Source organism: Lissotriton helveticus, chromosome 11, assembly GCF_964261635.1.
Source record: "Lissotriton helveticus chromosome 11, aLisHel1.1, whole genome shotgun sequence".
NCBI classification, from domain to species: Eukaryota; Metazoa; Chordata; class Amphibia; order Caudata; family Salamandridae; genus Lissotriton; species Lissotriton helveticus.
In genome coordinates, this window is record NC_136072.1 from 722197994 (window position 1) to 722342172 (window position 144179).

Consider the following 144179-nt stretch of genomic DNA (forward strand, 5'->3'; position numbering starts at 1 on the left):
GGACAATATCAGTTGGGATGAGAACATGCTTTTAATTACATTGGATGTTGTGAATCTATATACTTGTATAGCCCATGAAACTGGCCTAATGACAATCAAGTGGTTTTTAGATAAGAAGCCAGAAAAATACAGGTTACACAACAATATGTTACTCAATATGATACGTTTTTCTCTGTATCACAATATCTTCCTTTTTTCCAACCAATTATACAAGCAAACCAGGGGTACATCAATGGGCTCGTGCTTCTCCCCCAGCTATGCGAACTTGTTCGTTGGCTGGTGGGAGAAGCACATAGCATGGGCAGAGACCAATGAAGTATGGACAGATAACATTCTAATGTGGACCAGATACATAGACGATCTGTTTATCATTTCGCGTGGGGATCGCACCTCGGCTGAGGAGTATGTGTCCAGGCTGAATGATAACAACATGAACCTTAGATTTACTAGCACCATTAGTGCTACTAACATCTGCTATTTGGCTTTGGAGGTCTATATAAAAAACAACACACTCCAAACCAGACTCTATCGAAAACCAACATCTGGGAATGCAATTTTGCATGCAGCGAGTCATCACCCAAGGAGTCTGATTAAAAATGTCCCATATGGCGAATTGTTACGCCTAAAAAGAAATTGTTCAGTGGAAACCGAATTCCAACAAGCTAAGCAAGATGCTAATGACAGGTTCCTGAACAGGGGATATTCTAAAAACACATTACGACAGGCTTCTGAAAAAGCATCTGAGGTCAACAGAAGGGATCTCCTGGTACCCAAAAAGGTGCCTATAATGGAGGAGGAGGTGAGAATGATCACCAAATTCAACACTAAATCAGGCGATCTGGTCCACTCATTCAAAAAGAATTGGCATATTTTGACCACTGACAGTGTCTTGAAGAAACATCTATCAAAACAGCCTTTAATAACATATCGACGCTGCCAATCACTCTCTGACCATCTGGTGAATAGCCATTTCTCTCCAGAACCACAGCCCACCAATCGATCAAACCTAAAGGGTTTTTTCCCCTGTTTGCGCTGCAAAGCTTGCAAAGGGAGCAAAAAAACTTTAGAATATCCTGGTAGAACAGATGAGGAGAGACCCAACAGGAAAATCAACAAACTGTTAAATTGCAATTCAGAATACACCGTTTACTGTCTGGTGTGCCCGTGCAAGAAACGGTATATAGGCAGCACCATCAACCCCACTAAGCTTAGGATATTAGAACATATGCGAGCAATCGTTAATAAAGACAAAACCTATCCGGTTGCTCGACACTTTGCCCAATTTCACCAAAGCAATAGAGATCAACTAAGCTTTTATTGTATCGATCAGGTGAATCGTTCTGAATGGGGGGGAGACAGAGAAAAGGCACTCAGAATTTTGGAGTCAAGATACATCATTGACTTAAAAACAATGACACCATGGGGCCTGAATAACGATGAAGAATTGTGGGTTCATCTGTAAACATAAACATGGGACCATGTATATAATGTTACACCTACTCCTGAACTACCTCGATATGACTTGAATAACCCCTTGCAGCTTAAATCAGGTCTCTCATCCGACATCACTGTAAATAAATGTTTCTAACACAATACTTTAGCCCATACAGGGCGACACAAACAAAAAACAAAAAAGAAAGTGGAATATAATCATTAATATTTAATATAACAAAGACGTAGAGGGGGATATACCCAGATAGGACTTAGAAAAGTAGAATCATTTATGAATCTATTAGGACCTAATGTCTTTGTATTATATTCCTTTGAAAGTATTGTAACGAGAAAAATATTGTGCACTCAAAGATTGAATGGTTTGTTGTCTGTAATGTTTTTAATTGAGCACTATGCACTTTAATTTAGGACGCCACTACCTAAGCTGTAATCTGTAAATAGATGAGAACTATACACTACAAGATGGCCGCCACGTTGACACAATGGTACATCGTCGATGTCAATGATTGTAGTTTCGGTCTTTTGGCTTTAAAATGGCGTCATTATACAAACACAAACTGACACTGACGAAGCTGGATTAGCGAAACGCGTCTGTCAGGGGTGAAGGGGGGTTTGCATTAAGGAATTTCCGTAACGGATTCCAGTGTGCTTGCCATTTCTTCAACTGGATAGTTGGATGTGTTGCAGTATTCGAGCGCCTCACCAGCGCTGGCTTAAAAGCACCCGGGAGTTGGAGGAGCGACGGCGGTGAACAGGACCGGTGTTTCAAATCAATATGCCCGTTAGCCCCGAGGCACCAATGTGAGCAGTGACGATCCTAGAGTTACGAATATCGCACTCGGAGAGGAATATTTTCACGGAAGGGAGCAAAGATCTCAGCGTTGTTGGGAAGCGGGCGCGAAGAAGACGTCGGCGGACGGCAACTGAACGCCTGCACCGAGCGCGGTGAGTGAACGGCTTCTTTCTATCAAGCTTGATACTCCTATGCTCAGCCTTTGTCCCGAAGGAACCACAATCATAGTGCAAACCACTAAACTGAGTGAGAAATCACCGCCCCGTTTTATAATATCACATATGAGTGCACATTGAAGCAAACAATGATGTCGGATACTGAGGATCTAATGGAAGATAGACAGTCTGCAACAAATATGATGTTTAGGTCGGCTACAGAACGACCATCGAAAGCAGACACCAATGCGACTATACCACAGCATGTGACAATTTGGAAAACACTTTTCCTAAAATTAGAGAAACTATCAGAGAGAGAAGTTCGAAAATGGTGGGAAGCCACCTCTCTGGAACGTTACATAGAATGTAATAGGGTACCCAGAGGACTTCGAATTTTTACAGTCCCCTCTTATGAAAATCCGGACCCTGACCTATTAAAGGACTGGGCAGAGTATACTGCCGAATCTTCTAAAGGAATGGTACGCATGCTAATTAAATACGCATGGAGTGATCACGACAAATGCAAAAAAGAGATCACAATTGTGGAAGATCTAATCTCAAAAGAAAAAGACTTGAAAAACATTGAAGATCTGAGAAACACAATGAATAAAAGAATTAAGGAATATGAAGTGGGGATTCGAAAACGTAAACAAACCAAATTCCAAAGAGACGAGCAAGATTATCTATCGGGCAGAATATTGACTTTCGCTCGGAAGTTTGATGCTACCAGAAAACGACTCGCACAAGGTGCAAAAACGACAAATAATACGGACACAGAAGAATCGGAAGTGTCTGAAGGTGAACAAAATGGGGCTTCTGGAACAAAAGAAAATAGAAGTACAACACCTTTTTTGGACGAGTTCCAAGTAATAAAGGAAACACGTCAGAGGCCACAACAGAGAAGTCATCCTCCCCAACAACTAAATAAAAAAAGGAGGACAAGGAGGGGCAAAAGGGGCAAGAGGAGATATGCAATCGATTGCCTCACCGAGAGTAACCCAGAGCACCTCAACTCGCAACAAAAAGAAAAAACAGTAACAACTGAAGAAAATAATGTTATCAATCTGTCAAAAAGAGAACTGACAGTGGATGAACTAAAGGTCCTCAGAAAAGGTTTAAGTTTTTGCTCTGCAAGCAAATTCAATCTGGTGGATACAAGAATTGATCTGTTTCAATACATCAGAAAGCTAAAATTCAAAAAAATCTTTCTCCTTCATCCACAGAAAAAAATGGAAAAATCAAATATGGATAATGGAGTAGAAGAAGCTTCAGAAGAAAATCCTGAGTCTCCAGCAAATCTCTTATTGACTCCAACTCAAGAGATTGTACAATGTGGATTAAACATCATACAAGACAGTGATGTATCGATATCACAAACACGAGACCCAAGCAATGTGAAGAAGAAATCAAAAAAACTGCCCATTGCACCCTATGATGCAATAGATGTTTTCAACGAAGCAATACTTGCAGACTTGGAAAAAATATCAAGAGACAAAATGGACTTGAAATCATCAAATATCACGAGGAAAGAGTGGCAAGCAATAAGATCCTTGAAAGAAGACAAAACCATTGAGATAAAACCCTCGGATAAGGGCCGAAATATTGTGATTCTTAATAAAGAACATTACGAACAAGAAGCACATAGACAACTGAAAGATAAAGAGTGCTACATCATCATACAAAGAACTGAGTATGCAAAAAGTATCACCGACTTCCATAGAATGTTAATTAATTGGCAGAAGGAAGGCATGCTTAATGATGAGGAGTTCGCATTTCTACATATTGAATCACCTATCCTGCCCACTTTTTACCACCTCCCCAAGATACATAAACACGCCAAAAGACCACCAGGGCGCCCAATTGTATCTTCAATTGGAAGTCTCTTGGAGAATACATCTCGTTTCATAGACTCATATCTTGCTCCTATTGTAAAGGACTTACCATCATGCGTAAGAGATACACAAGACTTTCTCCGTATCATGGACAATATCAGTTGGGATGAGAACATGCTTTTAATTACATTGGATGTTGTGAATCTATATACTTGTATAGCCCATGAAACTGGCCTAATGACAATCAAGTGGTTTTTAGATAAGAAGCCAGAAAAATACAGGTTACACAACAATATGTTACTCAATATGATACGTTTTTCTCTGTATCACAATATCTTCCTTTTTTCCAACCAATTATACAAGCAAACCAGGGGTACATCAATGGGCTCGTGCTTCTCCCCCAGCTATGCGAACTTGTTCATTGGCTGGTGGGAGAAGCACATAGCATGGGCAGAGACCAATGAAGTATGGACAGATAACATTCTAATGTGGACCAGATACATAGACGATCTGTTTATCATTTCGCGTGGGGATCGCACCTCGGCTGAGGAGTATGTGTCCAGGCTGAATGATAACAACATGAACCTTAGGTTTACTAGCACCATTAGTGCTACTAACATCTGCTATTTGGATTTGGAGGTCTATATAAAAAACAACACACTCCAAACCAGACTCTATCGAAAACCAACAGCTGGGAATGCAATTTTGCATGCAGCGAGTCATCACCCAAGGAGTCTGATTAAAAATGTCCCATATGGCGAATTGTTACGCCTAAAAAGAAATTGTTCAGTGGAAACCGAATTCCAACAAGCTAAGCAAGATGCTAATGACAGGTTCCTGAACAGGGGATATTCTAAAAACACATTACGACAGGCTTCTGAAAAAGCATCTTAGGTCAACAGGAGGGATCTCCTGGTATCCAAAAAGGTGCCTAAAATGGAGGAGGAGGTGAGAATGATCACCAAATTCAACACTAAATCAGGCGATCTGGTCCACTCATTCAAAAAGAATTGGCATATTTTGACCACTGACAGTGTCTTGAAGAAACATCTATCAAAACAGCCTTTCATAACATATCGGCGCTGCCAATCACTCTCTGACCATCTGGTGAATAGCCATTTCTCTCCAGAACCACAGCCCACCAATCGATCAAACCTAAAGGGTTTTTTCCCCTGTTTGCGCTGCAAAGCTTGCAAAGGGAGCAAAACAACTTTAGAATATCCTGGTAGAACAGATGAGGAGAGACCCAACAGGAAAATCAACAAACTGTTAAATTGCAATTCAGAATACACCGTTTACTGTCTGGTGTGCCCGTGCAAGAAACGGTATATAGGCAGCACCATCAACCCCACTAAGCTTAGGATATTAGAACATATGCGAGCAATCGTTAATAAAGACAAAACCTATCCGGTTGCTTGACACTTTGCCCAATTTCACCAAAGCAATAGAGATCAACTAAGCTTTTACTGTATCGATCAGGTGAATCGTTCTGAACGGGGGGGAGAGAGAGAAAAGGCACTCAGAATTTTGGAGTCAAGATACATCATTGACTTAAAAACAAGACACCATGGGGCCTGAATAACGATGAAGAATTGTGGGTTCATCTGTAAACATAAACATGGGGCCATGTATATAATGTTACACCTACTCCTGAACTACCTCGATATGACTTGAATAACCCCTTACAGCTTAAATCAGGTCTCTCATCCGACATCACTGTAAATAAATGTTTCTAACACAATACTTTAGCCCATACAGGGCGACACAAACAAAAAACAAAAAAGAAAGTGGAATATAATCATTAATATTTCATATAACAAAGACGTAGAGGGGGATATACCCCGATAGGACTTAGAAAAGTAGAATCATTTATGAATCTATTAGGACCTAATGTCTTTGTATTATATTCCTTTGAAAGTATTGTAACGAGAAAAATATTGTGCACTCAAAGATTGAATGGTTTGTTGTCTGTAATGTTTTTAATTGAGCACTATGCACTTTAATTTAGGACGCCACTACCTAAGCTGTAATCTGTAAATAGATGAGAACTATACACTACAAGATGGCGCCACGTTGACACAATGGTACATCGTCGATGTCAATGATTGTAGTTTCGGTCTTTTGGCTTTAAAATGGCGTCATTTTACAAACACAAACTGACACTGACGAAGCTGGATTAGCGAAACGCATCTGTCAGGGGTGAAGGGGGGTTTGCATTAAAGAATTTCCATAACGGATTCCAGTGTGCTTGCCATTTCTTCAACTGGATAGTTGGATGTGTTGCAATATATATATATATATATATATATATATATATATATACCTTCTCGAGTTCATGTTTTCACAGCGTGCAGCCAAATCGTCGGGGTGCCGAAAATGCCTGCGCCCGTGTGTGTAAACACTGCACAACTTCCAACCAAAGTCCACAACAGGAAGGCAAAATTCACGACGGCGGCATTTAACAAGGCTTTTGCCGAGGGTGTACCACCCAGTGGTGCAGGAGTGGGGATAGCCTGTGAGGTATTAGATAGGCGGATTACGGAAGCTCTAGACTGTACGGCAGGGTGTACCACAGGGATCCAGCCTTAGTCCCACCCTTTTCAATCTGTATGTGGCACCTGCTGCAGACATCGCTGACAGGTTTGGGGTAGAAGTGGTGTCATACGCAGATGACACGCAACTGATTGTGACCTTGACACAACCAGAAGAGTTATGTGCCACCAATTTCAACGCGTGTATGCAGGAACTTGCAGCTTGGATGGCCGATAACTGCCTTAAGTTAAATGGGAACAAAACGGAGGTGCTGATTGTGGGTGTGGACTTCGGCATGGAGGCCCACCGCACTGGGTGAGCTGCCCACTCCCAGTAACTCAGTGAAAAACCTAGGGATCTGGCTGGATAACAAACTCTCAATTGAGAACCAGACCAAACAAGTGGCAGGCACTTGTTTTGGGATACTGAGGGTCCTTAGGAAAACCCTGGATGTTCTGCCACAACAGGCTAGACAGACCTTGATCCATGCCCTAGTTACATCCAGACTAGATTATGGAAATGTTTTGTATTTAGGAGCCAATGCTAAATGCATACAGAGGCTGCAACGCATCCAAAATGCGGCAGCCCGCTTAATTCTGATGCTCCCTAGGAGGGCGTCAGCTAAGAAAGCACTTAAAACTCTGCATTGGCTGCCTGTCAAAGAACGTGTGGTCTTTAAAGCACTCTGTATAGGCCAAAGGATCCTTCAGAAGAAGGGCCCCACGTACTTGCATAATCTACTGGACCCCTAGGGGCCCCCTAGGGGCGCCGCTCGTTGGAGGTGTTGTGGACTTGGTGTTATCGCCCTCGCTACAGGAGTAGCTTGCCAGCCTTCCTGCAGTCACTGAAACCCGTGTGGGAGAACAGTCCATCCCCGTGGCGGCAGAGGAGGTGAGAGGCGCGGCCCCCGGGACTGCGAGGACCAGCATTCACCATCATCAGCTGGCTCCTCTTCCCGCCCGAGCCGTGCCCCCTCCCAGTGCCACGCCTCCCGCTGATCTGTTCTTTACCTCTCGCGGCCCCCGCTTCGCGGGCGCCGCTCATTAGAGGTGTTGTGGACTTGGTGTTATCGCCCTAGCTACAGGAGTAGCTTGCCAGCCTTCCTGCAGTCACTGAAACCCGTGTGGGAGAACAGTCCATCCCCGTGGCCACAGAGGAGGTGAGAGGCGCGGCCCCCGGGACTGCGAGGACCAGCATTCACCATCATCAGCTGGCTCCTCTTCCCGCCCGAGCCGCGCCCCCTCCCAGTGCCACGCCTCCCGCTGATCTGTTCTTTACCTCTCGTGGCCCCGGCTTTGCGGGCGCCGCTCGTTAGAGGTGTTGTGGACTTGGTGTTATCGCCCTCGCTACAGGAGTAGCTTGCCAGCCTTCCTGCAGTCACTGAAACCCGTGTGGGAGAACAGTCCATCCCCGTGGCCGCAGAGGAGGTGAGAGGCGCGCCCCCCGGGACTGCGAGGACCAGCATTCACCATCATCAGCTGGCTCCTCTTCCCGCTCGAGCCGCGCCCCCTCCCAGTGCCACGCCTCCCGCTGATCTGTTCTTTACCTCTCGCGGCCCCCGCTTCGCGGGCGCCGCTCGTTAGAGGTGTTGTGGACTTGGTGTTATCGCCCTCGCTACAGGAGTAGCTTGCCAGCCTTCCTGCAGTCACTGAAACCCGTGTGGGAGAACAGTCCATCCCCGTGGCCGCAGAGGAGGTGAGAGGCGCGGCCCCCGGGACTGCGAGGACCAGCATTCACCATCATCAGCTGGCTCCTCTTCCCGCCCGAGCCGCGCCCCCTCCCAGTGCCACGCCTCCCGCTGATCTGTTCTTTACCTCTCGCGGCCCCCGCTTCGCGGGCGCCGCTCGTTAGAGGTGTTGTGGACTTGGTGTTATCGCCCTCGCTACAGGAGTAGCTTGCCAGCCTTCCTGCAGTCACTGAAACCCGTGTGGGAGAACAGTCCATCCCCGTGGCCGCAGAGGAGGTGAGAGGCGCGGTCCCCGGGACTGCGAGGACCAGCATTCACCATCATCAGCTGGCTCCTCTTCCCGCCCAAGCCGCGCCCCCTCCCAGTGCCACGCCTCCCGCTGATCTGTTCTTTACCTCTCGCGGCCCCCGCTTCGTGGGCGCCGCTCGTTAGAGGTGTTGTGGACTTGGTGTTATCGCCCTCGCTACAGGAGTAGCTTGCCAGCCTTCCTGCAGTCACTGAAACCCGTGTGGGAGAACAGTCCATCCCCGTGGCCGCAGAGGAGGTGAGAGGCGCGGCCCCCGGGACTGCGAGGACCAGCATTCACCATCATCAGCTGGCTCCTCTTCCCGCCCGAGCCGCGCCCCCTCCCAGTGCCACGCCTCCCGCTGATCTGTTCTTTACCTCTCGCGGCCCCCGCTTCGCGGGCGCCGCTCGTTAGAGGTGTTGTGGACTTGGTGTTATCGCCCTCGCTACTGGAGTAGCTTGCCAGCCTTCCTGCAGTCACTGAAACCCGTGTGGGAGAACAGTCCATCCCCGTGGCCGCAGAGGAGGTGAGAGGCGCGGCCCCCGGGACTGCGAGGACCAGCATTCACCATCATCAGCTGGCTCCTCTTCCCGCCCGAGCCGCGCCCCCTCCCAGTGCCACGCCTCTACTCTTTTTCTGTGTACTTAAACAGTGCTGACAACGCGCATCGCGGGACACACACGCGGGTCGCAGCCCGGGGCTAAGACCGGGCAAAGAGCCGGCCGTTTGAGGCCGTTCGAGGACCGGAGAGACTGGACTGGGCCACTCCCTTTGTAAATATTTTTTATATTCTTATAAATATGATTTTTAAGTGCTGTTACCATCTGCGCTTTTCTTCCTTTACAATTCTATCATGGTAGTTACTAGAGGAAAGAAGACAGTGGCTCCAGGGAGTGTAGGAAAACTGTTAGGTCCCATGGACGACTTCATTACTAAAGCGAACTCGTTTATCGATCAAAGCATTTCCCTAATGGAGAAAAAGGTCTCACTAGATTTAGATTTTGCTAAAAGATCTTCCCTGGGAAATCTCGCAGAAGCCAGAACACCTGCCCGGAGTAGCAACAAAGAAAGGCCAAGGTTAGCTGGTGAGGGAAGACGTAGTTTACCTAACAACGTTGACCTGTCTGTATCTGAGCTCGCAGATTCACCCCTAAGCTCAGATATAGAAAAAAACACCCTGAGTTACCCCCTCAATCCCCTACACAAACGTCAACCTTGGAGAGAATTCAAGCTAGGGGAAGGAGGGAAGGTGCAATAAGTAAAAGAAAGATTACCCAAACAAACTCTAACAGAACTACAACGGAACCCCTCCCTAGCTCTCCACACACTCCACTTCCAAGATTAGACCAACGTGCCGTCACTGCATTAATACATCAGGACGACCAGGAAGGCGCCACCCCCATAATATTAGATTCACCAATTCTAGTATCTACTGACAAGGGTCCGACAGATTGTGATAATGCAATCATTCTAAATAAAATTGCCGAACTCCTTAAACAATTCCTACAACCAGTAGAACAAAAACTAGCAAAACTAGAGAGTCAGATTTCAAAGCTCATTACTTTCTCACAACATAATCAGAGGCCTGCTACACAGAAAAAAGGGGGAACCAATTCCGCTCAGTTTCCCCCCCCGGAACCCCTTGGGTGCCACCACAAAACCTGCTATTCCTCAAACGAATACACTACAGACTGCAATGTCCATAGCGCCGACTCCCATTCCAACATCCTCAGTAATGTCCACCTCGAGCACACCAAACCCAACCATCAACGCGGCAACTACATCGAAACAGGGTAATACTGCACCATTAATAACAACCCTGTCGCAGCCAGCGGCAAGAAATAATGCAGCTCCCAAAACTCCGGCACACAATCCCCTTCCTCAACCAACTAAAAGGAATGTACTAAGAGGTCCTGGAGAGGTTAGAGCCCCTTTAGAGTTACCACCTGAGGCTGCACCGTATGTAGCGGTCATGACTGGTGTACCTGAGTTAGCTCCCAACAATGCGGAACCTCCCTGGTCATTAAAAAATAAGGTACAATATTGGCTACAGACAAACCGTCCCATGCCACCAAATTGGCACGGAAGGATTTCCTCATTGCGCAGGACCCCATGGGTGGGAAAAGGCAGGAAACTGCTTCCAGGGGACTGCATTGTTATTACCTTCGAAGATTCCTGGGTAGCTGATTATATTAGCTCCTGGGATCAATCTAACGTAAACGGAGGTATCAGAATTAAACCGCTGTCTTTTTTCTACCCTATAACTCAACCCAACAATAATAATTTTTTCGAGGATCCTGTCTTTCCTTGGGTTGAACCACCCCCCGTCAGGTTACATTCTACGACAACAAACAATACGGAGCCCCCCGCTTCTGTGAGTACGAGAATCCTTGGCATATAGTAAAACCACGCCACCAGGGAGGGAATTGGGAGGAATGGGGACACCAACAGCAGAGGATGGTCCACAGAGAACCGCCCAGATGGGACCCCTGGCACAACATCCCACTAACAAACAGATTTAGCGCTCTAGAAATGGTTGATTGACCATCAAGGGATATGGAGCATATTAATCCCAACCTACCACACTCCCCTCCCCTAACCGAAAACACGGCGCAGGCCTCAGTAACAGTAATTACAAAAACTGACGTATTAATTATACCCTTTCTTTTCTGGAATGTGGCGGGTCTACGTCCAAAGATTGAGGACGCTTTGGCCCTGAATTTCTTAGAACAAGGGGAAATAATTTGCCTCCAAGAGACTTGGTCCACAACAGAGCTCCATCTTTCGGGTTATAAAACCTATTCCTCTCCAGCTATTCGCAGCATAATAGGTAGGCCCAAAGGAGGGCTAATAATATATATAGCTAACACACTTTCCCTCTTAAAAGTGTCCAATATACTCACTGATCCCAACTGCCAGATTTTATCCCTCTCTCTTGTAAACAAAGATATTATCCTCCTAGTTAACATGTATAATAATCTAGACGAGAATGATTTTCTGATTCGTGTCAGAAACATACAGGAGAGACTAAGAAGTCTCTATCAGTGGAAGGACCACCCCGGAATGATCCACCTCCTATGGGGAGGCGATTTCAACCTTCACCCATGCTCTATGGCAAACTCCCAATGTTGTGGGTTTGTGGATGAACATGAGGCTCCGTTAGCCCATTTCGTCCACAGTAAATTGGGAAATGCAATGAATAATATACTCTCCGACTTTGATCTAGTAATCGCCAACTGCCAAAATTCGAAAAAAAACCTTTTCCATCCGACCTATGTGGGCAGAGGCCATCAAACGACAGTCGATTATATCCTTTTCTCTCCAGGACTGCGTTCGATGGCCAAAGCTTACCACGTTTTGGCTAACCCACTAAGTGATCACTCCGCATTAAAAATGGACCTTCATATTACCGAATCCAAATCCAAGGCCACCGAAATAGCCAACACTCTCACTCAAAACAGGTTAGAACTAGCAAAAAACAACGGCTTTTCTATAAAATGGGAAAAGGTTAATCCCAATGAACTTACAAAAAAGTTAGTGGACCGGGCATATCCAAACATAATTAAATGCTTGGACCCCGCGGCAAACCATGCAGAGGTTCTAAACAATTTTACAGAAATTTTAGAAATAACTAAGGGATTGCTTACGGCAAAAACAACAACTAAATACCCCAGTAAGAAAGGGTGGTTTAACCATAATTGCACTAGAGCCCTATCTGATTTAAAATCTGCTCTCCACAACAAACCAAGAGATGCGGGTCTTATTCAACTCCTCAGACGAAAATACACACAAGAACGCAAGCGAAGAGCTCAACAACTGAAAGAGAAGCTCTGGGAAGATCTAAACAAGAGCACTCACTCGAAAAATAGTCAGGCCTTTTGGCGAACGGTCAGATCCCCCTACCTTACAGATAACAATTCCCCTAGGATAGAGGTGGCCATAGATGAGGATACCTGGGTAGCCCACTTCGCAAATATTTTTAAAGATCACGCGTGCGCAGATGGGCCAACGAACACTCACATCAAGGTACAATATCCAATTCCATTGTCCTTTGATATCCCTGACATATTAGTGGCCTTAGAAAAAAGTAAGACTGGAAAAGCTCCCGGCCCTGACGGCGTCCCAGTAGACCTTTTTAAATTTAACCAAGATCTATGGGCGCCCATTCTTACAAGAGTGTGTATAGCTGCAGCTAGCGAGGGCGTACTAGACTCTTGGACCAGGTCAATTATGGTCCCCATTTTTAAGAAAGGGGACCGCCAGGATGTTAAATGTTATCGCCCCATTTCACTCCTGGACTCTCTCGGTAAAGTGGTGGGGAGGGTCATCCTGGAGAGACTTCAGCAGTGGGGCGAGGAAAGAGGCATCATTTCGGACTTGCAGTTCGGGTTCCGAGAAGGATTTGGGACGGTAGAGCAGGCCCTTAACCTCAGCTTGATAATGGGCAAATACATGCAGGCAAAGAAGAGTACGGTGTACATGGTCTATGTGGACCTGTCCGCCGCATTCGACTGCGTCTCGCACTCAAAACTATGGACAGTCCTAAGACAAATGGACGTGGACCCCTCCTTACTAGATTTTCTGAGAGAGCTCTATTCGGGTGCCTCGGCGAGAGTTCGCTTTGGAAGGAACGGCGAGCTGACGGCGTCGTTTGGAGTGGAGCGGGGAGTTAGGCAGGGCTGTGTCCTGGCCCCCTTCCTCTTCTCACTCTATACCAATGGTTTGGAGGGGGATATGTTGAGGGGGGCCCAGGACCTGTAAAACAGCGCCTGATCCCAGCTCTGCTCTATGCGGATGACGCCGTCATCCTGGCGCGAACTCCGCGTGAACTCCAGAGCTCACTGAATAGATACACTACTTTCATGAGTAGTTTGGATCTAAAGGTGATTGTAAAAAAAACGTTTGTCATGATCACAGGGGGCGTGAAGAAGGGTACAAAAAAGATGTATCTTGACAATCAAAAACTCGAGACTACCACACAGTACCCATATCTCGGGATCATGATAGATGACAGGCTGACATGGAAACCAGCAGTGGAGACGCGATGTCACCTGTTTAAAAGATCGATAGCGGCTTTACAGATTTTCTCGCAGAAGCTAGAGTTGTTGAAAATCTATAATGCCAAGTGTCAGGCCATCGCTCTTTACGGAGCAGGAGTATGGGGTCATACAGACGTTAGAGCCCTTCAGGTAATTGAAAACACATTTATAAGGTTTCTCCTAGCTACACCAAAAGGGACATCAACCTACGCCTCCCATATGGAACTGGGAATCCCCTACCTTGAGGACCTTCTCAAAATCCAGCCATTAATGTTGTGGAGGCGCATTTGGTCATCAGACACAAACGCGCTAACACAGTCAATTGTGGCTGATACAATGTCACTTGACTACTCCTCAAGGCTGAAGTGGCTTCGTTATATCAGAAACTTTTTTACAGACCTCGGCCTTGAGAACTATTACCTGCAACCTGAGTCGATAGTCGGCTTGTCAAAGAAGGGCCTGAAGCAAGTAGCTCTTCATCACCTAGAAACAGTGAGACTGACATCAGAGGCTATAAAACCATCAGTTATTCACGCGAACCTGGTCCAGACAACATATGGCATTCAATCGTATTTAACCCTGCAGATCAAAACATACGAGAGAATGCAGATGACCAGGCTCAGACTGGATACTTTTTTCAGATTGGTTGTTTTTCCAACGAATAAAGGATGGGAACCAAGTTTGCCTCCATGTCCCTGTGATGGGAAGTCCATACAATCCAACATACATGTGATCATGTTCTGTAAATTTTACCACCCTCACAGAAAATGTTGGCTTCTCCCCATATTTAGGCGGTGGGGACTCAGACAGTGTCGACCAGCATTCTACCGACTGCAATTGTTAGAGACTGAAGACATGTGTTATGCAGCTCTAAATTTTTTAAAATGCATCATGAATCACAGAAAAAATCTTTAAAACATTCTTTCTGCAAAAATAACTACATTGAAACGTATTATTATTTCAATATGCCTGCTTATATTCATTGCAGACTGTCTTTTGTACGATTTTTTTTTTTTAATTACTGTATAACCTGCACTTTTTTATCAACTGTATTCTTGACTGTTTCTTTTATGGTTTTCCTTGTGATAAACCGAATAAAGAGTTATTATTATTATACTGGACCCCTACCATCCTACTAGATCTTTGAGATCAAGTGGAACCGGGCTAGTCCAGGTACCAAGATTCCACAGAGCTAGAATGGGAGGGCTATCTTTCAGAGTATTGACCTCTACCCACTGGAACAGACTACCTCAGTGGCTCTGACTTGAACCATCGGAAGCGGTTTTCTGCAAAAAGTTAAAACCTTTCCTGTTTCCAAGAGACTAATGAAGGTAGTTTGGCTTTTCCAGCACTCTTGCGTCTAGACCGGTCAGTCAGCAATACTCAGCGCGGGGACACACTAGCTAGTGTAACCAGGCGCTTTACAAACTATATAAATAAATAAATAAATTTAACCTAAAGCCACCAGTTGGATGAAAGAAATTGTTCTCTGCACAGAAGATCAATCAACAACCTTGATTATAATGACATAATGTCACTCGCTACATGTCTGACTTACAAAAGTGTATGAACTGTGCAAAGTATAGAAAGTTCAATGTGCTGAATATATGTGGATGTATTTTACAACTAAAATTCAAGTTAAAACATGTGTACATAGGCATAATTCCTTTGCAGCTATTATTTAAACATTGTACTAGAAGGTAGGTGCTATGCTAGAAGTACATATGTTGTAAGTTGGTTAACTACAAACATGTATAGAAATCTTCACTGGAATTATGTCCACTCTGTGTTTTAGTGTATAACCGAATAATGTACTTTGTATCCAACTGTCTGAGTTTAACCTCTCAATTTCCACCTCTCCTCGAGCTGGGAATCATATCAATCAGAAAATATTTCAGGTTATCTAAACTGTTGTTATGACTTTCCCTGAAATGGCGAGCTATAGGGTATGTTGCATCAGAATTGGTGATTGCCTTCATGTGTTGCAATATTCTCTTGTGGGCCTGCAACTTGATGCTGTCCACGTATTGCAACCCACAAGAGCATTCCAACACAGATATCACGAACTCAGTGCGGCGTGTCAGAAATTTGTCGATTTTAATGTCCTCAGTTTGAAATGGGACAGTATAATTCATTTTGTTGACCCCATATTGGCACGCTCTGCAGTTATTACATTTGTAAAATCACTGCGTTTGGTTAGCCAATTGCCACTAGAGATGATTTCCTAAAAGTAATGTTAGGGTATCTGCGAGATCTTTGCCTATTATGGGGTCATTGCATACTGTCATCCAACCTTTATTGATGATTTTACCAAAGCTTTGTGTTGCTTGTTATATGTTAATATTAATCTTGTCTCCTGCTTCTGTGTATTGGTAGAGTCGACTGCTTCCAGCGTGATTCTAGATGTTAATATTTGTCGGTCCTGATTATTAGCTTTTCTGATGGCGATGTCTATAGTTTTTTCACTGTACCCTCTGGCTATAAAGCATTGTTTACTCTGTTCTTGGGCATATTTCAGGTCTAAATCTATGCTACATCTTCTTCTGATTGTCAACATCTCTCCGTATGGTATGCAGTGGATGAGATGTCGAGGATGATGGCTGGTAGTGTGTAATACATTATTACCTGCGGTGTCCTTACGGTGTAGACTAACATCTAGGATATTAACTGAATGTTGAATGATTGTGGCTGTAAAACATAAGTTTGAATTGTTGATATTAATCAATCTTATAAACTCATATGCCACTGTTTCTGTCCCCCGCCACCTAATAAATAAGTCAAGCATATACCTGAGCCAGGCAACCACATGATTTTGCATTATCTCGCTGTGATTTCTTTTTAGTATCATTTCCTCCCACCAACCCATGTGGAGGTAAGAGTAGCTGGGATAAAAACATGTCCCCATAGCTACTCCTCTGGTTTTTTGGTATACTTGATTTTCAAAGAGCAAATAGTTGTTTTCCAGACAGAAACTTATCATGTTAATCAACATTTGGTTATGTTGAAATAAATTCAAAGGTCTTTTGCCCAAGTAGTATTCAATTGCTTTTATGCATTGCAATCTATGTGATGGACACTAGTATACAGTGAAGTCACATCTAAAGATATGGGCTGATAGTCCGGACACCACTTGTATTTGGACAACTGTTTCAGGAAATTTCCTGTGTCGCGTATATATGAGGGCAACGCGCGTCAAATTCCTGCAAGAAGAAGTCTATGTATTTTGAGGTATTTTCCAACAGACTTCCTTGTGCTGATATTGTTGGTCTGCCAAGAGGTTTGGTCAAGTGTTTATGTATTTTAGGAATTACATATATATTCAGCATGGTGGGATGGTTGTTTAAAAAAAAACTTAAGTTCATTCATGCTGAGCAATCCTGTACTGCGCAATGCCATTAGCATGGAATACAATTCCTTCCACGATGTTTTAACTGCTTGCATGTTGCTCTTTTTATAGCAGTTTGTGTTGTTCAGTTGGTCTGTTGCCTCTTTCATGTATTCTGATCTTGCCCATAACACTATATTTCCTCCCTTGTCTGAATTACGGACAATCACTTGGTCATTCAGTTGTAATTTTCTCATTAATTTGATGTATGTATCATGTCGATGATCACATTTTTTTAATTCCTCTGGCAGCTCGATGATGTAATTGTTTTATGTCAGTGGTGATCAATTTGTTAAATACATCAATTCCATCTCTCTATATATAGATAATATATGCACACACACACACACACATATATATATATTTACATATATGTATATATATTTATTTTTATTATATTTGATTAAAATGTCAATTAACACAGTTTTATGATTATGTTAATATTAATTGGTGAATTTTTTGGGTTGTATACATTTCTTAAAATATTAAATTAACTTTACTTTTATTACTTTAATGTTGATAAATTGCTTATTTCCTTTATATATGTATACATATATAGGTATAGATGATTAATGCTATGTCATTTACATTTTATTATGTTTACATATAATATTTTTAAAATATTACTGTACACCTTATATTTGTTAAAACATTGACATTTTCATGTTGTTTTGGATGATACTCCCTTCCATGATATTGTAACAAACATTTCTGTAATTCCATTTATAAGTATAAAAAAAAACATGTTTATGCAAAAAATATTTTGGGCATTATATTTATCTTCCTCTATAGTTTTTTAACACAATATTGTGTCTTGGAGCCCTAAAGGTAGAGGGTGAAAAGTACAGGGTAAATGATGAAAACACATGGGTAAGGGTACATGGTTAGGAGTACAGGTGTTAGGTTACATCATTTAGAAAACTTGGTTACGGGTACTGGTTTAAGAGAATTGGAGAATGGGTACAGGGTTAGGGCAAAGAGTGGAGAGTTAAGGGTATGGGGTTTAAGGTATAGGTATTTGATTTCAAATTGGATGATGTGCAGCCTCTGGACAGGCCCTGCACTCAATCCTTCCATGGGCTTGCACCTCCACCGGGTAGCTATCCTCCTCCGCGCACGGCATGGATGTTGGCCTCAGGGTTCGGCCTCTGTCCAGACCATGCACCCAAATTCACTAGGGTGGCCAACCCCCTTCAGCCACGTGCAATAGGGTGTTGGCCTCAGGGCCTGGTCAGAGGCAAGGTCATGTGCCCAACCAACCTGAGTACAGCTAACTCCCAGCCTTCGAGTGTGAGCACCAAGGGGTTGGTGTAGGCCTTGGTAATCATCAAGGTCAGTAGATGTGTAGGTAAAACTTGTAAATCTATACTTCCCAATTGGTGATTACCTTGACGTTATGTTGCTAGTGGATATTGTGGATCCTATATATGTGCAGAACAATATTACTGTCCTCAATATTGTGATATACAAACATTCCAGAAGGGTCTGCTCGTGCCAAACTCTTAGTTTAACCACTGAGGGCCCAATTCTGATGCGGGTTTGAAAGCTTCCCGACCGAATCCGTTTGGAAATGGTTTCCGACCCACTCGAACCGGGAGAGTCCGACCGACAGAGTACGATGCATCCGGATGCTTCCCGATATGACTTGGTTGGACTCCCATTGACTTCAATGGGAGCATATGTTCCTAACCGCATCATAATTGGGCATTCGGTCGGGAAGACAAGTCTCTGATCCGATTTGGAAGGAGCAAATGCCATTAGGAGACCTTCCTAACCACAACAGAATCAGACCCTAGGTGGGAATGCTTTCCTAACCGCATTAGAATCAGGCCCTGAATGTGCAATGTTAGTTTTATATAAACCTATAATGTGTGGATGTTCTGAAAATCTATGTGCATGCAACCCTCCCAAAGCTAAGTTCCATTGATACCCCTCCTCAAATACTCCAGCTGAATGCTTGATCTCAGGATATGTTTGTTGATATAGAGATGACATAAGGCAAACATTAACAATGCAAAATGTAGACCAATCTCATATACACAAAGGAAAACTTATTAACAAGGAGCTACAAAGTATACGCGGAAAATCAGTACATGAAACTCACAGGCCCGGCATTCTTGTAGTCTGCTCGACAGCAAGTCTGTCTGACACCACTAGAAAACGTTGTTGAAGGTCCTTGGAACCTAGTCCTCTTGAAAGTTACAATGTGTCCAGGAGTTCTGTGTGGATACCAGACATTGTAGCTGTTTGATATGCGAATAGCTTGCTTGGTGTACACTTTCATCATCTGACTACATTTTCTTCCTTATTGCCTAACAACAGTGTACCTCAAGCAGAAATCCTCCTACTCCGCCAGATCACGATTTTCGCATTCGCTGCTATGTGCATTAAATACGGGTACATCTCATCAGCCTGTCCCTGCCCCATTTGGATACATCACTGGGTGTGTAATGGCGCAATGCATTGGTTGCTTTTGCTGCAGACATTTATGTATTAGAGCACTCTGACATGTTTTTCGTTTCCACAGTATTTGGTCGGGTAATTGAAAAATCAATCATTTTATTTCTTTGAACTGAAAAGAATTCTGTTTGTCAAACATCAGATGTTGGTATTTCTTGTAACGAATAAGCTATGGCTTTTCATAATACACTTTGCTTTTCCAACCAGCCTATTTTTCTCCACGAGACTTTATCTGAGCCTTCCTACATTGGAGAGCCACCCTGTTCTTCACAGGCTTGCTGCTTCGCTTTTACTAGTGAAGAATACAATATGAGTCACTCTCCCTGCTTTACTGTTACAAATCAATACTTAATGTTGTGCATCCGAAATAATTAAAGGCAATTCCAAGACACTGTACAATTTGAATGCACACTCATAACTAATGTTGTCCCAATTAATCCTTCCCCCATAGGTATTGATATTTGGGTACTGGTAACTTTGCATTTGGGGCTGAGAGGTAGATTTGGCAGAGGGTGCCTTGCCAGTGATGAATTAGCAGGGTAGAATATACTTCGTGGTCTGATTTCTCCGGTTTTATTCATTTTACCACATTGTTTCACTGAATATGTCAACTGTTGTTAGTAGATGAAATCTGAGGTTAAAGAACCACAGATCTGCAGCCTTCCAGCAAATACCATCGTTCTGATGGAGCCTGTAACTATTTTCACTGACCCCTTCGGAATTAAAAGGGACCTCGTCATGTGACCCAAAGCAGTGTATCAGCAAAATGCAACAAGCATTGGTAATACATTGGTTTCTCCTATGCGATGAATAATGAGTTGTTATCAATCACCGTAGGGACGAAGGGGCAGAAGAAAGGAGCTCCCTGACAAGTATCACAGGCGTGGAGAGGATGTGGCGCCATGGTCAGAGCTGCATTATCGAGGGCTGAGGATCCCAGTTCGAGTCTCAGGGGGCAACAACCTGTGTTTCGGGGCAAATGACTTAATCTCTCCATTAGATAAATCGTGCAATACAAATCTGCTGCAAGACGAAAAAGCAGAAAGAGGAAAAACTTTATGAAAACATTGTTCACCCAAAGTGGATGTTAACAGTATTTCAGCTATGGGAAACTGATAAGAAAAACAGACGAGGAACAAGCATGGGTAAATGCAGGAAAATAGGCTACAGGCAATAGAAATGGAGGAAAGGTAAATGGCCAGCACATGAACCAATGAAAAGCCAGGAAGGAGAGGGGTGGAATGTGAGCCCCTTTTAAGTTTATATTAAAAACATTAGATTTCACAGGTACAGCACAAGAGCTGTGCAGGTGAAAACTAAAAATGGCTCATCCATAACCAGGGATAGCCGGCTCACAAGTAATGAAACATTATTTTGTTTTTCCAGCGTGTGCTCTATCAGCACAAGGTTGGTGTTTAACTGAATACTTCAAATAAACTAAAGGGTTCTTCTGAATTGTACCGCATTAGATATATATGTGTCTGGCTGTGCACAGTCAGTGGCCAAAGATGATAATGGCTAGCACCGGAACAACAAATGGTCTGAGGGACCATCCAGAGACAACGCAAATATTTCCTAAATGCTTGCTTGCCTCATTTCTCAGATATGTGTGGAAGGCTTGCTCTGAGGGGATATTTGTTGGCATGAACACAGTAAAGAAAGTTAGGTGTAATTCAGTTTCATGTAAACTAAGTCAGGGTTCTCCAAAGTCGGTCCTGAAGGGCAGGATCTATGCCAGATTGTTAAGATAACTACATTTATCTAAATGGGGATGTACTAAAATCTGACATTGATCCAGCTCTCAAGGACCAACTTTGGAGAGCCCTGAACTAAGTGGAATTTACTAACAAATGACTGAGATTTACCAAAGGAGAACCTATACAGGGAAAGTGTACCAAAAGCAGGTTTAACAATTTCAATCATATTTTTGAGAACCTATTTTAACCTGCACATTCAAACAAATCTTCACAAGTCTATGGAGAAACATGCAACAGGGTCTTTCATTGTGGTCTTGGTAAACATGAATGTTGCAAGTTTATAAAGTAGAATAAGGATGATGCTTTCCTTGAACAAAGTTGTCTATAGATTTTGCATCTCTGCTGTGAAATGAGTGTTAATGTCTTTCCCCAAGAAGACCTCCATGTGGGCATGAAGCGAGTTAAAAAATTGAAAATGTTCCAACACATTGAAGGTGTTCACATACCTGCCGACGGATAATTCAAGATTTTAAAAAGGATTGGGTGGCTTCCATCTTTCTCTTTTCTGATGAGCCCTTTATTGATCTTTTCTCTCTCCAGTGAGCTGAGAATGCTGGCTCAGGCCAAGCGGGGTACCGGAGCTGCAGATAAAGATGGAGAGAGCTTTCAGTTATGCAAGAGTTGAGGAATCATTCCAGGCAGAGGTGTTAAGCAGCCAAATGTGGTTGCTTGTATGTAGGATCAGTGCAGGCATTTAGCCAGTCAGCAGGGAAGACATACATTTTCTAGGTTCTCTAGAAGTAAATGTTTCTGCTTGGTGATGCCAAATACCATTTCCATAAAATCAACTTTTAATGGAATGTGCAATTTATTTCTTACAGAAGTCGCAGGCATATTTAGTCACAAATCATACATTTCACCCACACACCACTGGAGGCACCAACAGACTTAACAGCTTTAGAAGTATCAGCAGCAATCTCTAAATACTGTGCTTGTCACAGTTACCAAGTCACTTCAGGACTTTCAGACACTGGAGACATTCCTCGGAGGCAAGCCTGCCAGGGCAGCAGGCAAGAACGAGTCCTTGATCCAGAGAAGCTGGATTAGCTCACTCTTTCAAACAGAATTCAGCCCAGCAAGGCCTAGGAGAATGGGCTTCTGTTTTCAGGAACCAGGGAAAGTATTGGCTCCAAACCTCCTACATAGTTCAGTGGTGCCTCTTCAATGCACTGCAGAAATAAATACTGGGTTTTTGTTGGTGTACTCTCTAAGAATATTTTTCATCAACAACAAGATGTGTTTCAACAAACCTCTTCCTGCCTTGTTTCCGCCATTCACGATATGACAGATTCACATTTGGGCTATAAACCCTCCGCTCCTTTGATTTTACAAGTACTTCTCAGAAATCTGATGAAGTGACTCAAAGCAAAGGGGGACATGTTGGACATGAATCCAACAGGATTGGTCTTTAAGGGCCCCCACTTATTAAATGAGTAAGAAGCGTACTTTCTGATCGATGTCCCAAGGTCTGATGTACTCTGGTTTTTCCATTAAGGCTCATCAGCCCATCTTAAATTCAATTAATCCCTTTCAAAATAAGGGTCACACAACCTCTGACAGATGATTTTGCATTCATAGAGGGGTGGTTGGAAAACTTCTTATATATACACGACTGGCAAAGATAATATAACAACAACAAAAATGATAAATGAGTTCGTATTCAGAAACATAGCAGTGACCTCCCAAGAAGTTATAAATGTAGGGCCTCATTTAGCGGTTGGATGGAGAGAGCCTATATGGCCTGGTAAAAATAACGCCAGCATGTTATCATCCAATGCTGGGGTCATTGTCTTTGATTACAGCTCACCAAGGAGAAGGTGAGCATAGGACCATCTGACTGGGGCTATTGCACTACCTTGAAATTAACTGACTAATTGTGGTAAATTGGCAGAAGGTGTTGGCACTTTTTGCCAAAGTATAAGTGAAGATCTTAGTAATTTATTTAAAAGTGGACACTTTAGATACACCGCTCTCTAGGCACATCATGCAGCTTTGGGGATAGGAGAAGCCCACTCCTTTGATGTAACAATGCATCTGGAGAGAAATGCTACTTGCAGAGTGCACTTTATATAAACTCAACGTTCAACTTCAGCCCACACCATTGGGTCTTGCCTGAGATAGGTCTCACTCTTGTGTTTATAATATCCTCTCTTGTTTCCATATTAACTTGCTCCCTATTGCTCATTGTCTCTTGTGCTCTTTTTCTTTCACACAAATATGCACATACACTCTGTCATGTCTCTCTCTCTCTCTACCATCATACCTTCAGTACGCCTTGTTTAATTTTCCTCATGTTCTTTTCACCTTTTTCTGTCCTGTACTATCTCTTTCCCTGTCTCATTTTCTGTACAGTTTTTTAATTCCTTGTTGTATTTCTAATTTTCCTTCATTCTCTAGTTTACTGCCACTTATTTGTTATTGGTCTATCATTATCTCTATCTCTCATTGGGTGGCATTAGTAAAGTAACACAGAAAGGAAATCCTATTTCAGGGAGTGACTACTCTACTTTGGGGTCGGTCATAGTACTAATTAGGATCTCCTATCATGCTTTCATACCAGTTTCCTTGCCAACATCCGTTCACTTACTCTCATGTTGCTGAATCTTACTTGTCAGCCTTAGGGGCACATTAGGAAAGTCCGCCTGCCATCCCAACGCAAAAAGGGACAGCCCGCCATAAGTGGCGGGCACATCCAGCATTCCTGTCATTGTGGCAAACGGTGCAGTCAGCACCGCCCGCCACAATGCCAGGAAGGCATGCTGTGCACTTCAATGCACAACATGGCAGGCACCGTGCGGTGCCTGCCTAGGTACCCCCCAGCTATGGAACTGCTGGGGGGTACCATAGGTACCCCCCTGTGCACCCCCACACTCCAGAATCCCTGGGGACCCGCTACGGGCCCCCAATGTTAAAAACTGCCTGCCTTTCCGTGGCGGCGTTGCCGCAACGGAAAGGCACATCTCCGCCCTCATAGTAATATGGATGGCGGTGTCTACCAGACACCGGCACCATATAAACTGCTTTTCCACCTGGTAGGTAATTGGTGCTTCGCCTACCGGCGGGAAACCGGGTCCCCCCGCCATGGTAATGTGGCAGGGGGAAATTAGAGGCGGCTGGTGGTTTTTGGCGGGTAGGTCGCCACCACCATAGGGGCGGTGGCGATCCGCCCATTATCATAATGGGCCCCTTAGTGTACTGCACTACTTTATCACAATTATTGGAAATTGACATTCTAAGGATTCTTTCTCATGGCTTTGCAGAGCGCGTTAGAAACCCCCTCAGAAAAGTGGACATTGTGTAACACATAGAGAAGTGTACAAAAGACCATGTGTACTGTTTATACCTATAAACTGAACAATGAGGTCATATGGAGCAATTTTGTGTGACTTGACAAGGCATAGTATAGCATGGTACGATATTGCATATTGTGTTACGTACAACTATGTGCACGTAAAACTCTTTTCTCATACCTCTCCTGCAATTTCTATGTTACTGTAGTGACAACATTGGTCTCCTCACACCAAAACAATGGTAGCTGTTCTTAAATATGATTGTGTGGCTAAGCTACTAAGAATGAAAGAGAAAAAAACATGGCCACTCTTTGCAAGGCTTTAATGGTGTTCCATGCCTTGAGGAATCTACACTAAATGCCATAGGGACTCAAGATGCACCTTGCTGATGAGATCTACTAACATTGAAATAAGTCACTGGTTGATTGTGCTCTTCCCATGCGGAGGGGTGAAGGTCTGGCAGTTCAGGTAGATCACTGAGACACCCACTTTTGAGTCATAGCTATGAATGATTTGCACATTTTAGGTCCCTGTATCCAATTTAATGGCACTGACAAGCTAAAAAATAATGATGACTGGAATGCATCCTGATTAATTACCATTATTTCAGACTGATTCAAAATATCCCCTCCTTCACTGTTATGCTATCAAGTTCGTCACACTAAAATGGAATGTTCTGTCGAAATCTAGTGTAGGCACAGGGACACAAACTACATCTCACTAAAGAGGTGCAAGAAGACGGAAATTAGTCTAGGTATGTTTCTGTTACATTTCAGATAGGACCTTGCTGGCACTTTGAGCTTGATTGCCCCTTTTAGAGAAGGGATGATACTGATTGGCATATGGTTGGTGACGGTGAAGGATCTGACAAGAGAGACAATGATGAAATGTAATGCACCCTAATTCATTTCTAGAAGCTCAGATCGATTCAAGCGTTTCATTCATCACTTCTACACCTCATGCCAGTCAATAATTAAATGAATATAGTGTGCCTATGTGCACTGCACCGAGAAGTATGAAAATTAGCCCATCCAACCTGATATTGCAGGGAAATCCCTTTGTACTTCAAGGTAGCATTGACATCTATTTTTTCCCCAATTCAATCAAGCTGCCAGCTTCAGGGTCCAGTTGGCAGTTTGACAGCATCAAGGTGCTAATTCACCAGTGAAAGCTTCACTTCACAAAGCCCAAAAATATAACATGACTTTACTTGATTCCTTATGACACCTGACCTACAGCCCATATTTCATATTATGTACCAGACGCATCAATGTTTGTCACATGAGTTACCAAGACCTTCACTTGTAAGGAGTTCAAACCTGACCTAAACAAGCTGGGTCTAAATATATGACCTATTCACATTTGTTCATCTAAACATTTTTAATAGAGTTGATGATGTGAGCCCAAATGTCAGTTATTAAGGAATCCTTCGACAAACAATGGGCCAGACGTACAACGGTTCTACAGAACGAATAATAATTTGCGATATTCACAGAATTGCAATTTAGGAATCGCTATTTGGTATGTACCATAGTGTTAGGTAAACGTTTATGCAATCGGTGTGATTCGCAATCTCTTTTTACTGAATCACATTTTGCAATATTGTAAATTGCGAGTCAAGTCACAGTTTCCAAAAGTTGCATTTTGGAAGTCAATGGTGATCTCACTCCTAGGAAGTAGTACACTAAATGCCCAGTAAAGGACTAGAGAGCACTCAGGTTGGAGAGATTGTACAGTTCATTGAAGGCGTTGGAAATTTTCAGCCATCCACCCTTGGTAACCGGCAAAATTTCTCTACAAGACCCTGAGAAGGATGCCAGAGGCATAAAAAGAAAATTTGAAATACTCTGAAAAGGAACTGGAAATTCTTATAGTGGAGTGTGTTTCACATTATAATGATTTATTTGGAAAATCATCACTTTCTGTTCCAGATTTCCAGAAAAAGGAACATTAAGTGGCACATGCATCAACAATGCCATTTACGATTCCTTATTAGCGAAAAATAAGGATTCGCTAATAAGGAATAGCAAAAGGCTATGCATATAGAAATCGCTTAAAAAATAGTGATTTCTAAACATCCCTTAATTGCGACTCGCAAATTGCGACTCACAATTAAGGAATACCTCCCCATTCATTCCTATTGACCTTGAGGTCCATAGGAATGAATGGGAAGACATTCTCAATTCGCGATTCTCAATTAGAGAATCACAAATTGAGAATGCAATTTCAAGGGTGCCAGGGTGTCAAAAGGACACCCTGTTGCACCCCTGAAATCTGCATATGAGTACATCTTGCACACACACATGCCCAAGGGCATGTGTGTGTAAAATGGAACTTTGAAAAATGCACTTTAGTGCTTTTTTCAAAGTTTTTGCAAATTACCATGGAGTTCAACTTCATGGTAATTTGTTCCCCCTATTAGCGAAATCGCTAATATTTTTTACTTTGATGCATTGCATTTAAGGATTTTTAATTTGAGATTCTTTAATTTAAGTAATCGCAATTTAGAGAATAAATAAATTGCGATTTTGCATTTGGGATCTGCCCATTTGCGACCGGTTTTTGCTTTGATGCATGTGGGCCTAAGGTTCCCATGCATGAGAGGATCAACACTGTTGGGGTCACTGAGAGAACAATTTTAGAAATACAAAAAACTTGGTATGACTACGATCAAGGACCAAGGAGAATGTGAGGCTTGTGTAATCGAAAGAGGACCTCAACCACCACCGACCCATCTTGAGAAGCTGATTGAGTCAACCATGGAATCTGAAAGTGTGTCTGGCTACAGCAACATACACATATCCGCTGCACTAGAAACTTCTAAAGATAAGTCTCATGTATTACAGTTCACTTTTCCTAACACGCAATGCGTAAAATACATGTTTAGATATGTGCAAATGTTTAGCAATAATGTTCCGAATGATGGTGAAAAATATATATGTAAAACTCTGGTTCATGTTTTCAGTTGACTTTAGTATGCCATTATGGGAGATGTAGTTCAAATTAGCAAGTAAAGTCTTAGAAAACTTAAATGTATTTAAATTCAAACGTAAAGCTCATGATATACATATCTTTTATATATCATCAAATTAACTTTAACAGCATTTTTAAACAGATAGCTCAGCAATAAGACGTCATAAATCTGAAGGTGAGGGGCAAGAAGACACAAAATGGCCATTCATGAAGGCAATAAATCTGACTCCCAGAATTCATCACCCCAGCCAATATGTGTCTGTCCACGAGTCATCACTCATACACAGTCTGCTGACCAAGCTGTGGAGTCAAACACAGAAGCTGAAATAGAAGAAGCAGCAGTGAGGCCTAGATGACTGCGCACAAGAAGTAGCATGCGGCATGGCAGTGTTTTGAGGCAACAATCAAGAAGAGCTGTTCCCACTGGACATAGTGGAGAGAATGTTCATTTAGAGGTTTAGAAGCCTCAGTGTTGCTGATCCAGCACCTGCAAAACAAACAAATAAAAAATTAACATGAAAAATTGGTGAGTATCGAAAGAAGCATCAAACATGGCTTACAACGTTTGTCTAATACTATAGATGAAAGCCAAAAGCCTGTGGTGCGAAAGTGGGCAGTATGACAGAAGCAATTAATAGTTTACGCTGCCAATTACACCATGAAAATGTAAGCCATAGGCTTAGATAATATAATTATTTTACCCATATAGATGGTTTAAATCGCTCTATAAATTGTGTTGCACAGGCAGCTTCAACTTGATCTTGCCGCACTGTCAAATTGCAGAAAGGAATGGTTGGTCTACTATAGTGGGGATATTGTATGGGGCCATGTGCAATTGACAAACGCAGTAAAAAGTTTGTAAACCCAGCAAATTGGAAGTTAGGGTCAAATTGATGGCTGGGGAAAGTGAAGACCTCTCCAGTGTTAGCAGAATTTCTATGACTAGACAGTAGTACTCATAGTGGAGTTGGGAGAACTGCAGGGTCAACAATATCTGAAAGACACACTGCTGGTCGTGGTAAACACAAACATTAACACTTTGCAAATGTCTGCAATTTTTGTTACTAATGTAAGAATCTTTAATTCACCTATGTCAAGACATTTGTCAACCATTAATATTTTCAAGTTTGTTGAAGAGCTATGTTTGAGTATACATATCCCTACCTGAAAATAAACAGATGATATTCAAAGACAATTATGTAAAACATGCACTATAATTGCAGAAACAAAGAAGCAGGGAGACAGCAATGGTTATTCGAAAATGTAAGGAGCAGTCTATATTTAAGGGGAATGAATACAAAAAATATTATCAGCACTATTTACATTAATTGTGGGTTGTAACCCATAGAATCGTTTTAACAACTGTGCTCGTGCAAGTGTGTGAACGGCGCAAGTGACAAGTGAGGCAAGCCAAGACAGCAAACGTGTATTGTGCCTTGCATTAAAGATCAGTGAGATACACCTGCAGTACCGAATTGGAGAAGTTAATAAGGAGGGGTGAAACAGAGAGGGAACCAGAAAGGTGTCCATCAGAGGTCTGTAGACACAAGAAGACTGACCTAAAGTTAAATCTGAAATGTATTTATAAGTTATCCCAGAAAAAGGCCAGTTGTGTGAAGCCAGAATAAGCTACTTGCCAGACAGGCAAGGCCTGACAAGTAGCTCCTTGTTGCCATGTTCACAACGAGAGCCCTAACACCTTTTCACAACTAAAACATTTCCAGACAGAGAAAGTTGTAGAATCCTTTTGTAGGCTAGTAGTGTTGGGGAGATGGAAGAGCATGTGGCGTAATCCAAAATGATGGTCCCTCTGCAGAATTGACTCAATGGGGACCCCCTGATCGGTTGGACCCCCCATTTACTGAAGGAACCTGCTTGGTAAACCAGAGTGGCTTTGCGGAATGTTTAACTATTTCTTATACCGTGCCTTGCATGCATTCTGCAAGGCATGTATTGGCTTTGTTTAGAGGGGCATCCTGTATATTGGTCTAAATTCTGCAGGCCGTTTTTCATCCCTTATTTTTAGTTCTCGCCTAGGCAGCACGCATGCGCTGGCTCTTTAGGTCTTGCTTAGGTAGCGCGAATGTGCTGTCTCTCCGAGACTTCTAGTAATCTGTCACTTGCCATTTGTTAACTGTGGCATTGCTCTTCTTATGGTTGGCAGTCGGTGTGATATGTCACTTCTGTTTATTCCGGAAGAAGCACCACCTAACTACAACTTTTGTCCGCTTTCGTATTTCAATTGTGTCCGAGTGTAACTTTTTTTTAGGATTTTTGCAGCCCAGCATGCTCACTTGCATACATAATCAGCATGGAGCTCTCACGAGCGCTGTGCTGGTAATTATACATAATCAGCACGGCGCTCGTCATGATGTAATTATATACACACTCCAATGTATTTTTATATTTATGTAATTATATTTGTTTTCAAATGTGTGCACGTTTTAATGTAATTATTGGCACATACTTCACAAACGCGATGTTCATGTGTTTTTTTAAGTGCCTGCTCCTTTAAATCCTGGCTTGTGTGCAGCAGCTGCTGTACTTTCACCCTGCCCTCTTCCCCCCTTTCCATACTGGATTTGTCCAGGCCCCGGAAGCAGCAGCTTCTCGTCCTCCATGCAGCCATTGAACATGTGGGACTTCTGTGACCCACAGCACACTTTACAGTAAGTATTTTTAAGTATTTTGAAATGTTAATTTACACTGCAGCAGGGGCTCTATGCTTAATATTTGAGCAGGCGCCTGCTTCACTTGCTGAGTTTGCCAATGCTTTTTTTTCTTACCTTTCCTGTAAGGGTCTGACTCCTGATCCATGACCAGGATCAGGTTATCGTTTTTACAGCTTGGTCCATCTCCCAGTGCACACCATATTCCCCCCTCTGCTCTGATTACTGGCAGCGGTTCGCCTTACACGGCTCCATGTGAAACGGTCTCGATGCAGGGACCTTTGAAGCATGGTAGGCAATCAGATGAGCATTAAGCATGGGCGGATTTTGCGAATTGGCAATCCGCGAACTTGCGTATTTACGGATTCGCAGTCCGCAAAATCCGCGAACTCTCGCGAATTTGCGGATTTTTTTTTTTGTGTTCGCAAGGATTTCTGCCAGTTCGCGAGGGTTCTGTACCAGTTCGCAATTGCGAACTTACTTGTCGGTTCGCAACGGCCGCGACTATGTTGTTTCTACATCTGGTTCATCATCACAGGTTCACAGCACCCTCTGTTTCACCACTGCCACCCTCTGGTACACCCATGCCACCCTCTGGTACATCACTGCCACCCTCTGGTTGGTTTATCACTGACTGTAGATTATGGGGGTGAAAAAAAGCAAGCACACCTGCCCTGCTTCAACTGACATGAATTAATTTGGGGTTGATTAATGTGTCACTGAATTTAAACTTCCAGTCTGGCTGGCACCTGCTTCCTTATCTGTAATTTGCTTTCTGTTGCAGTGCAATTTTTTTTCACAGGACCTTTGTGGCCTATAGTTGCAAGTAGGCAACTGAACTCTGAAGGGGCCCCTCAGGAAGCACTACAGGGAATGGTTACTAATGATAAGATTGAACTTTTGCACCTGCTGAGTGCTCTCAGTTTTGTCTGTAATTGCTTTCTGTTGCAGTGTATTTTATATAACAGGACCTTTGTTGTATACTTGTAGCTATTCTCTGAGCCTGCTGTGAGGGTCAGAGCAGGGTCAGAGAATAGTTGCAAGTAGGCAAATGAACTCTGAAGGGGCCCCTCAGGAAGCACTACAGGGAATGGTTACTAATGATAAGATTGAACTTTTGCACCTGCTGAGTGCTTTCAGTATTGCAAAAATCCAAATATCCAGCAGCATCCACAAAAAGTAATCCTTCCAGGTCAAGATCCAAATCAAAGTGACCAGCACATGAAGAAAGCACTGGGAGGAGCCTGGTGGACAGGAACAGGAAGTTGGAGACTGTGGGGCACTTCCTTCCTCCCACCCCCACCCCCAAAATGGACTCCTTGCAAAGAAAAAGTGCAGGCAAATGTCAACCTGAGGAGTTATTCCGATAAAAATCATAATTTTCAAAGTTTATGCTGCCTGCTGGTGGATTTCTTGTGCGAAATTGCAAATTTTGCAATCTCGCAATTGCGAGATTGTCGCTGCCCGCCGCATCTACGTGTTCGCAAGTGTTTACTCCCGCGAAATTGTATAGTATTCTAGTTGGCAAGTGCGACCAAGCAAAAAATCCGCTTCGCACGGATTTTACGAATTTTCGGCAAGTTCGCGAGAGTTCGCGGATTGCGAATTTACCGAAAATCCGCAAAATCCACGAGCGGAACGGATTTTACGCCCATGCTTAATGAGCATGTTTCTGTCCCTCTGCCTTCTAACTTCCTGCTGATACGGAGTCTGAGGCCCAGTACAAGCTCCTCCTTTCCAGGCTGATTTCCTACCTCGCTCCCTGGCCTCTCCTGTTCTAGATAGCGCCTTGAGGCAGCATAAGTATACGCCTAAACACTATAAAAACACTAGCACGGCACAGCGTTCTGTTCCTTCGCTTCTTTAACCCTATCCACCCCGTCCCTTCCCTTGCAGTCCCGTTATTACTTCTCATTCGCAGCGAACCAGCACTTCTCAGAAACAAGCAGGGGCTCTAGTTTTGCCTCTCTGTACGCGAAATAGACGCCTCCGTTCCCATTGTCAGTGTGTTCTTCTCTGACATAATGTAGCTCTTTTCCTTATCTCTGTGCCAGTGACCTGGTGACACTATGCAGGGTCCATTGGGGGAAGGGGAGGCCACTCTGTTCTTGCATCCTCCTACCAACAACCATTCTAGTGTGCAGCATTATTTAGATACTCTATTTTCACTGTCCCAGTGTTAGTGTCTGTGTGTATCCTAGTTATTATAAAATATCACAGTTTTTTCAACTCTTTCACATGAATAAGGTGTTGTTTATGTAGATAGTTGTTTCTGTTGGAACTATGGAGTTTGTGTGTGTCTACCTCCTATCCCAGTGTGTGAGGCACTTTGCCGCATTGTGGCTAAACTGTCTGCCCGGTGTACATTTCATAGTCACTCTACCACTCCCAATTACTGCAACTGATATCCATGTTTGCTCAGAAAAGTGAAGTGTTGATGATGTATTCCCCTCCCCTTACCACCCAACCCCTCTTCCCCTTGCAGTGTAGCTTGTTCAGTTGTTTGCTGAAGGTGCTACTGCCAGGTTGTGAGTCTCTTACTTGAGGACATAAGGGCGGCTGGAACATTCAAGCAAAAAAAGTAGTAGGCAAAATTCACCAATTCTCACTGTTGGATCTGTTTGTGCTGGCACTGCAGTTTACCTGCAGCTCTTTAAATAAAATAAATACAATGACAGACTGCTGCAGTCCTGTGAAATTGTCCCAAGATTAGCATCTGCTGACATCAAATTAAGAACGAGCATTTGAAATGCAGTTGTTCTCGCATTAACGCAAGTTTGAGCTCTTGGCATTGCAAATGACAATACCTTTTATTTATGGTTTTTTTTTTCAAACCTAAATAAAAGGCATTGTTATTTACTATTTCTTTTTTTTTTTTTTTTTTTTAAACCTTTATTGTGCACAAAAAGTAACAAATACGGACCCACAACCTACAGGTCGGGCACGATACAGTAAGCACAAAAGCAAATAGGACAAATTCCCAGCAGCACCAGGATTTATAGCAACAATCAAGAAATAGCCCTGCAAACGAGTACGTGTCACCAGGAAACAGGAGCATGAAAGGTTAGTTTTAAGAGTTATAACAAGAACTTAAACAGTAAGGAGAGAGATCAAGGAGTACTGAGTCCGAAACATTACGTCAGAACAGGAGGAAACAACAGCATAGTGTGGAAGCAAACCCAGAAGCGAGCATCAAAAAACAACATGGCAAATCAGGGGCAAAGAACAAGAGCTGCGACTAGCAAGTACGCGCCATGTAGCACGCCACCCTCTTCCACTGACCCGTCCCCCGGACCCAGAACAGAAACAGATAAAGAAAAGCGCAGAAAATAGATAAGGCCCATAGAAATGAACTGTATGAAATGAAAACCCACCCCCCACCCTACAACAAAGCGGAGGCTATGGCCTACCCCCCCCGACAGCGTGTCTTTCGCCCACTAAAGAACCCGAAATATAGAAAAAGAAAGAAAGAAACAGAAAAAGAATACCCTAATAACAGAGGAGGGCCGAATTCCAAAGCACCCGGACTCCCCGGCCGGTAAGTCTCTCCACCACCCAGAACTACAGGATTAGAGCGACAATACGGAAAGAAGCAGGGAGAGACGTCAGAATTAGTGTAGCACGCGTCGAGGAAGCGTCCCAACCCGGGCCCCCCACCCGCCCATCAAGAACAAGAAAACAAACAGGATCACCCCTAACCCTGGCCAGATTTCAAGCGGCCATCCAAATACGACCCCGGATAGCACATCGCCCCACAGAGAACAAAGGGGTAAAATGGCCGCCCTCTACAAGAAGAAGGGCCCCCTGCACAAATAGTACAAACCCAGTCACTAAGCGTGGCACAGATCCAGGATATCGCCGCACCAAAATCCACCCAGTCCAGCATAAAACAGCAATAGAAACCCTCAGCATCGCCATCCTGAGCAGCGTAGGAACACCATGGCGTCTCCAATCGAGCCGCAAACGAGGATAAGGGTCCACACAGGATAGGAAACAATGTAGCTTGCACGAAAAACAGTGGCGGCAGTCCTGAAAAGAATCCAGTCACAGAGCGTTTCACCCGCTGAGTAGTACGCCGCAACAATGTCTCGATTGCAAGTCCAGGAGAAAGTCGATCAACCTCAGAAGGGGGTCCGGCTGGCGGGGCACTCCCCGATCCCAGAGCGACCGCGTCCAACTTCGCGCCAAGCGCACAGGAGCAATCGCGCCATTCTGCCCTCAAATCGGCCAGCGCTGCAAGGATGGAGGCGCGAGTGATGCAAGGCGGTCGAGCTAATGAATCGGCAGCGCGGAGTTCAGCGAGGTGTGCCGACCGCCACTTAGAGCCATGGAGGGCACCATCACTAGGGGCAAAGACGGAACCCAGTCGCGCCACTGAGGGGACGATCGCCATATTGTGCACCAACACAGGGGCAACTACACAGGAATGGGTCCCAGGATAGGTAGCTGGGGTGCAGGCACAGGCAAAGTCCAGAACTCCCTTCAACAGTGTACAACAACGCATGCAGGACTCGGCATGGAGACCCGATCCTGCGTGGAACAAAGGCGAGCTGTAGCGGCCATTTCCTCCTCTCACCACACAATATAGCGCAGCTCACCACACACCGCCATGAAGGGAGGAAGCGACGAAGACCAGTGCCGGTCAAGCAGCTCCGTCACAGGAGGAATCGGCACGGTTACCGAACCGGCCAAAAATCGTAGCAGGGGACACAGGCTCAGCATCCGTCTGTGGGCTCCGAGAAGCTCTAGCCGTCTACAGCGGAGCACATCCACCCGGGGCACAGGTCCAGGGCTCGGCACCGGTCGTCGAGGAAATCCGCATTTATCACCAGTAATCGGGCCGGGAAGAGCACCGGAGAAACGCCACCAGCGACAGCGCACCTCCCTCGTCTTTTCGCGGCCACCGCGCCTCAGGATAACAATCAGGATGAAGTTTTAGTAGAACAGGCTCGGGGAGCCGGGCAACTACACGTCCGTCTCCGCCGCCATCTTGGCTCCTCCCCCGTTATTTACTATTTCAATGCAATAGGTCTCGCATTTGCGAGAGTTTCAGATATTGGCATTGTAAATGACACTGGGCCAGATGTATCAAACAGTTTTACCCATTCTGTGTCTATGGGGAAATGTGTTCATACATCAGGCCCAATGTCTTTTACTTATCTGTTTTAAAAACCAACACATACATAAAAGGCATTGCCATTTTCAATGACAATAGCTCAAACTCTCGCAAATGCGAGACCTATTGCATTGCAAATGCTTGTTTATCTTTGTCTCTGTTTTCTTATTTGTTTTTTGCAATCTTTTTATTAAACTTAATTTTTCACAGAATTTTCATGATACTCGAATTTCAATGTCCAAAGATATATAGTCATCTGTGCATCACCTTTCTTTTGCAACATCTTGTAGTGTATAATCATTGACACATAACAAATAAGAAAAACAAGGCTAACTTTGCCCCAACATTCAGTACCGTGCGGTCACTACCCACCTTCTAGCTTCCTTCGGGTCCTTTTGGGAGATGTTGTCACTGTTTTCTTACCGTTTCTCTTCATCCTTTCATTCAGCCATTCTGTCTCTCACTTTTGGTTGAGCCAAAGTCTGATGCCGAAAATTTTGTTTTGGGCCTCAAAAATGACTGCCAATGCTCCCCACCTGCAAGGGCCTGACCAAATTAAGCACAGTGTGGGTGAGTGCAAAATTAACCTAATTTGCATTTGTTTAATAACATATGGGGCCGATTCCGATTCAGGAAAAAAAAACGTCCGGCGATTCGTATTCAGAGCCATTTCCGTACGATTCGTAAAAAAAGTCCGAATTGCGTAGTACGATCCGTTTACAAAGATTCCATACGAATGTTTACGAACCGTACGAAAAACAAGCTAAGAACCGTACAACACGGACTCGGCTAGTGAAACGTACGATTTGTAAACATGCCGTACGACCCGCCAAGTACGATTGGGACCCGGGACCTCGAAGGCTACTCGTACGGGAAAACGCCGTCGCGTACGGACTGCAATTTGTAGGCTAAACATCGCGGATGAGCGAGCTGCACAATCAAACAAAAAGCGAATCCCCCCTCAACCAACCGCACGCGTACCTCTAAAATACGTCGCGTATGAGAAAGCCGCAGAATAAAGTACGAAAACGGACCCCATGCGTACCCCTAAATACGTCACGTATGAGAGAGACACACAATAAAGTACAAAAATGAACCCCCCCTCAACGAACGCCACGCGTACCCCCGAAATACGTCGTGTATGAGATAGCCACACAATAAAGTACGAAAACGAACCCCCCCTCAACGAACCCCACGCGTACCCCCAAAATACATCGCGTATGAGATAGCCACACAATAAAGTACAAAAACGAACCCCCCCTCAACGAACCCCACCCGTACCCCTAAAACAGCACAAGGAGTATGCAAACGAGTCGCACAACACCACAAAACATATCTCCTGGGTACAAACCACAGCTAAACAATGTCCTGGCCACAACCAAACTGACAAACAGAGGGCCAAACTCAGACCCACCCCTCATAACACATCCACCAAAAATTCTAACTAAGCCACACCCACAAATGGACCAATAAAAAGGGCCCACACACACCCCAGCATCATTTGCAACATACACATTTACCTAGAGACTGACAACACACCAACAACTGCACGCATCCCCCTTCACACATACTACCAATCACATTCAGACCCACAACCCCTCTTCACATTCAGACCCACATCCCCCCATCCATACACACCCTCACCCCCTCAAACACATTCACCCCACAACTTGTCAGGACCAAAGATTCCAAAGTTCACAAACCAGGAGATGGAGATCCTTGTAGATGAGGTCATCAGAGTCGAGCCACAGCTGTTTGGCGCATTGGTCAGACAGACCAGCATAGCTGAGACAACACGCATGTGGGAGAGGGTCGTCAATAAGGTCAATGCTGTTGCACCCATCAGGCGCACCAGGACGGTTTGCCAGGCCAGGTGGTACGATCTGAGGAGGATGGTCAAGCGGAAGATGGACAAGGACTACGCCCAGAGCTAGTACACTGGAGGTGGTGGTCCCCACAGACCAGTACAGTACCAGCCCTGGGAGGAGAAGGTGAAGGCCGTGCTACCACCGGTGGGAGTACATGGAATTGAAGGAGTCGTGGAGCCTGGTGAGTATACAAACAACTCATGTAACATGGGTGGACTCCCAGCATAGGCCACACATATGAGGGGTGGGTGCATAGGACTCCCAGCAGTGCCCAGACATAGGAGGGGTGGGTGCACAGGACTCCAAACAGTGCCCATACATAGGAGGGGTGGGTGCACAGGACTTCCAGAAGTGCCCAGACATAGGAGGGGTGGGTGGTTAGGACTCCCAGCAGTGCCCAGACATAGGAGGGGTGGGTGGATAGGACTCCCAGAAGTGCCCAGACATAGGAGGGGTGGGTGGTTATGACTCCCAGCAGTGCCCACACATAGGAGGGGTGGGTGGGTAAGACTCCCAGCAGAGCCCAGACATAGGAGGGGTGGGTGGATAGGACTCCCAGAAGTGCCCAGACATAGGAGGGGTGGGTGGTTAGGACACCCAGAAGTGCCCAGACATAGGAGGGGTGGGTGGTTATGACTCCCAGCAGTGCCCAGACATAGGAGGGGTGGGTGGATAAGACTCCCAGAAATGCCCAGACATAGGAGGGGTGGGTGCACAGGACTACCAGCAGTGCTCAGGCATAGGAGGGGTGGGTGCACAGGACTCCCAGCAGTTCCCAGACATAGGAGGGGTGGTTGCACAGGACTCTTAGAAGTGCCCAGACATAGGAGGGGTGGGTGGTTAGGACTCCCAGCAGTGCCCAGACATAGGAGGGGTGGGTGGATAAGACTCCCAGCAGTGCCCAGACATAGGAGGGGTAGGTGGATAGCACTCCCAGAAGTGCCCAGACATAGGAGGGGTGGGTGGTTAGTACTCCCAACAGTGCCCAGACATAGGAGGGGTGGGTGGTTATGACTCCCAGCAGTGCCCAGACATAGGAGGGGTGGGTGGATAAGACTCCCAGAAATGCCCAGACATAGGAGGGGTGGGTGCACATGACTCCCAGCACTGCCCAGACATAGGAGGGGTGGGTGCACAGAACTCCCAGCAGTGCCCAGACATAGAAGGGGTGGGTGCAGAGGACTCCCAGAAGTGCACAGACATAGGAGGGGTGGGTGCACATGACTCCCAGCAGTGCCCAACAGTATGGGTGTGGGTGCAAGGCCTGAGGTCCAGAAGGCTACAAGGGGGATGGTAGGAGGGTGCAAGGGGAATGGTGAATATGGTTAAACTTTGGCCACCCCAATCACCAATACTGTGTATGCACAAGCCCAATTGCACTCATCCCATATGGTCCAGGTACACACACATGGACCATGCTCATTGTACAGGGAGTGAGAAAGTACTGGGAACATAGCTGACACTGGGCCCTGGTGTATGCAGCACAAGGCCCTCCTGTGACCAGTGCAAACACTAACATTAGGACAACAAGGTCAGATATCTTGCACAGTAACTCACAACCATGGTCATGGCAGCATGCTCCATGGGGAGACAGCCACTCCATGAATGAGGCACAGTTGCAACTCACACTTTAAATACCAGCACAGCCTGTCACACACACCCCTTACCTAAACATAGCAAGCTGGGCCAGGCAATGTAGTGCCCCACTGTCACAAACGTCATGTAACACAGCAAATCCCGATCAGATGAAGCATTCCAGCAAGAAATGCACAGGGCTGATTCACAAGTCCCTTGCACTCATATCACGATGCTGTAGCTACACCTTACTGACGCAGAGGACCCACAAATATTAGTGCAATGGTGCTGGGTATTGACAAGGTGATGCACCTGGGACATGTACAACATTCTAAAGCACTGCGCCAGAAGTAGGTGTACTGGTTGTGGTGTGGTTGGGGTGTGGTGGGCAGTGGCTGTCCGTCACGGCACAGCAACACCTCCCAAAAGTGGCTGATTGAAATCTTAAACATTTCACTCTGCCACTTGTATGCGCATGCTGCCACAAAACCCTGTGCATGCCTGAAGCAGACGTAAGGATTGACAGAGCATTGTGCAGATAGGCCCACACAGAGCATTGCTGGATCTGCATTGTACCAGCAACACAACTCCAGCATTGTGCCACTTCTATGGCACAGATGCGTGATGCAGTTGTACGGTATTTCCACCATGGTGATTGTTGGAAATGGGATCCCCGGCTTGCCATGGCTTTCGCCAAAGTCAGTCAGAGACCACCACCCCCAAGTCAGGGCAAGGGAGTTACACGCCAAGATAACCCCTACTCACCCTCTAGGTAACGTGGCGCGAGCAGCAAGGCTAAACTTGGAGGCGATGTAGGCTAAGTATTTGCGCACGCACCCCAGCAACAACAACCAAAGGCCCACCACAAAGGAAACTCCACACAAGGTTATATAAAAATAGCCTTTGTATTACACCAAAACACATTAGATAAAACACACACTTTACAATGTGCCAGAGGCACGGGCAGAATTTACAAGGGGATATTTACAAGACAGGGCCACCTGGACCACTGTCAGGAATCAGAAGTAGCACTTTCAGAAATAGCACTTAGAAGGTAAAATATAAATGTACTTTAGCACAAAATAGCACACAACCAGTAACTACTGGTAACAGGACCTCACTAGCACCACCTGTACTAGGGAGAAAACAACCACCTATGTATCACAATACCTGTAGGGGTGTAAGAGGAAAACACATGATGCAATGCATAACATTCATTCAGAGGTGTAAAGGAGGAAAACACATGATGCATCAACAATACATTCAGAGGTGTAAGAACAATTGCGCAAAATCACATTAGTCACCGCCTGTGACTGTCCCTAGGCCAACTGGCCTCTCTAGGGCTAGGACGCCCTGTGTCCAAAGTTAGGGTCCTAAACGTGGCAGCTGCCCACGAAGTGCTGGGCAGCTGAATCATCAATAATGGGCCAACGCTGGAGCCTCGCAGGCTCTGCCCAACTGACTGTCTCTCAAGAGCCTCACTAGGCTCTGAATATCAATTATGCCCCTGAGCCTCTCAGGGCTCAAAACGAAGCAATGCAGCCCCTCTGGGCTCTGAATACATATGGCACCCCTCAGAGCCTCTCCGGGCTCGCAGAACGAAGGAAGGTCGCCTCACCGGGCGGGGGAGCCTCTCCTGGGCTTGGAGCAAGAACTGGCGCCCTGAGCCTCTCTGGGCTCTCAAAGCAAATGGCAGGCTGGAGCCTCTCCGGGCTCGTGAATAAGGTGGGGGCATTTGCTGGAGTCCCCCCTCTGGGGACTCGATCTGGCCAACTGGGTGACGAGCCTCTCGGGGCTCGAAACAACAGACGGAGTGGGTGGAGTCCCTCTCGGGGGACTCGAAGGAAATTAGGGGCCCAAGAGCCTCTCGGGCTCGGAACAACGGGCGGAGTCCCTCTCGGGGGACTCGGCATTAGATGAGGCCCCACGGGCCTCTGAGCACAGGGAGCCTCGCTCTGGGGGGGGGGGCAGGGCGGGCACCGGCAATGTGCCCCGACGCCCCTCCTCCCCGGTAACACACTCACCGGGTCTCCAGACGCGGCGTCTCCCTCTTGGCGGTGGTAGCGCTTTGCGGGGCTCTCTCAGCACATGAGAGCCCCGCCTTCACAATGCGCCCGGCCCGCTACCTGTTTCCCCGGTCCCCCATCTCGGGACCGGGCCGTCAATGGCTCGCGCTGCTCTTGGTTGGCGGCCCCGGGGCTCCCCTCAGCTCATGGGAGACCCGGGCCGCAGGTAGACTTTTCTTCTCTCCTTCGGGGCAGCGCTGGCCAATCACAGCGCGGCGGCGGGCGGGACTTCCTCCGGCAAACCGGAAGTCCCGCCCCGCATCAGGCACTGCAGTGCCTGACTTCCTGTTTTGCAGCGCTCGGGCCACGGCGGTGAATCTCAGGGACATTTCAGAGGGGTGGCACCCTCGAGATTAAAATAAACAGCGAGGTGGGCACTCGCTCGTTTTAAGTAATAAACAGGGGCAAATAACGCCGGGTGGGCACCGGCTGAGATCAATAGCGCTCCCAAGCGCTAGCAGGACATCAAGCGCTTCCAAGCGCTAAAAGGCAAATAAAGCGCTCCCCCAGCGCTAGGCACACAGAATACCGCTCTCATGCACCAGGGGTCAATGGAAAGCGCTCCCAAGCGCTAGGAAGGAAAATATAGCGCTCCCAGCGCTATGAAGGCACAAAAAGCCACAAAGTCCTTCAGGAGGTGGTCATCAGAAGTCCAGGGGCTGGGCAGGGCTCAGGGAGGCAAGCCATCCCTGAGCCCAAGCAGCAGCACGCCCCTGGCAAGATTCAAGCAGCAAACAAGAACATTTTCATGGGGTCACAGCCCCTCTTTTATACACCTTTCTCTTTGTCTTTAGGTGCAGGGTGGGGGCAGAACCAGTCGCAGCTGGTCTGGGAGTACTGTTGATGGCCCAACCACCCATTCTATTCACAGGCAGGGCTAGGGTCATCAGTCACACCACAGGGGGGCGGAGCCAGCATTGTGTGAGGAAAACCCAGCCCATCCAGGACACAGGTACACTCCTCCCACACATCACTCATGCTAATCTCCCACTCACCACCGGGGCAGACCCACACAGACTTCCTGGAGCCTGGCATCCCAGCCAGCTCCAGCCAATCACACGCCAGCACCCTCACAGCACACGTACAGCCATGTCTAGAAATGGCGCTTCCCTACTAGACACATACATGCGGCATACACCATCTCGCAGCATTCACTCCCCCGAGTTCACACATACCAAACTTGACCATGCACACCTCACGCATCAGGAACTACCAGGGACACAGACATTCCCCATGCATTCCTATGGGAGGGCAGGCCAATCTCACACACGCACTCAGGGAGAGCACGCACTTTACACTGCGCCACAGTGTCAAAGTGCGCAAAGGACAGAAATCACTATAATTTTAAGGCAAAAAGTTCAGGGGTGACCCTGCCAGAAGGCCCAAGTCCAACACGACCCCCTTCCAGCCAAAACGCAGGGTAGGCCAATCACCACCGTGATGGACTTCCCTGCTTGGGGCGATAGAACACGGACGCGGGCCCGCACTGCAGGGACACCCTCCGGTTCTACGCCAAGTTGATCCATAAGACAAGCACATCCTTAAAAAAAACACAGGCCCAACTAGGCTACCCCACTGGTACTCCTTAGTTGTCCACGGCTAGGACCAGGCCCTAGGCCACCCAGATACCACTGGTCCTTGCCAATCCACAGAGTGGGGGGTAGTAACCCCTGGCCTGCACTAGCCATTCTCCACTCCCTTTCTCAGTGTAGTTCCAAACTACCACTGATCCTTCAACCTAGGGTCCACACCCTCAGGCTGACCAGAGGTCACGGGAAAGAATGCCCCACCCTACCTCTACTTCTGAAGCACCCTCCAGAACACAACTCTCCCACCAGTTTAAGACCTGACTTCCTCAGCAGCAGTGACCACAGTCAGACCAGCACAAGATCGGTGTAGTGAGGCGTTGCACTTTGCGGGTTGCCAGATGCGGCGCATGCGGCGGCTCGCGGACCGCGTCGAGACGGGGACGGCGAGCGGCATAGGCTGCGCGGCCAAAGGCAGACGCGGCTCAGTGCGGTGCCTACAGGACACCAGGCCGGTCATGACAGAGTCACAGCTCCCTTAACTGGTTTACCACCTGGGATTCAAATTCACCGGATGCACAGGGGTCAGACTTCCTCTGACCCCCTTCCAGAGTTCTGCACCCTCCCACTGTAGAACAGGGTCCCTCCACTTAAGGTAGGCCCCACCTGCTCTCAGGGTAGTACCACAACACTCAGCCAAGAACCCTAAAGATCCCTGCTAGGCCTGTACCACCCCTTCTGGGAAACACAGGGTCTCTTCACTTAAGATGAGCCCCACCTGTGTTCACAGGGGTACCCCTAGAAGACAAACCGGCCAGGACACTGGCTACAGTCGCCCTGCCGTCCAGGACAGGCAACACCTGAACCTGGCTCCCTAACCTAGGGACGCTACCCTTTGGTTAGATGCCTGGCGCGCCAGGACTTCTACAAGTTGAAAACAAAAATCTAAGACTTTCTCTCCTCCTTCAGCAGCAAGGCAACCACTGCAGGTCAATACCCCATACAGCTTACCCGGTTCCTTCTCTTCAGGCAGGAGTTCCCTCTTGTAACTTCAGGACACTACATACAGTTGCCCTTACGTCCAGATCCGGAAACACCGGCTACTGGCTCCCCAACCAAGGGACGTACCTCTTTGGTCAGATGCCTGGCGCACCAGGACTTCCTTGAGGGTGACACAACTAATGTGTTGTGTACAAGTCTGCCTGACACTCAGGACAGAAGTGGCATCACCATGGTCACTCACTGGCGACACAACCCTTCTGGCTGGCCCCTGACCCACTGGCTCTTCCACTGGGGAACCTATCCCCCTCGCACCCCTCCATCTGGACTTCTGCACCCTCCCAACTGGAGCGGTACTGCCAGACACCAGAACTACTGGAACCCTGGTTACAGAGGTTCCACGTTCTCCAGACACTCTGGAAGATCCTCCTCAAATGACCTATTGGTACAGCCTAGGCCCCCGACCTGATGTTCCCTTCAGAAACACTCCAGGCCCTGACACTGGGTTTCGGGCACCTGGAGACATGCAGTCCCACCCACTCCTTCTCCTCTTGAGACAGGACGTGAGCCCCTACACCGAGACCTAGCTGGGCTACACTGAACCTCTTCCACCACGCTGGGCTGGAAGACACCTCAGACACTCCTTTTGGAATCACTCCATCCCCTATGCCTCTCTCCTCCCAGAACATTACCAACTCCAAAATTCTGTCTCTCAACAGACCACAGAAATCAAAAAGCAGGCTCCACTATCTGCAGACGTTCTTGGGAAAAGTTCAACACACAGGACTTAAATATCTGAACAAAACAAGCATTCAGCAAGCTCCCCATCCAGAGAACTTACAAACACGTCCAGTGCCACACACCATTCATCCACACACACCCCTCCCCAGACTGGTAAGGCAGTTTCTACCACCCCTGATTTCTCAACCTGACCACACTTGACACAGGTACCATTACTCCAGGGCAGGGACGGGGGACACATGCACTGGACACACTTATGCTGCCACCACTGGATCCCACCCTTCTGGTGAATCCAGAAAACACACTGCACTTAGGGGGATGATCTACCCTCCCGAGCTAGGGACACCTAACTCAAAGTGCACAAGAAACACATTTCCACAGAAAGGACATTTTTAGCAAACTCCATACAATAATCCCCAAAATGTTTTTATCTAAAATGCAGAGTTTTGTGGTGCAGCCAGCTGCTACTAAGGTACAACGCAAACACAAATCCTTATCCCGCCGCTTGCCGCCAATGTTGGAAATGGGATCCCCGGCTGGCCATGGCTTTCGCCAAAGTCAGTCAGAGACCACCACCCCCAAGTCAGGGCAAGGGAGTTACACGCCAAGATAACCCCTACTCACCCTCTAGGTAACGTGGCGCGAGCAGCAAGGCTAAACTTGGAGGCGATGTAGGCTAAGTATTTGCGCACGCACCCCAGCAACAACAACCAAAGGCCCACCACAAAGGAAACTCCACACAAGGTTATATAAAAATAGCCTTTGTATTACACCAAAACACATTAGATAAAACACACACTTTACAATGTGCCAGAGGCACGGGCAGAATTTACAAGGGGATATTTACAAGACAGGGCCACCTGGACCACTGTCAGGAATCAGAAGTAGCACTTTCAGAAATAGCACTTAGAAGGTAAAATATAAATGTACTTTAGCACAAAATAGCACACAACCAGTAACTACTGGTAACAGGACCTCACTAGCACCACCTGTACTAGGGAGAAAACAACCACCTATGTATCACAATACCTGTAGGGGTGTAAGAGGAAAACACATGATGCAATGCATAACATTCATTCAGAGGTGTAAAGGAGGAAAACACATGATGCATCAACAATACATTCAGAGGTGTAAGAACAATTGCGCAAAATCACATTAGTCACCGCCTGTGACTGTCCCTAGGCCAACTGGCCTCTCTAGGGCTAGGACGCCCTGTGTCCAAAGTTAGGGTCCTAAACGTGGCAGCTGCCCACGAAGTGCTGGGCAGCTGAATCATCAATAATGGGCCAACGCTGGAGCCTCGCAGGCTCTGCCCAACTGACTGTCTCTCAAGAGCCTCACTAGGCTCTGAATATCAATTATGCCCCTGAGCCTCTCAGGGCTCAAAACGAAGCAATGCAGCCCCTCTGGGCTCTGAATACATATGGCACCCCTCAGAGCCTCTCCGGGCTCGCAGAACGAATTAAGGTCGCCTCACCGGGCGGGGGAGCCTCTCCTGGGCTTGGAGCAAGAACTGGCGCCCTGAGCCTCTCTGGGCTCTCAAAGCAAATGGCAGGCTGGAGCCTCTCCGGGCTCGTGAATAAGGTGGGGGCATTTGCTGGAGTCCCCCCTCTGGGGACTCGATCTGGCCAACTGGGCGACGAGCCTCTCGGGGCTCGAAACAACAGACGGAGTGGGTGGAGTCCCTCTCGGGGGACTCGAAGGAAATTAGGGGCCCAAGAGCCTCTCGGGCTCGGAACAACGGGCGGAGTCCCTCTCGGGGGACTCGGCATTAGATGAGGCCCCACGGGCCTCTGAGCACAGGGAGCCTCGCTCTGGGGGGGGGGGCAGGGCGGGCACCGGCAATGTGCCCCGACGCCCCTCCTCCCCGGTAACACACTCACCGGGTCTCCAGACGCGGCGTCTCCCTCTTGGCGGTGGTAGCGCTTTGCGGGGCTCTCTCAGCACATGAGAGCCCCGCCTTCACAATGCGCCCGGCCCGCTACCTGTTTCCCCGGTCCCCCATCTCGGGACCGGGCCGTCAATGGCTCGCGCTGCTCTTGGTTGGCGGCCCCGGGGCTCCCCTCAGCTCATGGGAGACCCGGGCCGCAGGTAGACTTTTCTTCTCTCCTTCGGGGCAGCGCTGGCCAATCACAGCGCGGCGGCGGGCGGGACTTCCTCCGGCAAACCGGAAGTCCCGCCCCGCATCAGGCACTGCAGTGCCTGACTTCCTGTTTTGCAGCGCTCGGGCCACGGCGGTGAATCTCAGGGACATTTCAGAGGGGTGGCACCCTCGAGATTAAAATAAACAGCGAGGTGGGCACTCGCTCGTTTTAAGTAATAAACAGGGGCAAATAACGCCGGGTGGGCACCGGCTGAGATCAATAGCGCTCCCAAGCGCTAGCAGGACATCAAGCGCTTCCAAGCGCTAAAAGGCAAATAAAGCGCTCCCCCAGCGCTAGGCACACAGAATACCGCTCTCATGCACCAGGGGTCAATGGAAAGCGCTCCCAAGCGCTAGGAAGGAAAATATAGCGCTCCCAGCGCTATGAAGGCACAAAAAGCCACAAAGTCCTTCAGGAGGTGGTCATCAGAAGTCCAGGGGCTGGGCAGGGCTCAGGGAGGCAAGCCATCCCTGAGCCCAAGCAGCAGCACGCCCCTGGCAAGATTCAAGCAGCAAACAAGAACATTTTCATGGGGTCACAGCCCCTCTTTTATACACCTTTCTCTTTGTCTTTAGGTGCAGGGTGGGGGCAGAACCAGTCGCAGCTGGTCTGGGAGTACTGTTGATGGCCCAACCACCCATTCTATTCACAGGCAGGGCTAGGGTCATCAGTCACACCACAGGGGGGCGGAGCCAGCATTGTGTGAGGAAAACCCAGCCCATCCAGGACACAGGTACACTCCTCCCACACATCACTCATGCTAATCTCCCACTCACCACCGGGGCAGACCCACACAGACTTCCTGGAGCCTGGCATCCCAGCCAGCTCCAGCCAATCACACGCCAGCACCCTCACAGCACACGTACAGCCATGTCTAGAAATGGCGCTTCCCTACTAGACACATACATGCGGCATACACCATCTCGCAGCATTCACTCCCCCGAGTTCACACATACCAAACTTGACCATGCACACCTCACGCATCAGGAACTACCAGGGACACAGACATTCCCCATGCATTCCTATGGGAGGGCAGGCCAATCTCACACACGCACTCAGGGAGAGCACGCACTTTACACTGCGCCACAGTGTCAAAGTGCGCAAAGGACAGAAATCACTATAATTTTAAGGCAAAAAGTTCAGGGGTGACCCTGCCAGAAGGCCCAAGTCCAACAGTGATCTGCAGTGTTAATATCTTGCATCCATGCTGGCATAGCTGTGGTGCACAATGATAGCCAAATCCCTGCTGATATGTCTGGCTGTGCCATTCATTGTAAATAGACCCTCACATTGAAATGAGTCATGAACACAGATCAATGTGACATCACATGTGAACAGTGAGCAAAATCAGAAGCAGGTGTAACAGTGATAAGGAAAATGTACATGAAAAGTACATATTCCATTAAATGCCATTAACATTGTCTGTCTCTCACACCCACAGGGCAACGTGCGCAATCTAACCCCAACTAGGGGGAAGATGGATCACAGTCCCAGGCTACACAGGACCCTGACCCCACCAACAGTGACGCCTCTCACCACTCAATGGATGACCGCGACCAACCTGGCACCTCTGGATCCCAAACCCGTGCAGCAGCTGGATCAGGGGCATCTGCGCCAACCACCACACCCATTCCTGCCACATCCCAGCAGACAGCTCGGAGCCCTGCCCACAATCCACAACTGAGCCAGTCTGACAATGAGGGACACGGTTCACCGGGCACCCAAGAGGTGGCAGACAACACCACCACTGTCAACCCTCAGGGGTCCCGGCGCCCTGATGTGACCACAACAGCAGGCCAGGCTCGTGTGGGCAGGGGTGGCGGGAGTGGCTCAAGGTGGAGGCGAGAACCTGACCAGCAAGCTGCAGGGCCCGGTATGTCTGAACTCAGAAACATCATGGAGGACTACTGGCGGGACACCAGGGAGTGGGGGCACTCATCACTTTAAAAAAACCAGCAGGCCCAGCAACACGCCAGTCAATGACAACTTGGACGGATGGAGGCAACACTGGCTGAGCTCTTGGCGGTGCATAGGGACATTAGCCACTCACTCCGTCCAATTGCTGACAACATGCAGCACCCTCCCTGTGTCACCAGGCCAGAAACATCAAGGCAAAGACTTCAAACAGGCACAGGGAGGGAGGAGGAGGTGGAATCATCCGACGGAGAGTCCCAGGCATCGTCAAGGCCTGCACATGAGGGTCCCCCAAGGAAGGTGGGTCGTGCACGGAGAAGACGTTGAGAGGCAGAGGGCCATGCACATCTCCCAGGTCACCTGGTCTGGCATCTTGCCATTGTGTGCAACAGCATCACCTTATTGACTGTCTGACTCTCCCACATGGACTTGCTAGTAGCAGTGTCACCAATAATGCCACACACTGTGGTCTTGACTCTGTTGACTAAAACTGCAAGGCATCACATCTCCCTCTGTGAACTTTGGATTCCCCACATGTGTGTACAGCACCTAACCCCTACTCACAATTCCCTCACAAGATGGAGAATTAAAAATAGCAAACACAATACGTATTGATGTTGAGTTATTTTTGACGTGAGTCAACGACATACGTGTAGGGATATCTCAAAGTATGCCAGAGTGCTGAACAAACTCAAGCCATCCATACAGTGGGATCTGAGTCTGGTTGTGGACACATAGGTCACAATGTATGATCAACTACATCCATGGAGGGAAATACTCACACGTGATGATTACTATCTGCTGAGGGGGGGTGGGCTGGCTTGCCATACTGCTCTGACAGACAGTTATGGAAGAGTCTCATGAAGGTGTACAGGTCATGGGTAATGTGTCTGTCTCCAGTGAGAGACTACCAAGTCTCTTCGTTGTTGTGGGCGAAATACCACCTGCATGCATTTGGACTGTGGAAGTGATGAATGTTGCACAGGGCAAGGCAGGCTGGATGGACTACAGGCAACGGGGTGTTGGATGGGAGACGTCCATATATTGTGTTTTTTGGGCAGTGGTTGTGGAGTGCCTACTGAGTGTGGCTGAGGAGTATGAAGATGATCCTGCAGTTGACAGTGGGACTCTCAATCAATCAGGATATTTGTAAAGTACGCTACATACCTGTGAGCGTTTCAAGGGGCTGGGGGAAGGGGAGGGGACTGCTACTGATCTAAGAGTCAGGTCTTTAGGAGTTCTCTGGAGGCCAACATGTCCTGGATCTGACGTAAGTTGGTTTGGAGAGTGTTCCAGGTATTGGCGGCGAGGTGGGAGAAGGATCTTCTGCCGGCGGTGGTGTTCCGGATGCGTGGAACTGTTGCGAGGGCGAGGTTAGCAGAGTGGAGGCTGCGGGTGGGGGTGTAGAAGCTGAGTTGGCTGATAAGGTATGGTGGTCTGGCTTTGTGTAGGGCTTTGTGTGCGTGGATGAGGATTCTGAAGGTGATCCTCTTGTTGACGGTGAGCCAATGCAGGCCTCCCAGGTGGGGTGTGATGTGACTGCGTCGGGGGGTGTCCATGATCAGTGGTGCTGAGGCATTCTGGATGCGTTGTAGCCGTCTCAGGAGCTTGTTTGTTGTTCATGCATAGAGGGTGTTCCCGCAGTCCAGTGTGCTGGTGACGAGTGCCTGGGTGATGCTTATTCCTGTGTTGGAGGGGATCCATTTGAAGATCCTGCAGAGTATTCGGAGGGTGTTGAAGCATGACGCGGAGACAGTGTACACTTGCTTGGTCATGGAGAGGGTGGAGTTGAGGATGACACCCAGGTTGTGTGCGTGATCGATGGGTGCTGGGCTGTTCCTAGTGATGTTGGCCACCCGGAATCGTCCCAGGATGATGGGGTGGTGCTGAGGATGAGGACCTCCGTCTTCTCTTAATTCAGCTTCAGCCTGCTGACCTTCATCCATTCAGCAATGGCCTTCATTCCCCTGTGGAGGTTGGCTTTGGCGGTGTGGGGGGCATTGGTGAGGGATATGATCAGTTGGGTGTCGATGGCGTAGGAGATGATGTTGAGGCTGTGTTGTCGAGCGACGTGGGTGAGTGGTGCCATGTAGATATTGAACAGCGACGGGCTGAGGGATGATCCCTGTGGGACGCCGCAGATGATCTCGGTGGTATTTGAGCGGAAGGGTGGGAGGCGGACGCTCTGGGTTCTGCCGGAGAGGAAGGACGTGGTCCAGGCCAGGGCCTTCTCTTGGATACCAGCGTTGTGGTGGCACGCTGTTAGGGTTCAGTGGCACACCGTGTCAAAGGCTGCTGATAGGTCCAGAAGGATGAGAGCGGCTGTTCCTCCTTTGTCCCTCAGGATCCAGATGTCTTTGGTGGTGGCCATGAGGGCGATCTCGGTGCTGTGGTTGCTGCAAAAGCCGGTCTGGGATGGGTCCAGGATGTCGTTGCCTTCGAGGTAGTGGGTCAGCTGTCTGTTGACAATTTTCTCCGTGACTTTCGCCGGGAAAGTTAGCAAGGAGATGTGCCGGAAGCGTTTGAGGTCATTGGGGTCCACCTTGGGGTTCTTCAGTAGGGTGTTGATCTCGGTGTGCTTCCAGCTCTCCGGAAAGGTTGCAGTCTTGAAGGAGAAGTTTATTGTCTATCGGAGATGGGGTGTGATGGCTGTGCTTGCTTTGTTGAAAACGCGGTGAGGGCATGAGTCAGACGGGGATCCGGAGTGGATGGAGTTCATGGTCTTGATGGTGTTTAATTTGCTGATGTTGGACCAGGCGGTCAGGCGAATGGTTCGGGTGGGGGTCGCAGGGGTGGTGGTCTTGGCGGAGGATGAGGGGCTGTTGGTGTTGAAGCTGTTGTGGATGTCGGCGATCTTGCGCTCAAAGAAGCTGGCCAGTGAATCGCACAGGTCTTGTAATGTTGGAATGTCATTGGTGTTGGAGCTGGGGTTGGAGAGGTCTTTCACAATGTAGAATAGCACTTTTGTGTTCTGTGCGTTGTTGTGTAGGCGGTCCTTGAAAGCGGTTCTCTTGTTAGTCCTGATGAGTTGGTGGTGTTTGTGGGTGATGTGCTTGTTGGCTGTGCAGCTGTCTGGTGTTTGGTTGCAGAGCCAGTTCTCATCCACTTTCCGACAGGTGTGTCTTGAGGCCCGGAGTTCTTCGGTGAACCAAGTGGCTTGATTGATGGTGTGATTGGTTGCGGAGGTCTTGAGTGGGGCAAGGGTGTTGGCGCAGTTGTTGATCCACTGTTTGAGTTTGATGGCGGCGGCGTTGGGGTCGGTGGGGTCGGTGGGGTCGGTGGTTGGTCCCAGGGTGAGGGTGGTGGTCTGTTGGTCCTTGGTGAGCTTGACCCAGCAGAGGCGTGGCAACTGTTGGGTGCGGTGTTGTTTGTTTGGCTTCCTTAATGTGAAGTGGGCCCATCTATGGTCAGTCCAGTAATGTTTGGTGGTGTTGTTGAATGAGACGTGGTGACTTGCGGAGAACATGGGGTCCAGTGTGTGTCCAGCGGCGTGGGTGGGTGTCGTCACAAGCTGTTTGAGTCAGAGTTTTGTGAGGTTGTCAATCAGGGCAGTGGAGTTGGCGTCGTTGTTGTTTGTAGTTCATGTTCCCGAGAAGGATGTAGTCTGTGGAGGTGAGGCCGTGGGTGCTGATGAGGTGGGTGATGGTGTCGCTGAACTGTGCTCGGGGTCCGGGTGGTCTGTAGACGACAGTTACTCAAAGGATGGTGTTGGGGTTGGTGTGGACTGGAAGTGCATATGCTCAGCGGTGGTGAGGGTGTCATGGGTGTTGGTCGTGACTCAGAGGGAGTCCTTGTGGATGATGGCGATTCCCCCTTCCACTCTGTTGGTGCGGTCTCTGCGCGAGATTTTGTACCCCTCTTGGATGGCAATGGTGATGTCTTGTGCGGAGGTGACGTTCAGCCAGGTCTCCGTCAGGAAGGCGACGTCAGGGGTGGTTGAGTCTAGGAGGTCCCAGAGTTTGATGGCGTGTTTGCAAGTGGAGCGGGTGTTGAGGAGGATGCAGCGGAGGAGGTGGGGTCTCTGGTCGATGTTTTTGTGGTCTGGATGCTGTGTAAGCTGCAGTTGCAGCAGGTGAAGGGCCCTTGGGTGTGCTTCGGGGTAGCCCAGTAGCAGGAGGGATCGCGTCCGGGGTTGAGTGCGTGGAGGGTGTGGATTCGTAGCGCAGTCTGATGTTGTGGGCACTTTGTGGTCCAGGGGTTCTGGCGCTGTGCGCGGTCCGGGCGCTGACGGTCCTGCTTTTGCCATTGAGGTGGTGCAACTGTGGCACAGACAAGCTGAAGCCACCCTTAACAAAGGACGGATGGATGGAGGAGCATATTGGAGGCGTGTGAGTGGCACAATCTGGGCACTGGGTGTTGCAGTGTCACTGGGGATGCAGCATCAGGAATGTGTGAACACATGATGGCAGAAGGTGTGAGACACCATGGAAAAGTAGCACACAAAGACAAGGATATTTGCAAAGCAACATGTGACATGTGTATGGAAAGGAAGGAGTGTCTGGTTACTCATGGGTCACTGCTAGAAAATGGGTGAACAATCACCAAATATGACGGGCGCAGGGTCATGCACCAAAAGGCCAAGCAGAGCACAGGCCAAACAGCATCAGCATGTGTTGCATGACCGTTGTGGGTATCAAGCAAAAAAAAGTACATACACAACCATGTATGCCAATCACATAATGGACCATGACCCTCACAAACACCATGCATGTTGACACAGGACACATAACCACATATGCACTAACATTGTAAAGTATGCCATAGATGACGCATGCAGACTGACAAGACATCTGAGGTAACACCAATGGGGCACAATGTACACTTGGAAATACTTTTACAACCGAAATGGTTGAGGCCATGCTGCTGTAGCCAATGTACATGGCCAGTGGCATAGCTCTGTAGGAAATTACTGTCATGCAATGAGGGTACCTGTAATGCTGCTGAAACTATCTCCACATGACCGGCCGGGACTATTGGTATCTTTGACCCTCAGATTTGTGCGATGCGTAAAGGGGTCCATCTCCAGATAGCCCATTGGTCTGAGTATGATTAACAGACTCAATAGGGTGATCAGGCGAGGGAAGCAGAGGATGGGAACAGCAGGGAGGGAGATCTGAAACAAAGGTAAACAAGCATAACATTTCAACAAATCTTGGCACTGCATCACATTATACCGCATGACGTATACTGTAACAGTAACACCTGTGTACTTTAACCACAGCCACTGTAGCCTATTTGTGAGCACAGGCTTTCAAATGATACTACATCTGAGGTTTGAACTGGGACACATAAAAGGTAGCAGAGTTTATCACCTAAATGAAGGGGGTCTAACGCTCACCAGGCTGCTCCAATGCAATTAGAACCATGCGATCATCAAGTTACTTATAGTGTATGATTGAGGCTCCAAGAAATAAGTAAATTCAATGTGTAGTACTGCTACTCACACATAGCCAAAAAACTGTAGTCAGCCCTGGGAATCAGTGAGGGTCATGAATGTAACATACACATCACCCGCAAGAGCCGTACTTAGCTCATGCAAGGAGGAAGGGAATTATTGAAACACAAAGAAGCCTAGCAAGAGCCAGTCATTGGCTCTTCCAACTGTGCCTTACAATGCCAAACATGACAGTCAGGTGTGACCAAACTCTACAGAGAGTAATGATGCACAAAGCCAATAAACCACCCCTACCGTGACTAGGATATGCAGCACGGCACAAGAGATTGCTGGGATTAACATCAACCGACTGGTGTAACGGAAGTGTTAACATTTTCCAGAGCACTACGTTGGTACGTCATCAGTGCAACATTCCTGGGATAATGGAAATTGAAAGTTAACATGAAGTTACCAAGAAGGCTTGCAAATCAGTGTTCTTCACCGGCACCGATGTAGAGACGTGACAGTGACATTACATACTGGCTCAAGGGGCACTGCATCCATATGAACAGACTCACTGGATAGTTGTCAGAGCATGTGGGACATACACTGGCCCACACCTTGACAACATGTCATTAGGTAAACCAAACTGTACTGGCCCACAACATAAATGTGATGAGGCAGAAAAATCCTGCTGCACATAGTGACGGTGCAATTCCACACAGAGCCTGTGGTTGTGATATCACACACAATGTAAACCGGTGACATCCGCAATTTGTCTGGCCCAAGGTTTAAACACATTGATGCATTCACCAGAGTCAAAACTCAACAACAGATGACTGACAAGAAGGGTGACTGTCCAGTCATGGGAGTGTTGCAAATGCATCTTGATCCATGTTTATGACACATGTGTGTATGCTTCTACAACATGCACAGAAACAGTTCACACACATTCCCAAAGCATACCGACCCAAAAAAGCCTGTTTAGATATCTTACCCAAACGGACATTTCCACATGTCTGTGCATGGAACGCTGATTCGACACACGTTGCAATCATCAGGATCAATAACAGGAGTACCAAGATGACATGAACAGACAACAGGCAGAGCAACCTGGGAATGACAGGCACACAAGGATACACATTAATAATATTTCCATACAGACATGGTCATGTAAAACAAATCACAATGCAGTACACATGTACATTCTGAATTAACTCATTGCACATATGCGTGTGTCATGACATCATCACTTGTGTGATACATCACAACAAACATCAAAGTGACTTTGCACACAGTCAGCTGGACACACAGTATGCAACACATGCCACTCAATGCCACTAGCTCACACACAAATGCTCAGTGACTCACCATTAAGAGTAGAAGGTGCGTATGAGCCGACTCCGGATATCATCCTCCTTCTCCTCATCACTTTCATCGTGGCCAAGGCCGGCATCCTCAACGGGTGGATGTTCCAGCTCATAAGGATCCAGGTAGAGTGGCATGGCCTTCTCACCTGCCATGTTGTGCAGCATGCAGCACACGATGAAGATGTTACACACCTTGACCGGGGCGTAGGGGAGAGATTCGCCGGTCTTATCAAGGCACCGGAATCGGCTCTTCAGGAGTCCAAATGTTTGTTCTATCACTCGCCTGGTCTGTCCGTGTGCGTTGTTGTACCGCTGGTCTGCAGCTGTTCTTGGGGGATGTATGACATTACAACGCATGCTTTTACATCGCATGCCTTTACAATGTAAGTATTACAACGCAGTCCATTACAACGCATAGTGCTTTGGGGTGCTGGATAGTGAATAGTTTAATTTACTATTCCAACTCCAGTCCCCGTGGACACTAGGGAAGGTTATTGGATAGAAAATTAACCTATTCCCTATCCTAGAGCGCCCCCCAGAGCAATGCGTTGTAATAGTTTGCGTTGTAATGGTTGCGTTGTAAAGGCTCTGCGATGTAAAAGTTGCGTTGTAAAGGTTGTTTACCGTTCTTGGGTTGCAGAGCGGTGTCATGAGCCATGGCATGTTGGGATATCCCGCGTCTCCTACAAATATACACCGTGTTATAATTTGGGTAATGCCATTCTGTCAGAGCAAACAAGAAATGAAACATACAGGACAAACAGAGTATACCCACCAACAAGACATGCCTGATCGTTGCGCAGCTGCAGCATCATCTGTGGTACCCTGCTACGCCTCATGATGAAAGCATCATGGCACGATGCTGGAAAACGTGGACAAACATGGGAAATCAGCATGTTAGCAAGACACACCACCACGGCATTTATTGAGTGGTAATGTTTCCTATTGCGGTAGGCCTGCTCCTGAGCCTGTGGTGGCACCAAAACCACATGTGTACCATGAATGGACCCAATTACATGTGGCATCCCTCCCAGGGCATAGAATTAACCCTTTACATCTATTAACTCTTCAGGTTTAGGAAATTTGATGAATTCATCAATGTGCTCTAACATGGCAGCTAACACATCACGTAGGACACGGCTGAACATTGTTTGGGACATACCCCCCACATCTGCAATGGTAAATTGAAACGTACCTGTGGCAAAAAAATGTAGGGCTGCCATCACCTTTATCTTTTCGTGTCAGCGCAGTTGGATGCCTGTGTCGCGGTTGGAGATGTGGTTCCAGCCTGTCCGTCAAGTTCTGAATCAAAACGCGAGTGAATCTGTACCGTCTGATGCAATCACGTTCCCTCATGGTCTCCAAGTCGGGAAAAGGCCTTGGTAGAGGGGGGTGCCCTGCAGGACATATTTGGGAAGAATGGATAACAAATGTCAGACAACTATTCCAATGTACATGGCACATGCAACACTGCTACTACACATCAGGTTACTATGGGGTCTGGCGTATGCAATAAATCCTGGACACATATGCCAGCTTCCTGGCACTCCAAACAAATCCCAGACACATCTGTTGTTTTTGAACAAAAAATTACATGCACACCAAAGAGCTACTGGGCTGCTCTGAGTGAGCAGAGCAAGTTATCACAGGAGTGACACACGTCACCAGACCTGCATTATAAGGTTGTCATCCCATACAGACAGCTGACTGCAAGGCACAGAGCCAGGTTACAGGGAATATCTATTGTACATATCCTAGAATTTGCTAATAACGGTGTGTATGTGACAACGCAACACAACAGCAATTGTCACGATGCAGTCATGTATCCATGGTGATCAATGATATATGATGCCATCAGACACAAAGCCATTGGCAAAGCACATGTGGCACGGTGTGCGTACATGCGAAACAATTTCAGTCACAATACAGACCCATAATAGATGCACCGACAGCAGATGCATTTAACGGACCACAAACAGCAAATTCAATCTTTACCATGACACACACATTACATTGTTACATACGGGACCTGATGAGCGTCAAATAGTCCAGTGCGACAGTGCCACGGACCCTGGCATCATGAGACAGGTGCCCGTGGTGCTGACTGTGCCATCCCAGTGTTGATGTGCATGACAACATGTGCATGATGATACAAATGGGACTAGTGGAAAGGTGATGTGTAACACATAATGCCCCATCACATATCACATGTGTCAACAGATCATCACACATCGATTGTGCAACGTGATCTGATATCCTGTGCTATATCAGTGCCTGGCACACCTAGAGCATGCTCATGTAAGTATGCAATGACAAAAACTAGATAGCCATCCTTGTGTTAACCGTACAGCTACATCCCTGCCATGTGTCGGGACGTTTCACTAATGTAATGGTGCCATCCGCGAGCGAACCGCACCCCGAGCTTGCGTGCGTGTGTGCGGGACGTTTCACTATTGTAAAGGTGCCATACGCGAGCGAACCGTATCCGAGCTTGCGTTTGTGTGTGCGGTACGTTTCACCATTAAAACTGTGGCATACACGACGTAAAATGCAACGTACTTGTGTGTGGAGCCCAAAAAATACATAGGGGACACCTAGGGGACGAGTAGTAGGCCCTGAATGCAGGCTGGTTGTCATGGATACTGAGCCTGCAAAAGTCAGTTGGGCAAAAATATACAATGTTGCAATCTTGTTGTGGAGCTGAAGATCAAAATTTAAACCATGCAAATGTGTGTCAGGGCCTTTGGTTGAAAGTGATTGGATGAAACATAGGATGCAAAGTAATATGGCCTATCACAATGTACTCCTGATACTGAAAGCCCCTCAGCAGCACAGATTTAAGAGTGCATGTGGCTGTGAGAGGGCACTTGCCTGCACAACATTGGAGTGGACTACACTGCTGCTGTCTCTGCATTCCCTGGACTCTGATTTTGCTGGCCATGGAGAGGGCACCTGCATTCAGTGAGGAGGAGAAACAGGCCCTGCTGGATGCCCTCCTACCAAACTACAGCAAGCTGTATGGGAGACCAGGGGAGCAGGTGAGTGATGACTGCACTAGCTATGACTGTGCACCTGTTGTGTGAGTGTCACTACAGACATTGTGTAATTGTTGAACAGACATGCAGTGTGGATTGGCAGTGAGTGCCGGGTATGTAAATTGTGGTGTCTTCCATGCAGAGCATGTTGTAATTAAAGTGTGTTTACTCCTTACTTGCATTGTGCTAACTATGACTTCCAATGAATACGGATTTACACTATCTGCTGTGCCACACCTTCCATGTTTCTTTGACATAATTTTGTGAGCTGTAATAGTGTTCACCCCAGAGTGACAGCTGAATGTACTCACTGATGTTTATGTTTTTAGGGGACCTGTGGTGATGATGTACAAATGGTGTGTTTTAACTCATGGACATTGAAGAGTGTGAATGTTCCTTGTCACCTGACTGAGTGTGTATGTGATGTTTTGCACCACAGCTGCATGACGTATGCAGCAGCAGTACCCATCTGATGTGACAAGTATGCAGTGTTGTGTGCATGTCTTGCACAGTTAGCCCAACACCTGTGGCACCTCTTTGTCAAGTGTGACATGTGCAAAGTGAGGGTTGTATACACTGTTGATACTGACAGGCGAGTGATCTTTGCCAGGGTGTGTATGTGTGGTCTGCTGAGGGTTCGCAGGTGTAGTGGGATATGTGACAGCATTTCACGTGCTGATCAGTGAGTGTGTTCACCCCTTATGGCATATGTTGCATTTAGAAGGCATGTAGTGCATTTGTGTTTGCCCACAGGCCAAATTCACATGGACAATGATGCAAGTCCTGTCTGCATCCTATGCCCTGTTCACATCATCAATGTAGTGCAAGTGTGTGTTACTGGGACATGGAGCAGGTGTACTGATGTTGTTTCACTTTATCTTCCTGACAGGTAACTGCCTACGAGAAGGGGGAGATATGGTCAGACATCGCCAGGGCTGTCAGGTCTGTGGGGGGCCCTCGCCGTCGCCTCATCAACATCAGGAAGAGGTGGCAGGACATCCGGTGCTGGACCCGGCGTATCGCCCGGGTCCAGCTGAAGCTGGAAGCTCCACGCCGGCATGGCGGCAGCCGTCAACTCACCCCCCACATGCTCCGGGTCCTGGAAGTGGTCTTCCCAGACCTCCATAGGCAGTGGCAGGACGGACAGCAGCAAGGAGGGGGTAGGCACATGTCTTTTTGTATTGTTGTGTGTCACATGCTACTTGAGGTGCTCTGACGCCTGGAGGCACTCCCACAGTTGTGGGGTCTGGTCAGACAGGCAATTTGTGCATTGTAATATGAACTCACCATATTCAGCTGTTGCTCTTTTCCATCCCTTCCCCTCATCCACATGTGTCCCCTGGTTTGTGTGTTTAAAAAATCGCACATGTACTTCTAGGGAGCAAGGTAATTGGACTGCAAATTGATTTGCGCATCATGTAGGAGGGAGGTCTGTGACATGTGTTGTTACCTTGCCTGTGCCACGACCTGTGCACTGTGTTTGGCATTCATATTTGTTTGCACTGATCATGAGTGTCAACATGGGAGTGTAATTTTAAATATGATCACCCTAGCAGCATGCATGTCACTTGTTGCGTACTCATACATGATGGACATCATTTGCAAGATTTGCATAGTGACAAGACGGTTAATTATGATACAGTCAGCTATTTCTAGACCCAACGATCTGTGTGCCCACTACAGTCCCCTACAACACCCTGTCCTCCAAATAATGTGTGTTATCCGACACTGTGCTCATTCTATGTGTGTTCAGCATGGGTGTGCCTCAGTGGCATTGGTCCATGCCATACTTTGAATTCATCATGTGTTAGCTGCATGTGCACAGTGTCCATGGATACAAGATTTGGCTTGTGCATACTCACACTGGGCAGTGCCTGTGTGCCTATTCCCAGGAATGTGTTGCAGACTGTTTGTGAGTAATATGGATAGGCAGCCACACAAGGTGACCTTGGTTTACTTTTACTATAGTTGCAGCACAGTTTTAGATACCCTGATTCTGAGATTTTAAATCTTGCACTGTTTCAATCACATTAACGGAGTGATGGGCGTGATGGCCAGAAGAGGTGTGATGGGCCTGGCTGTTTGTCCTTGTCAGTTGTAAACTGTGGATGTAATTTGTAAGGTAGAGTTTTCGCCATGCACTTACCCTGTGGTGCTGGACAGTGCTGTCATTGGGGGCTTTCCAGACTATGTTGTTTGCTTACTGAGATGATTGTGCCTCAAAGATATTTCCTACAAGTATGTAGTTGTGGTGCTTAGCTGTTTGGTCTTATTGCACACACTACAGTGCTCACATTTCCCAAGCGGTTAAGGGTGTGTATACAATGCAGCAATGATGTTCATGATCACTATTTGAGGCACATTAGCTTAAGCATTGTCCAGATTCGGAACATGTGGTCAACTTCACATTACAGCCAGTGTGTGTTATGTGCTAGCAACTGTATGATGTGGTGATAGATGCCCCTGTGAGGAGTGACACATTTGTACTGATCTCACATAGATGGATGTACCTTAGCACTCCCAAAACTTGTTGAGAGTTGTTAATGTTTGGAATGTGTGCATATGACTGATTGTGTAGGTTACACTTCTGTGTCTGCATTATAGTTGTGTCACAAGGTAGTGTACACCACACAACATGTGCAATGTTTTTGAATAAGCTTGCAGGTTTTGATTGAGGCCAGTGTTAGTGGTTAATCGTGTGCCTTGATCTACATAGACATGTCCCCACAGTGGTCTTGAGTGCTTGAGACTCCTTTGCTGTCAATTGTACAGACTAATGTGTGTCTACCCATCAAGCCCTCTGTTGGACCATGTATATGGTATATGGTCCATGTTGGACCTGGCCCTTTTTGGCAGGTTCACTCCGAAACTTTTTGCTTTTTCCTAGCCTGTTTCTGGAACCTGGTGTTGGTGATTTTAGGCCTTTGCGCACTTTTTCACTGTGGTACAGTGTAAAGTGTGTGAGCTCTCTGCGTATGTGTGGTGAGTGACCTGCCCTCCCATAGGAATGCATGGGGAATATGTGTGACCATGGTAGTTCCTGATGAGTGGGGAGTGCAGGGTCGAGTTTGGTATGTGCGAACTCGTGAGATTGAATGCTGCGTAATGATGTATGTGGCATGAATGTGTCTAGTATGGAAGTGCCACTTCTAGACATGGGTGTGCATGTGTAGTGAGTCTGCTGGCATGTGATTGGCTGGCGCCTGGCTCCAGGAGTGTGCCTGGGCCTGCTTGTGGATTGACTGTCTGGTTTGAGGATGACAGGGGCTGGGGAGCCCCCAGGAGGTTGTCTGAGTCAGCCCTTGGTTGAATGACTGCATCTGCAACAAGGGAAGTGGGAGGAGATAGCACCTGGGAGTGAATAGGGCTGTGCCTGCCTGCCACAATGCTGGCTCCACCTCCCGCTGGGCGACTGTCACCTCTGCCCCTCACACTGAAAGGAAGAAGGAAGCCAGGAAGCCCAAGGGCTCCAGCAACACCCAGAACTGGTTTAGACCGGGCTCAGGGCCCACTTGCACAAAGACTTCAAAGACTTTTAGGGGTATAAGAAAAGGACCCCTGACAACAGAAAAGGGGATTCTACAATCAAGAGGAACCTCTGCTGGAAGAAGGACCGCTGAAGAAATGAAGGAAGATTGCCTTGCTGTGTGCTCTAAGGGCTGACCTGTTCTGCTGTTAAACTGAAGCTGAGGAAAAGAGGGACTTTGCTGTGTGCTGTGACCCTGCCTGCTTGACCTACCAAGACTTTGCTATGTGCTTTGCCTTCTAACTGAATCTCCAAGGGCCTGAGAAGAGCTGGCCTCCTGTCCTGGAAGCCAGGGTTAAAAGGTTCCCACACATTGCCAAACTGCTGTGAAGGATCGTGTGGTGTTTTGCCCCCAGCGCGTGTTTTTGTCTGCTGGCCGTGGGAGAAGATCGATGTGCTGATCGGCACATAATCTGGAGTGACCAAAGGATTGTGTCGCCTCCCTGTGGCAAGAATCACCCTCCATACCCTGGTGGCCTTTTGGGCAGTCTAGTTACGACCCGTGGCCCTGAAACTCCATTGCCGCCGTTTCACCGCCGCTGCCCGGGGCAAGAAACACCCTTTGAAGTTTGTCTTCCCTGGCCAGAGCTGCGGAGACGAAGAACGAAGCCGCCGCTCTCCCATTGTCCAAAAAGAACGAGCCCCCTCGGTGAACGCCGCGCTGGGATTGGCCCAGCGCCGCCGCGTCTTCACCAAAGCCTCGCATTCATTGGTTGCAGGCCTTCGCATCATCTGGGGCTCGTCCCAGGAGCCGCACTGCCATTGGCTTACTCCCGGTCGTCTGTGGAGGCTCGCCGTGAGGGCCGCGACCGGATTGGTCCACGTCCTCGGGACCTTCCTGGAAGCCGCCGAGAGCCGTGTGGAAAGAAGAACCTCGGGGGAGCTGCACCCGGGCTGTCAGGAACAGTTGCCAGATCCACAGGAGCGAAGATGAATCCCCCAACTTCCAAAAAGCAGCCCTTAAAGGAGAACCTTGAACTCGCTCCAAGATGCTGCTCTCTAAAAGTATGGGGGAATAAAACCAAGGAGTGTCCGCCACTCTCCCCATAGGATGAGGATTGAGGTCGTGTAGAATGGCAGCCAGAGAACGTAGATGCTAGAAGGAAAGAACAATAAGCACCCTTAATTCCTATGCAAGGTTATAAAACACTCTAAACATTGAGCTGTGATTATTGTCACCTCACACTCACCAGTGCTCGTTTTGAATAATTCCTTGACGTGGAGGGTCTTTAAGAATTCAAGAACCTCCTGGTCAATGGCTGGAATGCGGGTAGGATAACGGTAGGATATCCAGAGGTCTAATTGGAGAGACCTACACACAGACTCAGTCACCATTCATACAGTAGACACTGTGGGGGAAGGGTAAAGAAATCTAAACAAGAAATTATAGGGGGCTGAGGTGTTCCGACCGGCCAGCTTAGGATATGCGTGGCGGAGCAGATACACGCTCACGAAGGTGTGCCGTCCGGCTCCACGGGGAAGTGTAGAGCGGAACAGCAACTCCCTTGCAAACTGGAACGGGATCCGAGGTGTTCCGCCCGGCCCTGACAGCCACAACAGGGCGGAGCAGAGACACACTCGCCGAGGTGTGCCGTCCGGCTCCACGGGGGGAAGTAGAGCGGAACAGCGACTCCCTCACAGGGGAACAACAGAAATGTTAAATATCAAGTATAAAAAGCCGTGAGCCTTACAGAGACCAGGATAGAAGACGCAGTTCTAATGAAGGGTACAGCAAGGCGGCACGTAACAAATAAGGGAGGGGGAATGCAGCCAAGGGGAAGAAGCTGCCACAAAATAAATACCGCTACACCACAGGAAGGAACCGACACCAAGGGGAGCGGGGTCAGAAACCAGGGCAGCGGTAAGGACTCTCGAAGACGCCACTGGAGCTTGCTTCGGTGGGACTGGAACAACACGGAAGTGGAAGGGGGCGTGGTCACGGAACGAGTCAGTAAGCCAAGCGTCAGGCTACGTGCGAGGCGTTCCTTTAGAGAGATAAGGGATCGTGTGGAAAGTGAGCTTCCCTGTTCTGTGATCCGACCCTAATCACAGCTCAAGGTCTCCTTCTTCTCCCTCGAACCCTAACACGGGCCATCTGCGTGACCCGCTCCCGCCGAGGGAACAACGAGTGTGCCCAGCGCCCCTGGCCTGCGTCCCCGACGAAGAGTGCTGCTCGATCTACCCGCCGCTCGTTGGATTGTCGAGAGCGGGCGGGGGAGCAGACGGGACCGGCCAGGGCTGTTCGCAACGGTGAGGAGAACGTGGTAACACCCCGCTAGGGTCAGCGAAGAGCTGACTTGGGCATATAATACGGTGCCATTATTGTTTGGTGATAATTTAAAGAGACTTGAGACTATTTTACATTGATCAGTTTGATTAGAGCCTGAGAGGCTCACAGTTGTTTCCGAGTCCCCCGTGAGGGACTCCAACGTTCCGGGCATTGTGTTTGAGCCCCGAGAGGCTCCCACCCATATTTGATTTACGAGCCCAGCGAGGCTCGAGGTGCCATTGTTTTAAGAGCCAGAGAGGCTCATGGGGGCATATTTGTTCAAGAGCCTGTGTGGCTCCTACCTTTTGGCGCAGTTCTGTTCAAGGGCTAATGAGAGCGCATGCCATAGTTTTAGTGATGTCCCAGCTGCCCAGCAATTAGTGGGCAGCTGCACCGTTCAGGCCCCTGACTTTTGGACACAGGGCGTCCTAGCCCCAACAAGGCCAGTTGGCCTAGGGACTGCCACAGGTGGTGGCTTATGTAAGTTTTGCGCAATTGTGTGGTTTTATTTCACCTCTGAATGTGTTTTCATGCATCATGTGTTTTTGCGCTATTGAGTTGTGTTCTGGCACCTCTGAATGTTTTTATGCATCATGTGTCTTCCTTGTTCTACACCTCTGAATGTTTTATGCATCATGTGTTTTTCCTTGTTCTACACCTCTGAATGTTTTATGCATCATGTGTTTTTCCTTGTTCTACACCTCTGAATGTTTTATGCATCATGTGTTTTTCCTTGTTCTACACCTCTGAATGTTTTATGCATCATGTGTTTTTCCTTTTTCTTACACCACTGAATGTATGTTTATGCATCATGTGTTTTCTTTCCTTACACCTCTGAATGTTTTAGGCATCATGTGTTTTCCTTCCCTGCACCTCTGAATGTGTTTTGATGCATCATGTGTAATGTGTTCTTGCTGATACCCCTAAATGTATTTTATTCTTAGGTGGTTGTTCTTTCCAGTACAGGTGGTCCTAGTGAGGTCCTGGTCCCCTGCGTGACATTCTCCTAAGGTGGTTAGGGTTGCGTAGGTGGTACTTACCTGTTACCAGTAGTTACTGGTTGTGTGCTATACTTGCTAATTTGTGCTACAGTGATTTTGTATCCTTATTCTAAGTTCTAGAAGTGCTACTTCTGCTAAGTGCTGATTCTGACAGTGGCCAATGTGGCCCTGTCTTGTAAATAATCCCTTGTGAATATTGCCCGTGCCAGTTGGCACAATGTACATGTGTGATTTCTATCTGATGTGTTTTGACAATACAGAAGTTATTTTTATATAACCTTGTGTGGAGTTCCTTTTGTGGTGTGCCTATGATGTTGTTGCTGTTGTGCGCTTGCGCAAATGCTTTACACATTGCCTCCGAGTTTAGCCTTACTGCTCATGCCAAGCTACCAAGGGGGTGAGCAGGGGTTATCTTGGCGTGTGACTCCCTTGCCCTGACTAGAATGGTGGTTTCTGCCTGGCTTTGGCGTCAGCCTTAGCCTACTAGAAATAGCCAGTTCTAACATTGTTGGACAGCGTGAGGATTAGGACTTGTGTTTGCGCAGTACCACAGCGACAACTGGCTACATTACAAAACTCTGCATTTTAGATAGTCACACGTCTGGGATTATTGTTGTAATTTTGTTTTTCCTCAAGAGTGTAATTTTCAAATGGTGTTCCTGCACTTTATGGTTAGTGGCAGATGAGAGAAAATGACAGGGCGGGACGCCAGTAGAGGGGGAGGTTCCCTTAGATAAGGAATCCCTTGCTGGGTCCAGTGCCCAATCCCTGTTCCTGTCCCTGTGTGGGTAGATGGAAGAGAGGGAGTGTGGAGGAAGAATGGCTTGCTCGGGAGGGTGATTATTCCCTGAGTGTAGTGTGTGTGTCTGGATTCCCCAGTATGGTAGGATCCAGTGGTGGCAGCTAAAATGTGTCCAGTGCGTGAAGTCCCATTCCCAGTTCCCAGAGTATGGTACCTGGTGCTCAGTAAGAGGGGTACAGGTTGAGAGTCAGGGGCAGTGAGGAACTGTCTCACCAGTCTGGAGGGGGAGTGTGTGGATGAGTGGTGTGTTGAACTGGAGGAGTTGGTGTGTTTTTTTTTAAAAGGAGCTTGCACAGGAGGTGTACCTCTGGTGGTGTGCAGGAGGTCCTGCAGAGGCACTGGACAAGAAGGTGGATGTCTGGTGGTGTGCTAGATGTCTTGCAGAGGCATTAGGGAGTGATTCTAAAAGTAGTGGCTTGTGTATCTGATGATCCTGTGTAGGGGAAGAGGTTCATGTGTAGCCCAGCTAGGTCCCATTAGGATGGTAGGGGTGTAGGGGCTCATGTCCTGTCTCAGTGGAGGCGGAGTGAGTGTGGGACGGTGTGTCCCACGTTGGCCCGAAACCCTGTCTCAGGGCCTGGAGGGTTCCCTAAGGGAGCGCCAGGTCAGGGGCCTAGGCTGTACTTACAGGTTATTTGAGGAGGATCGTCCTGTGTCTAGAGGACGGGGAGTGTCTGTAACCAGAACTCCAGCGGTCCTGGTGTTGGGCAGTACCGCTCCTAAGTGGAGGGTGCAGAAGTCCTGGTTCGCTGGGCATTTGACCGTCTAGAGGGCTTGACCATTTGTGGGGCCTCTGGAGGTCGTTCCCCGAGGAGGGGGGAGGGAAGGTTCAGGTTCCCGCTCTCGGAAGCGCTGTGACCATCCCGACGCTGTTGGTGGCGGTCGCTCCCCCACGTTCCCTGATCAGACTGGTATCGTTGTACTGCAATCCTACCCTGACCTGCTGCTTTTCCATCCTGCTGGCCCCTGTCCTCACAATCGCTAGCGCGCGATCAGCACCACATAGATTATACGTGATGTTATGTGCGTTTCTGCCCACTTTAGCTCTGTACTAAATTTCTACGCTGTTGAAACGCTATTTATGTCTAATTGCTTTTCCTGATTAGCAAATCGTTTCACTGTAGCGCTTTTGCTCTCATTGTGTCAATATTTGATTTGGCTTTGTGCTTGTGTGTATTTGCGTTTCCGCTGCCATTTTGCTGTTGTTGTGCCTGGAAGCCCGTCCCCTACAGCCCGCCCCGCCTCCCAGCTGAGCCTCCATCGCCCCTCCCCTTCTACTAACTACATATGACGGATGCCATTCCGCGCAGCGTTTACGCGCAGCGGTCGCGCCGAAGGTGCGCCAAAGGTAAGCCCGTCTACACCCGTCCGTGCCTGGACCGCGCCCAGCGCCAGACCCCCTGGTCCCCGCATACCGCATTCCTCCCGCATAACATATGACGCCTCCACCCTCCTATCCCTTAACCCCGGAAGAACACCACAATGCTTCAAAGCCACTCCAGGACGTACCCACGGTCCCTTCGCCTGCCACTCCTGCAAGTTCGCCTGCATCAAGTCCCACACAGCTCCAACTCTAACCACCTGAAATGCATCCTGCTGAACACCCGATCGGTCCACAGACACGCCACTGAACTCTGGGACCTACTAGACACTGCCTCACCAGACATCGCATTCCTTACAGAAACCTGGATGAACGCCTCATCAACACCCGACATCGCCATAGCCATCCCGGACGCTTACAAGATCATCAGAAAAGACCGCACCAACAAAACAGGAGGAGGCATCGCCATCGTCCATAAGAACACCATCAGAATCACGACCAGCTTCGACGATAACCTCTCTCCCGCCGAACACCTCCACTTCCAGATCCACTCCGACCCCAGAACCACACTTAGAGGCACCCTCATCTACAGGCCCCCAGGAGTCCGTAAGCAATTCAGCGAAGACATCACTGACTTCATCAGCCCACATGCCCTCGCTTCCGAGAACTACATTCTACTGGGAGACCTCAACTTCCACCTGGAAAAGAAAAACGATAGCAACACCACCACCCTTCTGGATAACCTGGCCAATCTCGGTCTCCAACAACTTGTTGACACCCCCACCCACCTTGCCGGACACACGCTCGACCCAATCTTCACCTCCAGCAAACTCATCTCCTTTGATCGCACCACAGCTCTCCATTGGACGGACCATAGTTGTGTTCACTTCAACTACCAAACTACCTCGACCCACAACCCTCCACAACATATTCCGCGAAGAAACTGGAACAAAATCACCACCGACCAACTCCTCACATCACTCAACCAAAACCCTCCCGCCCTCTCATCGGACCCAAATCAAGCTGCCATCAAACTCAAACAATGGATCACTCACAGTGCTGAAGAATTAGCACCCTTAAAAAACCACCAAACCAAACAGGGCAGCAAAAAGGCCCCCTGGTTCAACGATGACCTTAAGAAATCCAAGAAACTATGCCGCACTCTCGAGAAAACATGGAGAAAAAACCCATCAACTGACAACCTGACATCCTTCAAGACAGCCACCCGCAAACACCACCAGCTGATCCGAGCCACCAAGAAATCAGCATTCAAGGATCGACTTAACAACAACGCCCACAACAGCAAGGAACTATTCAACATCGTTAAAGAATTTACCAACCCCACCGCAGCCTCAAACGACATTACTCCTTCTCAAGACCTCTGCGATTCACTATCATCCTTCTTCTACAACAAAATCGCTGACATACATAATAGCTTCGAGAACACTTCAAAAGAACAGTCCACTCCACCCACATCCGAACTTAAACCGCCCTATCATAACCTTAGCGCCTGGAACACAATCACCACAGAAGAAACCATCCGCCTAATGAACTCCATCCACTCAGGCTCGCCAACCGACCCCTGTCCTCACCACATTTTCAACAAAGCAGACTCCATCATCGCACCCCATATCCGTGATGTCATCAACTGCTCCTTCAAATCCGCTACCTTCCCAGACAGCTGGAAACACGCCGAACTCAGTGCCCTCCTGAAGAAACCCACAGCAGACCCTCTGAACTCAAGAACTACCGCCCCATCTCCCTCCTCCCATTCCCTGCCAAAGTCATCGAGAAAGCCGTCAATAGCCAGCTCGCCGCCTTCTTCGAATCCAACCACTCCCTCGACACCTCACAATCCAGCTTTCGTGCCAAACACAGCACTGAAACCGCCCTCATTGCAGCAACAGACGATATCCGAACACTACTCGACAACGGAGAAACAGTTGCCCTCATCCTACTCGACCTCTCTGCCGCCTTCGACACTGTCTGTCATAGCACCCTCATACAACGCCTCAGCAACATCGGAATACAAGGAAAAGCCTTGGACTGGATCATCTCGTTCCTCGCCGGAAGAACCCAGAGAGTCCGACTTCCCCCATTCATATCAGAAGCCACCGAAGTCATCTGTGGAGTACCGCAAGGATCATCACTCAGTCCCACCCTCTTCAACGTCTACATGAGCCCACTCGCATCCATCGCGCGACAGCACAACCTCAACATCATCTCTTACGCTAACGACACCCAGCTGATCCTTTCCCTCACCAAAGACCCTAACACCGCCAAAACAAATCTCCACGAAGGCATGAAAGAAGTAGCCGAATGGATGAAAATCAGCCGCCTAAAACTCAACTCAGACAAAACAGAAGTTCTCATCCTAGGATCATCCCCCTCTGTCTGGGATGACTCATGGTGGCCATCGACTCTGGGCACAGCACCCACTCCCACAGACCACGCACGGAACCTAGGCTTCATCCTAGACTCCTCCCTCTCAATGACCAGACGAGTCAACGCGGTCTCTTCCTCCTGCTTCAACGTACTTCGTATGCTCAAAAAAATCTTCAGCTGGATCCCCTCCGAGACAAGAAAGACTGTAACCCACGCACTGGTCACTAGCCGACTGGACTATGGAAACACCCTCTACGCCGGAATCACAGCCAAATTACAGAAAAAACTCCAACGCATCCAAAACGCCTCAGCTAGACTCATTTTAGACATCCCTCGCCAAAATCACATTACCGGCCACCTGAAAGACCTCCATTGGCTTCCCGTCAACAAGAGAATAACATTCCGTCTCCTCACCCACGCACACAAGGCCCTCTACAAACTAGGACCAGAATGCCTCAGCAACCGACTGTCGTTCTACACACCCACCCGCCAACTCAGATCCTCCAACCAAGCCCTCGCCGCAGTCCCACGCATCCACAGATCCACCATGGGAGGAAGATCCTTCTCCTACTTGGCGGCCAAGGCCTGGAGCACTCTCCCCACTCACCTCCGCCTTACACAGAACCACATATCCTTCAGGAAGGAACTTAAAACATGGCTATTCGATAAATAATGCACCCCTCCCACAAGCGCCTTAAGACCCATTAATGCACCCCTTCCACAAGCGCCTTGAGACCCTCTGGGTGAGTAGTGCGCTATACAAATTACTGAACTTGAACTTGAACTTGAACCTGGAGGGAAAGGCATCTGTAATCAGTGTCCTGCCCGGTTTTGGCTTCCAGGGGTACCGCTCCAAGGTGGGAGGGTGCAGAACTCTGGAAGGGGGTGCAGAGGGACGGTGTCCTTGTCTCTGACCCCGGTGCAACCTGAGGGTTTAGATCCTAGGTTGGGAGATTAGGAAACTTCCAGGTCAAGAAGGAATCTCTGCCAAACAAAATAGATCAGCTGAAGAGACTGAGGGGGCTGCCCTTGCTGTGCGATCTGGGGCTCACCTGCAGTTTGTTGTTTCCACTAAGGTAGAGGAAAAGGGGCTTTGCTGTGTACTGTGTCCCCCCACCTGCTTGAAGAGGGACTGTGCTGTGTGCTTTGTACCTCTGAAGTGAAATAGTTTCCAGATCCCAGGTGGTAGACCAGTTGATGGAGAGAGGTCCTGATCTGGTGGAAGAGTTGTGTTCTGGTGGGTGCTTCCCTGGGAGGGTGCGGAACCCCAGAAGTAGAGGTAGGGTGGGGCATACTTGCCCGTGACCTCTGGTCAGCCTGAAGGTGTGGTCCCTAGGTTGAAGGATCAGTGGTAGTTGTAGCTACACTGAGAAGGAGAGTGGAGAATGGCTATTGTGTGCCAGGGGTTACTGCCCCCCACTCTGTGGATTGGTCAGGACCTGTGACATTTGGATGGCCTAGGGCCTGGTCCTGGCCGTGGATGACTAGAGAGTACCAGTGGGGTATCCTAGTTGTGCCAGAGAGCTCTTGTTGAGAGAAAATCCATGTGGGTTCAGAGTGGCGCAAAACCGGAGGGTGTCCCTGCCGTGCGGGCCCGTGTCCGTGTTTTGTCGCCCAAAGCAGGGAAGCCCATCAGAGGAGTAATTGGTCTACCCTGCGTTTTGGCTGAAAGGGGGTTGTGTTGGACCTGGCACTTTTTGGCAGGTTCACCCCGAAACTCTTTGCTTTTTCCTAGCCTGTTTTTGGAACCTGGTGTTGGTGATTTTAGGCCTCTGCGCACTTTTTCACTGTGGTACAGTGTAAAGTGCGTGAGCTCTCTGTGTATGTGTGGTGAGTGACCTGCCCGCCCATAGGAATGCATGGGGAATATGTGTGACCATGGTAGTTCCTGATGAGTGGGGAGTGCTGGGTCGAGTTTGGTATGTGCGAACTCGTGAGATTGAATGCTGCGTAATGATGTATGTGGCATGAATGTGTCTAGTATGGAAGTGCCACTTCTAGACATGGGTGTGCATGTGTAGTAAATCTGCTGGCACGTGATTGGCTGGCGCATGCCTCCAGGAGTGTGCCTGGGCCTGATTGTGGATTGACTGTCTGGTTTGAGGATGACAGGGGCTGGGGAGCCCCCAGGAGGTTGTCTGAGTCAGCCCTTGGTTGAATGACTGCATCTGCAACTAGGGAAGTGGGAGGAGATAGCACCTGTGAGTGAATAGGGCTGTGCCTACCTGCCACAATGCTGGCTCCACCTCCCGCTGGGAGACTGTCACCTCTGCCCCTCACGCTGAAAGGAAGAAGGAAGCCAGGAAGCCCAAGGGCTCCAGCAACACCCAGAACTGGTTTAGACCGGGCTCAGGGCCCACTTGCACAAAGACTTCAAAGACTTTTAGGGGTATAAGAGAAGGACCCCTGACAACAGAAAAGTGGATTCTACAATCAAGAGGAACCTCTGCTGGAAGAAGGACCGCTGAAGAACTGAAGGAAGATTGCCTTGCTGTGTGCTCTAAGGGCTGACCTGTTCTGCTGTTCAACTGAAGCTGAGGAGAAGAGGGACTTTGCTGTGTGCTGTGACCCTGCCTGCTTGACCTACCAAGACTTTGCTATGTGCTGTGTCTTCTAACTGAATCTCCAAGGGCCTGAGAAGAGCTGGCCTCCTGTCCTGGAACCCAGGGTTAAAAGGTTCCCACCCATTGCCAAACTGCTGTGAAGGATCGTGTGGTGTCTTGCCCCCAGCGCGTGTTTTTGTCTGCTGGCCGTGGGAGAAGATCGATGTGCTCATCGGCACATAATCTGGAGTGACCGGAGGATCGTGTCACCTCCCTGTGGAAAGAATCACCCTCCACACCCTGGTGGCCTTGTGGGCGGTCTAGTTACGACCTGTGGCCCTGAAACTCCATTGCCGCCGTTTCACCGCCGCTGCCCGGGGCCAGAAACACCCTTCGAAGTTTGTCGTCTCTGGCCGGAGCTGCAGAGACGAAGAACGAAGCCGCCGCGCTCCCATTGGCCAAAAAGAACGAGCCCCCTCAGTGAACACCGCGCTGGGATTGGCCCAGCGCCGCCGCGTCATCACCAAAGCCTCACATTCATTGGTTGCAGGCCCTTGCATCGTCTGGGACTCGTCCCGGGAGCCGCACTGCCATTAGCTGACTCCAGGGTGTCTGTGGAGGCTCGCCGTGAGGGCCGCGACCGGATTGGTCCACGTCCTCGGGACCTTCCTGGAAGCCGCCGAGAGCCGTGTGGAAGGAAGAACCTCGGGGGAACTGCACCCGGGCCATCTGCGTGACCCGCTCCCGCTGAGGGAACAACGTGTGTGCCCAGCGCCCCTGGCCTGCGTCCCCGACGAAGAGTGCTGCTCGATCTACCCGCCGCTCGTTGGATTGTCGAGAGCGGGCGGGGGAGCAGACGGTACCGGCCGGGGCTGTTCGCAACGGTGAGGAGAACGTGGTAACACCCCGTTAGGGTCAGCGAAGAGCTGACTTGGGCATATAATACGGTGGCATTATTGTTTGGTGATAATTTAAAGAGACTTGAGACTATTTTACATTGATCAGTTTGATTAGAGCCTGAGAGGCTCACAGTTGTTTCTGAGTCCCCGGTGAGGGACTCCAACGTTCCGGGCATTGTGTTTGAGCCCCGAGAGGCTCCCGCCCATATTTGATTTACGAGCCCAGCGAGGCTCGAGGTGCCATTGTTTTAAGAGCCAGAGAGGCTCGGGGGGGCATATTTGTTCAAGAGCCAGTGTGGCTCCTACCTTTTGGCGCAGTTCTGTTCAAGGGCTAATGAGAGCCCATGCCATAGTTTTATTGATGTCCCAGCTGCCCAGCAATTAGTGGGCAGCTGCACCGTTTAGGCCCCTGACTTTTGGACACAGGGCGTCCTAGCCCCAACAAGGCCAGTTGGCCTAGGGACTGCCACAGGTGGTGGCTTATGTAGGTTTTACGCAATTGTGTGGTTTTATTTCACCTCTGAATGTGTTTTCATGCATCATGTGTTTTTGCGCTATTGAGTTGTGTTCTGGCACCTCTGAATGTTTTTATGCATCATGTGTCTTCCTTGTTCTACACCTCTGAATGTTTTATGCATCATGTGTTTTTCCTTGTTCTACACCTCTGAATGTTTTATGCATCATGTGTTTTTCCTTGTTCTACACCTCTGAATGTTTTATGCATCATGTGTTTTTCCTTGTTCTTACACCACTGAATGTATGTTCATGCATCATGTGTTTTCTTTCCTTACACCTCTGAATGTTTTAGGCATCATGTGTTTTCCTTCCCTGCACCTCTGAATGTGTTTTGATGCATCATGTGTAATGTGTTCTTGCTGATACCCCTAAATATATTTTATTCTTAGGTGCTTGTTCTTTCCAGTACAGGTGGTCCTAGTGAGGTCCTGGTCCCCTGCGTGACATTCTCCTAAGGTGGTTAGGGTTGCGTAGGTGGTACTTACCTGTTACCAGTAGTTACTGGTTGTATGCTATACTTGCTAATTTGTACTACAGTGATTTTATGTCCTTATTCTAAGTTCTAGAAGTGCTACTTCTGCTACGTGCTGATTCTGACAGTGGCCCATGTGGCCCTGTCTTGTAAATAATCCCTTGTGAATATTGCCCGTGCCAGTTGGCACAATGTACATGTGTGATTTCTATCTGATGTGTTTTGACAATACAGAAGTTATTTTTATATAACCTTGTGTGGAGTTCCTTTTGTGGTGTGCCTAGGATGTTGTTGCTGTTGTGCGCTTGCGCAAATGCTTTACACATTGCCTCCGAGTTTAGCCTTACTGCTCGTGCCAAGCTACCAAGGGGGTGAGCAGGGGTTATCTTGGCGTGTGACTCCCTTGCCCTGACTGGAATGGTGGTTTCTGCCTGGCTTTGGCGTCAGCCTTAGCCTACCAGAAATAGCCAGTTCTAACAGTCCACGCCATTAGTTTCTAACAGTGCTTCATCTTGAAGTGTGCAAGCTGTATCCAAAAATGTGTCCATGTTGTTTATGTGCATTTCCTTGTGAGCGTTCTTTCATGCAGGCACATACGTGTTATGTTGACAAGATGGATATTTTGAACATGCAATACATATTGAATATATGAAGTATGCAGAGTGCCAGGATGCCAAGATTTTACGACATTACTTCTAACCAAAGAGTGCTTCCTGGGCTCTGGGTGTGGTGTAACCTTGGGGAGTGAGCTGTGTTACTTTCCCCTGAGGGCCAACACAACAGTTCCTTTATTTCTTAACTTGAGGTGGCATTACTTCATTGTATGGGTGAGCTCTCATGGACACAAACGGACCCTCCTCAGTGTGACTCTCACTCAAGTTGTGGCCTGGTCAGGTATTTGGATCCTTGTGTCCAAGTAGCATTGTGTCTATATCAACTGTGCAGTACTATTCCAAAATATGTGATGAGTAATGTGGCTGCTACTTATGATGCATGCCATCATTTGCTATGTGCCCAAATGTTTTTTCAGGTCATGTGTCAGATATGTACAGGTGGCTGATGCCTCTCCTGTCCCTGCGGTGCCGGTCATTGACCCAGATGATGCCCCCCATGGGTCCACAGACCTTTAAGTCCATCATGTGCAGGCGTTTGGGGGTGACAACCTCCCCAACATACCACCAAAAGAGACAATATTATGGACTGGCCATTGGCCTTCTTTGAGCCTGGACTCATTTATGAACTAATTTTCGTTTTGGACCTGAATAAAGCATTTTTTTTCATTCTGAACTATTGCATTTCAGGTACTTGCTTTAGGTGCTGTCTGCTTAGGAGTTGTTGTCATGTTAATGTTTTGGTATTGTGAAAGATGTCTATTTTCTGATGGTAATGAGGTAGACCAATGTTGCAGCAAATTATCTTGATTTGTGTGTGTGCAGTTTGCATACAGACATTGTCCAAAAGAGTGTCCCTTCCTCTGCGACCCATGAGATTTTCACTACAGACAGTTGGCCAATTGTTGTGGTTTCTTAATGTGCACGGTTGCCACTCGTAGTTGTGTGGAGCGGCGAGTGGAGTTCTGTTCCTCATCTGTGTCCAAGGCAAGGTGTTGTAGGTGCATGGGGGGAGGAATCCTCCTCAGTGGCAGGTGCAGTGCAAAAGCTGGCAACACATTCTGCGCTGCACACTGCTGCCAGTTCTGACAGCCCACCACCTGCACCCGTGGACACAATGGGAGTGGAGGTAGAGGGCTGTGAGTATGGTGTAGTGTGTCGGCGTGATTGCTGTCTGTCCCCAGTCCCTGTGTGTGTGCCTACATCCCCCTGAGATTGGGTGTCTGGAGAACTGCGCCTAGACTTCCGTGGTGGTGTGCTGGGTGTCTCTGGTGATGTGCGTGCTCTGGTGTGTCTGCGTGTTTTGTGGAGAGGTATGGGAGAGGGGGATGTGGATGGGTCTGAAGGAGTTGGGGGGATGGACCGCTGCTGGAGGGCAACTGCTGCCTTCAGTGTGGAGTCTTTGGGCGATAGACTCTGACGTTGGTCAGACATGTTAGCTGACCTGCCCTCCATGAATGACAACAACTGTGTCATGATCTGAGTTTTGCCATGGAGGACAGTCAGCATTGATGTCTGACCAACAAGAATCTGCCAGAGTAGGTCCACAGACTCAGCACTGAGGGCAGCAGGGGAGATAGGGGCAGGGGCTGCGGTGCCGGGGACGAAGGAGACATGGGGGCAGCATGGACTGAAGGGACACTAGCAACTGGGAGGGTGTAGATGGGTCTAGAGGAGGCGGGGACAGACACAGGGATGGAAGATGCTGTCGCCGCGTATTCCCCCTCCTCCTGGGAGTCAGAAACCAAGCTGTATGCATGGTAAGAGCTGTCTGCTTCCAAAGGTCTGGCCACCTGACTCCCCTCACCCTCCGTGCCACTGCCTGCCTCCAACTCCTCTGCGCAGGTGGCACTGTGGCTGGGTCCCTCCTCCTGGTCCGTGCTCCTGTCTCCTCCGGTTTCGGTTGATGATGCTGTCGGCCAGGAGAAGAAACAAAAATGCATCAGCAATGGCCATGCCTGCTCACAGATGAGTTGTGCTCGTTGGTCTGTGCCATCCATGCTACTCACTGTACTTGTGTTTGTAGTATGTAGTAATGCCATCATGGACACCATCTGCCTTTTTCACACTATGCAGATATATATGAACACAGCCTTACCCTAATGTTTGGATTTGTAATGCTTGGGATTTGTGCACACAACTCACAATTTATTGCTTTGTTTCTAAGGTGTTTCAACCCAGTTCCTTCCATGAAAGCGTACATGTTTCACCACCTGGACATTCATATCAGGTCCGGGATATACAGGACAGTGTGTTTATCCTTTTTGCTCTATTTGTTTGGTGGGCTGTTACATGACTATACACTATTGAGTGATGATGGTAGGGTGTGTAGGTTGCCTGCAACCTCCATGGGTGGATCAGCATGTGTGATCTGACATCACAACCACATGTGGTGTGTCACGCAGTGTGTGAAAGGTATAAAACCTCCATGGAGTGGGACACTGCTGTAAGTGATGTCTTGCTATGGCACTATCAGGACTGTCACAGGTTGGGCTGTTAACATACACACAAGTAGTTGTTGTATGATGATGATAATGCGCCCCCCTTTCACTGAGCACTGCTGGGAGTCCTGTGCACCCACCCCTCCTATGTCTGGGCACTGCTGGGAGTCTTATCCACCCACCCCTTCTATGTCTGGGCACTGCTGGGGGTCCTATCCACCCACCCCTCCTATGTCTGGGCACTTCTGGGAGTCCTATCCACCCACCCATCCTATATCTGGGCACTGCTGGGAGTCTTATCCACCCACTCCTCCTATGTCTGGGCACTGCTGGGAGTCATAACCACCCACCCCTCCTATGGCTGGGCACTGCTGGGAGTCTTATCCACCCACCCCTCCTATGTCTGGGCATTGCTGGGAGTCATAACCACCCACCCCTCCTATGTCTGGGCACTGTTGGGAGTCCTATCCACCCACCCCTCCTATGTCTGGGCACTGCTGGGAGTCTTATCCACCCACCCCTCCTATGTCTGGGCACTGCTGGGAGTCATAACCACCCACCCCTCCTATGTCTGGGCATTTCTGGGAGTCTTATCCACCCACCCCTCCTATGTCTTGGCACTGCTGTGATTCTTATCCACCCACCCCTCCTATGTCTGGGCACTGCTGGGAGTCATAACCACCCACCCCTCCTATGTCTGGGCACTGCTGGGAGTCCTAACCACCCACCCCTCCTATGTCTGGACACTTCTGGGAGTCCTGTGCACCCACCGCTCCTATGCCTGGGCACTGCTGGGACTCCTGTACACCCACCCCTCCTATGTCTGGGCACTGCTTGGAGTCCTGTGCACGCACCTCTCCTATGTCTGGGCATTTCTGGCAGTCTTATCCACCCACCCCTCCTATGTCTGGGCACTGCTGGGAGTCATAACCACCCACCCCTCCTATGTCTGGGCACTGCTGGGAGTCCTAACCACACACCCCTCCTATGTCTGGGCACTGCTGGGAGTCTTATCCACCCACCCCTCCTATGTCTGGGCACTGCTGGGAGTCATAACTACCCACCCCTCCTATGTCTGAGCACTGCTGGGAGTCCTAACCACCCACCCCTCCTATGTCTGGGCACTGCTGGGAGTCTTATCCACCCACCCCTCCTATGTCTGGGCACTGCTGGGAGTCATAACCACCCACCCCTCCTATGCCTGGGCACTGCTGGGAGTCTTATCCACCCACCCCTCCTATGTCTGGGCACTGTTGGGAGTCATAACCACCCACCCCTCCTGTGTCTGGGCACTGCTGTGAGTCCTGTGCACCCACCCCTCCTATGTCTGGGCACTGCTGGGAGTCCTAACCACCCACCCCTCCTATGTCTGGGCACTGCTGGGAGTCCTGTGCACCCACCCCTCCTATGTCTGAGCACTGCTCGGAGTCCTGTCCACCCACCCCTCCTATGTCTGGCCACTGCTGGGAGTCATAACCACCCACCTCTCCTATGTCTGGGCACTACTGGGAGTCCTGTGCACCCACCCCTCCTATGTCTGGGCACTGCTGGGAGTCATAACCACCCACCTCTCCTATATCTGGGCACTGCTGGGGGTCCTATCCACCCACCCCTCCTATGTCTGGGCACTGCTGGGAGTCTTATCCACCCACCTCTCCTACCTATGTCTGGGCATTGCTGGGAGTCCTGTGCACCCACCCCTCCTATGTCTGGGCACTGCTGGGAGTCCTGTGCACCCACCCTTCCTATGTCTGGGCACTGCTGGGGGTCCTATCCACCCACCCCTCCTATGTCTGGGCACTGCTGGGAGTCTTATCCACCCACCCCTCCTATGTCTGGGCACTGCTAGGAGTCCTGTACAGCCACCCCTCTTATGCCTGGGCACTGCTGGGAGTCCTGTGCACCCACCCCTCCTATGTCTGGGCACTGCTGGGGGTCCTATCCACCCACCCCTCCTATGTGTGGGCACTGCTGGGAGTATTATCCACCCACCCCTCCTATTTCTGGGCACTTCTGGAAGTCCTGTGCACCCACCCCATCTATGTCTGGGCACTGCTGGGAGTCCTGTGCACCCACCCCTCCTATGTCTGGGCACTGCTGGGAGTCTTATCCACCCACCCCTCCTATGTCTGGGCACTGCTGGGAGTCTTATCCACCCACCCCATCTATGTCTGGGCACTGCTGGGGTCCTATCCACCCACCCCTCCTATGTCTGGGCACTGCTGAGAATCATAACCACCCACTCCTCTTATGTTTAGGCACTGCTGGGGGTCCTATCCACCCACCCCTCCTATGTCTGGGCACTGCTGGGAGTCCTGTGAACCCACCCCTCCTATATCTGGGCACTGCTGGGAGTCTTATCCACCCACCCCTCAAATGCCACGCACCGTACCCCAACATTAATGGCGTATGTGCGGCTCGTTTCACTATTGCAATGGTGAAATACGCGAGCGTGTGACGCACCGTACCCCAACATTAATGGCGTATGTGCGACTCGTTTCACTATTGCAATGGTGAAATACACGAGCGTGTGACTCACCGTACTCCAACATTAATGCCGTATGTGCGGTTCGTAGCACTATTGCAATGGTGAAATACGCGAGCGTGTGACGCACCGTACTCCAACATTAATGGCGTATGTGCGGCTCGTAGCACTATTGCAATGGTGAAATACGCGAGCGTGTGACGCACCGTAGCCCAACATTAATGGCGTATGTGCGGCTCGTAGCACTATTGCAATGGTGATGTACGCGTGTGGCGCACCGTACAGGTACACTTCCATTGTTGCGGTACATTGTACTCACCGTCTGCGCCGTTGTCGGTTTCTATGCACCAGGTCGTAGGCGTACATGACTGGGATGACACAGGGTTCATGGCGTGTCTGTCGCGTACCAGGTTACGGGTCGCACAGGACTCTACTTTTGCGGTAGTTTTCAGCTCCCGCAGCAATAGGGTCGTACGGAGTGTTGCCGGAACGGATTTACTTGCTGGGCCGGAAAATGCTTCCTGTTTACGTACGGACGGCGCGTACAGTGTGACCCGGATATGTATCGTACGTATTGTTTGTTCGTATGGTGTTTGGTATGATTTGTATGGAATTTTGCTTACGGTTAGGATCGTACTTCATTGTACGTACAGGGGCGTTGTCGGTGTACAGATCATACGGGAAAAAAGCTCCATACAGCGATTCATGGGGCTTTTTCCAGGAACGGAATCGACCCCATAATGTCAGGAAAAGAATGCAAAATTATGTATAATTTGATGAAATTCAAAATGAGCATTTGGCGCTATATTTTAGTGCAAAATTCACTTGCACATCCAATTTGGATAAAAAGATCAGTTCACACTTTAAAAGATAGCAAAAAACACAAGTGCTGCCAACAGCAGCTGCTCACGTTCTGGTCATCTCTGTTGTTGGTCTCCAACAGCAATGTAGGAGGATTTGAGCATAGATTCAGTGGTACAAATGGCAAGTGTAAATAATTGGGTTATTAGTTGGACAGGATCATCCTGCCTGCAATCCTAGTCCTAAAAGCCTTCTGGATGTTTTACAGGATCCCCAGGGTGGCAGTGGAGTCCAGGTCCTCCCCAACTGGTTCTCAGGGAATATAAGGAGGCTAGCACCACTGGTCCTGGTGAGACCCCTCTAGTCATCTGCAGACAAAATCCTTAGTCCATCTGTTCAGGGCATCAGGTGGCATTTCTTTCTATCTGGCCGTTTCCTCCACTGTTGTCGCTGCCTGGGTCCAGGAACTTTTTTTTTGATTGAGTAGGGGTTTATAATTAGGGGTGCCACGCACTCCTGTCCAATCCTAAGCAGCCACATTACCCCTTCACCCCATTCCAACTGTCACCCATAGCATTCTGGGACAATTCAATATGTCACAGTCACGATTTCACTCTGTGGAGACTCTGCTCCACACCTAGCTGACATCAATGCCAGATCCCTTACCACAAAAACTTCCAAAGGGTGCCCCATCTACATTTACTCCACATCTCTGGGCCTCCTTCTTTGTTGAGTGGGCCTATGCTGCCCCAGCCCAAGTGCAGTGTGACAGCTATCAAATGCAGATTTACCCCACCCCTTTGCATCTAGCACTAACTGAGCCGATTATTGATAATTGCTTCTCCTCCAGGAGAGGGGAGGGGAGGCCTTTGTTCTCTCTGCTGGGAAGCAGAGTGATTAATTTGAGCCAACAGGTGGGACAAAGGCCTGGAATGCGATCTGTGTCAGGTAAATATAACAATTATCAGTGCCCCATAAGATGTATATCTATGTTATTGTAATGTGCAAAAATCAACTCGGCATGTATGTTTAAGCTCAGTTTAACAGTTTTGTTGGACTGTGTAGGCCTGAGTGGAACGAACCTGCAAGGCAGATTTCACCTATGTGTATAATACAGTGAAAGCCCTACAGATTTTTCTGTAAACTCTACTGCTGACCTATCTATGAATGCTCACTAAAATGATACGGCCTACCCCAGGTCAGCAACTATCGTTGCAGAGTCCCTTCTGCACCAGGCTACATATGCACAGATCCCGAACTGCGCATGACGATAGGCTCACACGTGTAGCCTCCAAGAGTGCACACACAATGTGCACACGTGTTTATGTGTAACCTTCCATTGCCCCTCATCGTATCTGCACTGTCATGGCCTTGTCTTAAAATGCAGACACTGGCAGTAAACACTTCAGTCCCATAACCATGAAATTACTGTAAGTGAGATTCAGGTAGTGAGACTGACTCACAAAAAATATCCAGAAATCAGCAAAAAATATCCAGAAACTGGCAAAAAAAATCCTCGTTGATGAAATGGGTGGAAGCCATCTGCAACAGCATGACTGTGAAAGCCAGTGTTGCCAGTGGGGTCCAGGACACTCATTTTTTAGGAACGGGAGCTTATTTTTCTGAATCAGATTTTTCCCCAGACAAGAGAGCAGAAAACAAAGAGGAAAGAAGTAGAAATACAGAAAACTGTCACAAGATGAAAAACAGGAGCCTGCGTATGTGAGATAAGGTGGCTGGGGTTGCCTGGTAGATGATTAAAGAGGCATGAGGTGGATTCCAGATTACGCTGCCTTGGTATTCAGCACGCCAGCATGTAATAGAAACGGCATGGGCTTCTGAGCAGAACTTCGGACACCGGCACTCATTCCTTTACAAATTAGGCACGGGAAACAACCATTACATCTCATGAGTTACAATGCATAGCGATTACAACGCGGTTGTTACAATGACAGCGTTGTTACATCGCAGTACTATTACAACGCAAGTCCTTACAACGACTTGCTCTAAATGGTGGTCTAAACTAAGGAAGAGTAAAATTTACTATTCCAACACCTTCCCTATAGTTGCATACACTGGAGTTGGAATAGTAAATTATACTATTCCTAAGTCGAGTGTGCCATCTAGAGCAAGTCGTTGTAACGATTTGCATTGTAATTGTACATCGTTGTAACAACCGCGTTGTAATCGCATGCGTTGTAAAAGCATGCGATTAAACAACTATATTCATGAGGCACTGGTGAAAGAAGTCCCAAATATCATAGAGTTCTCCATGGTGTGCAAACCCCACTGTCAGGGCCGGACCGGGAAGGCCTACCAGCCCTGGGAGTTAGGTCGGACCGGCCGTAAGGCGGGGGGGAGGGGGTGAGGGGGTTACTGGTGGGAAATACTGCTGCTGCTTTTGGTACAAGGGGCTGATATTGCAATTTGCAGCTCTGCCCGCTACGGCCAGTCCTGCCCTTCCCACTGTCCCTGCTTACTCTGTAAAAAGAGAAACATTGAACTATGTGGCTTTCTCTTCCAGTACAGCAGCCTATTTGAGCCGCACATTCATAGCAGCAAACTATAGTTTGTTTTCTCTTCCTTATACAAGGGGGTGACCAGGATGCCATTAACACAGCATTACTTTAAAAAATAGATTTCTGTCACTAGGATGCTCGATTCTGCACGCCCTGGTGTATTGACTGGTTTACAGGTCAGGGCGACGGCGGGGGAGGAAGGCAAGGGAGCAGCTGTTCTGTTCTTGTCCACAGATCAGCCCTTAATGATTGCATTAGGGTGCGTGGGAGGTTTCGTCGATGAGATATAGGTTCGGATGGGGCAGGAGGTTCCCTTGGCACGTCTTCTCATTAATAAAGATGCAGGCTTGCAGAACGGTGATTGGAACTCAAAAACAAATAATGCATGAAGTCGACCAAAGAAGCCACAAATAAATGATTTTTGCGTCTGGAATGAACAATGGACGTTATGTGTGCTGGTGTGGACTGGAGGCAGCATGTCTACTGTCCTTGTGGTCCATTGAGCTAGGGATGCGCTTAATTTTTTTTTATGTTCTTGGCTTTGTCAAATGACTTCCGGCATGACACATAGCAGGAGGAGCTGCAATGACGCAATCCGTCTTTCCTGCTTTTCAGCAGCCGCGCCTGTGGCCTGACAATCGCTCTCTGCTTCTATGGGAACTCAGAATAGACCCACACCACACTGATTGCAATCCATCTTCTTCGGCCCAGGACAGGGCAAACCACTCCGGGGTAGAGAAACTGGTCTCAAAGACGTGTCCCTGGTGCCCCCTAATCAATAACATTGCTGTAAAGGTCATAAAACAAAAAGAGTGCTTATTAATTTCAACAAATCATGATTATGTGGTTGATAGAGAAATAACACAAGACATACTCATAATGCCTGCCATTACTCCCCTCTGGCATAAATGTAAATGTCCCAAGTAGCTGGGTTTGCACGTGTTGGTCCAAAGAGATAAAACTTTATTATATGTTGCTGCTATCCAACCTGATATATTCTTGGTTTCTGCAATGGCGATTTATTGAAACGTTGTATATAGTAAAAGCCTTTTTGCATGTTTTAAACTCAGATTATGTTTTATGTAATGTTTTAAGTAATTAACTTTGTGAGAAATTGTTTTGTGCTTTTATGGATACTTCATATCCGAATAAAGTTTATTGATTGATTGATTATTAAAACTTAGCATGAAGTCCGATCAATCATTTTTTTCTCTATATTTTGAGTTTAATTCCTGGGAAAGTCCAGAGGCCCATCTATGTTTCTGTTTTTATTTTGCATACATTAAAAATTAAAGGGAAAGTATCATGCCTGAAAAGTTCATCATTGCTAAGAGAGCATGAAGAATCAGACAAAAGTAATGTATCGAGGCCTCCATCTCTGGGATCAATGGGTGAGAAGCAGATGCCTCCACTTTGCATTATTTCTTTATTGGTTTAATATTTTCAGTGGAGCAGAGGGCATGTGAAATGACAGACTCAAAATTGCGAAAAAGCAGCATGATTAATGTTTATAGAATAAAAAATAAGGTTAGAATGTTGAGTTCCCCCATAACGAAATGCAAGAGGTCTCTATGGGTCTATGTCAGAATCCACTAACCTGGAATCTGTGAATGCCACTGTAACATGCAAATGGATGAAGACCTCAGACTCAAAGCCTATTTCTATGCGTTTGTAGAGCAGACAGATAGCAGCCACAAAATGTTGCAAAGCTTTTAATGTGATCTGACTGTGACTGCATAACCTCTGACATTAAAGTAATGCTCAGTACTGCCACTATTCGTGTCTTCAAATTATAGTCCTCATGCCTACTTAGAAGGTGCCTAAATATTTGTAACTGGGTAGCCTCTGATTATCAAATACATTGATACAACAAAATGTTTTCTTGTGGGATGCACTGAAGTAAATGATCTGGGACTCAATTAAGTTCATGTCCAGTACATTGTGCTCTGCATGCATAGTGATAATGTTTCAGATCTGCGGAAGGCGCATAGGAGTGTCATCCAGTGAAGGGATGGTTTCCACATAGATGAGATAGCACACTGGTAGAGGACACAGTTCAGAAGAAAGAGGTCTCAGTAGAGAGATCCTAATTCAGGTCACACATATATAGGTTAGATGACAGGTATCTGCCCTGGTGTCTGTGTCCCATTTTTTCAGTTGCCCTTTCCCATGACCAGGTCCATTTGTCCCGGTGCCTGTTTTTCTCTTTGTCCAGAGCACAAATCAGGGCCAGATTTGGGACCAAACGCATCCCAGGCAAAAATGTTCACACTTGCTGCACATAGCACCAAGTAAGTGTAGTGTGAGACCAACCATCATTTTTGGTACCCATAGCGCTTTTACTCAAGGGGTTAAAACGGCTAGTTAACAAATGTAACTGCTGAAGCACAAATATCCGGTATTTATGCTGTTGTTGGGAGAAGTGCGACTCACACAATTTTCTTTAAAAGGGACATTAAGTTTAAGAAAATAAGTAAGTGTAAATTATGTTGTAAATCCACAAGTAATGCCATTATATTTTTATTTGACTAATTAAAAATCTGTGCAAGATAAGCAAAGGAATGATGAAATGACCACGCCTGTTGAGAGTATTCCGGCTCACTCTTCTATTCAGTTGATGATCTCTTCTTCTAAAAACAGCACAAAGCAACCAATTTAAGGCACATAAAGTAACCAATAAAGATGGTCCACACATATCAAGTAGTGAATACTGTGATACCCTAATATTGTTTCCAAAACGTTAACAACCAATATATTGACACGGTAGGTACGCATTGGTAAGTATCGATTTCCTATACGTAACTCACCATATATCGACCTTGATCATATATATTCAAGAGATGTATACATGTGTTTAAGAATAGTTAAATCTATATTCACCAACATATTCTTACTTCCTTGATATTTTGGTTGTCTATATATTGGTGACGGTATTATGGTATCACAATATTTAGTACTTGGTATTCTGACAAATAAGTAGTACTAACGTAACTGCTAATGAGAACCAGAATATGCTATGTGTAACTGAAATTGTCATATCCAGGGAAACAAATGAAAAGTCTGCTCTCAGCGGGTGGGTGCTTTTTTCATGCACAAGCCCGCTGGTAGCAGACTTAGTACTTGTCCTGAGATATGAAATTGCTCCTGCCAAGCGAGAGCAAACACAGGTTTCCTTGCACGTGCCAGTAGGGCAGGAAAACAACTATGTCCCAGGGGTGGGCAGTTGGGGCAAAGCAGTCGCCGGCCCTGGAGGATGGTGTACCCAGGATAATTAATGACTCCAGGAGGGAGCCGCAAGCCCACCTCACCATTTAATGCCTGGTTGGGCCCCAGGTGTCACTGTTATCTTTAGTTTTTTCAGTGAATTTCTAGTTTTTTTTTTTTACATTTTATTTCCAAACTGTAACCAGTAACCTTTGACATTGAAAGTGTGAGTGAGTGCATGAGTATCTCAGTAGGTCTGTAAGTGGGCATGAGAAAGTCTGAGTGGGTAATTCAGTGTGTGTCTGAGTGGGTCTAGGAGTGGCTGTGTAAGTGTCTCACTGGGTGTGTGAGTTGGTTCGTAAGTCTCTAAGTGGGTCTGTGAGTGTGTATGTTAGTCTCAGTGGGTCTGTGAGTAGGTGCATAAGTGTGTGTGCCAGTCTATGCGTGAGTACATGAGTGTCTGAATGGGTCTGTAACTGGATGTGTGACTCTCTGAGTGAGTCAGTGAGGGTGTGTGAGTCTGTCTGTGAGTGAGTACATGAGCCTCTGAGTGGGTCTGTGAGTGAGTGCATGCATCTCTGAGTGGGTCTGTGAGCCGGTGCATGAGTCTATTTGTGGGTGAATGAGTCTCTGAGTGGGTGTGTGAGTGTCTAACTGGGTCTGTGAATAGGTGCATGAATATCTGAGTGGGTTTGAAAAGGGGTGTGTGAGTCTCGTGGGTCTGTCAGTGGGTGTGTGAGTATCTGAGTGAATCTGTGAGTGGTTGCATGAGTCTCTGAGTGATTCTGGGAGTGGGTACATGAGTGTCTGATTGGGTCTGTGAGTCTCGGAGTGGGTCGGTGACTGGGTGTGTGAGTCTCTGAGTGGGTCCGTGAGTGGGTGCATGAGTCTCTGAGTGGGCCTGTGAGTGGGTGCATAAGTATCTGAGTGGGTTACTCGCTGAGCTGTGAAATGTGTGCTTTTTAAAGGGGTGTAACACAGGTCCCTGCATTGAGGGGCTGCAGAGGCCTGTGTTACTCTCTTGACTATTCTCCACTGCTCGACCAGGATCCAGTTCCTTAGCTCTCTGGTTACAGACACAGACCTCTGCAGTGCATTAACTGATAGAGGTTTCATAAAGTACGATAATACATTTACCACTGATTAACTTTTTCACATATAAGCTGTGTATTATTTTATATGCTCATACCTGAAGATGAAAGACCAAAAAAATATAGATTTTTTTCTATTCCTTTGACCCCACCCCCATTGAGTACAGCTTCACAGTTCCTTTCCCTTTTGTAATGCACATAGACCACTGGGAGGGGGGCCTTTACTCTGGGGTCCAGGCATGTCACCTGTGTGCCCTGGGCACCCAGTTTGCACAATGGGCGCCGTAGGGGGGACTCCAAGGCCCCCATGGTCCCAGCTGGCTCCCTTCCTCCTGCGGGAGCTGGCACTACTGATGCATGGAGGGAGCTGCTGGAAAGGCAGTTCCTTCCATGCAGGAGTAATTGTTTCTTCTCTTTCATGTCTGCGGGAAGGGAAAGAGATGAAACCACTGCTTCCAGTAGGCTGGAACATTTTTACAGCTCCCACCCTTCGGAACAGGTGTCTTTGCTTTTGCTGGAGCTGTCAAAGCTCCTTCCAAGCAAAGGGGTATGGTGGTCATCAGGGCCTGAGGGGGTCCACAGGGCATCCTCATTTTGGGTTATAAAGCCCTGAGGAAGTGGTGGTCCTCGGGGCTTGATGGTGTCCATGCAAACCCTCAAAAATGCTTCATTGCTACAGGGAGTGGCGTATAGAGCCCCCTCCTTTTATTTAAATAAATACCAGGAGGGTGATGGTCCACAGGGATCAATGAGCCTTAGGAGGGGAGCCCCATGTTCTCCTTTCCTTTTTTAAAAAAAATACCTGTGGGACCTGGCCCACCCAGGAGCTCAATTTAAAAGAAGTGTGGGAGCCTGTGCATGTTTTTGTGTTTTTTTTTCCTGTGAATTCATTGCATTCCGTGGCAAAAAAATATTTTTTTTAAATACTTTTTTACCCTGACAGGGTCTTTCTGGGAAGCCATGACCAGAGCTAAGGACTCAGGGTATTGCCTTGGAGGCAGCTACTTTGAAGCTAGGAAATGTTGCTTTAGCTCACTCTAGAGACAAACGTTGGCAATATGGGGTTGCTATGATAAATAGGGGCCTATTCAAGGTATTTGGTGAATGATGTTTGCATCTTCACAGGTCCGCTGGTTCTCTGACAAAATCTGACCGTACTTGGAATAATAAAACTTGTAATGGGAAAAAAAATTAGATTTGTTCAGCTGTACAGCATGACGATCCCTTATTGATAAGACTGAAGAGAAAATAGTATAAGTTAACTAAAAAAAAATAGCACGTAAGGACTGGGACACGCATGAATGGGAGACCCTTTATGATGTTTCCTGCAACACTAAGATATTTTGGGAAATAGTAGCAAATGGCGAGCAATGCCCCACTTAGATCACCTACTCACTGGCTGATTCTATCTTCCCTAGTATATGGTACTCACTTTTCTTTAATCTTTACAAGCATGATCATAGTGATGATTGAATATTTAACCCAAGGGTTGATAACATACTAACCTCTGACATGTTGGAGTTGTCTGACACAGTTACTGCAATTAAAGCTATAGTCAGTCCAGGTGACCTTTTATTATCAGATATTAATGGTTGGGTCTCATACTTTAATACTCTTGCAAATTGTATCCTTAAAGGGGCCTGCATTCCACCAAGCTGGAAGGCTGCTAAAATTGTTCCCATTCATAAAAGGGAATTCAAGACTCTTCTCTAACTTACAGAACCATTAGTTTAATTGATATGACACAAAAGGTCTTTGCAAGGCAGAAACTGGAAGGCTGGATCATGGAAAACCAAGCTATTTCTCCCCTACAGGTGGGTTTCCGCAGAGGTGTTAGTACAATTGATCAGGTCTTTAGGTTTTTATTACTATATTGGTATACTGTCATTATTCAGAAAGCACATTTATATCTGGTCTTTGTAGACTTGAACTCTATATTTGACCTAGTTCCCCGTGGAAAGATGTGGATGGTTCTTAGGAACAAAGGGGTTCCTTTGCAACTTTTGGATATGTTAATGTGCCAATATGAGGGAACGTATGCCCAAGTTAGCCGGGGTACGGGTGGTGAGTTAATGGAACAAATATCCACCCAAAAAGGTATCAGGCAGGGGTGTGTCCTTGTCCCAACCCTCTTCTCTTTATATTTAAATGATGTTGCACTTTTCCTAGAGGATACCATAAATGATGCACCCCAGTTGGCTGGAGGCAACTCCCCTCCAATTATTTGCTGATGATACTCTTCTAATTTCAAAAACCCAGGGGGGCCTCCAACTCTTAATGGACAAGTTTGGGATCTTTTGTATTGAGCTATGCTTGGCAATTAATCATTCAAATGCAAAGTTTATGATCATCAATCTCCAAAAGTCTTCTGGGGGTTCTAATATTTTGAAAGATAGGCCACTAGATACGGTGACTGACGTAGTCTACTTAGGGATCAAGTTAACTAATTCAATATCTTGAGAAACATGTATATATATATATATATATATATATATATATATATATATATTACCTACTGGCGACAGCCAGTAGGTAATATATAGTTAGGACCTAGCTACCATAGGAAATCAGCAACATTCTATTGGGAATAACTTTGGCGCCGGTTGAGGAATTTGCGTGTAATTTTCCAAAATTTTGGCCAGCTCCGCTGCGCATTTTCCCTGAAAGTTTCGGGGAGATTCGTGAAGTGGGGGCTGAGAAAAAAGGGGGGTCCCAAAACGTGTTTTCCCCATGTTAATTTCCGTAGGACGTTCTGACAAGGCTACAGCCCGAATCGCTGAACGGAATTACACCAAACTTGGCAAAATTGTAGGGACTGGTACGCAGAAGTGCCTTTGCTATATTTGGTGAAAATTGCTCCAGTGGTTTTTATTAAAATTAACTTCAAAAACACATATATATCTGGGCGGAGCCTAACCACACATCTCATCGTGAGATCTGATTGGCTGTCAGCACTTCATCCAAGAAGTGTTGGCAGCCATCTTGGGACCAATATACATGATAGCACCTCATTAAAAAGCATTGTAGTTAATAGAGGGTTTTAGGACTTTAGTTACATTAAATATCATTTGTTGATGGTACCATACTTATTTTAGGAATTGTGGTGTGTTCTAAGGTGATTTTACCATGTGAAAAAGCCTTCTGCGGTGATCTCAGGAATCATGTTTGAAAGAAAACTATTTTCTCATGCTTTTCCCACAGTGGTTTGGAAGGGGATCTATAAGCTAAACTGAAAGCATATTTTCTGTAAATTCACATTATCTTTCTCAGTCATGTGAGAATGAAGTCTGACATTCTCAGTAAAACATGTACATCCAACAAGGACAGAGACTGTCAGTTGATTCCATTGTGTTCTACTGCAGCCTCCTAGAGTGTTCTAAAGAACAACTAGAGCGCTAACAGTCCTACCTATTACAAAGGTATGGCACACCTGAAGCCATCTTGATTGGAATAAAGTGGTAACTCTTAAAACATTTAATTTAAAAAGGAACAAAATGAGGGGGTATATTTTGCCATAGAAAGTATGATTAGTGCTGCAGAAAGAAAAATTAGGGCACATTTTGAGTGACTTCTCAAATCCTCTTCTATTTCATTAAAACATTCTGACATGCAGTCTCCCAAGATGGCCACCAGAGACAAAAGAGCCCAAATGTAGCCCAAATATCACCCAGATGTAGCCCAAGTATAGCCCAATGAGAGAATGTCCCAGAGTGTTCTAAAGAACAACTAGAGCGCTAACAGTCTTACTTATGACAAAAAGTATGGCACACCAGAAGCCATCTTGATTGGAATGAAGTGGTAAGTCTGAAAACATTTAATTTAAAAAGGAACAAAATGAGGGGGTTCATTTTGCCATGGAAATAGAAAGTATTATTAGCAGCAGACTTCCCTGGTGAGCAGTAGCTTTACTATGAGCAACTAGAGTTCTAACATTCAGAATTTATGGCAAATGTGGGACACATCTGAATGCCTTCTTGATGAAACCAAAGTAAACAAGCATTGAAAATGCAATAGATCTCGCCCTCGTTTAAGTTAAAGCCATTCTGTTTGTAATGAGGTGGCTTTTTAGCTTTGCTTTTATTAGTGTTTTTAAAACTTTCATGTAAATAACATGCATATGTATGCATATATGTATATGTATGCATGCATTTATATTTGTATTTATATAGATATGCAGATTATATATGTTTATATATGTATGTATATATATATACACATACATAAATGCATATGCATACATATGCATTTATATATGTGTATATGTGTGCATGTAGAGAGAGGTAGAGAGGTAGAGGTGCAGCGGTAGAGAGGTAGAGGTCGAGAGGTAGAGACTAGTAGAGAAAGAAGTAGAGCGAGGTAGAGAGGTAGAGAGAAGAGAGTGAGTAATAGAGTAGAGAGTGAGTAGTAGAGAGTAGTAGGGAGCAGTAGAGAGACTAGCAGAGAGTGAGTAGTAGAGAGTAGTAGAGTGAATAGTAGAGTGAGTAGTAGAGAGTAGTAGAGAGTGAGTAGTGGAGAGTGAGTAGTAGAGAGTAGTACAGAGTAAGTAGTAGAGTGAGTAGTAGAGAGCAGTAGAGAGTGAGTAGTAGAGAGTAGTAAAGAGTGAGTAGTAAAGAGTAGTAGAGAGTGAGTAGCAGAGAGAGAGAATAGTAGAGAGTAGTAGAGAGTGAGTAGTAGAGAGTAGTAGAGAGAGAGTAGTAGAGAGTGAGTAGTAGAGAGTAGTAGAGAGTGAGTAGTAGAGAGTGAGTAGTAGAGAGTAGTAGAGAGAGAGTAGTAGAGAGTGAGTAGTAGAGAGTAGTAGAGAGTGAGAAGTAGAGAGTGAGTAGTAGAGAGTAGTAGATAGTGAGTAGTAAAGAGTGAGTAGTAGAGAGAGAGTACTAGAGAGTGAGTAGTAGAGAGTAGTAGATAGTGAGTAGTAGGGAGTGAGTAGTAGAGAGAGAGTAGTAGAGAGTAGTAGAGTAGTAGAGAATGAGTAGTAGAGAGTGAGTATTAGAGAGTAGTGGAGTAGTAGAGAGTAGTGGAGAATATTCCAAAGTTTGGCACAGCACCACTTGCACAATAAGTCCAATCAAATCATATCACTTAGAGTCCTTATTGAAGCGCTGAATCTTGGTGTATATTCAAATGCTTTTATTTTCCTTGAGTTTATGTACCACAGCCAGCTGACGCGTTTCGTTCTGTACAACAGAACTTCTTCAGGGCGTTCTTATTTCCTTCAAGTTATGTCGGTATCCTGTTGTCATATAACTAGATATTTCTTCCAAATGTTAGACGAGACGTAAGTACATTCTTATTCAAAGTGACTAGGTATCAATTTTACCCACACAATTCGGGCAGACTTGAGTAATTTATAGCATCCTCAAAGTCAGTCTTTCAAAAATTCCAAAGTATAGGACATGATAATCCAAATCCAAATGTTTCTCAAGAAAAGTCATTTTCAATCGTTCGGAATTTCGGCGTTTGGGCAGATATGACCCAGGGACCCCCAGTATGCAAGGGGAATTAGTGCCCCCTCTGCAAACGCACCAGTGGCCTGCATTGCCGAGAGGTGTAAAAAGAGGCATGGCCTCATTACACCTCTGTGCAATGCAGCCCCCTAGCGCATACTGGAGGTTCCAGGTGGGCTAGTTGGCCCCCAGGGACCCCCAGTATGCCAGGGGAATTAGTTCCCCCTCTTCAAACATGCACAGGGCTGCGTTGCAGAGAGGTGTAAAAAAGGGTGTGGCCTCATTACACCTCTCTGCAATGCAGCCCCCTGGCGCATACTGGAGGCTCCTGGTGGGCTAGTTGGCCCCCAGGGACCCCCAGTATGCAAGGGGAATTAGTTCCCCCTCTGCAAACGCGCCAGGGGGCTGCGTTGCAGCGAGATGTAACAAGGGGCATAGCCTCATTACACCTCTGCAATGCAGCCCACTGGCGCATACTGGAAGTTCAAGGTGGGCTAGTTGGCCCCCAGGGGCCCCCAGTATGCAAGGGGAATTAGTTCCCCCTCTTCAAACATGCATGGGGGCTGCGTTGCAGAGAGGTGTAAAAAGGGACGTGGCTTCATTACACCTCTCTGCAATGCAGTCCCCTGGCGCATACTGGAGATTCCTGCTGGGCTTTCAGGTCTTATATAGTTAGGAATTAGCATTAAAAAAAAACTTGCAAATTCACTGAAAAATCCATAGGTTTCAGGCCTTATATAGTTAGGAATTAGCATTTAAAAAACCTTTGAAATTCACTGAAAAAACCATAGGTTTCAGGCCTTATATAGTTAGGAATTAGCATTTAAAAAAACCTTTAAAATTCACTCAAAAAACTATAAGTTTTAGGGGTGTTATAGTTAGCTGGACATTTCAGTCATACAAAACCATTGAAATTGCTCCTATATAGTTAGTTGTACTAACTATATTTCGCGCACCCGCAATCCACTGCTGATGATGTCACATATTACATAATTCATGACATGGTCAGTGACATCACTGATGACATCTCAAATGACATCACTGATGACATCATCCAGTAAATGTGGTTTGCTTTGTTATTTAAATATGCATTATATATATATATATATATATATATATATATATATATATATATATATATATATTACCTACTGGCGGTCGCCAGTAGGTATATATAGTTAGGATTTTTTCTCTATGGGTTTTTTGAAAATTCTATGTCTAATAACTTTGGCGTTTGTGGACGGAATCGGCTGAAATTTTCAGGAAAATGGCACATTTTGTTTCTGAGCAGCCCTTGAAAATTTGGGGGGGGTTCGTCCAGTGGGGGCCGAGAAAAAAGGGGGGTCCCAAAACGTGTTTTTAACATTGAGTTTTCCATAGGGCGGTTGGCCTCACTTTTAGCCCGAACGGCTGAATGGATTTGCACGAAACTTGGCAAAATTGTAGGGACTGGTAGCCCGATGTGCCTTTTGTAGGTCTCAATATATGTGCTCCAGTGGATTTTGAGAAATTAACGTTTAAAAAAAGATATATATCTGTAACAGCGGACCGGTTAGCGCTCTGGTTCGCGGACTTTTCGCGCAACGGAGCTTTGTGAAGCGAAGCTGATTGGTTCTCCGGCGTCTGTCAACATTCCAAACAGTCCGTAGCGGCCGCCATCTTGTCTCTCGGTAGGATCGAGAGACAAGAGGAGGTCAAAACAAAGGGGGAAATAACTATAAGGGGGCATAGTAGATCCTCGCTGACCCCCTAGGTTTGATGTGGAGGTTTTAAAAGGGCCCCGCGGGGCAAAAAAAAAACAAAATAATAATAATCGAACGGCTGAATGGATTTGCACGAAACTTGGCAAAATATTAGGGACTGGTAGCCCGATGTGCCTTTGCTAGGTCTCAATATATGTGCTCCAGTGGATTTTGAGAAATTAACGTTGAAAAAAAGATATATATCTGTAACAGCGCTCCGCTTCGCGTACTTTTCGCGTTACGGAGCTTTGCGAAGCTGATTGGTTCTCCGGCGTCTGTCAACATTCCAAACAGTCCGTAGCGGCCGCCATCTTGTCCCTCGGTAGGATTGAGAGACAAGAGGAGGCCAAAGCGAAGGGGGAAATGACCATAAGGGGGCATAGTAGATCCTTCCTGACCTCTTAGGTTTGATGTACCATTTTGCCAAGTTTGGTGTAATTCCGTTCAGCCATTCAGGCTGTAGACGTATGTAAATGTCCTATGGAAAATTGCATGGGGAAAACACATTTGAAAGTGTTGAAATTTAGAACCAATTAAAATGTTACTTTGGTTTTGTATTTGTGTGTGATGAAAGTTAATTGGTTATGTATATATGTCAAATGAGAGGAAACCACAGCCATTTTGTGATACTACTGTCTGAGGTACATTTGTGAGGAATTTTTGGTGGTGAATTTCTGGTGTTTGATTTACACAGTACTAACACTTCTGCTACTTTTAAAAAGGTGAGTTGTTAATTTGTATGGGGAACTATGTTGTACACTTGAAGATAATTTGAAAAATGTTTTCTGTTATTTATTTGCAGTCCTTCTGTTATACTAAATACTTGATAAAGTTAGTTTTATATTATGTATTACTAAAGACGATAAATGAAAGTGATTATTTTTTTCTGCAATTTACAGCAAGCAATTTCAAAATAAAATGGCTCACAATGAAGAGACCGTGGCAATTTCTTTTGAATTGTCCAACACATTGATTGAAATTGAGAGCACCAATAATGAAATATTGTCACAAGGAGGACATGACTTGTATGATTCCATTAGATTGATTGAAATGGACAGCACCAAGAATGAAATATTGTCACAAGGAGATGACTTGAATGATTCCACTACATTGATTGAAATTGAGAGCACCAATAATGAAATATTGTCACAAGGAGGAGATGGCTTGTATGATTCCATTAGATTGATTGAAATGGACAGCACCAATAATGAAATATTGTCACAAGGAGGAGATGACTTGAATGATTCCACTACATTGATTGAAATTGAGAGCACCAATAATGAAATATTGTCACGAGGAGATGACTTGAATGATTCCACTACATTGATTGAAATTGACAGCACCAATAATGAAATATTGTCAGAAGGAGGAGATGACTTGAATGATTTTTTTGATCAATCTCTTGATGGCGAATTTATCGAGTGTTTGGAGACCATAGAGTTACAAGAATCATCATTGCAGACTTTTAATGAGGAGATTCCAGATGAGATGATTGAAGAGGAAATTACTGATGAGGACATGTTACTAGTTCTTTCAAATTTAGAAAATTCTGAAGAATAAATTTATATTTAGAAATCAAAAATTGTTTGAGACATTATTCATTTTTATTTTTAATTTATGAGGTTGTAGCGAAGTGATTGTAGTATAAAATGAGACTTATAGTATAGAGTGCAACATTTTTATGTTACATGGTAAGTTTACTCATATTTACTTCCCTTCTGCCACTATATTATCTCCAATGTGTATTTGACATGTCTTCTTCATCTCCGGCCTCCTTTCTCTCACTGTGTGTCTCCGATGCATCTTATCGCTGGTATTTTGTGTAATTACAGAAGAGAGTAAAATAAAATAGTTCGGAACGTGAAAAGGGGGCAAAGTAGAGTACTCCTCACCCCCTAGGCCTTTTTAGGCGGTCCCAAAAGGATCAGTTTCTGCTTTCCTGAGAGATTATGGTATGAGTTCCATATACCACAATAACTTGCATTACAACATGCAAGATATCTATCTCCTATTACCAACTTTTGGAGATATTCGCGCTAAGCGCGAATATCTCCAAAAAGTAACACCTGCCCTGAGCAGTTCTTAGCCATGTTATCCAATGGGAGGTGGATAACATGGCTAAGAGTATTAGCTCGGTAATGCATGAATATCGCTGAGTTTTTAGCGATATTCATGCATTGCGGCCGTTTATTATCGCATTTGCGATAAACCTTGATAATAGTAAGGTTTATCTTCGATAATTTCTGACGATGCTTAGTGGTAAAAAATTGGTTGGTAAGCATCGTTAGCGATAAATATCGCTTAACTTTGGTAATATGCCCCAACGTCTGTTAACGTTCGATTCGAAGGAAATGAGGAAGTGTTGAAAAACATTGTCTGCGCCATCTTGCCTTTTTTGAAATGCCACACTTTTGTCGTGCACGGCAGCCATTTTAGATGTCTTGACCAGACCCACTCTCTGCACGCTGTCGATTCGTAGCATGGCTCCTCACCCTCGTAAGCATCTCCCCCAGGCACTGGTCACCACCGCTCTCTGTCTTATGCATGGGCAATAAACCTTCCCCCATCTGCGCTGCTCTTCCCTGAGAATCACACTCTGTGCCCGCCCGACACCTCCCTTTCGCCCTATTCACTACCGCACCCTCTGACACTCCTCTTCCTCTGTGTCCGAATGTCCAGGCCGGTCCTAGGCTATCAGCTAGCCCTGCAGATGTAGTTCATGGCCCCAGCTGTAAAGAATCACCCCTCTTCAAAGGAGTTATAGTAGATCAAGGCCCACACCCGATGTGATCCGTCACAGCACACGCGTTCCTACTATCTGAAAACCATCCTGTATTGTGATTGGGGAGGGGACCGAGCCTGAAGCGGAAGATTCCAGGAATGACTCTTTGTACATCAAAGTTTTTACAATTATGTGTCACATTAAAAATATATAGCACTCCAACAAAGTAGTAGGAATATAAAACTTTAATAACATATAAATATATACAACAAAACAAAAACAGTAAAAACATTTAAACAACGAAGAGACCGTGGCAATTTCTTTTTAATTATCCAATAGATTTATTGAAATTGACAGCACCAATAATGAAATATTCTTGTCAATAGCGGTCTGTTGTGCGAATAGTTCCAAGGCAGCAGAACGCGCTGAAATCTAGATGGCACGAAAGTGATGTCTAGTAAGTTGCCGCCCAGCAAAAAACGGCGTGGGGCGCCGCGGGGGTGAGTGAGTCCAGTAGGCACCACAGCTATTCTTACCGGCATTGCAGAATTACTGCTGGGGACAATGCCTGTGCTGTAGCAGGGTCACAGCAGAAACAAAAAGGATTCTGTTGAAGATGTTGTTGGTTTTCAATTTGAAAACAGTTCTGGTGTCAACTGCTATGCTAATGTAGTGGTTAATGTTTTGTTTTCTCTAGAAAATGTAAAAGAGGGGGAGGCAGTCCAAAGTTCCGTTAAAAGGGCAAAGGAAAGGATCGGTGGTTTGAACTATCAGTCAAAAAGGGGAGGGGGTGCAATAATTTTTCCTACCGGGTCACACTGTGCTTTCACCGGAAGTGAGGTCTGCAGGATTGTAGTAATTCAAAGTGAGGCTGGCGCCAGCATGGGAGCGCCGACGTCCCGCGGATACAGTTTCGTCACTCCACGGGCGATCATGGCAGTCATTCCCCATCGGGGGTCGGAGACTCCCGCGGCTCCTCTAGAATCTTCAAGGTCGTGGAGGACTACGGTGGTGGAGTCAACCAGTGACCGGGCCATTTCTTTATGTTGGGCCCGCTCTTGCCAGGTCGACCGCCATTTTGAGAGTTCGGCAGCTACCGGCGATCGCGGGGTCAAATGAGCGGACGGGCTCCACCCTGCCGGGCGAGACGTTGCAGCATGGCCACAGTGGAAGAACCGTTATCTAGGTCGTTCCGAAACTGTGCAGCACTGTAGTTGTTAGGATGCCACCGCCTGGAGCGCTGAGGGTGCAGCTGGGAAGCCTCCACCTGGGGAGGCGGGAGAGGCCTGTTCGCACCGTCTCTCCCTCCCAGTGCACCCCACGGCGTCTCGCTTGAGATTTGTTATGGCCGGACCAGGCGATGAGGACGAGGGGGGGGTCGGAGGCATGTGCAAGACATCCCCCTCCAGTGTTGTCGCAGCCATTATAAAAGAAAGAAGTGTCCCGTCCGTCTTCGGGCCGGGCTTCCGGTGGATGTCGGCCGGACGCCCCTGGCTCTGGCCCCATGAACGGGTTTCTTGGTTTATCGGCTGCAGCCGGATCCCGTCGGCCTCGGCCCCCCGACCGTTGGTGGTCGGACCGGAAGAGCATGTGGCGGGACTACCTGCAACTCTCAAGGGCCACCGCGGCCGGACTGGGAGAGAGAGGGGAGGGTCGAGGAGACATTCCCCCCCCCTGCAACTGTTCAGCGTTGTAAAGGCAATCCCCTGGCCGGGTCCCGCTGGTCTCGGCCTCTCCTCCGGCTACACCCTACGTTAGGATCTCCTGGCCGAGGCGTGGCAGCAGGACCTGCCTTATATGGGCTGCTCCCGGCTGGGCGTAGCCGGAACCCTGCCCCACCTTGGAAGTTTCCAGAGTGGGGGTGGATGTTCTACTGACTTGCATTTTCCCTAGTCTATCGATTTTTTTGGCGTGGCAGGCGGTGGGACAGCGAGGGGTGATTTGGTTTCTCTTACTGTTTTTCTGGTCTCTCACCACTGGCATATTTTAACGTTTTCTTGTTTCTAGGACATTAATAGGTTTTATCATTACGTTATGTTATCGTTTCTTTGTTCGTTGTTTAATAAAAGTTCATGTTCATCAGTGGCCTACTGATTTTCGTTTTCCTATTTTTTTCTTTCCAGGTTGTTTCATGGTAAAGTTTCTGTTAACAGGATACAGTGATCACTTCGTTATTATTGCATATGTCCTTTTCACTAGGGGTGCTCTCTGGTCGGGCCAGATGACGTATCTCTAGTAAATGGTCCGGGTGAAAAAGGTGCATCAATCAGTGGGGAGTAGATAGGCATGACAGATTACAACGGGGGAGAACGGTCCGCATTACGTACCCTTTCACTACTTGCAAAGATTTTCCTACGTTTATTTGCAAACAGGGAATACCTCCAAAAAGAACTAATTCCCAAACAGTCAATGTTCGGACAATCAATCAATCAATGAGGAATGAAATAGGTACGACGTGTTAAAGGCTTGCGTTACCTACCCTTCACTATCTGCAAAGGGAGATAGAATATTCCTATTCTTCCTCGTTTGCAGGTAGAGAAGATCGTTAAGAGAATTAACTTCGAACAATTCAATGCTCGATTGAAACAATCAACAAGGGGTACTGTGAACACAAATGAACGCCGCTTATATACATACGCATTGCTATTTTCAACAGGTTGTTCCTAATGTTTCTATTTTAGCGAGGTCAAAAGAGATCCCATTAGTGGCCTACTGATTTTGCTCGATTCCTTTTGTTTTTTTACACAATTTTTCGCTATCTGCAAAGACTAAACAGAGTATTGCGACTCTGTGCTTGTTTGTAAATAGAGAATGAACCAAAGAGAACAATCAATCAAATGGAGAGAGAAGCAGGCACGACGGATTACAAAGGGGGAAAGGGCTGCGTTAACTACCCTTCACTATCTGCAAAGAGAGAGTACTCCTAATAGAAATGAGGGGTGGGGGGCAGCAATCAAAGCAGATCAGTGTGCATAAACACGAAAAAAAAAATTCTTACCACGTACTTGACATTCGACAGCTTATGATATTTGCTATTAAAAAACCATTGAAATTCACTGAAAAAACCATAGGTTATAGACCATATATAGTTAGGAATTAGCATTTACAAAACCTTGAAAATTCACTGAAAAAACCATAGGTTATAGACCATATATAGTTAGGAATTAGCATTTAAAAAACCTTATTTTACTCACACAAAACCATTGAAATTCCATATATAGTTAGTTGCACTAACTATATATTGCGCACCCGCAATCCACTGCTGATGATGTCACATATTACATCATTCATGACATGGTCAGTGACATCACTGATGACATCACTGATGACATCTCAAATGACATCACTGATGACATCACTGATGACATCTCATTTGACATCAATGACCACATCACTGATGATATCATTCATGTGACAATACAATGCATCTCCTCACATTTTAATATAACCTCTGTTTCACCCTGTGTTAAAAACAGAGTATAATTTTTGAAACCATTGACACACCAATACTAGTTACTACATACGTACTCACTGATTCCTACGTCTACACACACATTCACTCATTCACCCATACAATCATTCATACATACAATCACTCATGTTTACAACACAATCATATGCACTCATACACCTATACAGACACTCACACTCTGCCACTCATCCATGGAGTTACTCACACACCTAGTCAGTCCTGTAAAGAATCAATCACACTTCCATTTTCTACTCTATACAGTTAAACATAGAGCACCTTACGTTTTCAACCATATACTAACACATACTTACTCTCTTATACAATCATTGATACAAGTACACATTGATCTGTACAGAGTCACACACCTCCCATCCAGCCACACACACACTCAGTCTCCCATGCAAATACTTGGGCAATCAATCAATAACCCATATAGTTACTCATATAGCTACTGATCAACACATGCAGCAGTTTACAGAACAACAGACATAATGATGCACAAATTAAGACAGTTTAGTCACTAACCCATGCACTCAGTGAGACACATTTAATCACTCACTCATACATTCAGTCATGCACCTACTAAATCCTTCGTCCAGACACTTATACATCCACTCATTCTTCAATATGTAAGACATATTTTAACTTTACAGAAACATAGTCACTGGATGTTGTCATCAGTGATGTCATCAGTGATGTCATTTGAGATGTCATCAGTGATGTCATCAGTGATGTCACTGACCATGTCATGAATGATGTAATATGTAACATCATCAGCAGTGGATTGCGGGTGCGCAATATATAGTTAGTGCAACTAACTATATATGGAATTTCAATGGTTTTGTGTGAGTAAAATAAGGTTTTTTAAATGCTAATTCCTAACTATATATGGTCTATAACCTATGGTTTTTTCAGTGAATATATATATATATATATAGCAATTTGCATTGAAGAATGAGTGGATATATAAAAATAAATATTTGGATGGAGGATTTAGTAGCAGTGTAATTGACTGTTTACTTGACCAATTTATAGTGTCTCACTAAATATAGTGGATAGTGACTAAACTGTTTGAATATCTGTATCACTTTGTCAGTTGTTGTGTAAACTGGTTCTCCAGTTGGTTACTAGCTATGTGAAAGTCTGTATTAGTTATTGATTAGTTAACTGAGTATTTGTATGGGAGAGTGAATGTGTGTGTGGTTCGGTGGGGGGGTGTGACTGCCCAAAGATGTGTGAATAGTTGATTCACTAGATATATGAAGTTAAAGCTATATGTTCTAACAGTTGTTTGGGTGAGTATATACTAACTATAACTCGCGCGCCCGCAATCCACTGCTTATGATGTCACATATTACATCATTCATGGCATTGTCAGTGACATCACTGATGACATCACTGATGACATCTCAAATGACATCACTGATGACATCATCCATGTGACAAGCTGATACACCTGATCATACAGTAGCATAATCTTTTAACACACATTATAAATATGAAGTACCATATTTGAAACATTGACACACCAGTACAAGTTTCTTAAAACCCACTTAGTGATTCCTACATCTACGCACACATCTAAACATTTACCTATAGATTCACTCATGCATGCTAACAAAGATAAATAGAGCACTAATAAATATACTTATATACCTACATCAACATTACACAACAGCACATATGCTATTCCTTTATGGAGACATCTTACTCACTTATGCAAACAATTGATCATACTTAGATTTACTTAGCTATACACTTATACAAACACCACTTTATTTATTCATATAGATAGTAACTCATACTTAGTGTGTTACAAAATCAGTATTACAAGTATACAGTTATCCATACACCACTCATACAATCACTGAGTATTATGTATACTTATTTATATACAATAACTGTCACAGACACGGCCTTTTATATTTTTAGTTTGTTGGACATATACCATTGAGAAATATATTTACTCATCACCACACCCATAAAGAGATTCACTCACCCAAACAAGTGTTTCCACATAGTCTTAACCTCATATACCTACTTAATCAACTATTTACACATCTTTCCACAGTCACACACGTCCCACCCAACCACACACACATTCATTCACTATCCCATACAAATACTCATTTAACTAATTAATAACTAATGTAGACTTTCACATAGGTAGTACCCAACTTATATAGTAGTTTCCACAACAAGAGATAGAGTGATACAGGTATTCATACAGTTTAATCACTATCCCATATATTTAGTGAGACACTTTAAATTCCTCACTTAGACAGTCAATCACATTGGTACTAAATCCTCCATTCACACACTTATACAACCACTCAGTCTTCAAGGCAGATTGCTATATATATATATAATACATATTTAAATAATGAACAAAACCACTTTCACTGGATGATGTCATCAGTGATGTCATCAGTGATGTCATTTGAGATGTCATCAGTGATGTCATCAGTGATGTCATCAGTGATGTCACTGGCCATGTCATGAATGATGTAATATGTGACATCATCAGCAGTGGATTGCGGGTGCGTGAGTTATAGTTAGTACAACTATCTATAATGGGGGAATTTCAATGGTTTTATACGAGTGAAATGTCCAGCTAACTATATAACACCCCTGAAACCTATGGTTTTTTCAGTGAATATATATATTAACTAAAAAAAACAAGGTTTGAGGGACGTTATAGTTAGAAATTAGCATCTATAAAACCTTAGAAATTCACGGAAAAAACAAAGGTTACAGGGACGTTATTGTTAGGCTGACATTTCACTTGTTTAAAACCCGAGAAATTCAGCCGTTATAGTTAGCTGAGCTAACTATAACTCGCGACCAAGCAATGCACTGCTGATGACATCACATATTACATCACTCATGACATGTTCAGTGACATCACTGATGACATCTCAATGACATCATTGATGACATCACTGGTGACATCATCCACATAATCTCTGATGCACCTACTCACACCCCAATTTAATCTTTCATACACCCACTCCAAATTTCAGACTACCATTCTCGAAACCATAGACACACCAATACCAGTAAGTACATACCCACTCATAGGTCTTCACACACATCCACTCACTCACCCATACAGCCACTGATACACCCAATCACTCACCAATATAGCCTCTGATATATCCACTCATACACCCATACATACAGTCACACACTGCCACTCACCTATAAAGCTACTTACACACCAAGTCACTCACCCAAAGAGTCAATCACACTGCCACCTACTCACCTATACAGTTATACACACACCACCTTATTTATTCATACAGATACTAACACATAATTACTCTTTTATACAATCACTGATACAAGCACACACTCATCCATACAGCCACACTCACAATCACTCACTAACACATACAGTCACTTATATACTCCAACACCCACATATACTGCCTTTCACATATGCAGTTACTCACCCATATACCACTGAGACACAAATTCATTCACCGACACAGCAATAAACACACTCACTCACCCAAATACCCCTCTGCTGATTTATTTATTTATTTTTGTTATTTGTACAGCGCGAACAATTGCCCGTAGGCATCTCGGCGCTGATGCACTCATGAACCCATACACCCAGTGAATCACCCAGTCACACACCCACGCAGAGAGTCACACACACCTTCACCCACCCACACAGACAGGGGGCACCCATACAGGTGCTCAGCCAACCAATCAATAACCCATATAGAAACTCATGTAGCTAGTCACTAACTCAGGCAGCCACTTGCACACCAACTGACAGACTGATACAGACATTGCCACAGGTTAGCCACTCACCCGTACATTCACTGAGACACCACAACAGACCCTCTGCACATATATATTTTGAGCTCTGTTGAGGTGGTTATTCCCAGGGTGTGGGGGAGCCATAGGCTTCCCCTGCATTTGTATTTATTATGTATTGCCCAGGGGAGATGGCAGTCCCTTAGGCTGCAGCGGGGGGCTAGAAAAGACCTGCATTAATACATTATCAGCCCTGGGGAGGTGACAGTCCCTAGGGCTGCGAGGGAGGCCAGTATGGTCTTCCCTGAATTATTTGGGAAATTGCGCTTTTAGGAACCCCCTGGTTCTCAGCCCCCGCTTGACGGATCACCCCGAAACTTTCAAGGCAGCAGCGGAAGTGCGCTTCATATCGGTTTTTATTATTACGTGGAGATCCGTCAAGGGGCCCCAAAGTTATTGGCAAATGAGAAACACTTTTCCTATGGAAACTAGGCCCTAATTGTAACTACCTACTGGCGACCTTCAGTAGAATATATATATATATATATATATATATATATATATATATATATATATATATATATATATATATATATGCCAGACATCCTCTCTCGTTCAAAAGAAGGAAGGGACACAGCGGGGTTCATCAGAACATTTAATAAAGAAAAGTCGGCATGACCGGTTTTGGCGTCAAGCCTTTTTCAAATGCCGCAGTTCGTGAAGGGTGCCTCCGTCAGGTTAATATTGAGCTCCTCCCATGCCGTGATGAAAGGCTCAGCTGCAGCATATTCTTGTGCCGACGTCACAGAAGCCTCTGCCACGGACTTATGTTCCCATCATGCACCTTGTTGGAATTCAATGTGCTGCAGAGGTAAGTAACCCACGAAAATGCAGGGAATAAAAGTTCTTGTGTCCCCTACTCCCTAGCCCACACATTCAATGTCACGAAGGCTGGAAGTGAAAGACAGTGCGATCACTCCTCGGAAAGTCCCAGACCACCATCAGGCAGCAGCTCCTTTTTAACACCGGTGTGCAGGCGGGCTGTGATATATCGATACCTCGAAGATTACAAGTTAATTTCCTAACGCCCTGTAGGTATCACAGCCCAAGCAGGAAGGGTCCCTTCAAAAGTGCCACAGGAATGCACTTGTAGTATGCCAGACATCCTCTCTCGTTCAAAAGAAGGAAGGGACACAGCGGGGCTCATCAGAACATTTATTAAAGAAAAGTCGCATGACCGGTTTAGGCGTCAAGCCTTTTTCAAATGCCGCAGTTCGTATATATATATATATGTACGCAAGTAAGATATGTAAATGTAGAGCCAAGAATAGAAAATCTTTACTTGTCGATATTTCTGTACCAGGTATTCTGATATATAATCCTAAAACCGAAGGCTAGCATTCTACCCGCCCACTAAAAGCTTTTTTTTGTAATGCATAGGAACAGCTATATAAATGTAATTGCAAAACAGTGTGGTGAAGGCCCTGAATGGATAAAGGAGAAACACAGGCATGGGGCAAGTAACAGAATCCCGTGTGCTTCTGCAATAACCAATTGTTCTTCCACATATTGTATTTCTCCCTGATTCCAAACTATTATTGCTCTATCAATATCCCACACCCCTACTCCTTTTGTGCTCCCTAGAGATAGTACCTGCTTCACTCAAAGTATAAATACTGCTTTTTTTATAGATTGCACTTGTGTCCCATAATTTTCAATCTTTCCTGAACCATGTCTTGCGTCTCATAAATCAATCTTATTAATTGTACCTCGTCAATTGCATCCAATTGATCACAACAAATTTAGAGGATCTCATGTATCACATCCCATCCATAATTTCGCGTGTCTCCTGCCTCATCTATTTTATTTTGTGTCTTACCTCATCCATCATTTCTCCCATTTCTTATTTCATCCATATATAAGCTCTCCTTCGTTATGGATGTTTGATAATATAGAATGATTGATAGCTAATATGTTACATGAATACAGCAGGGGGAGTCAAAGTAAAATTCGAGTGTGGATGCTTTAAATGCTGGAATATGTTGACGGCAGTCACTCGTTAGCCCTGTTTCTAAATGTTTATCTTCAAAAGAAAAGCTTTTCCTACAGGGTACATGATGCAAGTTTTAAAGTGAGGTATAAAAGTGCAGTTTGAATCTTTCACTGATGCAGCCAAGAGTATTACTTTCTTACCAGCATCGTCCTGACATTTGCAATAGTGATACTGACAGGCTGGCTCTTAATTTGCCAGGACCTGTTCACAACAAAATGTGACTGGAGCCCAGAATTCAAGAATGAAATTAGAAGGGCTGCAAATGCCAAGATTGTTCATTATTCAACAATCCTTTTACTTTTAAAAAATAAATTGCAAATAATCATATTGAAACCATGGCACAGCAGACACAAATACAGCTGAAGAGAAATGCTGATGAAGCAAGGAACATATTTTAGAACACAGGTGTTACATATTTTAGAAGTCATATTCCTGATAAGATTAAGGAATCTGCATGTGAATCTAGAGCAGTGACAATGAAGGAATCCCAACAAAAAGGGGTTGTTTGTATTTGACAAATCGTCTTGATGCTACAGTTGACTCTAATTGAAGGAGATAAAGGCTTGGATACCCTTCCGAACCAACAGTGAGCTATCTGTGAGAACCACCTGTCTGCCAGTGTGGTGGTCCATCACTGGGGTATGAAGGTCTTGTTCAAATGTCGGCCGACTTTCCTAAGTGGGGGCAGAGGGGTAGTTGAGCAATTGTTCCCTTTATGAAATTCTTTTATTGGATATGGGAGGGTGGAAGCCCCACTCAGGTAGCAACCACAATCCTCTTCAGATTGAACCACAAAAGTCATTAAATTAACCTTTGCTTAACCATTTGGTAGTTTGGCACAAAAGCAGTCAGGCTTAACTTAGAGGCAATGTGTAAATTATTTATGCAGCTCACAAACCGTAATAAGTAAAAACACAATACAAAAAAATCTCAAACTAATTTAGAAAAATAGAGCAAATTTTAATAAATAAAATAATACCATAACAACAAACATCTAATCAGTTGACCGGGAAATATTCAATTTTAAAGTTTTAAGTGAAAATAGCACCTAAAACCAAAAAGCGCCAGTCATCTGACTAGACTGGGGGAAGTCACAAGTTCAGGATGATTAGGATGGAGTGCTGGTCTGGTACAGGGACCAAGTTAGCCCTGCTAAAAAGTTACCTTCTGACATCTGGTGCAGAGTTTCATTCGCATTGGAAGTGGTTGGAAAGAGAAGGCTGAGCGTCAAAGACCGGCATCGCTGTAGTTTGAAGAGCATGCCAGGTGTCGCTCACAGTCGTCGCTATTGCTTAAAGAGCCGGCCAGGCGTTGTAGACAGTTGTTGCTATAGCTTCCCATTGACGGTTGTCACAAGCTGTCATTTTGGTAGCTCAAAGTGCAGTTCTCTTGTTGCAGTTGCCATGAACAGTTGTTGTCAGTACGAAGAGCAGGATTCACTAGAGTTTCACGTTGGCAGTTGTCACGGACGGCAGAGTCTTGGTGTGGACAGGCCCATTCAAGGTTGCAAGGAGGTTGCAGTAGAGCTCCTTCTTGGAGGATGAGCTCTACTGATGCCACCCAAGGTTCCAGGAACTGGGGATCAGGACTCACTCCATCAGAGGCCTGAAGCAGGGCTCAGGCATGTCCAGTGCAGGTCAAGGCAGGTTCGGTTGCAACAGGTCAGCTGGGGAATAGCAGTGAGGCCGCTGAAGGTTGTTACGTTCCTAAAGCTCACATCGAAAGTTAGACAACTGACTCTTGGAGTCACTCTGTGTAGCCTGGACAAAAGGCAAGCAGGTCCAAACTCCCTTCTCTTTCAACAAGGCAGTTCTTCAAGAAGCAGGGTAGTCTTCTGGCAGCAGGGCAGTCCTTCTTCTCAATCATCCACAGGTCCAGGAGTGTTCTAAAGAGTGACTATGGAGCTCCAGTATTTATGTCTTGTGCCAGCATTTGTGTGGTGAACTCCATGTCCCACCCACACACCTGCAGCTGGAAAGTTCTTCCCCTTCCCCTATCAAGGCTCCAAACTATCTGGGGTGACAAAAGGAGGTAGTCCTAGTGTCAGGTTCCTTTTTGTGTACAGGAGCTATAACCCTTCGAAGAGTAAGTGGGCTGGTGCAGCCCCTTCCCAGTCATCCTGCCAGGATGGCCCATTTCATCCACATCTAAGCCCCTTTTATATCACTGTCTGGAAGCTATACACAAATCCCAGTACCTGAGATATTCACAGTTATGTGATATGGGACACTGGCAGAAGGGCACAGTGGACAAGAAAGTGCCAACTTTCTAAAAGTGACATTTTCGGAATTGGGAGTTAAAATCTGACTTCACCATTAACGAGGATTTTATATTACAATTCATTTGAGTGTAAACAGCATATTTTTACCTGCTCTCAATCTAATGTGACACCACTATTCACCTCTAATTTAAAAAGGATGTAGATACTCAACTTTGTTATTATGGCAGAGTTGTGATGACACAATACCTACTGCCAGAAACACCTCATAGTGGGGAGGACAGGCCAAGGAGCAAAACGTAAATTATGTTTAAACTGTGAAAATGTGGGCTGGTTTTTCATCTCTCCTGAAATGTTTTCCTGAACTGTACAGGCATTAGCAGAAATTGGCTAGTTATGGCTGCTTGTTTATCTTTTGCACAGCTAGAATGTATTACTCTAAAGCAGAAATATTTCTGCATGTACCACATAATATGAACTATAGCTGTTTTAGAAAGTGATTTACATATGTTTTCCCAACAAATTGCTAGTTGTTTTTTTATGTGTATAGTTTATCACTACCCTTATTTTACATATTTACAAATATGCTTATTCACACTAGGGAGCAAGAAAACAATGTTATAATATTTTCAGGGAAATGGTAATAGTATGAACATTTACTATAAGGAATAAAGCAACACTCTGGCATGAACTAAAACGATATTACAAGTCACCTGAGAGAGTCATGACTTGCAAATATCTTTACAATGTACAGGAGAGTGTACTTTATCCCATGTTGTAGTGTAGTTTCTATATACCCAATAGGCTCTGCGCATTGGAATAATATAAACAGCAGTGTAGACGTAGGACTGAGGTCATCTAGGTCTCTAGTGACTATATTAGACTTAATTAATTTTGCCAGCTAGCTCAGAGGTCACTAGAAACTTTCTCGAATGTTCAGGAAAGAGTTAACCGTCCTTATTTAGACAAGAAGGGATTCGTTTCTGACAACCGCATAAACATGACAACTTTGCTCCCTCAGAATAAAGAGTGTATCTCTAGAGTCGTGTGAAAACAATAGACAGCTATTTCACTCAGTCAATCGTGCATGCTTAGTTTCACCAGAGTGCAGAGAAATAGAGAGACAGGCATTTTCAATAAAAGGTGTTATTTATTGAGCAGTCCTCTTTCTCATGCAAGAGAAGTGAGTTGCCACAATTGGAATACTTATCATAAAGTAAAGTGCGTACAGTAAAAGGAGTATTATGAAATAATACTGTAAAAGCATTGATATGGTTTCTTAGCCATATGATACTTTAAAATGGATAAAATATATACATACATAAAAACATTGACTAACGTATTCAACTGGTGCTTCTAAGATACGCCTACCCCGGTGTACCTGACCTAAGCCTAATACGTGGGAAGGAATAAGTAAGTTGCAGTTTAAGTTAAGTTGGTTTTTGCCAAGAATCTGAATCAAGAATTCTCTCAAGGGTTTAGTCAGCTCCGTACCTTGGTAATAGAATGTAGGAGGTCTTGTATCTCTCTCTCAGGACTCGATCTCCCAGCAACCCGCAAGGGTGACTGGAAACACTGGAGCTGGATTTTCTCGGCTGGAGAAAAAGACAGCGTCTTTCTCAGTGCGTCAAATGGGAGGGGCGGCTTCCTTCGGCACTCACATCAGCTGGGCGTTGGGAAAGTAGATAGCCGCTCTGCTCCAAACCACCGTGTGTTTGCTTAAGGCAACATTGGTATATTTATACCTGGAAGGTGCCGGGTTGACGTAAGGTTGGACATAAGACGTCATTAAGAACTAACAGTTCTTTCTGGACTCCAGGAGTTCTTGTTCAAATCAAAACAAAAGCAGGGGGATTTCCCGGGCTGCTGGAGACTTGGTTTGTTTAAAGAATGCGTTGTACTTTCTAGGAGTCTATGGGAGTAGCCTTGCCGTATTTGGACTGCATGGGCTATTATTAAATATGGATATGATTCTTATGCCTTTATAAGGATATTATTTGTTATAACCATATAAGGGCATAAATCGGGAATATTGAATTAGGGTCCTAGATAGAATCACAACACCCACTCCACGTATTAATGTCCATCATTACGAAATAATAAGCAATACTAAACATATAACGATGCATGTGTGTTTTCCAACCCACCCCAAAATACATAAATCGCATTTGAAATGGTGTATGGTAAATACACGAAAATGAGTATTGGTACTGTACATTTTTCAAGCAGGGGTATCATTCAGTTAAATGGAAATATATATCAGCTGAATGAATTGCGAAAATTACACATGAAATGGCTCTGTATACAGAAAAGAAGTTCGAGACCATTTCATCACATATTTATACAATACTGTACATGTGCTAGAGGCTGAGGTAAAATATTGTCTCTAGTTATCCTAAAAATAGAAGCTCTGTTCTCTAAGAATAGTTCTACTTTAAGCAGAGTACCATGTGCCAGAAAAAAGGAAAATATTTTGGAAGTGGAAAAATAATTTCGTTTTCAGGGGAAAAAATAGTTCCAAATGTTTTCAGTAGTGATGTTTATCAAAACTGAAGGCCAAATTCAGAGTTCAGGGAACGCTGTGTGCTCGTTGTTTTAAAAGTTATTCTCGTTGACTGGAGAGAACATCATATCAGACAGGCTTGCAAAAAATTGGTCTACAACATCAGGTGAAAGTTCGACCAAGTTCGAAAATGCTGAAACAGTGCATATGTGAGAGTGATTGCTATCATCGATGTTTGGATCAGCAATGCTCACAGAAGGTTGTACCTGTTTGGTGCTGCTTTCCTCTCGTACTTCACCGCCACCTATTCGTAGTGGTGAAGTCTCAATGAATGCCGTCATCAGAATAGGTAGCCGCTGGGGACAACAAGTTGCATGAGTCGTTACCGGACTTAGCAAAGTATCGATATCCATTGGTACTGCTGATGGTAGTGTAAGACAGACGTCCAACATGCATTCTTCTCCGCATAGCAGACATCGAAGCACAGGTAAGATGCAATCTTGCCAGATTGGTCTGAATGAAAGAAACCAGGTAGTACTCAGATCTCTTAGCCGGGCTAATCCGAGGACTTTAGTGATTTGGTCTCAGTAGCTTATAGCTAGGATCGTTTCTTCCATCGTTGCTGGAGTTTTGTCTGTGGCTTGGCTTGCCATATCGGAGCAGAAGGATCAAAAATAAAATTCCTGCTACGAGTCCCAAAAGAAGAGGCAGGCGGCCGGAGAATGAATGAACAGAATTCGGAAAAATGCCCAGAACTGTTTCAAAGGGTGCTAACAGTTCCGATAAAATCGTCGTAAATACATGTGCGATGCCACTGGTATCAGACATGTTTAAGATTTGACCTAACATTTCTACGAAATGCACCGGGCAATTTGTTTATAATAGGGAATGTATCTCTGCAGCTGTCCTTGCAACTTGCAGTTCATACGTCTCTTTGGACGAGGTTAAAGGCACAGTTGTCTGTAAAAGAATAGACTTCATTCTGCTTAAAGTATCAATTCGAATAGAAGAGATATTCAAAGAAGGCCATATTGCCGCCTCCATGTCTGTATTGCTGTTTGGATACAATACTTGCATACAGCAAGTGACCATGGAAGTAACGCTCATGAGATAGGCTTTTCTGGCACCATGCCACAACAGCTGTGGTCACTTATTAGAACATAACTGCTGTTGGAAAGCTGTCTGAAAAATGGCTCTATCTGTGTTGCAGGAGTGCCATGTAGGTGACATGAAAGGTTATTTGATGAACCTTCGCAGGTTCCATGCAAGTTAATACCTTGACACAGGAGTGTACCGCTTAGTGATGTTTTACAATTGTTACCACTAAGGAATACCTCTTTTTTCCCTTCACTATAGCATTTGTGTGTATAAGGTAAATTCAATGTTGACTTGATGTATCCTTTACCCAACCTTTCATACAGGCCTGCTGGTATATACTTTTGACAATACTTAAACTGGAAAGTTGTTATCGGAATTGTAATTGTTCTGTGTATTATCCATTCAATGACAGGTCTCTCTGACATTGTCAATGGTAATCTCTCAAGTTTTTCAATGCTCAGAATCGTATAGTCTGCTCCTTTTTGTGCCAAACTGATTTGTTTATCAGTAAGGTTAAAGATAGAGAATAATGACGTTGTGCTGATTAAACGCCATGGCACGTACCCTGAACGCAGATTTTGCAACGTCCAGCCTAGCTGTACAATAGAACGTAATTGGGACTGACCATGTTGTAACATTAGCAAGTCCTACTCTATTATATCAATAGCAGATGATACAATGCTGTCCAGTGAATATATTCTGGAGGACAGAGTCGTTAACATTGTCCACTACAGAAAGTGATTTTTCCAAATTTATACGATAAATTTCTCGTATTTTTTCAGCTGTTTCAATTTGTGTTACTTTCCAAGCCTCGTTGTAAGCAGCGTATATATCGGCATATATGAAACGTTTTTGATGCTGTTTGCGTGGTCCCAATATGAAATCACGCATGTCAGCACCATCTTTAAGTAAAGTTAAGCGTTGCTTAATTTCAGCCAGTGTGGATTTCTGCAGCCACTCAAGGCATAGTTTCCCTACACTGTATGTTGTAACTATCCCTGGATGTTGTCTCTGGGAGTATCTTGGGTCTGGCCTGTTCTGTTTTAACCCCTGTAGTTTGTTCAGGAATCTATCTTGACAGTTATTTATGTCTGTGGGCCAGATCAACCATTTTTTCCAATCGGGATTTGTTCTGTTTTGGTGTAAAATATGGGATACGTCTATCTCAACATCTGTAGTGCTATTACTATCAGGTATTGGCTTGGGAATAGACGGTTTATTTAAGTCCTTTATCTTGGCTAAACCAAGACAGGTTGTTTGCTGAATTGTGTCATTCAGGAATATTATCTGTTCTGGGATCATGCAGGCTCTAAATAATGCTTCTAGACCTTGTACCTGCCAGTCTTTTGCACCCCAGATGGTTTTTGTTTCAATGTTGTTTTTCAAAAATTCAAAACCAAATGTAGACATTTTGTCATAAAATCTTTCAGAATAAATCAATTTAGTATTTGTCAACATTGTTTTCATTCCTGTCTTATTTAACATTCTAAAATAAAACGTTTCTGGATCACTGTTGTTAAACCCCGAGAAGTATTGGAATTTCTCATAAAATGTTTTTGAGCTGCCTTTTGGCGGTGTTGGACAATATTCCCATTGGTTATCAGTAAAAACATTTCTAGGTTGAGCAGATTTATGCAAATAGTGATGCCCAAAATGATTATAACAATATAACTCTTCATAATTTGATGCACCCTGTAAATAATCATGTTCTGTGAATTTAGCTGACATTACTAAATCTGACATCATATTATTAATGTTTTCAAAGTCCCAATCATCAGAGAAAGTACTTGGTGTCACAAAGTCACTTAAGGAAACCTTAAACTAGTGTGGATTTTTCAGGAGCTCAATCGGGCCATAGATTTCATAATCCGTTTTGTCCCATGCTACCCCACCTGGTATTGGATTAGCTGTGATGTTCACTGATGACAGTTCTCTTTTCTTGATGTGAGGGGATCTGTGAGGCTTTAGGACCAAGTTTATGTTCTGACTTGCTGTGTCCATTGTACTATATTTTCCTTCAATGAATTTTCCCAAACATAGAACCATGATGAGCCAAAGTAGGAGGAAAAGTACACCTAACACAGTCCAAAATTCAATCCATGGTGAAATCAGATATGTTTCTTTTAGTTGGTGAAAAAGTTCAGTTACTTTGTCTTTGAAAGTTTTTGTTGCTGGCGTTTCTTCATGTTCGCTTGGATCTTCAGAAAAGTCATCGAAATTGATGAAGTAGCCAGATGCAGTTCTGTCAATTGTTGGAATTGCTTCCGGATTTTCATTAGTCTTTGGATCTTTCTTTATTTCAGTAACAAAGTCTGATGCTACATCATTGTAGACTGGTGTTTCTTGATGAACTGTTGCAATTTAAGTTTCAAGAGGCACAAGTTCCAAGGCTTTGTTGCATAGTCCTTTTTTATTCACTGCAGGTTTATCAAATGTGATTAGTCTTTCAGTTTGAACCTCTTGGATTGTAGCAAGATTTGGTCTTCTGCTATTTCTTGGGACTCCACTGGACCTACTACTTATTATTGGCCACATGATTGTGGTTTTACCAGGTCGATGGATACAACTCGGTTCTCCTTTTTACCAGCAAGGGGCGGTAGTATTACTGATCTTGTTCCGGTGACAGCTAAGACAGGTACTGCTTTTCTGTAAGAAGGCCCAAATTCCTTCTTCACCGCGATCTTCTCTCTGACTAGATCCCCAATCTTTGGAATCCAGATAGGTCTTGCTGGGACAGGTGGTTTTTCTTTAGTGGCTGTTGGCTTTAACTTTATATTACTCAGACTTCTTCTTGTTTCATTTAAGTCCTGTAAAACAGCCAAACGGTCTGTGATATCAAAGGCTTTTTCTTCTACCACTGAAGTGTGACTTTCTAAGTCCTGAATGTGCATTCTAGTACCAAAAAATAGTTCGTAGGGAGTGAAACCTTCTAGAGAATTTCTTGCCAGATTGTCAAGACTACGTTGGACACTTGTTAAATGTTTGACCCACCCATCACCCGAACCTAATACCCTCGCCGTTATAGATTGCTTTATGTCATGTTTTTTTCTTTCCACTACCGCATTTCCCTCAGGATGGAAGGGAGAAGAGTACCGCAATGCAATGCCCATGCTGGCCATGGCCTCCTTGTAAGCCCGAGAGCTAAACGCAGGACCCTGGTCAGAATGTAGCATGCCAATTGCGTATGTGCCAATAAAGACTCGCAAATCTTTTATAACAGTTCTGGTGTCAGCCGAGCGCTGGGGTCTCCATTTTAAGTGAATGTAGTCTTAATATTGATGGGAACGCATTTCTTCGGCTGGATTTTTGCATATAGATAGCCTGATGCTTTCTAATAAAGGACTTGTGGCAGTAGTCTGGTCCGGTTCACAACTGCGATCTCTATTGCAGTCTGGACAATCCTTTGCAAATTTGTAATTTTGCAAGCTCATCCCCGGCCACCAGTATTCTGATTGTAATTCTTTTAGAGATTTCACGATCTCTTGGTGCCTTAGACACTGTCCCCTTTGTGCTTCTTGAATCAAGTAAGCCCTCCGGTTCGTGTTTGGAATTACTCTATCCCCCACTCCAGGGATTTGAGCAAAAGGAACGAAGTTTGCATCAATTATGTATGTATTATTGAGTGGATAGTCGAGAGGTAACGCTGCATAGTCGCCTTTTAATGAGGCTTTTACCGCCAGCATGGTTTATCCGTCTATGTGTTTTTTAGAACGCGTTTTTTGTGGCTACGGTAGCCGGTTGAACCGCTTCCGCTGTGGCTCTGTTAGCCAATGAATTCCCTGCAACGTGAACGCCATCACGTTGATGACTCAGTGTATGTATCACGCAAGTCTTTCGTAGTTCTTTCTGCAAAAGAACTACTTGTTCCCAAAGCTTTTTATGCTTTATTGTGGCTCCTGTGTCATCTTTGTAACCATTTTTGATCCATGGCTGCATGTCATTATTGTAAGACTTGATGCAGTAAAGCAAATCGCACACTATTAGAGTGGGGAATTCGCGATCGGCATTTTCAAGCGCCATTTTTAAAGATCTTATTTCAGCTCGCTGAGCTGAACAGTTTCTGAGTGATTCGGTTTTTGTGATTATTGATCTGAATTTACCAAAGCGCCAGGGACCTTTAACAATCGCGCACGCTGCGTTGTAGGATTTTTTCTCTACATCGTAGTGTTGTGCAAATTTGTCCATGTAGATTACTCATGTGTACTGTTCGAGAGACAGAATTTCGATTGGCAGAGGATATTCTTATTCATATTCTGGATCTTCTAGTTTTTTCATTTTTCATTTTTGGGTCAAAATAGTGTTTCACGTCTTCTGCAGCAAGAGAATCTTCCCATTGTATCCATTTTGGATCTAATGCCACAGCATTCAGATTGCGTGGGCTTGTTAATGCCTCAAGGGCTGATTCTGCTGTTAAAACAGATATCCTTCTGCCTTGGGCTTGGGCTCTTTCTTTTGCTACAGCAGTTTGAACCGCTATTAGGATCTTTTCAGTTGAACTGAATTTCATTTCAGCTTGTGTATACGAGTGTGATTTGTAAGCTATTGGTACCGTTTCTCCCTCATTAGAGGTCAGGTACGTGAATCCGCGTCTTCCTGGGACGACTCGGATTACAAGGTTGCGTACGTTTTCGCGAGTTTGCAATTTTGTTTTAGCTGACATATCTGTTTGCAATGATCTTAAAATTTCTGTGTGTTTCTGTGTCCAATTTATTGGTTTGAAATCATGTTTTATTAATCCATAGAGAGGTTTAACCCTCTCTGCATAATTTAGAATGTATGTTCTTCCGAAATTCAGGAAACCTAATATTGATTGTAAGTTCTTCAGCGTTTTTGGTGCTTGGAGTACAGCGCACTTCTCTAAGAAGTTGTCTGCTAGGCTCTTGCCTTCACTTGATAATTCATATCCTAAAAACAGGACAGTTAGGTGAGCAATTCGTGACTTTTTAAAGTTGAATTTGTACCCTTCAGCTGCGAACCCAAGTATTATGGTGTTCACTCTTTTCAAGTGTGTCTCCAGGTCATCATCTGTCAGATAGATATCATCGACATAACATAATGCCTCATTATCATATATATTCGTAGTAACTCTGTTACCCTTGCTGAGAATAATCCTGGGCTGTTCTTGAAACCGTGTGGGAGTCGACAGAATTGTTTTTGCGACCCCATTATTGAGAAAGCGGTCAAATACCTGCTTTCAGGTGCAATGTTTTGACAAAAGAATCCATTAGAGATGTCTAATGTCGTTTTATATTTTTTGCGCACGATGTTATTCATTAGTGCTGCACTGTGTGAGTTTTGTACTACAAATGTTTTGCAACAGGAGTTTAAGTGTCTGTAGTCCAAAACTAGATGATATGAATTGTCTGGCTTGGAGACAGGAAACAAAGGATTGTTCATTTTTGAGGTGCATGTTTCAATCACCCCCTGATATTCAAGTTGATCTAAGATCTCCTTGAGTTGATTTTTAGCTTCTTGCTTAACTGGCTACTGCCTTTAACTGGATTTTGTGGGGAGGAGAATCCTCATCCCATCCTACATGATTTTTTTATATAATGCAGGACCTTGGGCCACTTTCTTGCAAATGTGTATTCTTTATGAATTGGAATATGATTTGAGAAGGCAGGCATAATCATTTCTTCGCCATGAGGGCACTCCCTGACAAACTCTGGTGGCCAGTCTTTCTCAGCTAACAGGATGTCATAGCCTTTAGATAAGTTATCCCAAAAGAGACCCCTTACTTTCCTAGTTTTGTCCCCCTCTATATGCAATGTTATTTCGTATAATTTATGGGGGTTGCTAACTCTTGTGTCTGCAGTTTCCACTTGAATGTATTCATTCGTGTCCACTGTCTCCAGAAGATTCATCAGGATCTTGCGAGCTATGGTCACTTCTGCTGCGCTGTCTAGCATTGTCTGGGCCCCCTCTCCGTTTTTCAGATGTGTCCTCAGTATCCTCTGCATGTTTAATTTTAATACTGGCTACCTTCTTTCTTGGAAATTGTAATTTTTTACTTTGATGAGCAGGTTCCTTGTCTTTGGACTTGACATGCTCTTCTTTGTGTTCTGACCGTCCTCTTCTTTCCGATTTCTGTGAGGCAGTCTGAAAAGATCGAGAGGGACGTGCATCAATATCTTGATATCTATCAGGTTTTCGCAATTTATCCGTATCTCTAAGGTTGTATCTTTTCTCAGAGGGCTCCCTTTGGGGAGACTTGTTTCCTCCGTCCGGAGATCTATCTCTCCGCTGAGGAAACCTTCCTCTGGACTGGAATCGTTTTTCTCTGGGAGTGGATTGTTTATTACCATCCCAACTCTTTTTTGGAGTGTTTAGATTATTTTTGATAAATGTTTTTTCAGGATTTTCAGTTAGTTGGGGTTTTATTGGTTTCCCAGCCAAACTATCTCTTTCTAGTTCTTCATAGGATTTTTCTATGAGTCTGGCAAGTTCAAATGGTTGTTCTGCTATATCTGTTTCTTTCAATTTCTGGAGATATGTTATGTCGTCCATTGCCAATTGAACTAATTCTCTATATGCTTTTGTTAATTCTTTTATTTTAACTAAAAGTTCTTCGCTTGACATTTTTTCTATGTCGGGATGTGGTGTTTAGCTGGCTAGAACCGGCCACGTTGCTCCTGGTCTACCTAGTGGAACGAGCCTGGTGATGTGATTTTGATGTTTTAGGGCGCCTTTATACCAGAGCAGGTGCTCTTGGTAAGTTAGTGGGATTTCAGCGTCCTCAAAAGGAGCGTATTCATCCGGAGGTTCCTCTATTTTGTAATAGTGGAATTCTTGTGTCACAGCGTGTGCTGCTGGATAATGTATCCATGAATAGAATACCTCTGTCTGCCGATATTCATGGGCCTCTATCACGAATATGACTGTACCACCTCGTGATGATACTCCATTTTCTATACGTTTTTTAGTTATAGTTCTTCTTACATTTACCGGAATGATTATAGCATTCGGGTCATTGTCTTGGAGACTTGTGTCATCCGCTAGGAGTTGAGCTGCTAATCTAGCTTTCTCACTTTCCTCTTCATTATCCGACATTTTATTGACAGGAAGTTTTGTTGCAGAGCAAGTTTCAAGGAAACAAAGATTAGGTGCACAATATTTTGGAACACTGTATCCTTCAACGTTGACTAAACCAAAAACTAATACATAGGAATCTCTTCCTACTAAGTTCCGGCGGATATTAACCTTTTACCCACTCGAGACGTCTATTGGAGTTTTTACGGGAAAAGGGGTCTGTGTGAAAAAGCACGACTGAGTTACTCTAATGTCTTGCGTTAGATTATCGCCTTACCAAACGTTGGGCGCCATGTAGTGCAGTTCCTATATTCCCAATAGGCTCTGCGCATTGGAATAATATAAACAGCAGTGTAGACGTAGGACTGAGGTCATCTAGGTCTCTACTGACTATATTAGACTTAATTAGTTTTGCCAGCTAGTTCAGAGGTCACCTGAAACGTTCTCGAATGTTCAGGAAAGAGTTAACCGTCCTGATTTAGACAAGAAGGGATTAGTTTCTGACAACTGCATAAACATGAAAACTTTGCTCCCTCAGAATAAGCAGTGTATCTCTAGAGTAGTGTGAAAACAATAGACAGCTATTTCACTCAGTCAATCGTGCATGCTTAGTTTCACCAGAGTGCAGAGAAATAGAGACAGGCGTTTTCAATAAAATGTGTTATTTATTGAGCAGTCTTTTTCTCATGCAAGAGAAGTGAGTTGCCACAATTGCAATACTTATCATAAAGTAAAATGCCTACAGTAAAAGGAGTATTATGAAATAATACTGTAAAAGCATTGATATGGTTTCTTAGCCATATGATACTTTAAAATGGATAAAATATATACATACATAAAAACATTGACTAACGTACTCAACTGGTGCTTCTAAGATACGCCTACCCCGGTGTACCTGACCTAAGCCTAATACGTGGGAAGGAGTAAGTAAGTTGCAGTTTAAGTTAAATTGGTTTTTGCCAAGAATCTGAATCAAGAATTCTCTCAAGGGTTTAGTCATCTCCGTACCTTGGTAATAGAATGTAGGAGGTCTTGTATCTCTCTCTCAGGACTCGATCTCCCAGCAACCCGCAAGGGTGACTGGAAACACCGGAGCAGGATTTTCTCGGCTGGAGAAAAAGACAGCGTAGTGCGTCAAATGGGAGGGGCGGCTTCCTTTGGCACTCGCATCAGCTGGGTGTCGGGCAATTAGATAGCCGCTCTGCTCCAAACCACCGTGTGTTTGCTTAGGGCAACATTGGTATATTTATACCTGGAAGGTGCCGGGTTTGACGTAAGGTTGGACATAAGACGTCATTAAGAACTAACAGTTCTTTCTGGACTCCAGGAGTTCTTGTTCAAATCAAAACAAAAGCAGGGGGATTTCCCCGGCTGCTGGAGGCTTGGTTTGTTTAAAGAACGCGTTGTACTTTCTAGGAGTCTATGGAAGTAGCCTTGCCGTATTTGGACCGCATGGGCTATTACTAAATATGGATATGATTCTTATGCCATAATAAGGATATTATTTGTTATAACCATATAAGGGCATAAATCGGGAATATCGAATTAGGGTCCTAGATAGAATCACAACAATGTATAAAATGCCATCCAATCGTACATTATCCATCATTTCCATTCAACATTAATTTTTCTTTCAGTCCTCATCTGCCATATTTAACCTAACAAGTCATGTCTATATATGGTATTTAATCTATAACTCTACCAAACCAATAGCATATCTCCTTTGTCATACTTAATATTTGTATCTCAAATAATGAAGAGTATCTAGATTCTCTACAGAATTATATAGCTCGTGTATCTCCTACGAAGGTCTGATTGAGTGAGTTGAGTGAGTTGAGAGAGTGATTAAGTGTGAGCATGATTGAGTGCGACCATTTTCCCAGTTGTATGTCAGAATATTAAGCATAAAAACATAGTTCTTCCAAAATATTGCAGCCAACATACCAACGGCCAAATTATTGTGAAGTTAAGTACATATAGGTAAGAGTGAATTTGCTCTTCTAAAGTCTTTTATCTACATGCCTTTGAAACATATATAGAAAAAGTACACAAATGTGGAGTTAGGTAGGGTAAATCTATACTTATCCACATATACTCAACATATTTTGGTAGCCGACATTCTGGCTATGACATTTTGGTAGCACAACAATTAAAACTCGAAATTCTTGGAGAATATCCATTTGCTTGCAAGTCCTGGAAGGATTATCACCGGTTTCATTCTCCAAAAACAGAAACTCCTACCTGCAAAAGTTGAATACGGCAGTGTGAGACTGACTGGAAATTGATGTTGTCGCACAGTAGAACTCTGTGTGGTTATTAAATTGATATTTTTTTTCTAATTATTTGCCAATGGTTCATTAACGAATTACACTGTTATGCAAATTACCATAATGTTATCCATGTTTCCAGTAGAAGCTAATGTAAAATTAATTGTGCAGCTTAGGTTTGATAGCAAGTTCGATGTATTTGTCCAAATCTTCAGTAATTTTCAGTGGCTGAGGTTGACCTACCCCGAAGTGTATATGTAGGTTAAAGTGACAGCTCCAACCACCCCCCCCCCTTCTCTCCATAGACATCCACAGGAGACCTAGCTGTGAGAAGTTAGCCTGGCATATGATGTCCACTAGTTCTAGTGGGCACCTTGCACCAGTCTAATCGACCCAGTGTCTAGATGCATTCACTGAATGCAGCCCTCCCTGCCCCAATACACAAAACGCCTGTGTGGGGAGGTGCCTGGACAGGAAACCTATTGTCCAGGCCTCCCCTGCCTGAGGAGGTCAGACTCGTGTCTGTGGCAGCAGCATCCATTTTGTGAAGCTGAGGCTCTGTTTAACTTTAACCGGGTAAAGCAGTAACTTACATGTCTTTTCCCTCCGGAAGGGTGGAATGCTACCTCCGCTGCCAGAATTGGCGGGGGGGGGTTAGTATTCCAAAGTGCTTGACACCTTACACAACATGTTTTGATAAAGCCAAACCAAAGTTAGCATTAACCGTGAGGATTATAATGCACTTAAGACTATATGGTATGGCTATATCACAGAACAGCTATAAGGAGGTGGTTCCCAAAGCTGCAGAGGGGCTCAGCTCAAGCTCGGGCACCCTCTCACATAAAACCAAGCACTCTGCCTCCAGGATTGTCGAGGCCTACCATAGGAGTGGCTTATAGGTGTGTATGTGTCTATATGTAGAGGCAGACATAGGTATACTATATCTAAGTAAGGGGTGATTACACCACCTTACCCAGGCTGTGTGAACAGACCTGTGGTGTCAGTTTGGAAGGCAAACCAGGGGTGGCACAATACATGCTGCAGCCCCTGGTAGGCCTAGGGTGCACCTATGCCCTGGGTACCTATGGTACACTATACAGGGGCTCACAAGGGTGACCCAGTAACCAATCTGGTATGTACCTAAAATACATGGTATCAATTTAGAGAGAGAACAGCTGGGCTGTGGGTCTGATTGGCAGGCCCACAACCACATTTAAGTCGAAAAACCAGAGAATCACAGCAAAAAAGTGGGGGTGACCATAGGAAGCAGACCCTACTCTCCTACACTAGTTCTAAAACACTGAAGAAGAAAACAACCAAGCTAACCACACTCTAAGGATGGAGAATGTTATCTCCGGTGCAAAAGGACTGGATACTGTTGGGTACGTATGTCCGTCAACACCACTCAATTTTCTGTGTTTTCAGGTACAGTGTTCCATCCACTTACCCTTTGACTTCATTTGTTTATAGGTCCTTTGCAGTTAGGTCTCCACAGACGTGGCCTACCACATTCAATTAGAGTGATTCATTTAAAAATGTTTTGGATCTGACTATTTTTCTTGAGATCAAGAGCAGATAGGAGTGACCTACTCCAGAGGTCAACGTGAAAAAGGCTGATGAAACCCTTTGAAAGTAGGTATCACTGAAACTCCTGCTCTCACAAGGGGGCATATTATAAACAGATGGCGGTGAATATCGCAAAGCACGCATAACGCCTTTCCATTTATCGCCGGCTAGCACTGGATGTTATTGCCTGGTTAGCATGTTATGAACAACGCTAATCTCCGAGGTGATAATTAATACAGTGATAGCGGCGAAATGCGGGTATATTGCTGGAAATCCAGCCATAACACTGCAGCGATAGGAAATTCCTTGTTGATCGGCCATGGTGGACTTAGCCTGATGATCCACCTCCCTTTATAGATATAGCTAAGTCTGAAATTTAGCAGACGTTAGCTTCCGGCGATAACCGCGTTTAGCGCAGCTTTTAATATTGCGAAGGGTGTCCTGGGCCGGCTTGTTAATACCGCGAAGTACAGTTAGTGATCTTTTTCAAGTTGTTTTGTAAAGGAACGCCTACTTTGCATCTTATTAGAGATGCAAGGCGAAGAGTGGGGAAAAACGGCTGCTAACATGCGCTACTGCATGTTAGCGCCACCTTGTTAATAGGGCGATAATATTATCTCCGCTTTTTTGACTTTTAAAGCCAAAAAAGCGGAGATATGGCGCTTGATAATATGCCCCCTCGTGTTTCTTCCAGATTTGATCTACCTGCCAGTTAGCATGGAGCCTCAGGATGTGATACTTCACTTTTCTCATGTCTACTATGCTATCTCCTGTACTAGGCAGAAACTTCAGTTTGTCATGCTCTGTGTGTTGTCAAGTAGAGCCACAGCACAGCTGATGGAAGTCCCAGGTTAGTCATCTGACTGATAATACTCAGAATGCAAGAGAGAGTAATTGACAAATACACATTACCACATATTCCTGTGTAGTTCTTTGATTCAGTTGCCCAAATATATCAACTGCTGCAAACATTGGTCACAAATAATTTCTTAATAAGTCTCACAATGTATACATTCTCTTCCGTAGCACACAAATGCATACCAGAGCAAGCAAGGGTTTCCTCTTCAAAAGATGGCTGCCCATCTCCTATATATATATTGTTTTGTCTGTTAAAGAAGATGGAAAGGAAGCATGGATAGACTCTGGTGTACCCTCAGCAACAAACGGACCAGCGCAGGGTGGGAGCCTACAATTCCAATTGCCAACTTTGGAAGTGATAGAATGGTCCATTGACCAAATCAGTTGCTGGTACTGATTCTTGACTCTGCGTCAGTCATGGACAGGGCAAAAGGAACAAGAAGTAAAACATTGGCGTTAGTGACAACCACACTTCTGCCAGTGAGTGGGAGTCAGGGAGCATGGAAAGAAAATGGCAGTGCAATCTCCAAAACCAATCAGAACAAGCATTGGCATAGCCAAAAGGTCTCGCTTTTGGGACCTTATAAGTATTTAGTTACGCAGCACAATATCCTTGGTGCCACAACATCAACTGTTGCATGGCTAAACACGTTTAAGGTCCCATAGGCGAGACCTATTGGCTATATGCATAATATTCCTCGCAACAGACGCCTAGTAGCCTCGCACTAAACATTTTAATCACACAATAACAATAGACAAAAAGGGTAGCTTAAAACCCATATAAGTATATTACCAATATATTTTTAGTCAATCAAAGGGTCTTCTTGGTTAATTCCAGATCTAAAAAGCAAGCTTTTGACTTATACAGCCTCGTGCAACCGGAAGAACCCTTCGAGCCCATCATCTCCTCTGACAAAATTTGCACATCTGAGGCAGCATCAGTAGCAGCTGTTGCAGCACGTTGACGTATCTGGAGGGTCTCTTCAAAGATGCAAAGACAGACTAACCGGGTACAGCCCCACAGCTAAAGTTGCAATTACTGTCAGTTGAAAGAAAGAAAAAAAAGTTATTGTTTAAAGAGTTATATCTCCGGCATTACAAATATTAATATTGGATGCTGCCGCCAAAGTGAATAATGCATGTAATGGTCCTATTACCTCAAACGTCGGTGGGTAGTACATTTATGACTCAGCCCACACTAGAGAACGAAAAAGTGATGGCCGAGTCTTTGCAGAGAAGCACCAAGACAAAGGAAGGAACCGAATAGTGTGATATTAAGGAAGCAGAAGGGTGCTTTTGAAAAGCATCATGCGTGAGCCTTCTTGGGTCCATGCTGACTGACAATTTCTGGCTTTTTATTCCATTTTTAATTAAAGGCGTGCATAAATGTGTGCTTCCCGGCGACATTTTAGTTTCAAAATCTTTTGTAATCTCCTCTGCACAACTAACGAGACGCTCTACTTAATTCTATGATTTGAACTGCTGCTCAGCATGGAGATTACTTCGCGACGGCGTGTCACACTTGAGGAGATGTGGTTTCACTGAACTGCAAAATGGAACCCACCCCCCCTCTCAAAGAGATGGATTTATGAGCATGGCAGATGCTCAACTCGAGCAGCAGTGGAGCAGTGGACTCCTCTCATGTAGCAATGCACCACACGTAGAAAGCTGGGAATAGAGATGGGAGAGCCAACCTATGCACAAGGAGAGCTGGGCCAGAGCCGAGCCAAGGGCTGGCCCTGGCTCGAAGAGTCAGTTATCTCGTTCAAGCTTTCAGTGACTGGCACATAGAGGTGCAAGGCGCAAGGAACCCATCACTCTAGAAGCTTAAGTGGGGCTGGTAAACTGTGTCCCACTAGATAGAACATTATTTCATTACATGTAGGCCTCCTCTATCTGAAGACAAAATAATCATGATGATCACATGTAGGGAAAACCATAACAGAGAAAGAAGCTAAAAATAGATGCATAACGAAATTTGGGGTAAGCACATAGCAGGGGATGAACAGAAAAAAGTAAACATAAAAGACAAAGGTACGAGGAAAAAGTACAGAAAAAAGATCGGCTGGTAAGAGGCAAAAAGAAGCGCGCGCGCCTCGCGCGGCAGCAGGGGGAGGGGAGAGAGGAGGGGGCCTGGATTTCCTTGCGGAAGCGAGCAGCAATGCGCGATAATTGCTAACCTATGCCACCCGTGCTGGCTCCTGCAGGGGAATCGCCAAACGTGCACACTTTGTCATTGAAAGCAATCAACGCGTGCACGTCTCGATAGCTAAAGGTCTTTTTCCTATGCGGCGCATGCCCGCTGCGTAGACGAGACCTAAAAAGGCTCCAAAAACACAATAAATACATTTCAAAAAATGGAAATCTGTATTTGTAAAGCTCAAACTACTCACCCTTACGGGTCTCAAGGTGCTGGGGGCAGTCATGGAAATTAAGTGAGAGATTGCCCAGAGTCACTCGGTGCTGAGCTGCTGCCAGAGCCGGGGATCATACCGTGAACCTTGTGCTTCAAAATCAGCAGCCCTGGCCGCTGCTCCACACCTCTCAATAATGGAGAATGTGCACCCCTTGGCTACTGTGCAGACCTTGTATTGCACAAGTAGCTTCTGCTTTTGTTTGAAGGGGTGAAGATCCTTCACACTGCACCTCTGGCAAAGCTGTGCATCAAAGGCAAGCACATACTTATTGGCAATGCAGTCCACAAAATGCACACATTGGCAGAACCGAAACACCTCAATCATGTTCATTTTTAACATTTCGGGAAAATACATAGATCTGTGTCATTTCTTCAAATTCCTTTGATAATTGTTCCCTGGATAGTGTCTTGAAAAAAGAAAGCTTAAGCCCTAATGATATGCGTTATACAAGTAAGGCCCAGATTTTAAAAAACATGGATGGGACAGCTGAAATACAAAACAATGAGCACTGGAAATGCCTCTCCCTGACTCCTATGCCCATGACACCTCGTTTTTAAAAAAAAATCTTTTCTTTGGGGTGGAGCAGTCTGGTGCCAAGTAGTGAAGGTGAGATTCAGTGTCAAAGTTCTTCCCACTCTGAATATGAGCAAGACTCCACTAGGCTGGTCAGCGTTGGAATTAGGATGTGTTTCTGAAATCAGAAGCATTTTTTAAATATTTGTAGTTCTCAATACAGTCATCATGGTGCATTTCGTCCCATGAGTGTTTGATAGTGATGCTTCTAAGTGGGACAGTGCGTATATTTTGAGTACAAGATCACTTGCATGAGCTCTGATTGTTCTTACCTCTTTATGCTTCTTGCCATCTATGTTTCTGTTTTTTGCTAGCCTATTACCGTGATGTAAGGTAACTGTTTTTTTTTCTGTGTGTAGTGGGACCGTATGGCAAACTTTGTACTAAGTATTGACGGTGGCCAGCGCTGAGAGAATGACTACATTGATCAACGCCTGGGACCACCATGGGATTAACACTATCAACTACTTTATCCCATGTGTCAAATATCTTCATGGAATTATTTTGTGATGTATGAATTCTACAGACGTGCCGAAACGTCTGACTGTATTTCCCGCCAAGGTTACTGTGTGGTGCCTGATATTTGGAGAGTAACAAAGTGTAGGTTTCTACGCTGCCTATGATATTAGAGAACTAACATGTCAGTAGGAATCCAATAATTCATGCACCATAACTGCAGGTATGGTACCAGAGTTTTTAAATATTGTGCAGCCAAAATATTGCAGCACAAATAGGTGACAAAAATAACAACAATGTAAGTATATATTAGTAAGAATTGGTTTACTGTGCGTAACTCAAATTATTTGATTCTTGACTATATCTATAAGTCATCGAAGTGCGTACATAGATGTAGAGTCAGGAAGAGTAGTATATACGTACGTACATATTCTAAGCTTCCCAATATTTTAGTCATCAATATTTTGCTACGATATTTTAGTAGCACAACACTGCTGTCTATGATGTCTGTTAGTCAAGGGGATGTTGCTTGTCATTAGAGCAATGTGGAAACAGGCATCAGGGAATCAGGCCTAACAATGATGCTTTGTATTTTGGGGATAGCATGGGAGTTTTCTAAGCATGAAAATGGTGCATTATATACGAGGGTAGTTTGAAAACAGGCACAGAAAAGATAATTTGCCAATTGGGAGAGTGGGTGGATTCTTGGGCATGAAAATGTTGTTTTTTATTTGGAAACAATGTGGAAAGCAGCATGGCAGTAGTACTTCCAGGCTGAGGCGAGAGGGGGTTCTTAGGCATACCAATTTTACATATTAGAGCAGTGATGAATGGCAATTGTCATTTACCAATTGGCGGCAACTGTACCTGATAGACCATGTGGCTCAAATATTTTCCTTCTGCGCAGCCCATTTTTTGCATTTATGATATGAAGGTTATATATGCACAAATTTGATTCTCTGCTATAGAAAATACAATTTTTTGATATTATGACGATCAGATATTAGAATATTTCATTGTTCGAAAATGCCTAATTAATCGAATGTCTTATTAGTTAACATATATTGAAAGCCGTTCTGTACAACGCACTGTTCGGCAAAATCTTTTTCCAACCTTTTTCTTGAGCGGGAGAAACCACTCTGACCTCCCAGGAGGAATATAGACCTGATTGCTTCGCTCTTTTCTTGGACGTCGGGGTTGGTAAGTAAAAATGCACATGACTGCTTTGTCTTCCCAGACCAGCATTCACCTTTCTAAAGCATATTGCAACCAGCATTCCATGTTACTTTTCTGTTTTTGTACCTCATGCTTTAAAAAAAAAAGAAAACCCGTATGACATATCATTCACTGGATCAGGCAATACATAAGAATAAATATTGTCAGGCAGGCGTTCACCTGAAAGATGACACTTTGGAAGCTTTAAAAAAACAAGAGAATGGCTTGCTTAAGGAAGCATCCGGAGTGTTGGAAGCCATTTTGAATGTTTAAAACCTCTACCTTCCCTTTATTCCACCCTTTCCGTGTTCTCTCTCAACGTGACATGTAGTGGGAATGCTCTGTACTTGGGGTCATCATGCACGGACACTATGATAACCATTCAAGGCGCCTGTACCCAATCTTGGAACCTGCTCTGCCCCTGTTTGATTTTCTGGGCGCAGATAAATTGGAATACCCGAGATCTACAACAGGCATATTTATTTAATAATTTTAGTTTGAATACCTGTTTCCCCATCATCACCTAGGATGGCATGGCATTTGGCGTCTTTCAATACACACCACGCCCCTGCAGCTTGACATTAATCTCCTCTACCCTATGAACTCACACAGCCCCCAGTAATAATCACATCTAACCCTATAAATGTAATCTACCACCAAGAAACTGTAGTAAATGCATGGAATGGTCTTATTGACCAATCCAAGTAATCAAAACTAACCACTAACCTTAGATTCCAGGGTAGCCTGCAGCCAGTACAAAGCGCTGCAATCACTCATCGGAAGTAGTAAGCGCTATATAAATGCAATCACAATGCAATATGAAGAATGGTCTAACTCTGTACTCTACTGTTGCCCTCAACTCCTCAACAAACAGGGCCATCTGCTTCTAGCCTCGTAACGCACCAATGCTTACAGTATTGACCAATTGTCACTCTCGTTATTGAATTTGATGAGGGTCATTACGCCAAGTAAATATTTTCAATAAACAGTCAATAGTATGGATGCCAAATTTTGCAAGGTCGGTGTTGCTATTAGCCCAGAAACAAATACAAATGAGTCACAATTACTAAATCCAAAATAAAGTATTGGAATGCAGAGGCTAAAGAACAGACAGGCTAAATTCGTGCTTACCCCCTTTCTTTCACACTACAAGGAGTGATTGCCAGAGCCTATGGCATAGAGCAGAGCTCTGACCTTTGACTCCATGCAGGGCTGAACTGGGATCGCAAACCAGCCCTGACAATTACGCCATTTCGGCCCTGAAGGAGGGGGGCTTGCTGAAAAACTACTGCTGCAAAGCCGACCCCCAGCAACAAAAAAACGACCCCCGCCGGTCCAAAACCGCCCCACCCTTCTAGCCCACCGGGGAAATGCCCGGTGCTATCTACAGCCAGTCCAGCCCTGACTCCATGGTTGCTAGGGAATACCCATGAGCGTTGTTAGAATTTACACGTTTCCGTAGTTTAGAAATGTCATCTGAATGTCTGGGTAGGCCTGCTAAAGTGGAGTAGGAGAGACCTGGTAGACGAAAAAAGGGAGAGATATGACATCATTAAAACTAAAAACATAAAAAGTTTAACTTTCAATTTAAAAGGAATACATTTTATAGTTTCACTTGGTAAACTGTGTCCTTGATGGTTTTGCACCATTTCGCGCAGCTGCATTTTTTCCCCAGTGTGTGGTTTATTGATAGTGACAAGAGAATCAATTGATGTGCATATTGTGCGGATATGCAGTGAGGGATGAAGGAAGTTTTTTATGTGCATGCTCCCGATTCCCTTGCAAGGGTGATGTACTGCTGGGTATCAGCTAATAGTAGCTCATCAGCTTATATCCTTCTCATCGTGGAAAAGTATATTCTGGACATACGTTCAATGGAATAGATAGAAATTGATTATGATCCTCTTATTTTAGCATTCCACAAACTAAAGCACCTACCCATATCAGACTTGGTGGAGATCTTTGGCCAGTGGAGAAGACGCAAGCGGAAATGCAGAATGTGTGTGGCTATAGTCAATAATTCTGCATTGGGAAGCAACATGATCTGGCGTGATGAGTATATATATAGTTAACCACCTCTTGTGGCACCACCGACATGACAAGGAACTCTTGTCAGAGATCCAGCTGACACTGTGTGCGCATGACTTGCTGAGGTGCAGGAGTTCCTGTTGCAGGTTCATGGCTACCCTCGGTTCTGGGTGAGAGGGACAAACCCTCCAAGGTCCCTGCAGGGTCACTGTCCAAGAAAGTGCATAGCTGGCCATAGTCTATCTCCAACCAGAGTGCCACCTCTGCAATCACTATTTCAAATAAGCAAGTCAAGGTACATTAAACAAGGTAGAGGAGGCCGTCGGCCAGTCGTAAGTGCCGCATAATCCAGTTCAGAAGGCATTTCCGCCTTCGGGATTATGATGGCACTTTGCGAGAGCAAATCCATGTCAGCCTTTCCAAAATGAATTTGCTGTTCGTAAGTGCCTTTCGGGGCCCCTAGCAGGGCCCCCTCCTCCCTGACCCTCCGGTTGGTGGATTGGGGGGCACCTATGGTGTCTCCTTGTAAATCCCTGCACCGTGTGGCAGACACCATCAGGTGCCTGCCACACCGTGGAGGGATTTACACAGGCTCCCATTTCTCTACGGGAGCTTGTGCTATAGCCGGTGTAAAGCAGCAGCGCAAGCTCCCATAAAAAAATTGGAGTATTCGACCACACCATGTGTGGTCATATTGTAATTGTGGTGTCGGGTGGACGTGAGTCCGCCCGACATCATAATCATTCCCTATATTTTAGTGCAATATTTATCTTTGTGTCAATTTTTGATGGAAGGATGCCTTTCGTGTTAAAAAATAAAGTTTTTAAAAAAACACAAACCACAGCTGCTCATGTTTTTTTCCAATGCAGTAAATTTTTACTAAGAGTGGTAAGCTTGCACTACCTTTTTATCATGAATGTCACGTAATTACACAAAGTAGTGTAATGGCATCCTTTCAGGAATTTTGCCTAAGGGTATGTGAATTTTATATTTCACCCAGGCCAAGTCAAATTACAAAATACTGTAGGGGAAAATATTGATCCATTTAAAAAATATTACTTTATTCGCAAGATCATTATTCCACAACGTTGTCTGAGGGCCACATAGGTCGGGGCATATGGTGCACTTCCTTATTTTACAGAGTTTCAAATGGCGCAAACTAGACTCGAATCAGGTATTAGAGCACTTTACAGAGAACTGCTTGCATTACATGAGGACACATTCATTTTTGTTAGGCACGGGGAGGTTAAATGATTTGCCCAGAATCATAGGATGTTCAGTGTCATTGCAGAGACTCAAACCCAGTTCCCCAGATTTGAGGTCAACCACCCTAGCCGTTAGGCTAACTCCTCCTCCTTCGCCTTGTCCAAACTCTACAGTTATCCTGCAGAATTTGCATTTGATGGAAAGTCTGTATCTGGAGCATTTGGGAGATGTTTCTTTAGATTTAACCCCTTTATTCCACTGAAGTACATGTTTGCCTGTAACACACAAAATACATAAAAACTCCCTAGTTCCTCATACAATCCCAATTAATGTATTCTTCTTTAACCATGAACTATGTGGATCCCAGATGATTGTGTCCTCTCTGACATTATATAAATGGATCCAAATTATTTTTTCCACTATGACCATGATATTTGTTGTGGTTTCCAGTTGATTTATTTCCTCTTTGACCTTTTTACACCAAGAGCCATATGTATCAACACGTTTCCCCATAGACACAGAATGGCCAAAACCCTTTGATACATCTGGCCCCAAATCTTTAAAACCTTCACATTCTTCTAGATAAAGTAGTGTTATCCTTGATTCTGTGGACTAGTTTGATTATCTTGGGATTCCGTTGCATAAGAGAGGAGGCTGATCCACCCAACTGAGTCATTGTAATTGAATACATTAGAGGCGTTGCCTTCATTTATTTTTAAGTGGGAGATGGTACATATTGGAATCTGGGTTTTCTGTGGGACTGAAATCACAGGTGCAGCGCCACTAAAGGATTTATTTAGGTAAATCAATAACTATGCAGTTTACCAGAGTCTGTCCCCCCAGTCTCTTGTCGCCTTGACTTAGACATCAGAAGAAGTGTACATAAAACTGTTCTGAAGCCATGTTTATGTGAAAATCATAATTTGGTCCAATCCCACAATTCTAATATTCCAGGATGTGATTATGGAGTTGTATAACCATGAAGGGCTCTTCAGTTTAGCATGGTTTGATCATGTTGAACACATTATTCCCTGCTTAGAAAGGATTGTGGAAATGTATGTGTTGATCAATGGAATATATATAAATACCACTTATAAAATGTAGGATGTTTGTTTAATAGGTTACAACAAAAATAGACAATATGATGATGACAATGATGATTTAAGACAGCTATGAGAAAGATAGTTACTAAGTACTACCTCCAGGTTCTTCTACAGGTTGGGTAATGGGAAGACTCGTTGGGACAAGTGTGTTTTTTAGCCACCAGCTGTGTATACATTTAGAGGATGTCCTGGAGTGCAGTTATTACCAGTAGAAGGAAAGTGTTGAACAATATGCGACTGAGGGGTATGATTGACACAGGTCAAGCGAATCAGTCATCAGTCCAATGTTTTTTGCACCTGTGATGAAAAAATCAACTGTACACTCTTTAGCACAGATAACGTTTTTATCAGGTCCGGGACTTTGACATTTTTTTTCATTTTTATATACTGCGAACTCGACCCGAAGGTATTGGAACACTTTACATGAGCTGCAGTTACTTTCACAATGATACATTCATTTTTTGGTAGGCACTGTTGTGACACATTGTGGTGGACAAGCAATTCACTTCTGATCCCATGCTAAAGGGAAAACCTGATATCTTTGGAGAGACCACTCTAACTGTTATGCTAGTCACTAGTGTCTATGATATACGGTGCAGGGAAATGACACATTACAATGACAACAGTATCACCAGTCCCTATTGGTCATTAAAACCCATGCAAAAGGAACTTGCCATCAGCCTCAGGGGCGGCTGCTACCATCACTTTGATGTCGCTGGAAAGGCTCTCCATGCATTCAACTTATGAGGCACTGGACTTGGTCATAACCCATTATGGGGCTCTCACCACCAAAATCCAGCCCCCCTCCGAAACGCACTTTGACACGTGAAGTCCAGCACCAGAGCAAAAAAAAATGAACAGACGGAAGTGCAATAGGTTAATAGGACTCCATCACTCTCTCTTTGCTGACAAGGAGCCAACCACTCCCACATCATATGGCCAGCTAGGCACTGTGTAAAAAAAGGAAAAAACGAATACATTAAAAAACAAACAAATATACCCCCGCCACTGACAGAGAATTCACTTTCACCTACTGGCTCACTGATGACAGGGCTTGATTCACCTTTACACCTCATTAAAAGAGATCCCTCATTCACAAAGAAATCCATCATGATGTGGCAGAAAGTCTCAACATATAATTTAGGCCCAGAACTGCACCCTTAGACCCGAGATGCCACAATCTGAAACACATACTTCAAAGAACAAGGCCATGATTGCCGGCTGCCAACTCTTCATGTATACCCCACAATTCCATGTGGCCCTCACCAGGAACATCAAACAAAATTACTCTTCAGCAATGGCCACCAGAAAGTACCTACCCTACAGTCCCATGATGCCATCAATCAAGCTCTGCCACTTTCAGAAGCCCTCAGGAGGGACAGTACTAAAAAGACACAAGTGGTTGAAAGCAACTAGGGTTCCATTAAACACATGTCTCAATACCATAGGGGGGCATCAGATCAATTTACCAACTACCCAAAACCCATATACCGACCTGAAGCCTACTACTATTGACACTCTTCTCAACATCATTTCAGTTGACTCGCAATCATGCTGCCAGACTGGGCTTGTATGATAATAGCATATTATGGACAAGTTGCCCATGAGGGCCTTGGGGAATAAATCTACAGACTTCAGCAACACTCACAGCTTTGACGTCCTCGTCTCACAAATCAGCAGAGCCTCATGAACCCATTATGCAAGCCATCACTGCTCTTTTCACAAAGAAGGAATCTCATACAATTCAAAAAATGTTCGCGATCTACATCACACATTGACTCACATGGAGGACCTGCATCATTCACCTGCTAAAGATCATCTCTGTCACCCAATCATTGTCCAGAAAGGGCTTGCCCAGTCATGGCCCAGTGACATACAAATGGCAATGATTCTAGATGAAGAAAAGAGCCCAAATGTAGCCCAGAGCAGTGGAAACAGGCAGAAATGGACCAACTTAATAAAAGAATGCTCACAAGTGGTACAAGAAAGAGGAAACAGGACCTCATCATCATTATCATCAATAAAACTTTATTCGGTTTTTGGCAAACCATAAAAGTCACAAATAAAAACAAGATACAACGTGTACTTTTGAAACATGAGTTTCGGAAAACAGTAACTAGCATGCTTATGATTCAGGAGGACACGTCACGGCCGCCCAGATCAAATCATTTAAAATTCATTGTTATACTTCAAACACAATAAAACAATGCTGATTCAGTTATAATAAAATATTTAAAGTGTTGTTAACATTTTCAAGCGTGACACAGAATCCCAAAAGTAAACATTTGTTTTTTAAGTGCATAATTGCCTTTAGCAAGTGCTAACAGAATTTCAGACAACTTACAGCCCTAGAGACAGACAATTCTTAAAGTGCATAGTGCCTTTTGAAAGTGCCAGAAAAGAATTACAATTCTCTAAGATTGCAAAAAAAATTTATATGAAATCTTCAGAAAGAAATCAATCATTTCGCAACTAGCCTCCTTAGTTGAATTGCAGCAGATATAAATCTGTATATCATTTCACAAGTATATTCTATATGAAGTAGCCGAGGGTGGTATAGAGCTGGCCTGCATTTTCTAATATTCAACACCCTCAAAAGTGGTAAAATGAATTCCCTGAGTGGTTTGTCATATAGCTGACAAACAAAAACAAAATGCTGCATATTCTGACATGAATTACAGTCAAAGGGGCAGACTTCCAGCTGGGCATCGTAATATGTTTTATGAAACAGGACCTAATTTTATCTAGTGAAGAAGAACTATCCCCAAATGGTCCTTGAAAAGAAGTAGTAACAGTACTAAGTCCAGTGAAGTAGCCCCGATGCAACTCTCAGCCAAATGTGGGCCTTTCAAGACCTTCAGAGGAAGTCAATTCTGGAGGGTCATAAGAAGAAGCCAGCTCAATGTGCAGCCACTAAAATGTAATCCTGAATAACACTGAGAATAGAATGAGTGGAAAAGCGTGGCTCAATGGTTAGAGCGGCAGACCCTGAATGACAGGTCTGGCCCAGGACCAGGGTTCAATTCTCGCCTCAGCGGCTCTTGGACTCAATTTCCCCGGACCTGATAATTCTCGCCTCGGTGCCTAGTCTAATCATAGGTCCCACTCTGTGACTCTGGACAATAGCTTGCTTAATCTCCACAACGGCCCCAGCAGTGCTTGGATGCCTGGCTTCACCTTGGGGGTTCCCAGGAGTGGACATTTCACAGGAAAGCCAAGATGGGTTCCACAGTGGTATGAATACAGTGCTACGAGACCTCTGGGTATATAAATACAAACACATTTACATTTACAATGAGAAACAAAGCAAACACAACCCTAATCTTTCCTGAAAACAACACCTCCTCACCCGCAACATCAAATGATCAGAGGCCACACAGCACAATGGTTTCCAGTAGAGAACATCTCCATCCACAACTACACCATGCCCAATGTAGGAAGGTGGCTACCTGACTATGGTTACCCCAGATTTTTTGCCTAGTGTTTAGCTGGTTTTTGACTTAGTTGACCTGGTTCCCTGCTAATCAGGGCCCCAGGCCATCTGCTCTCTCTGTAAAATGGATTCCATGTACCCTAGGTACATACCACCATTGGAAATGGACTCCTTGTCAGCCCCTGTATAATGCACTATAGGTGCCCAGGGCATAGGAGCCACCAAGGCCTACCAGGGGCTGCAGCATATCTTTTGCCACCCCTGGCTGGTTCTTAAATTGACACAACTGGCTGATCACTCAGCTGGGGTAAGGTGGTGTAATCACCCCTTACTTAGATATAGTATACCTATATCTAAACCTATATCTGGACACATATAAACCTGTGAGCCACTCCTATGGAAGGCCTCATCAATCCTGGAGGCAGAGTGCGTGGTTTAATGTGAGATGGAGCTCTAGCATGAGCTGAGCCTGTCTGCAGCTGTCGGGAACAACTCCCTAAACTGTTTCAGGATAATGCCATACCATATACTCTTAAGTGCCTTATAATCCTCGCGGTTATATAGCAACTCTGGTTTGGCTTTATCAAAACATGTCGTGTAAGGTGTCATACGATTTGGAATACTATCCCCTCGCCAGTTCTGGCGACGGGGATAGCATTCCACCCCTCTAGAGGGGTAAGACATGTTACTTTACTTAAATGCTGTTAATTTCTAAAAGGACCTTAGATCCACAAAATGGATGCCTCTGCCACAGACAAGAGTCTGACCCCCTGAAGCTGACCGAAACTCAGCCAAAGGGGCCTGGACAAAGGGTTTCCTGTCGCAGGGAGGTGTTACAACCCCCCAGACAGGAGATAGTGGATTGTAGCAGGGAGGTTTGAAAGAAACCAGACACTGCTTGGGGCGCACAAGGCTGCCCCTTGCATAATCCGGCCAAACCGGTACTGGGGCACTCCAGCCCTCGTGCCAGGGCGGCCTGGATCAAAGGAAGGGGGTGTATCCACCCACTTCCTGGGTCCTACCCATAGGAGGGGACCTAGCAGGTAATCCAGCCCCCAAAATTAGTATAAGACTGGGAGCAGTGCCAATGCACTTCAGATTATCCTGATGAAACATAAGAAACGAAACTCTGGACCCTTCGACATCCTACTCGACGAAGAATCCCGAAGAATCTCCCTTGTGGTCAAGGAGTGACCACCCTGTGCAAACAGGCACCATCCAGCCATCGACGTCTGCTTTGTCGCAGTTCCCGCCGGAACTCGAGTAACAGAGATCAACGAGATCAAGCTTGCCTGCCTTCTAACAGCCCGATCCACAGTCCCTGCAGAGCTGAGACCCGTGGAGGCGACCGGAAGCGTGGGGCACGCCATCTTGGAAAGACCACGAGACGCTGACCGTGCAGCCCACGAGTGACCCTCGAAGCTGTACACCGGGGTTTGAGAAGCCCCTACCCTGAGCCACACTTGCACCGAAATTCAGCCCTACACACTCCACGAGTGCTGCGTGGGGCCCTTCTGCTTCTTTTGGCTCAACGCGTTGGCCCGGTCACTTGCCAGCCGGCTTGTGGCCCCTGTGCCAACGAAACTTGAAATTCGACCTGCGATTCTGGTTGCTCCAGATTTGCACCCGCTCCCCTGAAAAGGATCCCCCACTCTGACCCTCCTGGTTCGAGTGAGAAGCAATCTCCCGGTTCCGCGTGGATTGCTTTTGCCAAGTGTTGTTTGCTCCAATCTTGAAGCCGACAGCGTCGACGGCGAGAGCCTGCGTTGGACAGATCGTGACCTGCTCCTGGACGCCGTAGATGCCCCAGAGCCCACGTGACAGCGGAGAGAAGCTCTTTGACGACCACCTGATTGCGCCCGACATTGCCTGGTTCCATCCTGGTTCCACCCTGGTCACTGCTGAGTGACCCAGACTCTGTCCCCTCTGCTTTCAGGTACTTTTCGACTTGAGTCCACCCTTGGACTCCACCGGACACTTCTCTTTCACCCCGCCTGCAGCCCTTTCAGCTTCAAGCACCAAGAGCCTGCGTGACGAAACCCGACTCAACTTCGACCCTGTGCACCCGCTTCCTGTGGGTGAGGTAACTTTGCTCCGCCGGTGTTCCCACACTTGTACACATCTCTAGGGTCTGTGTCTTAAGTTTTGTTCCTCTAGGTTCAGCGGAAGTGTCCTTAAACTTTAACTTTACAACTTTTACGCACGATTGGTTAACATTGGTGCATGCGTGCGCTTTCTGCACTGCACCCGAATCCCGCGGGCTTTTCCCGACTTCAGCATTGCTTGTCCCGACTGCTCCCAGCGATTCCCTAGGCCCTAGGCCTAACCACTGTTCGATTGGTATCTCTTATACCACTTGTTTAGTATATGGTTTGAGTGGCCCCCCGCCCTCATCCATATTTGTGCAACTTTATATGTTTAAACTGTGCTTTTGATTTAACGCTTGTGCCCCTTTATTCATAAAGAATACTGGGGATTGTTTTTAGTAATAAATACATATATTTTTATAATGTATACTTGTGTGGTGTCCTTTCATTTGATATTACAGGATTGTATGTGGTAAAACAGCTCGCTTAACACGACCTCTTAAGTTAAGCCTTTAGGCTGCTTAGTCCATGCTACCCCTAGGATAGCTTGTCTAATAAGGTTGACTTACAACCAGACACCATAAGGGATTGTTTGGTCTGATAACAGGGGGTTCCAGAATTGGAAACATCACCTATCAGGCCAACTTCTCACATTGGTGAGCAGCGGTGCGGATTTGAGCTTGCTGTTGTTTTACCATTGCAATCTTTTATCAAATTGAAAGATCACATCAAGTACCTCTAGGTACATATAAAATCAAAAGCTTAGCATATATAAGTTCTACTGAACTTAGTAGTTGTAGATTAAAGGGATTAGCACACCCTGACTACAACTCACTAGCAAGGTACAGTAGGGAAACACTTAGTGTAGGTAGGTGCATCACTTACACCACACTAGAGTCATGTCTGACACAGGAAAAGCCTCAGGGTCTGTTCCTGTGACAGTTGACCTTACCAAGGCAACTTCCAGCTATGACAAGTTAACCCACAAAGACTTGGTTGCCTTGTGCATCTCAAGAGGGTTAAAAAGGGGCAGAAGTCCCACCAGTCCTTCCCTGATAGCCATTCTAGAACAGGATGACTTATATAAGGCAACTGCAGTTCCCTTAGGATCAGGAGATAGAGTACAACCCCCTGAGAATGAGATTCCCCCAGTGGTAGGAGAGGAGGAGGACTCAGATGTAGAGGACCCTGAAGATCAGGATCAAGGGGTTAACCAGGTTATAGTTGCCAGGCTTAGCCAGGCCAACTTAAACCTACTGGGGAATGGAGAGGGCCAGCACCTCCCCAGACCCTACAACATTCTCCCAGGCAACAGAAGAGTGAGATCTCCAGCAGGGGACTCTCATATTTCTAGTGCCTCAAGAGAATCCCAGAGAGGAATGACTCCCTCTCAGAAAAAAGAGCATGAGGCAAGAATGAGGGCTGTCAAACTCCAGATAGAGAGGGAGGAGGTAGCCCTGGCTCAAGCTAGACTTGCCTTGGCAAGAGAGCAGAAATTGTGTGGCTTAAATGCCACTGGTGGCAGCAATATTCCTATAGAGAAACCCAGGTCCTATGATAGTAGAAACCTGACAAAGATTGTGCCCCCCTACAAGGAAGGGGATGACATCCACAAGTGGATAACTGCTCTTGAGAGAGCCTGCATGGTACAGCAGGTTCCTGAAGAACAGTGGGCAGCAATCTTATGGTACTCCTTTTCAGAGAAAGGGAGAGATAAGCTCCTCACTGTTAGACATGAGGATGCAAACAATTACAAAGTCCTGAAGAGTGTCCTAATAGATGGGTTTGGCTTAACCACTGAACAGTACAGGTTGAAGTTCAGAGACACCCAGAAGACACAGACACAGGACTGGACTGATTTTGTAGATTGTGCTACTAAGGCTCTGGAGGGTTGGCTACATGGCAGCAAAGTACATGACTTTACAGGATTGTATAATTTGATTATGAGGGAGCAGATCCTAAGTAATTGTCAGAACCAGCTCTTACACCAGCACCTGGTGGACTCTGATCTGACCTCTCCCCAAGATATGGGAAAGAAGGCAGACAAGTGGGTCAGAACCAGGATTAGGCCTAAGAATCAGGACAGTAACCAGAAGAAGGAGTCTACCAAGCCTCAAGATAAGGGTGGGGATAAAAGTAAAGAAAAGACTTCCCCAGGGCCCCAAAACTCCAAGAATGGAGGTGGGTCCCAAGACACTTCCTCAACTGAGAAAAAGCCCTATTGCCATGTCTGTAAGCAGATTGGGCATTACAAAACAGACAACTGTTGTCCCAAGAATGGCAATAAAGAGAATATACCTCCAAAGCCAGCTCCAACACCTCCTGTTACTGTCAGCAGTAATCCCCCAGGAAGTGGGAGCACACCCAGGAATCTGGGTGGGTTTACTTTTGGAGCCCAGGAGGACCCTGGCCTATCCAGGTCCTCCTCCCCAAATAATCTTGTTTATGAGACTGGCATGGGGTTTGCCAACTTCTCTGATTGCCCAAGTACTTTGAGCAAATATAGACAAGAACCCATCATCAATGGTTTGAAAGTTGAAGCCTTTAGAGACACAGGGGCTAGCATCACCATGGTGGCTGACTGTATAGTCCCCTCTAAGCAACTTTTACCTGGTGCCACATACCAGGTAACAAACATTGATGGCATCCAAACAAATCATCCCATGGCAGTAGTAAGTCTCAGCTGGGGAGGTGTCACTGGCCCAAAGAGAGTGGCAGTGTCATCAAACTTGCCTGTGGACTGTCTACTGGGTAATGATTTAGAAATCTCAGCCTGGGCTGAGGTTGAACAGGAAACCCATTCTAGAATGGTGAATTCCAATGGAAAGGTTAGTGGGGCTGTACTAGCTACAGCCCCAATCCAAGATGTCCTTCCTGAAAAGGTTGGTAGGGCTGAGCAACTCTCTGCCCCATCTTTAGCAGAAGCTCTTCCTGAACAGAATAGCAAAGCTGTTATGATAACAGCAGAAACCCAAACTGAGTCTCCTCCTGAAAAGGTTGGTGGGGCTGTGATGGCCACAGCCCAAACTCAAACTGATATGTGTGTTGTGAAGCCTGAAATGATGGATAACTCCACACAAACTGAGAGCATGGAGGAGGAAGAGAAATCTCCCCCTCACCAGACTTTAGGACAGGATCAGCCTCCTCAGGGAACTGGTCTTACCCCTGATGAAGGAACTGCCCCAGAGGTTGTTAGGCCTGGCCTGACAGAGCCTCTGATGGCGGTGGACCCTTCTCAGGTGGGACCCAGTCTGGAGCAGGTAACCTGCCCCTCTCTCCCTTGCCTTAGCCAGCCCAGGGCTGCAGAGGACAAGAAGGACAGTGAGACCCAGAGGGCCCCCTGTCAAATAAAGCACCCCCATAAACAGATTAGGGGCACCAAAACTAGTAGCCCTAGTGAGGTGAGAACTTTAAAAACTCCTGAGGGAGCCCCCTTAAAAACAGTTAGGGACCTCCCACAGATGGATTCTGTTGGGCCCAGCCAAACCTGGGACCCAAAGGGCCCAAACCTGAACTGTCCCTCCAGCAAGCCAAACAGAGGGACCCAGCCTCCAGCTTTAGGTAGCCAGAGGTTGACCCTGAGAGCACAGTGCAACTCAGTTAAAGAAAGAAAGGCACACATGGTGGAAGATAATTGGAGGAAGCTAAGCCCTAAATTAGTAGAGCCTCACTTCAATACTCCATATCCAAACCAGCCTTTAACTTTGCATAAACACACCCAAGGTAGTGATTCCCTATGGTGGAGACCCTCTAATACCCCAAGGGTGAGGGACTGCTTAGTGGACCATGAGACAGGGGGTACCCATGCTAGTGCAGGTACTTCCTTATATGGCCACTCAGGCAATATAGGCTTACCTGGCCAAGGATAGCCTTATCTCCTTTCGTTTGGGGGGGGGTTGTGTAGGAAGGTGGCTACCTGACTATGGTTACCCCAGATTTTTTGCCTAGTGTTTAGCTGGTTTTTGACTTAGTTGACCTGGTTCCCTGCTAATCAGGGCCCCAGGCCATCTGCTCTCTCTGTAAAATGGATTCCATGTACCCTAGGTACATACCACCATTGGAAATGGACTCCTTGTCAGCCCCTGTATAATGCACAATAGGTGCCCAGGGCATAGGAGCCACCAAGGCCTACCAGGGGCTGCAGCATATCTTTTGCCACCCCTGGCTGGTTCTTAAATTGACACAACTGGCTGATCACTCAGCTGGGGTAAGGTGGTGTAATCACCCCTTACTTAGATATAGTATACCTATATCTAAACCTATATCTGGACACATATAAACCTGTGAGCCACTCCTATGGAAGGCCTCATCAATCCTGGAGGCAGAGTGTGTGGTTTAATGTGAGATGGAGCTCTAGCATGAGCTGAGCCTGTCTGCAGCTGTCGGGAACAATTCCCTAAGCTGTTTCAGGATAATGCCATACCATATACTCTTAAGTGCCTTATAATCCTCGCGGTTATATAGCAACTCTGGTTTGGCTTTATCAAAACATGTCGTGCAAGGTGTCATACGATTTGGAATACTATCCCCTCGCCAGTTCTGGCGACGGGGATAGCATTCCACCCCTCTAGAGGGGTAAGACATGTTACTTTACTTAAATGCGGTTAATTTCTAAAAGGACCTTAGATCCACAAAATGGATGCCTCTGCCACAGACAAGACTCTGACCCCCTGAAGCTGACCGAAACTCAGCCAAAGGGGCCTGGACAAAGGGTTTCCTGTCGCAGGGAGGTGTTACAACCCCCCAGACAGGAGATAGTGGATTGTAGCAGGGAGGTTTGAAAGAAACCGGACACTGCTTGGGGCGCACAAGGCTGCCCCTTGCATAATCCGGCCAAACCGGTTCTGGGGCACTCCAGCCCTCGTGCCAGGGCGGCCTGGATCAAAGGAAGGGGGTGTATCCACCCACTTCCTGGGTCCCACCCATAGGAGGGGACCTAGCAGGTAATCCATCCCCCAAAATTAGTATAAGACTGGGAGCAGTGCCAATGCACTTCAGATTATCCTGATGAAACATAAGAAACGAAACTCTGGACCCTTCGACATCCTACTCGACGTAGAAGCCCGAAGAATCTCCCTTGTGGTCAAGGAGTGACCACCCTGTGCAAACAGGCACCATCCAGCCATCGACATCTGCTTTGTCGCAGTTCCCGCCGGAACTCGAGCGACAGAGATCGACGAGATCAAGCTTGCCTGCCTTCTAACAGCCCGATCCACAGTCCCTGCAGAGCTGAGACCCGTGGAGGCGACCAGAAGTGTGGGGCACGCCATCTTGGAAAGACCACGAGACGCTGATCGTGCAGCCCACAAGTGACCCTCAAAGCTGTACACCGGGGTTTGAAAAGCCCCCACCCTGAGCCACACTTGCGCCGAAGTTCAGCCCTCCACACTCGACGAGTGCTGCGTGGGGCCCTTCTGCTTCTTTTGGCTCAACGCGTTGGCCCGGTCACTTGCCAGCCGGCTTGTGGCCCCTGTGCCAACGAAACTTGAAATTCGACCTGCGATTCTGGTTGCTCCAGATTTGCACCCGCTCCCCTGAAAAGGAGCCCCCACTCTGACCCTCCTGGTTCGAGTGAGAAGCAATCTCCCAGTTCCGCGTGGATTGCTTTTGCCAAGTGTTGTTTGCTCCAATCTTGAAGCCGACAGCGCCGACGGCGAGAGCCTGCGTGGGACAGATCGTGACCTGCTCCTGGACGCCGTAGATGCCCCAGAGCCCACGTGACAGCAGAGAGAAGCTCCTCGACGACCACCTGATTGCGCCCGACATTGCCTGGTTCCATCCTGGTTCCACCCTGGTCACTGCTGAGTGACCCAGACTCTGTCCCCTCTGCTTTCAGGTACTTTTCGACTTGAGTCCACCCTTGGACTCCACCGGACACTTCTCTTTCACCCCGCCTGCAGCCCTTTCAGCTTCAAGCACCAAGAGCCTGCGTGACGAAACCCGACTCAACTTCGACCCTGTGCACCCGCTTCCTGTGGGTGAGGTAACTTTGCTCCG